General features: G+C 38.3%; 1 protein-coding gene, 1 non-coding gene and 2 pseudogenes across 2 annotated transcripts; 3 read left to right on the top strand and 1 right to left on the bottom strand.

Annotated features, from left to right (window-relative positions):
• Positions 1-10,671: 10,671 nt before the first annotated feature.
• LOC145095756 (uncharacterized) lies at positions 10,672-12,079 on the top strand. The gene is made up of 2 exons (XM_079033584.1): positions 10,672-11,839; positions 11,946-12,079. The coding sequence occupies exons 1-2, from the start codon at positions 10,672-10,674 to the stop codon at positions 12,077-12,079; spliced, it is 1,302 nt and encodes a 433-aa protein (XP_078889710.1).
• Positions 12,080-62,425: 50,346 nt separating this feature from the next.
• On the bottom strand, positions 62,426-75,797 carry LOC145095755 (agmatine deiminase-like; annotated as a pseudogene).
• A 19,858-nt stretch (positions 75,798-95,655) lies between these two features.
• LOC145095754 (ATP synthase subunit a, chloroplastic pseudogene) lies at positions 95,656-97,586 on the top strand (annotated as a pseudogene).
• Positions 96,538-96,609, top strand: TRNAN-AUU (transfer RNA asparagine (anticodon AUU)). The gene has a single exon. It is a non-coding gene; the product is annotated as a tRNA-Asn (tRNA).
• Positions 97,587-144,179: the final 46,593 nt, after the last annotated feature.

The raw sequence follows: 144,179 nt of genomic DNA, 5'->3' as shown, positions 1-144,179 counted from the left end.
CCTTGCCTTCCAGTATCCGAGAAATGGTCGCTCCCTTTCGAGGATATTACACCCTGTGCTTAGGAAGAAAGTTGAATCGGGACTGTAGAGCCTCCAACTCTCTTCATGTAGGCTCAATTCTGGTGTCCGACATTGTTATGGTTTACCGATAACAAGAGTATGGAGAAAGAGAAAAAAAAAAGCAAAGAGAAAGAAGAGGGAGTTGAAGAGTAGGAGAGCGAAGAAAATGAAACTATCCTTGATAAAGGAAGTTTTAAATGCAAGGAGGGAAATTTGAATAATTATATTGATTAAACCTTCTGTGCAGACAGCTCCGTCACATCAGTGGACGTCAGAGCCATCTCTGCTGAACACGTTTCTTGATCTAAGCTAGAACAACTCAGCTACCCCAAGTTAAAGCTACCATTTACTAGCCTAGGGGACATGTTAAAATATCCCTCTAGGAATATGTTAAAGATAACGAGACGGTTATCTAAAGGACCACCAAGCTAGCGGTATCTACCCAACATACGTGATAGGTAGGGACCCTCGCCCTCGCGACGTAGAACTTAGACCCCGACGCTCTAGCGCCAACGCCTAACTCATAATGAGAAACTCTTGTATATAGCAAGCCAAAATAATACTAGCCGCTTCTTAGAGTGACAAGTGTACTGCTCAGAGCGCTGCCCTCCAGTAGTTCTGCACCAATAGTAAATAACCGCTAGTGGTGCGCGATCCGCCAATTGGACGCCTCCACGTCCTATCGGCCCAGACAAGACAAAAATTATTGTGGGGGACATGCTCCCACGAAAACGGGTATAAAGGAAAAACTTCTCTTTTAGGAAAATAGATCGCCTCATTCTATACCTTAAACTCAACTTTAATTCTCTTACCCAATTACTAAATAGACTGTCGAAGCTTCGTTCCCAGACCACCTCCCTGACGACGACTGAAGTCAATTCTATTGATGTTGTGATTCTTAAGCTTAACCTGGACAAAACTATTCATGAATGGCGTTAAGCTCGGAGCACAAATCACAACACAAAACCTGAATCTCCGACTAACTTATTTTCCTTCTTTTCTTCTTCTTTCTTACACCTTGTATCATTCTCCTTTAGCCTTCCCAGAATTTGAGTTTCCATTTTTAAAGTTGTTTTCTTCGTTGTCACCTCTTCTTGAGTTGTTCTTGAATCAAAATAATTTTTTCTTGAAAATTATACTTGGATTGCTGACCATGAAAACTTTTATCTCACTGGTAAATTCATCAGCAGTACCATATAAGTTCGAATCATTTTCAACAACTTTTGATTTCATGCCTTTTGAACCATCTTCTTTTTCAACAAATGCTAAGGTATCAACATTTGGAATAGACTTCACATATTCTTACACTTCACTTTCATGAGATCTTGGAATTCCAACCATCTTAGCCAAACTGTAGCTCTTATATTTTTCATGAGCTTTAACAATTCAGACAATGGATTTCCATTTATATTTCAAACCATTCATGAATGTTACTTTCTGTTCAATTTATTATCTATTTAGACCATGTTTCAACATTTTACTAAATAAATGATTAAATCAATTCACTATCTTATCAAGAGTTTCATCATATTTATGCTTAAACAAACCAAATTCAAAAAGAAGAGGTGTTTGAACAAAATGTTTGTGATCAACATCTCAAGAATACAATTATTTCAGTCTTTTAAAGAGAACTCACAAATCAGAATGTGTCTGGTGGAAAAGCAAAATGTATTTCTCTTTTATCTCTTAAGTTGTTTTGCAAACGATCATTTTCATCTTTTGTAATGTCTTTGTTACCACCAATGTCCAAAATCTCGTGTATGGACGAAATTTAGCAGCCAATATCCCATTTTGATGTCCTAACATCCTTAGAAACAACATAAAATAGCAACCCTAAGGTCTAAAGTAGCTCATACTCACACGACGCAATATTATGGAACAAAAGAACATGCAAATCAAGAATCTAATCAGATCTAACACATGGACCAGCAACATTAAAGTTTTATACCTTCTGGAATTTGAAAATGAATGTAGGTTCTAGATCAACAAGCTTGAGCTTCAACAATCAACAAGCTTGGAATTCTCTTTCTTTAGAATGCACCAAAAACACACAAAAGGTACAAGATTGCTATATGGGATTACGTTTTCGAGTTTAATGCCCATTAGGGTAGAGGCTGGTGAAAAGAAGAGCCTCAGGGGGGGGGGGTAATGTCCTTAAATAGAGTCAAGACCCCCAAATTAGGGTTTTCACCTTACGCGGTTTTGCCCTACGTAACTTGGCTTACATCCCGTGTAGGACAATAAACCCTCGTGTGTCCATTTAATGAGTTAGGCCATGCATAACTAGATATCTACGCATAGCGTAGAGCCAAATTCTCAAAAATAATAATCTTTCAAACATGAAGGAATATACCTGAGAAACGGGTGTTACAGATGGGTTGCATTGCTGAAATATGGAGTTTGAATTTGTGGAAATGGATTATAATTAAGGTGTAACGCATGGTCTAGGTATGATGAATTCTAATTGTTTTTAAATATTGGAAGGAACTAGACGAGTTAGGAGGCTCCAACTCCATGAGTAGAAAGCTTTCCAGCCACATAGATTGGAGGACTTACTCGACGATTTTAGGAGCCCCAACTCGACAAATTGGCACTGAAAGGAAAACCCTAATTTTTCGGGTATTACACCCTATTTAAAGGACTTAACTCCTAGGGTTGGCCTCCTCACCAACCCCTTGCCATGAGAAAACCCCATAATCGCTTATCTCCTAGTTCATTGAGTTTTGTGAGTGTTTGGGTGATTGTTTGAGAACTTTGAAGGAGGTTTTGAAGAGATAAGTATCATGCTTGGAGGAGTGAACTTGGCTCCAGAACCTCTACATCAAAAGATACATCTCTTAGGTATAAACTCATAACATTGACATGTAGCTTACTAGATCTCATTCCTTGTAATTTTGGCTTGGTTTTGGGACTCTGACTTAAGTTTCCCAAAGAAAAGAGGTTTTCAGGGGTTGAGGGTGTAGATCTGGACTTTACATGACCTCTAGAGGAATAAAGTTGCAAACTTTAATAGCCCCTATGTCCCATTCATGCAATATGTTCATTTTTAAGCCTAAAGTGGACCTTGGAGAGTGTTTGAAGCATGCATGGACGTAAAGTTAGAAACTTTATGTGCTTTGTCCACCCTTGGACATCAGATCTGTAATTTGGAAAGTTGTAGTAAGGGTTTGAGGGCTTAATGAGTCAAAAACTCCTTTAAAGGAACTAGGGTTTGGGTTTAGAGCTTATTGGGTGAACCTTGAGGGTAAAGCTGGAAACTTTCACCTTTTAGACATCTCTAGGGATGGGGATTTGAAGTTTGAAACCTTTGGATTCATGAAAAATGGCTTAATGCATTAAGTGGGTTGACAGATTGAAGCACTCGACGAGTTCACATGGGAACTCTACGAGTTGGGCTGGGGTTACCCCGATTTTGTTGGAAAATGAAGAAACTCAGCGAGTTATAGGAAAAATCAACGAGTTGGGTCACGATATTGAGATTCTAACTTTGGGGTGCACTCGACGAGTTAAAGGGTAACTCGACGAGTTAGGTCAACTCGGACCGTTGACTTTGACTTTGACTTTGACCTTGACCAGGATTAACTTTTAAGGGTTTGAAGGGTTGAGTTGTATCTAAGGAATTGTTTATGATTAGGGAGGTGGCAGGGATGATACTCAGAGTTTGGACCTACTTAGCTACAATTCACATTTGAGGTGAGTCTCCTCACCATACCAATGGGTCGAAGGCAACAAGGCTGGCCCATTACGTGTTATGTCGTATACTAGTTGATTATATGGTACATGATATGCTAGTAGTATTGTGATACTTGCATGGAAGACCCAGGGGAAGCTTGTGGCACTTAGATGTCAGACCTTGTGGGGGTGCCCATGGTATTCCAAGTAAAGACCATTGGGGTGCCCGTGACACTTGGTTGTCAAACCATGTAGGGGTGCCCATGGCATTCCAGGTAAAGACCATGGGGGTGCCCATGAAACTTGGTTATAAGACAAGGTGGGGTTGCCCATGGCATTCCAAGTAAGACTATGGGGGTGTCCAAGGCACATAGTGTCACACCCTGAAACCGGCGACGTAAACGTTCCGGGGCAGAGGACGTCATATGTAGTATCACAACCATTGTACATAGTAAGCATAGTAAACACAACCATTACATTACAATAAGAATATTTACATTTGTTTAAAAACATTGAAAACAAAGTTTATATACGTCAGTATAATCAAAAGTAAAGACGAGACTTCTATATGCTCTGTCTTCTCCAAAAGTTGGCAGAAATACCTATCTATGGTTGACCTGAGAATACAAGCAGTTCTAGAAATATCAACATAAAGCTGGTGAGTTCATAAGCGGTTGATTCTGGTGAAAGAAAATGTTCCTTTGGTTTTATGAAAAGTTGTTTTCCTAAGAAAATCCCATATTTTCTTATACAAGAAGTTTGATTATCCCTTTGTTAAACAGCGTGTTTATGAAAAGTTAAGTTATCCCAGGAAAAACCCAAAATTTCCTTAAAAGTGAATAGTTGGTTAACGATCCTGAAATGAAGTGTACAAGTATCTACCATACTTGTATCTTTAGGTGTAGTTTTCTTGAAAAACTATGTTACACTAAATGAAGTGTACAAGTATCTACCATACTTGTATCCTGAAATGAAGTGTACAAGTATCTACCATACTTGTCACCCGTAGACCTGCCGGTCCCACTGTAGCTAGCAGCGAGGTGCGGGGTAGTCAGTCCCGTATAGATCTATACACAATAGTCACGTTCTCTCTCCAAGAGATTCTGGTTACAGGGTTAGTCCAACACTCGTGTATTCTGGTGGAGTGTTACCAAGGACGTGTCTCCAATCTTAAGAATAATGAATTTACAAGTAATAATATGGAAAATCCCGTTTTATGATTGGCATGAATCCTTTGTAAAATATAAAATATAACATTTTATGATGAGATTCACAAGTTTCCTTGTTTTAGTTTTGATAACTAACTCTACAAGTTGATTTCTTAATTGGTTGGTAAAACGGTTTTCTGTGCTAAAAGCATACTGAACATGTAAGTATTTCATACGAAATAATAGGTTTTGAATACAAGTTCCCTTTTACTTTTTCTAGTATTCCCCCCTGAAATCGTGAAAAACTCGGAAAAAGGTGTAGGGGTATGAGCTCACCTACAGTGAGTGGAGAGGATGGAAGTATCGGGTAGAATGCTAGGTGTTAAGTGAGGACTTGAACACACCCACGGATCCTATGTAACATATAGTGATACATAATGGTATCTAATTAGTCATTTAATAACTAATTATACAAGTAAAGGCATACTAATGCACGAAACACTTTACCACAAGTGCTAGGAGTACCAAGGGTTTCATATAAAGATAGTATGGCCTCACTTTGGAATTTACTCTTCAAATGGAAGCCCTTAGGGGTGTTTACGGTTTTTGAACAATTCCCCCATGAGTTTACGGCCGTAAACTCATGGCTATGGTGTGTTTGTGTGCTTCAAGGTCTTACATCACTTAAGGAAGTAACCTAGACTCCAATCTAGGGCATAGGAAGTCACTAGGGCTCCAAATGGACCCTTTTATGGAGTTTACGGCCAAAGGACCATTTCCTTTTGGGTTTGCGGCCGTAAACTCTAAGAGGACTTGGTTTCTTTGTTGTTTAAGCTCCCTACTTCAATGGTGGTTGGTTCTAGGTTGAGTTATGGGCATAAGGAAGGAAGAAAGGGCAACTTTGCACCCTTAAAGAGAGTTTACGGCCCAAGAACATTCCTTGGCCATAAACTCTCATTCATCCTTGTTTCTTGATGTTTTCTAAGCCCTAAACATGCTAAACCTAGTGTACAATGAGTTAGGATATGAGTACTTACGACCTAGGAGCTTGAATGGTTGTTTTTGGCCAACTAAGATCAACCCAACAGGAATGATTTCATGGATGGAATGGTGTAAGATTACTAAATTAAGTGTTGTAAGAACGAATTTAGGGAGAAAACACTTACATTTTTTATGCTTCTTGATCAAAAATCAGAATTTTGTAGACAGAGAGTTTCTAGAGTGTGAAAAAGGGAGAAAGGAAGGCTGCTCAATCCTTATATAGGGTGAGTTTACTGCCCAAAAGAGTTTACCGCCCAAAAGAGTTTACCGCCCAAAGGAGTTTACCGCCCAAGAGAGTTTACTGCCGTAAACTCCATGTTTACGACCGTAAACTCCATCTTATGGAGCTTATGGCATGATTTTGGTGTTAGGGCTTTAGTGGTTGCTTTCTAACACTTGTTCCTTAAGTGTACTGGCATCGGAATACTCAAACAGGCCTTAAATTTAGCTAAATGGTAACAGATATGAATTTGACTTTCAATAATGTGTTAGACTGTAGAAATTATACATACGAAAAAATTTGGGTTGTCACACATAAGTGTAAGACCATAGGAGAGCCCACCACATCCGTACATGTTTATATGCTAGGCTTGTATGGTTTATATGGCTATATGATTATGTGGATTGTGTGGCGTATGTTATGGGGAACTCACTAAGCATTAGCTAACATTTTATTGGTTGTTTCAGGTACTTCGGGATCTAAGGGCAAGAGTCTGGCGTGATGACGCGGCGTGCACTCTCTGGCATTTTACTAGGCACACTCTGTTGTTATGAATAAATTGTCTTATGTTATGTATTTTGAAAACAACTGTGATTGGAATTTTATATTTTATGGAAACGATTTCGTTATTTAAAAATGAAAGATTTTATTGGAAATTTGGGTCGTTACAAGTTGGTTTCAGAGCCTTGGTTTGAGGGATTCGGGCATACTCTTGGGTGTGTCAGAACTCAAACTGAGGAAATGGTAAAATTGTTTTAAAAAAAAAAAAATTAAAAACTTCTTAAAACTGATTTCTTGTAAGAAAAAGAGAGAATGTAATGCGCGTAATCGGCCGAGCTCAAGTGTTTTCCCTAATATGTTAGCCATGCTATATTGATATATGGAATGCGATAATCAGATGGATTTTGCTATGTGTATGCTTTAAAATTGTATACGGTTAGGATCTTATTGCTTTAGAATAATTGATTTGGCCTTATTTCTTTTTCTTCGTCTGGTTGTGGTCCTAGGGTAGAATTTGTTATTCGACAGTCTATTTCATCCTGTTCTTTGTATAATTTGCATGCATAGGGCAACCTGTTATGATTGATTTGAGTTCTACTTTGATGGGAATGGAACAAATCTTAGGATAGCCTAGGATTTGAGTTATGCAGTAGTTGGAGAGATATGTTTTGTTCTAGGAAAAATTAGAGTTATCAAGTAAAGCCTTGGGGAAGGTATAGGTAGGTGTGGAAAGTAGTATTGGGCGCATACTACTGAAAGCACAGGACCTGTACCTGAACTAATGTTAAATCTAGAAGCTCTAAGGAGACTGGTGTGGAAGGATCCCCTTTTTGAATATCTTGAACATTTTTTTATGGTATTTCAGATCAGAATGGTGGTGACACGTCATGGAGCAGGGCGATCAGGATCAGGATCCGGTTCGGGCTATGATACAGAGCTCATTCATGATAGGTTGCGCAAGCTTATCACAGCCGAGGTTACGAGGGGCATTCTTGTTGCTACCCTAGTGATTTTCGGGACCGTCAAGCTTGGGATGATGGAGATCATGGAGGAGCAGCTCAGGTCTTTCCGAGCCAAGATTGTTGCTGGCCAGGTTGGGGCTCAAAACTCCCTTGTTCCGGGAGTTCATGGTGTGTGGGGCACCTGAGTTCCTTGGGGTTAGGGACCCCATAGTTAGTCGACGTTGGGTGGCAGGCATGGAAAATGCCCAGCGCATGAGCTCATTCCCCGAGGCGGTAAAAGTGGGGTTTGCTTTTTGAATGTTAAAGGACCGAGCCAGGGACTGGTGGGAGGAGGTGATCCACCAGGTGGGATCAGCTAGAGTAGCTGAGATGTCATGGGAGGAGTTTGTCAGGCATTTTGAGTTGGATTTTGCACCATCCATTGAGGTTCAACGGTTAGTGAGGGAGTTTCAGGAGCTACAACAGACCACCAAGACCATTGTAGAGATCACTGCCAAGTTTCGGAAACGAGCACTATTGATTCCGCAATATGCTGCGGATGAGGATATGAGGAGAATGAGGTATCATTCCATGCTAAGGTATGATATCCATGAGTTCATGAGCTTTTCAGGGTGCCAAACCCTAAATGAGATGGTGGAGAAGGCCCGAGAGCAGGAGATGGATTTAGAGTTCCGCACCAAGTGGAAGCCAGAGCAGGCTCAGACAATTATAGGTCAGACCAAAAATCCTAAGACCTCTTACTCTTCCAATAGGGGCCAAAAGGGACGTGGCTGATGTGCCAAGTGCGGTAAGCCGCACCACAGGGGATGTCGGACAGCGGGCTCGGGATGTTACACATGTGGATAGCAGGGCCACATGAGTAGGGATTGCCCTAAGAAGGGCTTGATTTGTTTTCACTGCAACCAGATTCGCCATAAAAATGCCGGTTGTCCGAAGTTGCATGGAGGAGGAGGAGCGGTGGCGCTGCCTACGCCCGCCACAGTGAGGACCACTGGTTGTCGCCCAGCCAAGGCGGATGCTCATGCGGTAAAGAGCCACACGTTTCAGTTGTCCACATAGGAGGCTCGAGTACCGCCAGACGTCGTGGCTAGTACGCAATTTATTTTCCCGCTTAATGTTAATTTGTTGTGCTTATGTATATATGTGCTCTTATATAGGGACCTTTTTGGTCAATGGTATGTCGGCTCATGTTCTTTTCGATTCGAGAGCTACCTGATCGTTTGTATCACTTGCGTTTAGCAAGAAGTTTCGGGATGCTCTAGGGACTTTAGATTCCCCGCTTCAGGTTGAGATTGTAGATGACCGCACCGTGAGTGCTGTAAGGGTATATCAGGATTGTGTCTTGAATGTGTTTGGGGAGAGGTTCCATGTTGATATGATTCTGATACCATTGAGAGGGCTGAAGGTGATCATTGGAATGCAACGTTTTAAAACCCGGGTCAACCCGGCAGGTCCAACCGGTTGAACCGGGAACTGGACAGTAGAGCGGGTCAATATACTCCGGGTTTTTGCCACTTTTTGACCCGGAGCAAACCGGCCGGTTTTCACCAATACGTGGTCGAACCGGTCATGATAAAATGGAAAAAACGTTGTTGAATAGGTAAGCCCAAATGTTTCTTTTATTTTAGCCCAAATGCTTTCTTTTCTTTTAGCCTATTGACGAGAAATCTAATTCTTTCCTTCACAGTCTCTATTCTCTAATCTCTACCAAATATTCGACACCCCCTTATCGGCTTCCATCCCTTTCTCCAATTTCGTTGTACCTGAACTTGTGTTGGTTGCCCTATTGCAGAGACGCTCCCAACATCCACCATTTTCTCATAAACCGACGCTAATGTCCCTGTAACTTTGTCGACGTAGTTGCTGCTCCGGCTTGATGGGTTTCCAGTGACGGTATCATGTGGTAGTCGACTTTGTTGGTTTCAATTTAAGGTAAGAAATCTTCACAATACAAATTTAGACTTTGCTTATTTCGAAATTTTCAGTGTACGTTTTAAGGTTTCCAATGATGTTTGAACTTGATTACAATTTAAGGTAAGAAATTATGTTTGAAGTTTGAAATTGATTATGTTTGAACACTTGATTATGTTTGAACTTGATTTCAATTTAACGTAAGAAATTATGTAAAAACAGGGGTTTTACATATTACAATTCCTTTCATATTTTCCAATGCAGTTGAAACAAATTAGCACCAATTTTAAGATGTTTTGATTTCAATTCTTTTTGAAATCTAGAAATTTGATAGTTTGTGCTCTATTTTTTTTCAAAAAATAGTTTCCACTTTGAACTTGATTTCAATTTAAGGTAATAAATTATGTTTGAAGTTTGAACTTGATTATGTTTGAACCTGAATATTGGAAAAAATGAATGTTGACATTAGAAAACTTTTGACATCAGACTATCTGTAACTTCTGTTTGAAGTTGAACTTGATTATGTTTGAACTTGAGTACTGGAAAAATTGACATCAGACTTTTTTCATTTTCAAATAGTTAAATATGGCTTCTGGATCACAACAACAATCACAAACTCCATCCAATTCTTCGGCTAATACAAATGTACGGACAAAGACAGATATAGGGTGGGATTATGCATCAGTGGTAATTGATGAGAGGGGGAAAAGCATGCATATCTAACTTTTGTCAAAAACTGATCGGTGGTGGTGGAATAAAAAGATTCAAGAAGCATCTTGTTCGTATTAAGGGTGAACTAGTATCATGTCTAAAAGTGCCTCCTGAAGTGCATTTTATGATTAAAGGGAACTTGATAGAACATGCCCAAAAAGATAAACACACAAATACTCTTACTATATCAGATGATGATGATGAAGAGATGGAAGAAGCACAAATACGGAATGTCAAGGCACGATCTACTAAATAAGGAAAAAGGAAAGCTATGCCACCTATTCATCCTTTCTTTTCAAAAAATATAAATGAGTCTTCCAAACCCACTATCAAATCCGGTATGTAAAGCAAGGCAAAGTTACATGATGTTGATTTATCTATTGCAATGTGGTTTTATGATGCGTGTGTACCTATGAATGCGTGCAACTCGCCATATTTTCAACATATGGTAGATAAGATAGCAAGTATTGGTCATGGGTACAAAGGACCTAATTATCATGCTTTGAGGGTCAATTTATTGAATGATGCAAAGAACTCGGTTTGCTTGTTAATTGATTCTTTTAGAGAACAATGGCTTGATACCGGATGCACAATAATGAGTGACGGGTGGAGGGACATTAGGCAATGCCACTTGATCAATTTCTTGGTTTATTGTCCAAAAGGTATATCATTTCTTAAATATGTGGATGCATCTGATATACAAACCAATGCTACAAATATGTGTAATCTATTTGCTAAAATAGTTGAAATGGTGGGAAAAAATAATGTGGTTCAATTCGTTACTGACAATGCTTCCAATTACAAACTTGCCGGTACTAAGTTAAGCGAAAGGTATCCCACTATTACTTGGTCGCCATGTGCAGCACATTGCCTCAATCTTATCTTGAAAGATGTTTCAGAATTAGATAATTTGAAAAGTCTGGTCACTCGTGCATCTAGAGTTACTGCTTTCATTTATAATCATAAGTGGCCCTTGAATTGGTTGAGAAAAAGACCCGACTGGAAAGAGATCATCTGTCCAGGTGCTACTCGGTTTGGTACTGCGTTCATTGCATTGCAAAGTTTATTTGACCATAAATCAGATTCACAAGCAATGGTTACATCTAACGAGTTTAAGAAGATGCTAAATGTGCGAAATGCAGCTGATTGTAGAGACATTGTGATGAATAAAGAGTTTTGGAAGAACTATTTGATTATTGTGAAAGTGATGACTCGTTTGTTGAAGCTTTTGTGGTTATGTGATTCAAATGAAAAGCCGGCAATCAGTTATGTTTACAAGGGAATGCGTCGAGCAAGGAAAGGGGTTAAGGAATTGTTTAAAAAGAAGAAGGAATTGTACAAACCGTATACTAACATCATTGATAGTCGGTGGGATAGGATGTTAAGAAAAAGCATTCATTGTGCGGCTTATTGGTTGAATCCAGCAATTGAATATGATCGTGAAAATCTTTGTAAAAAGAATGAGGTATTTCAAGGAGTTCTTGATATGGCTGAGAAGAATTTTAATGGTGATGAACTTGTAGATCTTACAATGAGTTTAGGTCACTTTCCTGAAGCTGCTAGTACATTCGGTAGACCTAGTGTTGTTGCTTCTCGTTCCATTTCACGTCCAGGTAATATTTAACAACTTCACAGTATAATATTCAGTTAATTATTAAGTTAAAAACAACAAAATGTGTTATTAAATATTAAAAAATATTCTAACAATTTCTTTTGTAGATGAGTGGTGGAAGTTGTTTGGAGGAGATCTTCCAGTATTGCAAAAATTTGCTATTAGACTCTTAAGTCAAACAGCATCTTCTTCCGGTTATGAACGTAATTGGAGTGTTTTTCAAAGGATTCACACGAAATGAAGGAATAGGTTGGAACATCAAAGACTAAACGATCTTGTATTTCTGCATTACTGTTGGATTAGTGTCTAAGCCCGTAACCATATTTGGTAAGTACTTGACCCGATTGTGCATGGTCCTTTTGGGTTGCCTTTACCAGAGCAACTTGACTGGAGAAATAATAGAGAAAAATGTTATTATGATTTGTTAATATGTTATAAGAATAATACATTAAAGGAGAAATCATATTTTTTTAATTAATATCGGTCAATAATTAATTAAGAATTAATTTTGTGATCAAGTGTAATTAATTAAACTAGAGGGGCTGAATTGTAATTATGTGATAGTTACAAAATATGGTAATGGTTATCCTAAATATGGTTTGAACGAATTCAAGGAGATAAGGATCCTTGAAATCGTCCAAATGATAAAGGATAAGGGTTTTCAAGGCTTATCTTATTGTTACTTGGTGGGCAAGCAACTAGATAAGGATAAGGACTGAAACCCTAATCTCTACACCTATATAAACACCCCTTTGGGACATGAATTCGTCTATGCCTTCCTAAAGGGTTCTTAGGGCCGATTTCATACCTCTTCTCTCACTCTCTCTTGCCTCTCCATTTGCTCTTGGTGTTTGTGAGCCATTAGAGGTACTACACTTGCGGTACTTGCTTTCAAAGACAAGAAGATTCAAGATTTAAGTTGTTATTACAATATAAAAACAAGAGGTATGTATTTCATCTTTCCATGTGGATTTCAAAATTCCTAGAATCCTTTTAGGGTTCTTCGAGTTTTCATGATGTTGTATAACTAATAGTGATAACATAGATCCAACTCTAGGGTTGCATGCACACATAGGATTGTTTGTATAAAACCCATCAGTGGTATCAGAGCCTTTGGTTAACTTGTTTTCAATTAGTATTATACAATTGTATGAACTTGACATATTAGGGTTTATAGCCAATAAACCCTAGGAGGCAAGAATTTCGAGATTAGGGTTTCTAAACCCTAAATTTGCGAAAATTTGAAAGGGTTTTCAAATCCCTTCCTTAAGCCTCAAGATTTCAAAATTTAGGGTTTGAAAAACCCTATGATTTTCAAAATTAGCCTCCTCCGCAAGATAAGATCCTAAATTTTAGGGATTTGGATTATCCTATATCTTGTAATTATCCTTTAATGGTAATATATGGTAATTAAATATTTTGAATTATCCTATCACATGTTTTTTGAAATTTAGAGGGATTAAAAGGATTAGGATAAATTAATTGTTTAATTGTTCTTTATCATCGAGATAATCCCTTAGGATTTAATAATTTAAATTAATAGTTTAATTCAAGATAATTATTAAATCAAGAGTTTTATTATTGAAAATTTTAATTTAAATAGTCTTGAATTCGAAAATTTTAAAGTGAGATTAAAACCTCATTGTTTTGAAAAGTTTCAAAAACTTGCCCTCAAGTTTTGGAATTTAAATTGTTTGATTAAAAGTTTAATTTTGAAAATGTTAAATTCTAAAACCCAAATTTTTGAAAAGTTAAAATTACACCCTTATGGTTTTATTAAATTAATTAAGTGTATAATTAAAAGAGAGTTAATAAATCCATAATGATATGGTTTAGATTTTAAAAGTGTAATTTATAAAATTTAAACCACCTAGTATTTTAAAAGTGTAAAATACACCCTTATACTATGTATAACATTAAAAGTCTAATATTATATATGTATAACTAAAATGCTAGTCTTACCGTTAGTAGGCCTCATTCACGAAGCCAATCTATAAGAGGGGTATACGGTTATGGCCTATAAAATGGCCGTTTACTGGGTATCCACTCTTACCCACCGCTTCCTTGATTGTTGGAGGGTCGTTAGCCGAACGGGTAGGATAGGGCAATCCTCTCTTCATTAATAAGTATAATGAATCTATGTAAATTAACTAACCACTTTTGAAAATTCCCAGTCCTAGTTACTTTAGGCAAAAGTGAAGTTGATACAATCCCCTGAAATTACACTTTGCACCCTTGCTAAGAAGTTAGTGGAGCGGGTGTGGTTAACCGGCACACTAATTGGTTCTAAGCAAAGGTGGAAAAGGGTGACTCAGTGTTCGTCATAGTTCGATGGAGCATGTGTGGTTTATCGGCACATCGAATAGGTGGCTGTAACAATGAGGGCACCATGTAGATTTGCATGGTTATTCACACCCACTTTATGATCCTCGGCATCCTAGTCACAAACGAGAGGGGAATATCGAGATTTAAACATGTCATTGAAAAGTTCAATGAATCTCAAAGGAAATCTTGGAATTCTTAATACATTTAAACTTAAGCCTTTATGTTTTTTTTTCACGGTGAAGAATTAGTGAATCGTCATTCACTTACCTCCAAATTATTTGCATGTTGGATTACGACATCACTCTTCTAATGTGTAAATAATGTTGTTGGATCCTAGCCTAAATGTCTCATTTGGGTGTTTCATTAAGGATTCAATATACTAACTTGAAATTTCTCCCGTTTTAAAGATGTCTGATTCTAACCGTGTTCTTCCCGAATCCCAAGGAAAAAGTGTTCCTATTGAAAGTGAAAACTTGTTCCAAAGTGAAGGATCAATGTGGACTAGCTTGATTTCACTCACTCCTCCTCCTCCTATTATTCTCCCTAACCCACAAGTTCGAAAGATTGAAAAGTTCAAACTCACTCAATTCCTTTTGGCAAGTAAACATGAAGAAGGAAAGTCAGTGTGTGCACACGTCCTAGAGATGAAGTCACGCATTGATAGGTTAAGAATGTTGGGATCTGGTGTCTGTGAGGAGCTGGCTATTGATTGGGTCCTTCAGTCACTTCCTGACTCATATAGTGAGTTCGTAAGAGAGTACTATATGATGAACCACGATGTAACCCTCATCAATCTCACCTATATGCTTATTGCTGCTGAATCGGCAATGATTTGGCGCACTAAAAAAGCAAAGTTGATTAGTGAATCTGCCTTCCAAACCACTATAGATATAGGAAATGGCAACGAAAGGCATGCCATGATCAAAAAGTTTAATCATAAGAGAAAGGAAAACTCAGAAGTAGTTCCGTGTGCTATTCCAAAAGAGTCAATTTGCTTTTATTGCCAAGAGAAGGGGCATTGGAGACGAAGCTGGCCTATTTACCTAAGAGATCTAAGAGATGGGAGAGTCAAAACGTATGGCTCTACTTTAGGTAAAATCCATTAACTAACTCTTTTAAGTTCCTATTCTAGATTCTTAATACATAATGTGATAAGATTACATTTCGATGTTTTGTAGGATCAACGAAAAGAGGGGAAGCTTAAGGGAAGAAGTGAGCGGAATCTAATCATGAAGAAATGGATTTCGATCGCATTACTTGAAGATTAGAATCTTGAGCTACTACTTGGAGTTAGAATAAGATTGCTAAGAAATATGTATTAACATAGTTTTTCAATTAAATTGCATTGTAAGGACAAATTTTTCCGCAATAAAATAAATTTTGATTTTATATTATTTATTTATCCTTCCAATGGCGTGTATGAAAAATTGATGTTTGTAATTTTCTATTATTAGCAAGATGGATTTGATTCTTAATTAGGTTATTTGTGGAAGTGTCAAGAGTTTACCGAATAGGGAGAGTTTCTCATCGCCCAAGTTTCAAGTGGATAGGAACTTGGAATCGTGCAACAAGTATTACATGATGAATGAAAACTTTCACATATGGGAAATTTAGACTAATTTATGACAAAGTGTCAATTTAAGGACTAAGAGATTGAGTACACTAGGTCGTACGTTGATCAAGTCTACCACAAGAGTAACAAAGATATTCGTCATGATTTACTAAAGTTTAGTGAATATGGTTATACTTATAAGATTGAGTATAATTCTGGGTTGATTAAAAGAGTTTCAACCAATAGCAGAACGAATAAAAAGAGTCAAGTAGGCAGAAAGATAAAAGTTTCTCCGCTCTAAGAAGAAGGGAGAGTACCTTTTATTATGTTTTATGATAGGTCTTAATGATTAAGAACCATATCTCAATTGATCCTCTAAGTGAGTCTTAGTACAATTTGTATGTCTAAGAAGAGGAATCGAGAATTGTGGAAATGGTTAAATAAAGAAGTCAATCATACTTCGTTCCAATATCAAGTCTTAGTGTTATACTCCAAGATTGTAAATTGAGTGAAAAGTCTTAAGAAGGTTTATAACATGCATCAAATGTGGAGTTTGGAAAAAGGATTTTATTATTCTTGCACATTTGAAATTGGTAAGTTGTGATGTCTTGGATAAGACAAAGACCAACTAGGACCAATTATGTGAAGTGTTTTGTCTAGATAAAACCTACACTAACTCTTGAATATTTCTTTGTCAAGAAATGTTTCTTGACAAGAGAATCTTATATGTCAAGGAGTCAGTGGGAGTTTTAATGGCCTTGAAGGGTTTCAAGAAGAAATTAGGAATAAACCTTATCAATCATCACTAGCACACGACTTGAGGTTTACCACCTATCGTGTTGACACTATTTTGTTTTATGTGCCATTCCAATTGAGTTTTCTGTATATGTGAGTTCTACGAGTTCTCAATGGATTGTATAGGGGCAAGACACCTTGTTCAATGGAAAGTACATTGAAATGAAGGGGTGGGCTGCTCAATAACTTGGAAGTAATGGTGGGACCCTTGATGGCAAGAAATTAAGAAGAATAGGTTCTATCTATGAGAGTTTGGATTTGTCACTGACATTATCTTGTGATTATGGTTATGACGAATTCACATGGACAAGAACGTATACACCACAAAATCTAAGTGTCATAAGGTTTCTCTCATTCATGAAAATGATTGTGAGGAAACGCTTTCACTAAGAGAGATTTTGAAGATAGCATTATGTGATTTGGGTTTCTCAAATTCAACTATGATTACGGCATACCTCTTCATAGTTCGAATTGTAGGAAATGGCAAATGGGTCTAAACATTTTAGACTTGTTGATATGACTCCTAGAATCGTTTAGACATATACATATGAGCTGTCCAAGGAAAAGTGTATGAGGTTGAGAAGCTTAGATAAAGTCTTATCGAAGCATCTAGTATTAGAAATATGAACATAAGAAATTGTTTTCTAGAAGTTCAGCTGATTTCTGAATACATGTCGAAGCTAGTGGGAGCATAAGTGTTATGCTAGTATAGATATAATCATCATGTAAGTGGGAGCATGATTATTATGGTAAGTATTGCCAGTTAGCAATATTAATTATAGAAAACAAGAGTTATACTTTGTAAAGTTGTAAGAGTTGAAAAGTTGTTTTTTCTATAATTAAGGGAGAGAATATTGTACTTCGTTCAAAATCTAAAGCTTAGATTGAGAAATTTTAATAAATTTAGTCAAAGGATACATAGTGTCTTCTTAAATTTCGATTATGATTACGGTATCCCTCTTCATAGTTCGAATTGTAAGAACGTGACACATAAAATATTATGGCAGAAGATTGATAGAGTATCGTATCTTTATGTAAGACATTATGCATCGTGTCCCATACGCTTCGGGTAAAGGATCGATTGCAAGTGCTATAATATTTGACCATTATAAATTTTTTCCAAATGTCTAGCGCATTAAGAGGGAAAAATGACAAGAATCGGTTTTGACTGAGATAATTAAACAACTATCAAAGGACGATCCAAAGTTCGCTGATGATTAGTTGCTTGTGAGTAGTTGGATGTATGGTATTGAATGGACCATATCGACATTATTATGAATAGATAATATTGTATTATGAATGAGTTATCATATGGAAAATATGGAAATGTATCCATAATTGGGTGTTGAAAATTAAGAATCTATGTCTAGATTAGAAATTTTATGCAAAGGGATGTTCAAAGGAATGTACTTTGAGTGAGAGACATCACATCTAAAAAATTGTTCTGTAACATTTTTGATAGAGTACCTTGTAATTTCGTTGGCCGAGTCTTTGTGATTTTTGTGCCGTTACTTCACAAGAGGATCATTGCATAAAATATTAGAATTTGACATATTCTAAAAGGTGGCAAGAATTTGGTATTCTTACACTAATTATAAGGATTGGGGATTGTGAAATGAGTTTCATCTGAAAAGTTTTTCAATTGATATATTTCACAAAGTATGGACCATAGGAAACCAAAGTGTGCATGCTTGGAGCATGAGACAATTGTGGTTATGATTCGAGTTATAAAGTTGATTATCTGAAACAATAAACAATGCATAATGAGAAATAAATATGGTGATTAAATAAAGGTGTTTTATTTATACTCACAAGTTTGGGATCATATTAGATTAAGTATTATCATTGTGTTTCTCTTTTCATGTTTTGACTTCCAGAATAATTGAGTTTATTAAGAATAATCAAATTATTCAAACAGTCCACAGTCGATCATACGTTGGAAGTAGGTATGAAAGAAGACTGTCATGAATTGGTTTGTAGATTGTCTAAAGCTTATTAGACACAGCAAAGGTGTGCTGCAACGTTCATGAGTGCTTATGAATATGATTTTGAGCATTGGATTAAACCCACACTCACTTGGATCGTTTCATGGATTTTATCACGAGCGATTGGTAAGATTATAATATCTTGTATTCTTGAAACCGAGATGTGTGAGTTGTATCTTGTGAATCAATTACACATTGATAAAATGTAAACGCACCAGTAACTTGGTGTTATAAAACTTATTGTTGTGTGTGATTTGGTTAGTGAGTGCAAGCAAACATTGAGTCGAAGTTTATCTGTTTACCCAAAGTGGGATAAAAGTGATATCTGTGGACCCCTCGATGATTTAGTGATGACAAACGTAAATGCTCGGCCAGGCTAGGGATAATTTGATTTGTTCAATTAGTCAGTCATCGTAAATCGGAAATCGTGAAACAAAACATAGGCTGAGAGAATGATTTCAAACCATGTCTCATGTCTATACGATATCTAGAATGGATGAATATACGATCCCTTATCTAAAAGATCGGAGTTCGACAGCGTCTTTGAGAGCTACGATTTCTAATCGAATTGTACTTACATTTGTGGTTACTAGACTTATCCAAGTGGGAGACTGTTGGGTTAGTGTCTAAGCTCGTAACCATATTTGGTGAGTACATGACCCGATTGTGCATGGTCCTTTTGGGTTGCCTTCACCAGAGCAACTTGACTGGAGAAATAATAGAGAAAGAGGTTATTATGATTTATTAATATGTTATAAGAATAATATATTAAAGGAGAAATCATATTTGTTTAATTAATATCGGTCAATAATTACTTAAGAATTAATTTTGTGATCAAGTGTAATTAATTAAACTAGAGGGGCTAAATTTTAATTATGTGATAGTAACAAAATATGGTAATGGTTATCCTAAATATGGGTTGAACGAATTCAAGGAGATAAGGATCCTTGAAATCGTCCAAAGGATAAAGGATAATGGTTTTCAAGGCTTATCTTATTGTTACTTGGTGGGCAAGCAACTAGATAAGGATAAGGACTGAAACCCTAATCTCTACACCTATATAAACACCCCTTTGGCACATGAATTCGTCTATGCCTTCCTAAAGGGTTCTTAGGGCCGATTTCATACCTCTTCTCTCTCCTCTCTTTCCTCTCCATTTGCTCTTGGTGTTTGTGAGCCATTAGAGGTACTACACTTGTCGTACTTGCTTTCAAAGACAAGAAGATTCAAGATTTAAGTTGTTATTACAATATAACAACAAGAGGTATGTATTTCATCTTTCCATGTGGATTTCGAAATTCCTAGAAGCCTTTTAGGTTTCTTCAAGTGTTCATGATGTTGTATAACTAATAGTGATAACATAGATCCAACTCTAGGGTTGCATACATAGATAGGATTGTTTGAATAAAACCCATCAATTACAACTTGCGTTTGGAAAATGGGTACGGTATATTTTATATTTTACTAGTTATATTTTAGTTTATCATTTTACAAGTTATATTTTGGATTTTGTGAATGTATTTGTAGATTCAAGATTGATAAGAGGGTTTACGATCCTCTTGACTATGAAAATATTGACAAGATGGATTTTTGGGTGGTTGAAAAAGAGCCAGAAGGAGAACTTGATTACAATGAGTTAGAAAATATGCTAGAGCATGAACTGGCTTCTCAAATAGAAAGTGACATTTTCATTTCTATATATACATTGTTACTATGTTATGTAATATTGTATATAACATTTTTATATTGTAAAAAAAGATGGTACAAGTGTTGGTGTTGGTGATGATGAAGTTGTTGGATAAGGTGTCTAAGTCCATAACTATTTCGGGCTTGTACTTGACCCGACCCGGCATGGTCCATTTGGGTTGCATGGCACCATGCAATTGGATAGACTAAATGAGAGAAATAACACTTGGAGATTATTAATATATTATAAGTTCTAATATATTAATAATATTATTTAATTAGTTGATCAAAGAATTAATTTGGAATTAATTGGGTGATCAAAGGATAACTAATTAAATATATGGGTTGGTTATGTAAATCATCCATATCTTGTATAGTGGGCTAAGAGGCTCCATGGATTATCAAGTTGGGTTCTACCCATAGGATGCTCCATGGGAGTTACAAACCAATGGGTCATGGAAATGAAGAGTCATGACACATTAGGGTTTACATGGTGTAACCCTAGATGTGCCAACACTATATAAGAGTCCCATTCTCCACAAAATTGGCGACACAAGTTGAACACTAAGAAACTAGAGGGCTTGGCCGATTTTGAGAAGTGTGTGTTATCTCAAGAGTCTTTCCAAGAGCATTTGGTGTTGTGTGAAGCATTTGAGGCATCACAGTTGGGGTGCTAGGCTCACAAGGTTTCAAGGAACACAAGCAACAACAAGGTAAGTTATTCTATCTATGATTCAAGTTAAAATTGTTCCCCATGTATGCTAGATAGGAATATAACCTTGGAATTCAACTTTGCATGATAATTAGACAAACATAGATCCAAGGTTATTAGGGTTGCATGTACACTTAGGAAGTGTTGGAATGCTCAAAACCCATCAGTGGTATCAGAGCCTACGCTTGTTTGTTTGTTATTTGTGCTTAAAAGTTGAAGAAAGTCGGAAATTCTGCTGTCTGACTGATGGACTCGGCGAGTCCATGGGGAGGACTCGTCGAGTTCATGTGTATCTTCAACCTACTCGGCGAGTAGGTTTATGCACTCGGCGAGTAGGGTCGACAGAGTGCAGAATTTCGACTTGAGTTGCTGGAAATGAATTAGAATCATTACCCTAAAATGTTTTGGTACTTGAAAACTTGTTTTAGAAGGTGTAATGTCTTTTCTAACTCATTTACAACAACTAGTTATCAAAATTACAAAGATTAAATGTGATTTTGATTCTTGAAAATGTTCATATTCATATTCTTGTTCTTATGATGTTTAGATGATCATAGGAATTATTTGTAACCTATGTGGTAGATTAATTCATGATCATAATGTGTTTTAATGGAGTCCATAACTTGTCCTCAAGTTATGGAAAACCAAAAGTCTCTTGGATTAAAAATCATTAAAAGAACACAAGAGTTAGGAAAAATGAAAAGTCCTCATTTTATTACTCTATTAAACTCATAAGTTACAAGAAATGAAAAGTTTTGAAAGTTTACAAAACTTGCCCTCAAGTTTTGGAACAAGTAAAGTTAAGTTAAAACTTTAGTTCCAACCCCTAGAATTTTAAAAGTTAAAATTCAACCCTTATACTTATATTATTATGATTTAATAATTATATATATATATATATATATATATATATATATATATATATATATATATATATGTATAAGAACAAAGTCGTCTTACCGCTAGTACGCCTCATTCACGAAGCCGGTCTATAAGGTGAGTATAAGGTTGTTGCCTATAAAATGGTGACTTAATGGGTGTCCACTCTCACCCACCGCTTGCTTGATCGGTGGAGGGTCGTTAGCCGAACGGGTAAGACAAGGACTTATTAATTCTCATTCAAAGTATGATGAATATTATAAAGTAACTAAATGTTTTATTAAATTCCCAATCTTAGTTACTTTAGGAAAAATGTGAATAAGGTGCTATTCCATGAAATTACACTTTACACTTTGATTAAGTCGTTGGTGGAGCGTGTGTGGTTAACCGGCACACTAACTTGGACATAACAAGGTAGGTAAAGGGTGACTTAGGGTTTATTATAGTATCGATGGAGCGTGTGTGGTTAACCGGCACATCAATTGAGTGATAAACTTTAAGGGTACCAAGTGATTTGCATGGTTACTTCACACCTCGTTTTGTGATCCTCGGTATCCCAATCACAAAACTTGGAGGGCACACTCGAGATTGAAACATGCCTTTGAAAAGTTCATTGAATCTCAAAGAATATAGGAATTTCTAAGAACCATTCAAAACCTAATACTAAAATATTGCGGTTTTCGTGGTGGAAATTGGTGAATCGTCATTCACCTACCTTTCAAATATGATATAGCTTAGATTACGGCATACCTCTTCTAAGTTATATTATATTGTGATTGGATCCTAGCCTTAATATTACATTTGGGTGTTTTATTAAGGACTCTCTTATATCTAAACTAATCTTGTCCTCTTTCCTTCAGATGTCTTTCAACAATGCTTCTGGCTCTAATCCTAATGGCTCCTTTACCTTTATGAACTTGTGTGAAAAAGTCACCTTTGATGGATCCAACTTCAATGAGTGGATCAGAAACATCAGGATGATTACCCGCTACGAGGACAAAGAATATGTCCTTGACAAGGAGCTTAAGGAGATTGATGAGTCCACTGCAACTCCTCAGGAGATCGCTGAATTTCGGGCACATGAAAGGGATGCTACGAAAGTGGCTTGCATCATGATGGCCACGATGACAGCGGAACTCCAAAAGTCTTATGAGGATTTCTACCCTTATGACATGCACCAAGATTTGATGGAAAGATACCATCAAAGTGCAAGACAAGAGAGGTATGAAATCATCTGCTCCATGATAACAACCATGATGAAGGACAGGGAATCCGTCACGAGCCACATGCAGAAAATGCAAAGGTATGTGGATCGTTTGCTGAAGCTTAATGTGAACTTCCCGGAGGATCTTGCAATAGATATTATTTTGCATTCCTTACCATCGTGCTATGATCAATTCCGCATGACATATCACATGAACAAGAAAGAAGTCACCCTCAGCAAACTTCAGGGACTTCTCAAGACCGCAGAATCAGGTCTTAAGGGGAAGTCGGTTGCTATCACTCCTACTCAAAACTCTACTCCGGTTTTGGCAATCGGGAAAAGTCGAGGGAGGAAGAGAAAGAGCTCTTCTAAGGGTACCAAGGTTCGGACCCTTGATGGTTCTTCTTCAAGTGGAACCAAGAAAGGTTTCATTAATCCTTCTTCTGACCCAAAAGAGGTTGAATGCTTCTATTGCCATGAAAAATCTCATTGGAAGCGGAACTGCCCAAAATACCAGCAAGATGTGAAGGATGGGAAAGTTAAACCCAACCATGCAGGTATTTACACTATCATTTCTAATAACTCACCCCATTCTAATTCTTGGGTCCTTGATACCGGTTGTGGTATTCATATTTGTTGTGACTTGCAGGGACTAAAAAGAAGTGAGGATGTGGAGCAAGGAAGAATAAACTTGATCATGGGGAATAGGAAAGCTTTACCTGTTACCAAGATTGGAGTTTATACTTTATCGCTAAGTAGTGGGTTTAGTTTAGATTTGAATAAGTGTTGTTATTCGCCAGGAATGGCAAGAAATATTATTTCCTTTCATGCTTTGTACAAACAAGGTTTTACCTTTTCATTTAATAATGAAGTTGGTTCTATTGATGCTTTCTTTAATAATGTTCTTTATTTTAAAGCATTACCTTGTGATGGTGTGTATGAAGCTGTATCTGTTGTAGATAACTTAGGAAATAATGTTTTGTGTATTGATTCTACTAATAATAACTTGGATAAAGCATCTTTATGGCATTGTCGTCTTGGACATATAAGAAAGAAACGCATAGGCCAACTCCAAAAGGATGGAGTCTTGGAGTCGTTTGACCTAAAGTCAGATGATAGTTGCGAATCATGCTTACTTGGAAAAATGACAAAGTCACCCTTCACAGGTTCGTGTGAGAGGGTGAAGGTTTGTTGGACCTTATACACACGGATGTGTGTGGACCATTCAAACATGCCACAAGGGATGCTAATCGTTATTATTTGACTTTTACTGATGATTATAGTAGATATGGATATGTCTACTTGATCAAGCATAAGTCAGAGACTTTCGAAAGGTTTAAGGAATTTAAACAGGAAGTCGAGAATCAATTGGGCAGGAACATTAAGATGCTTCGATCCGATCGAGGAGGTGAGTATCTTAGTTCACAGTTCCTCGACTATCTTAGGGAATGTGGGATTGTCTCACAATTGACACCTCCCAGGACACCACAGTTGAATGGTGTGGCTGAGAGGCGTAATCGAACCTTGTTAGATATGGTTCATTCCATGATGAGTCGAGCTTCGCTACCAATCTTATTCTGGGGGTATGCCTTAGAGACTGCCGCCCATATTCTTAATCTAGTCCCTACAAAGAAAGTTGCCAAAACTCCTCACGAGATGTGGACTGGTAAAGTACCTAAACTAGACCACATCAAGATTTGGGGTTGCGAGGCTTTCGTGAGACGCGAGACTCATGATAAGCTCGAACCTCGAAGCGAGAGGTGTATTTTCATCGGTTACCCACAGCGATCCTTTGGTTACCTCTTCTACAGACCTAGTGACAATGTGGTCTTTGTAGCAAGAAGAGGAGTCTTTCGAGAAAGAGAGTTTATAAGCCAAGGAGACAGTGGGAGGCAAATTGAAATTGAAGATATTCAAGAATCAAGCAGTGAAGGAACTTCAAACTCTAGCCCTCAACTTGAGGAGGAAACTCCTGTTGAGTCAATTGACAAATCTGTACCTCTGAGACGTTCCACGAGAGTTAGGAGTATGCCTGAGCATTACTATGGATTCCATATTACTGCAGAAGGTGAGACACTTATTAGTGATGAAACACTAGTAAGTCAAGATGACCCTAACAGCTACGAGGAAGCCATGGCAGGCCCCGAGTCTGCTAAATGGAAAGAGGCTATGGATAGCGAGATACAATCCATGTATGATAATCAAGTTTGGAACTTGGTTGAAAATGTACCAGGTCGTAAGACAGTAGGGTGCAAATGGGTCTTCAAGAAGAAGACCGACATGGATGGTAAAGTACACACTTATAAGCCTAGACTGGTTGCAAAGGGCTTCTCTCAAATTCCTGGAGTGGATTATGATGAGACCTTTTCTCCGGTAGCCAAGATTAAGTCTATTCGGGTTCTGTTAGCCATAGCTGCATTTCATGACTATGAAATATGGCAGATGGATGTCAAAACCGCTTTCCTTAATGGAAAGTTGGCTGAAGATGTTTACATGAGTCAGCCAGAGGGTTTTGTCAGCAACGAGTACCCTAATAGAGTGTGTAAGCTTGAGAAATCCATTTATGGATTGAAGCAAGCACCTCGCAGATGGAATCTTTGCTTTGATGAAAAGGTCAAGGAATTTGGCTTTTCTAGAAGTGAAGATGAATCTTGTGTGTATGTCAAGGCTAGTGGGAGTATAGTTAGCTTTTTGGTATTGTATGTGGATGACATACTACTCATAGGAAACGACATTCAAACCCTGCAGGAAGTAAAGTCCTGGCTTGGGAAGTGTTTCGCTATGAAGGACCTTGGTGAAGCTGCCTATATTTTAGGGATAAGGATCTTGAGAGATCGGAGTAAAAGACTAATTGGACTTAGTCAGAGTACCTACTTGGATAAGGTGCTGAAGAGGTTCAGCATGCAGGATTCCAAGAAAGGAGAGTTACCCATCCAGAGTAACACCAGATTGAGTAAGACACAAAGCCCTAGCACTGAGGCTGAGATAGCAGAAATGAGTCGAACACCTTATGCTTCGGCCGTAGGATCGATCATGTATGCTATGACGTGTACTCGACCCGATGTAGCTTTTGCCTTGAGCATGGTTAGCAGGTATCAGGCGAACCCTGGCAAGGCACACTGGACTGCAGTAAAGAATATCCTCAAGTACCTACGGAGGACTAAGGACTGGGTTCTTACCCTCGGTGGGAGTGATGACTTGAGAGTTGTAGGGTATAGTGATGCTAGCTTCCAGACTGATAGGGATAATTTCCGCTCTCAGTCGGGCTGGGTCTTTATCCTAAACGGAGGAGCAATTTCTTGGAAGAGTTCCAAGCAAGAGACAGTGGCAGATTCTACTTGTGAATCAGAGTATATTGCAGCTAGCGAAGCGGCAAAGGAGGCGATATGGCTGAAGAACTTCATTGGAGACCTTGGAGTTGTACCAGCTATTAAAGAGCCAATGGAAATTTTATGTGATAGTGAAAGTGCTGTTGCCTTAGCCAAGGAACCAAGGGATCATGGGAGATCCAGACACATCGACAGAAAATACCATTTCATTAGACATCGGATCGAAGAAGGACACCTCGTGGCAAAGAGGGTATCATCAGATGAGAATCCGGCAGATCCCCTCACAAAGGGACTGACTCGGGTTAAGCATCTTCAGCATGCTCGGAGCATAGGGCTGAAGGATGATATTAGATTTAGTAGTTAGATAACCTCGAAATTTGTAAAGTCTAATTGACATTAGATGATGAATAAAAGATGTTTTATTTATGAGTAAAAGTGTTGCTATCTCTTGTCGATCGTTTACTATATTTCTTTTGCATGTTTTTGACTTCCAGAATAATTTTGTTTGGTATAACATATTATTCAAACCTCCACAGTCGGTCATATGTTGGAAGTAGATATGAACCAAGACTGTCATGTTTGGTTGTAGAGGTCTTGGACAAGGCTACAACAATCATGAGTGCTCATAAGTTCTGAGTATTGGACTCAACCCACGCTCACTGGAATCACTTCATGGAATTCTATCTCGAGTGATCGTGAGACGGTAATATCATATAAGTCTTCAAACCTAGAGATATGATTTGTTACTTACAAGTTGATTATGCATTGACTGTACGAAACCACATTGGTAACTCGATGTTATAAAACGTACTTTTGTGTGTAATTCAATGAGTGGTAGAACAAACATATGAGTCGAAGTTTATCTATTCCTTCTTGGATTAGAAGCTGATATCTGGGCCCCTCGATGTTTTGTTTTGACCCGTGTACCGGGCCCGGTCAGAACTAAGTTGATGTGTTCAATTAAGTTCTATGTCAAACAAATCGGAAATCGGGAAACAAATGCTGGACAATAAGCAAGACAATGTTCCATGTATTTGTCCGGCTGATATCTAGAACAGAGGATTATATGATCACTTATCTTAAATGGCGTATCATCATCTTCTCAGTTCCGAGAGACCTTGAAAGAGCTACGATTGCCGGTCAGTTCCTGAAGTACTAGAGATATAGTTATTAGACTTATCCAAGTGGGAGACTGTTGGATAAGGTGTCTAAGTCCATAACTATTTCGGGCTTCTACTTGACCCGACCCGGCATGGTCCATTTGGGTTGCATGGCACCATGCAATTGGATAGACTAAATGAGAGAAATAACACTTGGAGATTATTAATATATTATAAGTTCTAATATATTAATAATATTATTTAATTAGTTGATCAAAGAATTAATTTGGAATTAATTGGGTGATCAAAGGATAACTAATTAAATTTATGGGTTGGTTATGTAAATCATCCATATCTTGTATAGTGGGCTAAGAGGCTCCATGGATTATCAAGTTGGGTTCTACCCATAGGATGCTCCATGGATGCTCCATGGGAGTTACAAACCCATGGGTCATGGAAATGAAGAGTCATGACACATTAGGGTTTACATGGTGTAACCCTAGATGTGCCAACACTATATAAGAGTCCCATTCTCCACAAAATTGGCGACACAAGTTGAACACTAAGAAACTAGAGGGCTTGGCCGATTTTGAGAAGTGTGTGTTATCTCAAGAGTCTTTCCAAGAGCATTTGGTGTTGTGTGAAGCATTTGAGGCATCACAGTTGGGGTGCTAGGCTCACAAGGTTTCAAGGAACACAAGCAACAACAAGGTAAGTTATTCTATCTATGATTCAAGTTAAAATTGTTCCCCATGTATGCTAGATAGGAATATAACCTTGGAATTCAACTTTACATGATAATTAGACAAACATAGATCCAAGGTTATTAGGGTTGCATGTACACATAGGAAGTGTTAGAATGCTCAAAACTCATCAGAAGTTGACACTGAATTTCAACTACTAAGTGATCATGAGATTGATGATTTTAACACTCCAATGTCTCAAGATCAATGATTTGGTTTGATTGAAACACATTTGGATCGTCTAAAATTATCTTTTGTTTTGATATTATACTTTGCGACTTTTAAATGTATTTGGATTGACGTAATGTAGACATGTTGGTATGTTTTTTTGCTATATGAAATTAGGAAATCAAAGTCATGATTTTTCTATATATATCCAGAATTTTTTTATTTATTAAAATACCCTAAACCGGTTGACCCGGCGGTTGGACCGGTTGACCCGTGAACCGGCCATCACACCGGGTCAACTAAAAAACTGGGTTTTAAAACATTGTTGGAATGGATTGGTTGGGGGCCAATGGGGCCATGATAGACTACCAGCACCAGTTGGTGAGAGTTCGAACCCCAAGTGGGGGAGAACTAGTTATTCAGGGAGAGAGGGCCTTGCAGGGGCTAACTCTCTATTTGCCTGTGAGGGCTAGGAGATTTCTCCATCATGGATGTTCGGGATTTCTGGCATACATCTCGAATACAAGGGTTGAGATCACGATAGATTTGGGCGGTGTATCGGTGGTACGAGATTGTCTTCCCAGAGGAGTTGCTTCGGGTGCCTCCGGAGAGGCAACTAGAGTTTCACATTGATTTGGTGCCAGGTACATCTTCGATAGCTAAGGCACCGTACCAGTAAACTCCACCAGAGATGTAGGAGATTCTAGACCGATGGTTTATCCGTTCGAGTAGCTCTCCGTGGGGAGCACCGGTTCTATTTGTAAAGAAGGACGGGTCACACAGGATGTGTATCGATTATCGGGAACTGAACAAGCTAACGGTGAAAAACCATTGTCCCCTTCTGATGATCGATGATTTGTTCGATCAGCTTCAGGGTGCATCTTGGTTTTACAAGAATGATCTTCGGCCGGGGTACCAACAGATGCGGATTAGGGACGAGGATATACCGAAGACAACTTTCAGGACTCGGTACGATCACTATGAGATTGTGGTGATGCCATTCGGGTTCACCAATGCCATAACAACGTTAACAGACCTCATGAACAGGGTGTGTAGGTCGATGTTGGATCGGTCTTTGATAGTTTTTATCGATGATATATTGGTCAATTCTAAGACCAAGGAGCACGAGCAGCATTTGAGGGAGGTATTGGAGACACTGAGGATGGAAAAGCTGTATGCCAAGTTCTCAAAATGTGATTATTGGTTGCGTGAGGTGCAGTTTTTGGGGTACATCATCAACCAAGAGGGAATTCCGGTTGATCCAGCAAAGATTAATGCAGTGATGTGATGGGAAATACTGAAGAATGCATCTGAGGTCCATAGCTTCTTGGGCCTAGCTGGGTATTACCGGAGATTTATTCATGATTTCTTGAAGATTGCGATACCTTTGACTCGCTTGACCAAGAAGAATGTGACATTTCGGTAGGGCCTGGATCAGCTGTCGACTTTCGAGACTTTAAGACAGAGACATGCAGAGGGGGAATATGATTGCGTACGTCTTGAGGCAGCTGAATCCTTATGAGGTGAACTACCCCACTCACGACCTGGAGTTGGGGCAGTCGTGTTTGCCCTCAAAATCTGGAGGCATTACTTGTACGGAGTTTGGTGTACCATCTTTACCAACCACAAAAGTCTGAAGTTTGGATGTATTGAAAGATTACGATTGCGAGATTTTGTACCATCCAGGGAAGGCCAATGTGGTGGCAGATGCTTTGAGCTGCAAGGTGGAAAGTGCTCTGATCGATAACATTTGTTTGAGGATTATGGTGATTTCTCCATTGTTGGATATGATCAAGGAAGCTTAGGTGGAGGGTTTGAAGAAAGAGAATTAGAAGATAGAGTGGATTCAGGGTCAGATTCCCTTATTCTTTTGGGATGGCCGGGGCCTATCGACACAGTGTGGCCAGGTGTGGGTATTGGTATCCAAGGGTGTGAGGCAGAAGATATTGGAGGATGTGCACAAGTCCAAGTTCTCTATTCATACGGGGGCCACAAAAATGTACAAAGATATGAGGTTGAGTTACTGGTGGCCCTGCATAAAGCGGGAGATCGCATGGTTTGTGGAGTGGTGCTTTACCTATAGAAAGGTCAAGGCCGAACATCAGATGCCCCACGACATGGTTCAGCCGCTACCCATTCACATGTAGAAGTGGGAAGAGATCACCATGGACTTCATCATGAAGTTACCAAGGACGGCGAGGGGTGTGGAATCCATTTTGGTCAGTGCAGATAGATTAACGAAGAGTGCCCATTTTATTCCGATCCCCGATAGTATTTCTACTGAGAAATTAGCAGAAATCTATGTGTAAGAGGTGGTGGTCAGGAACGGATTGCCAGTATCGGTGGTCTCAGACCACGATGTTCGATTCACCTCCAGATTCTGGAGGAAGTTCCACGAGGAATTGGGCATACAGTTACACTTCAGCACTGCGTACCATCTCCAGACAGGCGGCCAGAGCAAGCGGACGATCCAGACGCTTGAGGATATCCTACATGCATGCGTATTGGATTTTGTAGGGATGTGGGATACATACCTTCCACTAGCAGAGTTTTCATACAAAAACCAGTTATCATGCTAGTATCGACCAACCCTCGTTCGAGATGTTGTATGGTTGGAGGTGCAAGACTCTCGTATGCTGGGGGGAGGTTGGGAACCGAGTTATGGGAAGCACCGAAGTGGTGCTTAGGAGCACCAAATTGATTCAGCAGGTGCGCAACAGGCTGTGGGTAGCGCATAGTCGTCAGAAGAGCTACGCTGATCAACATCGCTCGGATCTCGAGTTTCAAGTGGGAGATTTCGTTTTGCTGAATGTATCGTCATGGACGGGTGTCATTAGGTTTCGGAAGAGGGGCAAGCTAGGGCCCCGATTTATTGGTTCATTCAGGATTTCTGCCTATATGGGAAAGGTAGCCTATCGATTGGATCTACCAGTCGAGCTTACTCTGATCCAAAGCACCTTTCACGTTTCTCAACTTTGGAAATGTGTAACTGACGAGGCTGCAGTCATCTCCTTGGATGATATTCAGGTTGATGAGAGCCTGAATTACTTGGAGAAGCCATGTAACACCGAAATTTTTAAAACAAATCTTTCATTAAAATCGTTTATCTTTTAAGCACATTTCATAAAAATCTCCTTTTTGTTTAAATTACAATACATGACTCTTTTGTTCAATCAATTAATAAACCAGGATCCTCAAAACAAACGCTTCCTTTGGTATGTACAATCAAGCAGGTGTTGTCCCGTGATGCTGAGAAAACCTGAAACATATAACACAAAACAATGTAAGCACGAACCTTAGTGAGTTCTCTAAAATACCACTCTAACAAATATTAGCCACTCAAGGCTATAACTCTGTTAACCCTTTGGCCAGTGTGTCTCAGTGGGACCCTCCAGTCCCAACTCTCTGTGGACCCTTTGGCTCTAACTCTATGGACCTAAAGGTCCTAACTCTGATAACTCTAAATCATGCATATCACATATCACAATAAATCTCATAAAATAAACAGCATACAAATACACTGGCACATAACTCTAAACCTAACTCTGAGGACCCTCTGGTCCTAGCTCTGTGGACCTTCCGGTTCTAATTCTAATATACATACAACATAAATCTCATAGAAATAATGCAGTGCCACACATCGCATAGATAGCATACAATAACTCTTTCACATAACTTTGTTACCACTCTAGGTAAAGTATAGTGAGAAGACTCACCTGGCAAGCAGAAAGCAGATATCCTCACGCTTGAATCTCGAACACGCCACCGCCTGACACATAAGGCAAATATCTCTAATTAACACTCAAAGTCTCAACTCAAATTAAACTGGTGATTACTCTTTCCCTTTTTAATCAGATTGTGGGTAAAAAACCATTTTAGCCCTCCATGGCCTCTATTACCTATGTTGACCAAACCCCAAAGTCAACAAAAGTCAACTCAAGTCAACGGTTAACTCTGACCAGAATCAGTGAGTACACAGGGGTGACTCAGCGAGTGCATGCGTGTCTTCTGACTCCTCCAAGGCCTCCCTCGACTCGTCGAGTGAACCTTCCACTCGACGGTTTCCACTGCATTCGAATCGCAGGGCAACTCGACTCGACTCGTCAAGTCCAAATATGAACTCGGCGAGTTGCTTTCATGATCATACTTAAACGACCTTCTGAGGTCAGATCTGTTCCTCTAATCCATAGATCCGACCTTCCCAAGCTCAATAAACACATAAAGGTTCAAACTTTATGTTCATGCAACTCACATATAGCCATAAATGAGAAATGACCCTGAAAATCATAACCTTAGCTCCAAACTCATAAAAGACTGCATAAAGTTGGGAAATAGTGACTCTCTGGACCTCTCAAGGTCCAGATCTATAGATATATACACAAGGGGGCATCACATACTCTAGATCTCTTACCAAAAGAAGAGAAAAAACCCTAGATTCAGGAAATCTATCACCCAAACGAAGATGGACATGAATCCTTACCTCTCACAGCAGCTCTGAATGAAATGATAGAAGATTTGAGTCCTACAAGACATCCTGGCTCGAAATCCATCCTTCCTTTTGCTAAGACACACCAAAAGTCGATGAATTAGCCCGCCTCTTGCACCATATGCTTTCTCTCTGCTCTCTAGGGTTTCTCAGGGTGTAATAGCCGCAAATGAAGGCCATAAGGACCTTTAAATAGGTCCCAAACCCAAGAAATTAGGGTTTCTCTGCCCAACACCTACTCGGCGAGTCCCTCCTCTGACTCATCGAGTCCACTCATTACATCCGCGTGAGAAGCCCGACTCGACTCGGCGAGTTCGATCCTCAACTCGTCGAGTCTCTCCTTTAATCAAAAGATTAAACTACACAATAATAACCTTGAAAATCCGGATGTTACGATTCTCCCCCACTTGAATTAGATTTCGCCATCGAAATCATTCCTTAACCACACATAGATTTAATCATTAATCCGAAAGGTACTACCGAAATGATCTTCATACCACACTGATATCTTTCTCTATGGACATCTGAAACCACATAGAACCTCCAAAACCAAAGTTTAAACCAAATCTTTCGCCGAAAAAAAATACCCCTTCCCAATAACCGGAAACTCTAGTGGCCTGATCCGCCGCCAGACCGCCTACTTGAGGGATCACCATGATTTTTGCTCCTCGAATATCAACCCAGTTTCCTCACTGGCTCTCTGATTTCCCAGAAGACCACATCCAACAACCGGCTATCTCTCCGCCAAGCCGATCATGCTAAATCATATGAATCACGCCCCACGAATAAAAGGGTTCACACTCCACCGGGCCACATCTACTAGACTGCTATCAGAAAGCCTCCGAACAAAGAATCCCCAACACTTTATCCTTAGAGACGAAAGCATAACCATGCTCACTCAAAAGTGTCCTCAAACATCCCTTTCATAAGCCTCAGCTCAAAATTTCATATCTCTTTTAACACCACATGAGGTCTGACCGACGTCTATCCGCATAACTCTTCTGATGGCTCTGGGCCGTCAGCAACCTCTGTCTAACCTGCTGAATCTGCTCGGTCGTCTGAAGCACTATCTCTGTACTACCCATCATATGTTGCCCTACCTCTCCCCAGAAAATGGGAGTCCAACACCTCCTCCCATACAACACCTCAAAGGGTGGCATACCAATGCTCGAATGATGGCTATTGTTATAGGAAACTCAGCCAAGGGTAAGTACATGTCCCAACTCCTCATGGAATTTCTTCTAGAATCTGGAAGTGAAACGTACATCTCGATCTGAGACAATCAGGATCGGTACTCCGTGCCACGATACCACCTCCATCACGCACAACTCTGCTAGGCTCTCCTTAGAAGAGCTCCCACTGACTTCCTCTTCACATCAACTATCTCGGCCCTATTACACACAAGTCACAAAATTCTCAAATGAAAACTACAATCCAACCGAAAATCGACTTAGCCCTGACAGAGACGTAGACCCCAGTCTTGCCCCTGGTTTAACCACCAGGCTCCAAAAACTCAATACTAAGGCTACTCAAGCCTAAAACTCTTCTGCATCATACACTGATCGGAGAACACTCCATCATCACAATCTCTTGCCGTCTAGTGAGTACTATGGCTCCCCGCAACATCACGACAACCTCTGACTAGTGAGTACTTCGGCTCCCCGTAGCACCACAACACCAACTAACTAGTGAGTACTACGGCTCCCCGTAGTACCACGACTCCCTCTCTATGACTTGTGAGTACTACGGCTCCCTATAGCATCACAACACCCTCTGACTAGTGAATACTACGGCTCCCCGTAGCTTCACCCCATACTCTCATTCTCATCACAACGCCACACTACGTCCACTAACTCATGCTCTGTAGACTATCATCGATAGCTACACACACTTGTCCCACATATGCATCACAGACTCTGGCGCCAACCGCTATAACAAAATACCTACCTCTGCGGAGATCCACTTTCTTAAATAATCCCTCTTGATGTCAATACCCGAAGGGCTCCTACTGGAACCGTAGATACATGATACACCACTAGTCGTCTCGAACTCAAGATTCTAAAGAACTCCGAAATTGGGACATTATACCCGGGTACCATGGAACACCATTACAGAAGATCACGATGTCCTGCCTCAACCACTGAGCTCCTACTCCCAGCACCATACAGATACAACAATACATTTCCTCTGAACCACATAAATAATTCTTCATTATACCCAATGTGCAACTTCAGTGTATCCAAACACTCAATTGGAATACAAAGAAAGCGCTAACGCTTCAGAACACGCTGATGATCCTCCGAAACCCTTTCCCCTACTGCTCACAATCCAAGCAAGAATACACATACCGGCCCGGGAGTTGGCTGCTCGATAATCTTCTATCCACCCCAAAAATGGCATATACAATCCATACTTCGACCCAGAAGTTCTCAACTGGCCATACCATCAATACGAATCTTCGACTTGAAACGGCCCTGACCACCACCAGATTCCTAACCATTGGCCACCTGCCGTGGAGACACCCATCCTTTCTCATACACATACCATATTCATTATCTCGCTCTGCACCTTTCCTTGATCACCAATGACTCTGGTCTCATCAATTCGAGTCGTAGGTTTCTGTATCCAACCTCTAACTGCTCTTGCACATATCTCTGGTTCCCTTAATAAAACACCCGATCCTCCCGCACTTAGGGTTCGAACCATCACCAATTGACGCATCGACAGTCTACCCCACAGACAGTTTCATCCTGAAACATCGCACCTACACTTGGAAGGTGCCACACAACGCCCAATGATCTCCCCATGTAGAGATCAAGAAACCTCAAATACCCTAAATCTCCGAAGAAATCCTTAGGAACTTCTCATCACGACTGCCTCTAGCCATTCGAAGTCTCATACCATCCCAATACTGAACATCCCAAATGTCCAGTACTATCAATGACTCTTAGACTGAAACAAAAAAATCATCATACTCCTCATCCTCGACTTCTCAACCCCCGCTCCAACACGTGAATCATCACGAGAATAGGGACTCCACTACCATACTCAATACCCATCATAGATAGAAGAGCCACCGCTCTGATATGCTCGACTGGATTACCCGTTGTTACCGCTACCACACGCCCTACTATACTCAATTAGGGTGTGATGTGATTCTTGTCCATCTCAGTCCCCACTGACTACCTGCTCATGGTAGTTCATTTCCTTGCGGCAGACATGCTGCCTGATACTCTAGTGGAATAATCGTCATCAATGTCAACCCGTAGGGTTTACTCCTAAACCCAAAACTGAAATCTCACGCCTCTCCTACTTCCCATAGGAAACATAAATAGCACCCAACAGGTCACAGAAGGTGACATCTCCTCCATCGGCTGATTGCTCACTCAGACCGCAATCCCCCATAAATGCCTTCTCTACTAATCCATGAGTCTTGCGACTACAACTGACATCTTACCAAAATACTCTGAAATGCTCTCGACCTCCCTCTCAAGGGATGCCTCTTCGGACTCAATCATGGCCCTCAGGCCTAAAACCCCATCACGTCCAAATTCCACCAATTAATCCTGACTGGACAACCAGAGAATCACAAGCATCATTTTCTAAGAACCATGGTACTCAACCCATGACATCTCTTCTCAATCTGCTACAATATATTGTACTCGAACCATAACATCACTCCTCAATCTGCTCCGATTCATGGTACTCGAACCATAACATCACTCCTCAATTTGCTTCGATATATGGTTCTTGAAACATAACATCACTCCTTAATTTGCTCTGATGCATGGTACACGAACCATAACATCACTCCTCAATCTGCTACTTAGAATCTTCAGAATACTCCCTGTATCGAGTATGGATCCTCTGCTTTTGGTAGTACGGGCCCATACTACCTGCCACATCTACCCATACTTTGCACACGGACCATCCCAGAGCTCCTGAGTAGCTGCTCAACCTTCTCGTTCACCAATTCCGCCATGCGTACTCACTCCTCAGCGAAATGCTCTACTGTGACAACCCGATATTTCGAGTCAATGTAATGTAAAACCGATCAAATTTAGGTCAAAATGTAACCTTCCAAAAATCTTATTCGGATTAAATAAAGTAGTAGGAATCATATCAAGGTTTGCGTACATAAAAAGAACGTCCAAATCTGAGTTCGTATGAGGGAGATATGAATTTTTGAAGTTTATTTATAATAAATATAAATAAATTTATAAATTCCCGGTAATATCCGAAGGGGAGTCATCGGATTGGACCGAAGTACGCCCTGCGTACCTTCGTACGCCCCGCGTACTGAGATCGAGGGTCTCGGATCGTCCACGTCGCACTATCCGAAGAATTCTAAACCGTCCGACCCGTCCGAAGCTCCGACCCGTCCGACCCGCTGTCCCGTCCGACCCGCCGTCCCATCCGACCCGCGTACCCAGCAACCCGTTCCATCCGAACCGAGGCAGTCGAGGCTTCGGTCATGCATGACGTACGCGTACGCACTGCGTACAAGCGTACGCCCCGCGTACGGAGGCAGTTCAGCCTTCCAATAAATAGGATGCGAGGCTTTCTAAAGATGTTGCTCATTTCTCTTCTCTCTCTCACAACCTTGCCTCGTTTTCCATGCCCGTTATAAACCGAAGCTCTGGTCTTTTTGCTCAAGTCCCGAGGGTCGATTTTACTCCCGAGATTCCTGAGAATCCCGAGAAAAATCCGTTTTCCGAGACGAAACTCTGCCCGGTTTTCCATCTCGCTTTCTTCAATCAATCAAGTGAGTTTCATACCCCTTAATCAACCTGTTAAATATTCTAAATGCTTTTATATGATTTCAAAGGGGGGGAATACAAGTTAAATACTTATAGTTATTGTTTCAATCACATGTGATTGCACTAATCACATGTGATTAATAACTAGGGAAATCAGTGATTTTATCACTATTCAAACTATCTATCAAACTGTTTTACTTCTAAATGTTTTCCAAACCCATTTACTTTTCGAATTTACACTGCAACTGTGATTTAAACAAATGTTCCTTATACTTAATCTGTTTTAATCAAATCTACGCCTTCAAATTGTTTTATAGATTGACATCAAGTCAATCTTTCTTTAAAAATAATACTTATGTTTCAAATGTCTTATAAATACTTATTTATGTTTTTATATTATAAATTGCATGCCCATACATGTATAGACGTATAAATAATGTTTAAAGGGCTTAGGAAGGCCATCCACCCTATTTCCTTTTCCTCGATTTGGATGTGGTCTGGTGGGATTTTGGGTGACCATTCGAAGGTCGTTTCCATGTTAAGTATATATCAAATATACATATATAGACATAAAAGTACTTCCATAACCATACGTACTAGACGCACCGTTAACAAGTTACCATCGGGGTAACACAGAACCATACTATTACAACTGCTAGATCAATGAGTCAGTTCATTCATGAGTTTATACTAGGAAGAGAATATATACAACTATACTACGAGAACATATACAACTATACTAGAACAAGAAACATTTCATCACATATGCAAGAATACGATAACAAATGTGATCCACTCTATCGGAGCATGCCTTAAATGTCATGGCCCGAGTTGTAGCCAGAATTCTCTTGGAGGGAGAGCGTTGAGTTTGCGTATAGATCTATACTGGATTGACTATCCTACACCTTGCTGCTAGCTACAGTCGGACCTGTAGGTCTGCGGGTGCCAAACGTCATTCCGTTATTACGACCGTTCTTTATGTCGTTGTTATCAGTCGATAGTATGGTGCAATTATCACATTATACCTTAATATAAATCCGGTTTAAGGTAGTAGTAATTAGTACAACAGTAGTTCTTATTATACAAAACTACAGTACTACAATGATTTACCCATTACATATTTTGGTGATAATCTCACTTAAGCATTAATGTATGAACTATATTTTATCAAATGATAGTTATACTTGGGTAATTACACACTTTTACAACAGACGAGTTTACAAAACATTTAAGCCTCGGTAGAAGGTTAGTTTTATAGAAAATATAGGATTTTCTGAGAGATTCAAACTTTTGCAAACACTTTTAAACATTTACTTACATTTTTACAAACTTATACATTGAGGCAGGTTCAAACGTTTTTGACAACGAACATTGACACTAAAATACTTATGAACTCACCAGCTTAATGCTGATAAACTCTTTCAAAATAACTTGTATTCTCAGGTCATCAGTAGACAGGTACCAATGCCAGCTTTTGAGATGATGGAGCGTACTCAAGACTCATCATTTTATTATTTTGATTTACGTTATATTTTTGGTGTCTAAAACTGTACAGAACACGCATGTATTAAATTTATATATTTAATGCAATGGATGATGTTGTTTGCCTATTTACATTTACTGTGTTGTGATTACCTTAATGACATCCTCCGCCCCAGAACGTTTCCGCCGTTCTTGGTTTTGGGGTGTGACAGATTGGTATCAGAGCATTGTTTATAGTGAATTGAGTATATCAACCCATAAAAGATATACTAAACTATAAACCCATTAGGGATTAAACTCTGACCAAGAGTCTATACTTTAAGTAATAAAATATTTAACTAAGTATACTAGTCTGCATTCATACTAAAATAAGTGTCACAATGACAAGAACAAAAGTATTACGATTGTTAAATATCACAAGTGAGCTCGGGGATGTATGGTCAGTCCTGGGAATGGCATAGCCTGATCAACTATGCTGATCCTAGGAGTGATTAGCACATGCCTTAGAATGGTTGTGATAGGTTAACAAGTCTAAAAACTTACCAACAATACCACAAGAAGATCAATAGAACTTAAACTTAAAATACTATAGGAGTATTTTGCGCTACTAGTTACACGTATACTATATTCTTATACCTCTATTCTCGCGTAGATCTTGATGGCTAGATATCCATCATGGCAACCCGTACTTTCCTAATGAAGGCAATGCCGGGTGGATCGATGAAGAGCCCGAAGTTGATCATCCAATCCCTTTGGATGATCACCTTGCAGAAGGCTTTTCAGATGGATCCGACTCCGAGCCTAAAGTCAACAACCTGAACCGCTGGAGTAATGATCAAGGTCAACCCTTACAATACTTTGGGGACCGAACCTTTTACAACGTCAGCGATGGTGGCTCTACTAACCGGGCTCTGCCTGTCAGTATCCGCAGAATAGCTCGTATTGTCGAGCAAGGTGGAGCAGCCGTCGACCGGGTCATAGAGATTGATGTCGACTCAGGTATCAACACAGTCAGCACCCGCCGTCTTGAAGAAGACATGGAACGGACCCAGAGGACAAATAAAACCCTGCAGTAGCAGTTGGCTGCCTCACGAGCTGAAATATTGGAACTTCGAGCTCGTCAGAGGACTCAGGATCGACCCAGTCAAGAGGTGTTTCGTCAAGTATCCGACCGCAGTACTCGCCCGGGACTTTCCCATCGGCGTTGGTTGATGTCTAGTACATCTCCGTCTTTTAATTAAAGGATAGCCTTTAACATCTGTGCTCCAAGTAGCACTTGTGTGTAAAATGTTTCTAACTTCGTTACTCAAATTTGAAATCTAAGAACTGTCAAACTTTTCTATATGGTATGATGTATGACCTACTGTTAGGTCGATTTTCCCTAAACTTATTACATCAGTAATGCCAGTATTTTTGAGATCTATCTATCTGGGAAAAATCTATACACTTATGCTTTCCTTCTAATATTTCTTATTGTGGTTTCAAGCACTCTTTCAACTGTTGGACTATGGTTAGTTAGTCCATGTGTCACTCTCACGTTGCTTACAAATTGATTCTTACCATCTTTCTTATCTTTATAAACTTATAGCTGAAGGACGCCTCCTCGCAAGTCTCCCAGGAATAGGAATAATCCTGCACCTCCACCACCTCCTCCGCCTCCGGTCATCGATACTATAGCCCTGAATGCTGCCGTAGCTGCAGCAATAGCAACTGCCATGGCTCAGTATCACTCTTCTGATGCCAGCAGAGGTGGAACCCCTGTGGAATCTATTCTGATCGAAATCCCTGTGCGCTCAAGGGAGTGCTCATACAAGGATTTTACAAACTGCAAGCCGAAGCCTTTCTATGGCACCGGCGGAGTCATTGCTCTCTCGCAATGGTTCGAGAAGACTGACTCAGTCTTCGAAATCTGTTCATGCCCTGCTGCGTGCAAAGTGAAATATGTCGCATGCACCTTTGCGGGTAAAGCCCTAACGTGGTGGAACGGCCACGTCAAAGCCCTAACTCTCGTCGTAGCTAACGACATGGGCTGGGAAACAATGAAAGACCTCATGACTGAGGAATACTGCCCGAGGGGCGAGATCCAAAAACTGGAGCAGGAACTCTGGAACCTGTCAATGAAGGGCACCAATGTGGTCGCTTATACTGCCCGCTTCAGCGAGCTGGTGGCCCTCTGCCCCAATATGGTTCCCACCGAGGGGAAGAAGATCGAGAGGTACATATGGGGGCTAGTGCCTCCTTATCAGGGGAATGTACTAGCGTCAAACCCCGCTACCTTCGACAGTGCCAAACGATTGGCACAACGACTCATTGACCATGGAGTCAAAACCCCTGCAACCACAACCACCCTAGCCATCCCGGAACCCTCCAAACCCGCCGATACTAAGCGGAAATTCTGGGATGAAAGGAAGAAGCAGCAGGCTGCCAAAAAGCAGCAATTGGTGGCAATTCATGCCGCAGTAACCCCTACTGCTACTACTACTGCTCCGGTGAGTCGGTATGCTGGAAGTTCGCCCAAGTGCAACAAATGCAGCTACCACCACAACGGCCCCTGCCGTGAATCGCAGTGCTCTAACTGCAACAGGAAAGGACACACGGTCCGATTCTGTAAGTTCCCGGCACAACCAATCAACCAAGTCCCTGGCTCTGGCGCTAGCCCAACCTGCTATGGATGTGGTGAAGCAGGCCACTTTAAGAGGGACTGCCCCAAAGCGAGGAATGCAGGAGGAGCAGGGAGGGTACTAGCTATTGGCCACGGGGAAGCAGTTGCTGACCCGACAGTGGTGACCGGTACGTTCCTCCTCGATAACTCCTATGCATGCATTCTGTTCGATAGTGGAGCGGAGCGAAGCTTCGTAAACCATAAATTTGCTCGCATGCTTAATCAACCACCGCACGCACTCAAAGAACTATTCACAGTAGAAATGGCTAATGGAAAAACTGAAAATACGAGTACCATATACTTAGGTTATACTCTAACTCTAGATAACCATTCATTTCCAATCGACCTCATGCCAGTCTCAATAAAAAGTTTCGACGTCATCATTGGCATGAACTGGTTAAGCTTTCATCGTGCAGACATCATGTGCTTCGAGAAAGCAGTCCGTCTAAACCTTCCGTCTAACGAAACTCTTATAGTCTATGGCGACAAACCCGGTGCAAATCTTCGCATCATATCAAGTATTCAAGCACAGAAATACCTGCATAAGGAATACCACGCATTCCTTGCTCACGTCGTCGACACGAACCTAGAAATGAAAGAACTAAAGAACCTCCCAGTAGTGAGCGACTTCCCCGACATTTTCCCAGAAGAACTACCCGGGTTGCCTCCGCAACGACAAGTCGAGTTCAGAATCGACTTAGTCCCAGGAGCTACCCCAGTAGCCAAGTCGCCCTACCGTTTAGCACCAGCTGAGATGCAGGAACTCTCTGGTCAACTTAACGAACTGCTCAGCAAGGGCTTTATAAGACCGAGTTTCTCACCTTGGGGAGCACCGGTCTTGTTCGTTAAGAAGAAGGACGGATCCTTCCGTATGTGTATTGACTACAGAGAACTCAACAAACTGACGGTCAAGAATCGTTATCCTCTACCACGCATAGATGATCTATTCGACCAACTTCAAGGGGCGAACTATTTTTCTAAGATTGATCTGAGATCCGGATATCACCAGTTACGAGTGCTAGAGGAGGATGTGCCGAAGACCGCCTTCCGAACTCGTTACGGACATTACGAGTTCGTGGTGATGCCATTCGGATTGACCAATGCGCCCGCAGTCTTCATGGATCTGATGAATAGAGTATGCCGACCCTACTTGGATCAGTTCGTCATCGTTTTCATTGACGACATCCTAATCTACTCTCGAAGTAAGAAAGAACATGGCGATCACCTACGACAAGTTCTAGGGACATTACGAAAAGAGAAACTTTATGCAAAGTTCTCGAAATGTGAATTTTGGATCCGAAGAGTCGAATTCTTAGGACACGTGGTAAGCGAAGAGGGAATCCACGTGGACCCATCCAAAATTAAGGCCATTGAGAACTGGTCAGCACCGAAGACGCCTACAGAAATTCGTCAATTTCTAGGTCTCGCTGGCTACTACCGCAGGTTCATTCAGAACTTTTCACGAATAGCGAAGCCTCTTACAACCCTAACCCAGAAAGGCATGGCCTTTGACTGGGAAGAGAAACAAGAAAGAGCGTTCCAAACGCTCAAACGAGCCTTGTGCACCGCACCAATACTATCCCTTCCAGAAGGAATAGAAGACTTCGTAGTTTATTGCGATGCATCGAATCAAGGGCTCGGATGTGTTCTGATGCAGCAAGGTAAGGTCATCGCCTACGCCTCGAGACAATTGAAGACACACGAGGTTAACTACACGACCCACGATCTTGAACTAGGAGCAGTAGTGTTTGCTCTGAAGATCTGGAGACATTACTTGTATGGAACGAAGAGCACTATCTTTACCGACCACAAGAGTTTACAACACATTTTCGATCAGAAGGAGCTCAACATGCGACAACGACGATGGGTCGAACTACTCAGTGATTACGAATGCGATATTCGTTATCATCCGGGTAAAGCCAACGTAGTAGCAGACGCCCTAAGTCGGAAGGAATATTCTGGTCGCAAAGTCAAGTCGTTATCGATAACCATCCATTCACACATGACTAAGCAAATTCAGGCAGCTCAACTTGAGGCCATGAAACCTGAAAATGTGTCGAATGAATCCCTTAGAGGAATGGACAAGAATTTAGAAGCCAGGGGTGACGGAGCTTTATATTTCATGAACCGGATCTAGACACTGAAACATGGTGGTTTCCGAGACTTGGTCATGACCGAGGCGCACAACACTCGGTATTCCGTCCACCCAGGTTCAGATAAGATGTATCTGGATCTTAAGAAGCTATACTGGTGGCCTAATATGAAAGCAGAGATTGCTACCTTCGTAAGTAAATGCCTTACTTGCGCAAAGGTTAAGGTCGAGTACCAGAAGCCCTCTGGTTTATTGCAACAACCAGAGATCCCGGAATGGAAGTGGGAGCGGATCACTATGGATTTCATAACCAAGTTGCCCAAGACAACGGGTGGACTTGACACCATATGGGTCATCGTTGATAGATTGACCAAGTCTGCACACTTCCTGCCTATCAAAGAAACCGACAAGATGGAGAAACTTACGAGAACATACATTAGGGAAATCGTACGGCTACATGGTGTACCTATGTCCATTATCTCCGATAGAGATAGTAGGTTCACCTCAAGATTTTGGCAATCACTACAACATTCCCTAGGAACAAGGCTGGACATGAGCACAGCCACCATCCTCAGACCGACGGACAGAGTGAGAGGACCATCCAAACTCTGGAAGATATGTTGCGAGCCTGCGTGATTGACTTTGGGAAGGCATGGGATACTCATTTACCCCTTGTCGAGTTTTCCTATAATAACAGTTATCACACGAGCATCAAGGCTGCTCCATTTGAAGCTCTCTACGGCCGTAAGTGCAGATCCCCTCTGTGCTGGGCTGAGGTGGGTGATACCTAATTAGCCAGGGGGCAAACTTCCGACAGTACTCTCACCAGTCCGGAGATCATTCGGGAAACAACAGAGAAAATCGTTCAGATCCGTGAACGATTGAAAGCCTCTAGAGACCGACAGAAGAGCTACACTGATAAACGAAGGAAACCTTTGGAATTTCAGGTGGGAGACCGAGTCCTCCTCAAAGTCTCACCCTGGAAGGGCTTGATACGCTTCGGCAAGCGTGGAAAGCTTAATCCGAGGTACATAGGGCCTTTTGAGATTCTTGCAAGAGTCGGCCCCGTAGCTTACAAACTCGAACTACCAGACGCACTTCGTAACGTACATTCTACATTCCACGTATCTAACTTGAAAAAGTGTCTATCCGACGAGACTCTTGTAATCCCACTCGACGAGGTCAAAATCAACGAGAGCCTCAACTTCGTGGAAGAACCTGTAGAGATCATGGACCGTGAGGTCAAGCAGACAAAGCAAAGCCGTATCCCTATCGTGAAGGTTCGCTGGAATGCCAAGCGAGGACCGAAATTCACTTGGGAACGTGAGGATCAGATGAAACTCAAATACCCTCACCTTTTTGCTTAGTTATTTGTAATTTCTAACTTCCTTAAAAATTCTAATTTCGGGACGAAATTCCTTCTAACGGGGGGATGATGTGACAACCCGATATTTCGAGTCAATGTAATGTAAAACCGATCAAATTTAGGTCAAAATGTAACCTTCCAAAAATCTTATTCGGATTAAATAAAGTAGTAGGAATCATATCAAGGTTTGCGTACATAAAAAGAACGTCCAAATCTGAGTTCGTATGAGGGAGATATGAATTTTTGAAGTTTATTTATAATAAATATAAATAAATTTATAAATTCCCGGTAATATCCGAAGGGGAGTCATCGGATTGGACCGAAGTACGCCCTGCGTACCTTCGTATGCCCCGCGTACTGAGATCGAGGGTCTCGGATCGTCCACGTCGCACTATCCGAAGAATTCTAAACCGTCCGACCCGCCGTCCCATCCGACCCGCGTACCCAGCAACCCGTCCCATCCGAACCGAGGCAGTCGAGGCTTCGGTCATGCATGACGTACGCGTACGCACTGCGTACAAGCGTACGCCCCGCGTACGGAGGCAGTTCAGCCTTCCTATAAATAGGATGCGAGGCTTTCTAAAGATGTTGCTCATTTCTCTTCTCTCTCTCACAACCTTGCCTCGTTTTCCGTGCCCGTTATAACCCGAAGCTCTGGTCTTTTTGCTCAAGTCCCGAGGGTCGATTTTACTCCCGAGATTCCCGAGAATCCCGAGAAAAATCCGTTTTCCGAGACGAAACTCTGCCCGGTTTTCCATCTCGCTTTCTTCAATCAATCAAGTGAGTTTCATACCCCTTAATCAACCTGTTAAATATTCTAAATGCTTTTATATGATTTCAAAGGGGGGGAATACAAGTTAAATACTTATAGTTATTGTTTCAATCACATGTGATTACACTAATCACATGTGATTAATAACTAGGGAAATCAGTGATTTTATCACCATTCAAACTATCTATCAAACTGTTTTACTTCTAAATGTTTTCCAAACCCATTTACTTTTCGAATTTACACTGCAACTGTGATTTAAACAAATGTTCCTTATACTTAATCTGTTTTAATCAAATCTACGCCTTCAAATTGTTTTATAGATTGACATCAAGTCAATCTTTCTTTAAAAATAATACTTATGTTTCAAATGTCTTATAAATACTTATTTATGTTTTTATATTATAAATTGCATGCCCATACATGTATAGACGTATAAATAATGTTTAAAGGGCTTAGGAAGGCCATCCACCCTATTTCCTTTTCCTCGATTTGGATGTGGTCTGGTGGGATTTTGGGTGACCATCCGAAGGTCGTTTCCATGTTAAGTATATATCAAATATACATATATAGACATAAAAGTACTTCCATAACCATACGTACTAGACGCACCGTTAACAAGTTACCATCGGGGTAACACAGAACCATACTATTACAACTGCTAGATCAATGAGTCAGTTCATTCATGAGTCTATACTAGGAAGAGAATATATACAACTATACTACGAGAACATATACAACTATACTAGAACAAGAAACATTTCATCACATATGCAAGAATACGATAACAAATGTGATCCACTGTATCGAAGCATGCCTTAAATGTCATGGCCCGAGTTGTAGCCAGAATTCTCTTGGAGGGAGAGCGTTGAGTTTGCGTGTAGATCTATACTGGATTGACTATCCTACACCTTGCTGCTAGCTACAGCCGGACCTGCAGGTCTGCGGGTGCCAAACGTCATTCCGTTATTACGACCGTTCTTTATGTCGTTGTTATCAGTCGATAGTATGGTGCAATTATCACATTATACCTTAATATAAATCCGGTTTAAGGTAGTAGTAATTAGTACAACAGTAGTTCTTATTATACAAAACTACAGTACTACAATGATTTACCCATTACATATTTTGGTGATAATCTCACTTAAGCATTAATGTATGAACTATATTTTATCAAATGATAGTTATACTTGGGTAATTACACACTTTTACAACATACGAGTTTACAAAACATTTAAGCCTCGGTAGAAGGTTACTTTTATAGAAAATATAGGATTTTCTGAGAGATTCAAACTTTTGCAAACACTTTTAAACATTTACTTACATTTTTACAAACTTATACATTGAGGCAGGTTCAAACGTTTTTGACAACGAACATTGACACTAAAATACTTATGAACTCACCAGCTTAATGCTGATAAACTCTTTCAAAATAACTTGTATTCTCAGGTCATCAGTAGACAGGTACCGATGCCAGCTTTTGAGATGATGGAGCGTACTCAAGACTCATCATTTTATTATTTTGATTTACGTTATATTTTTGGTGTCTAAAACTGTACAGAACACGCATGTATTAAATTTATATATTTAATGCAATGGATGATGTTGTTTGCCTATTTACATTTACTGTGTTGTGATTACCTTACATGACGTCCTCCGCCCCAGAACGTTTCCGCCATTCTTGGTTTTGGGGTGTGACATCAACTCTGCCAGCGTACTCATTTGGCTAAGGTTACTCCCTAGGCCCTTCCTTGGTCCTCCCACTTCTCCGCCGTCAGCCGCTGAAGAGCTACTAATGATGCCAGCCATCGACCTCCTGAATATCGTCATATTCACTTGGTAGTTGACCCCAATCATCGAGAGTTCCACAAAGCATGAAGCAAGCAGCATTCGGGCATCGAAGAATACATAGAACTCACTCTGGGCGATAACTCCTCTTGCTATGCTCATTCTCGAAAGTACCACCAAACTCTGCAACTCTACCCCTCGCGGTTTCTAACTATTCTTTCGATAAGCACCAATACTCATCTAGGTATCTCTCTTAGATTACTTCTCTACTCAAATCCCCCAAAAGGATTCCAATTGAATACTCTCACTCATCACATACTCAAAAGCACATCACATTTAACAGCAACTCCTAGGCTAAGGCATCACAAATCAGGCCACTCTAGTCCTAAGATATGAAATACCTAGCCTGTCTCTAGGATGCATAATATCTCATAAAATGTATCATAAATATCTCATAATACAAAAGTAAGGGTATTTTGGGAAAAAACCGTTCGGGCTCTGGCTGATTGTACACACTGCTCTTTCTTGCTTTCTCTTTGAACTCCTATTCACTTTTAGAAAATCATATCTTTGAAAACTTTTCTTACTTCCTCAGTTTGAGTCTAGATTACCCGAAGGTGCATCCGAATCCCTCAAACCAAGGCTCTGATACCAACTTGTAATACCGAAATTTTTAAAACAAAATTTTCATTTAAAATCGTTTATCTCTTTAGCACTTTTCATAAAAATCTCCTTTTTGTTTAAATTACAATACATGACTCTTTTGTTCAATCAATTAATAAACCAGGATCCTCAAAACAAACTCTTCCTCTGGTGTGTACAATCGAGCCGGTGCCGTCTCATGATACTGAGAAAACCTGAAACATATAACACAAAACACTGTAAGCACGAAGCTTAGTGAGTTGCCCAAAATACCACTCTAAAAAATATTAGCCACTCAAGGCTATAACTTTGTTAACCCTCTGTTCAGTGTGTCTCAGTGGGACCCTCTAGTCCTAGCTCTCTGTGGACCCTCTGGCTCTAACTCTATGGACCCAAAGGTCCTAACTCTGATAACTCTAAATCATGCATACCACATATCACAATAAATCTTATAAAATAAATAGCATACAAATACACTGGCACATAACTCTAAACGTAACTCTGAGGACCCTCTGGTCCTAGCTCTGTGGACCTTCCGATTCTAATTCTGATATACATACAACATAAATCTCATAGAAATAATGCAGTGCCACACATCGCATAGATAGCATACAATAACTCTGTTACCACTCTAGGTAAAGTATAGTGATAAGACTCACCTGGCAAGCAGAAAGCAGATATCCTCACGCTTGAATCTCGAACACGCCACCACCTAACACATAAGGCAAATATCTCTAATTAACACTCGAAGTGTCAACTCAAATTAAACCGGCGATTAATCTTTCCCTTTTTAATCAGATTGTGGGTAAAAGACCATTTTACCCCTCCATGGCCTCTATTACCTATGTTGACCAAACCTCAAAGTCAATAAAAGTCAACTCAAGTCAACGGTTAACTCTGACCAGACTCGGTGAGTACACAGGGGTGACTCAGCGAGTCCATGCATGTCTTATGACTCGTCCAAGGCCTCCCTCGACTCGTCGAGTGAACCTTCCACTCGACGGTTTCCACTGGATTTGAATCGCGGGGCAACCCGACTCGACTCGTCAAGTCCAAATATGAACTCGTCGAGTTGCTTTCACGATCATACTCAAACGACCTTCTGAGGTCAGATTTGTTCCTCTAATCCATAGATCCGACCTTCCCAAGCTCAATAAACATGTAAAGGTTCAAACTTTATGTTCATGCAACTCACATATAACCATAAATGGAGAAATGACCGTTAAAATGACAACCTTAGCTCCAAACTCATAAAGGACTACATAAAGCTGGGAAATAGGGACTCTCTGGACCTCTCAAGGTCCAGATCTGAAGATATATACACAAGGGGGCATCACATACTCTAGATCTCTTACCAAAAGAAGAGAAAAAAACCCTAGATTCATGAAATCTATCACCCAAACGAAGACGGACATGAATCCTTACGTCTCATAGCAGCTCTGAATGAAATGATAGAAGATTTGATTCCCACAAGACATCCTAGCTGGAACTCCATCCTTCCCTTTGCTAAGACACACCAAAAGTCGATGAATTAGCCCTCTTCTTGCACCATATGCTTTCTCTCTGCTCTCTAGGGTTTCTCAGGGTATAATAGCCGCAAATGAAGGCCATAAGGACCTTTAAATAGGTCCCAAACCTGATAAATTAGGGTTTCTCTACCCATCACCTACTCGGTGAGTCCCTCCTCTGAATCGTCGAGTCCACTCATTAAATCTGCGTGAGAACCCCGACTCGACTCAGCGAGTTGGATCCTCAACTCGTCGAGTCTCTCCTTTAATCAAAAGATTAAACTACATAATAATAACCCTGAAAATCCGGATGTTACAAGCCAACATCGATTTTAGACCGAAAAACAAAAGCCCATTGAAACAAGGAAATGAGGTTAGTTAAGGTGCAATGGCAGCACCGAAGAGGCTCCGAATGGACCAGGGAACCGGATGAGCAGATGAGGGAGCATTAACCGGACCTCTTCGCATTAGCAGACTTCAAGGACGAAGTCAAGTTCATGTGGGGGAGATTTGTAACGCTAGGTCTAGGTATGAATTAATTCTAATTATTTTTAAATATTGAAAGGAACTCGACGAGTTAGGAGGCTTCAACTCGATGAGTAGAAAGCATTTCAGCCGCGAAGATTAGAGAACCTACTCAACAAGTTGGGGAGCCCCAAATTGATGAGTTGACACTAGAAAGGAAAACCCTAATTTTTTGGGTATTGCACCCAATTTAAAGGACTTGAATCCTAGGATTTGCCTCCTTACCAGCCCCCTTGCCCAGAGGAAACCCTAGAATTGCTTTTCTCCTCTTTTGTTGGGTTTTATGAGTGTTTGAGTGATTATTTGAGATCTTTGAAGGAGGTTTTGAAGAGATAAGTATCAAGCTTCGAGGAGTGAACTTGGATCCAGAAACTCTACATCAAAGGCTACATGTCTGAGGTATAAAGTCATAACCTTGACATGTAGCCTACTAGATCTTATTCCTTGTAGTTTTGGCTTGGTTTTGGGACTTTGACTTGAGTTGCCCAACGAAAAGAGGTTTTCAGGGGTTGAGGGTGTAGATATGGCCTCTACAGGACCTCTAGAGAAATAAAATTGCAAACTTTAATAGCCTTCATGTCCCATTCATGCAATATGTTCATTTTTAAGCCTAAAGTGGAGCTTGGAGTGTGTTTCAAGCATGCATGTAGGTAAAGTTAGAAACTTTATGTACTTTGTTCACCCTTGGACATCAGATCTGTAATTTGGAACGTTGTAGTAAGGGTTTGATGGCTTAATGAGTCAAGACCTTCCTAAAAGGAACTAGGGTTTGGGTTTAGAGCTTATTGGGTGAACCTTGAGGGTAAAGTGTTGGATTAATGTCTAAGTCCATAACTATAATTGGAAAGACTTGACCTGACCCGGCATGGTCCATTTGGGTTGCATGGCATCATGCATGTGGATAGACTATAATGAGAGAAATACGACACTTATGGTTATTAATATATTATAAGTTCTAGTATATTAATAATAAGAATAATAATATTATTTAATTAGTATTGATCAAGAATTAATCTAGGATTAATTAAGTGATCAAAAGAAGACTAATTAAATATATGGGTTGATTGTGTAAATCATCCATACTTGTATAGTGGGCTAATGCTCCATGGATAATCAAGTTGGGCTAAAACCCATAGGATGGTCCATGGATGCTCCATGGTGTATGTGAACCCATGGATCCAAGGAAATGGAAAGTCATGACAATTAGGGTTTACCCTAATTGTAACACTATATAAAGATCTTATTCTTGACAAAATCGGCGACTAGAGTGAGTAAGAAAGGGCTATCCGATTTCATGAGTTATGGATTTCTCTCAAGTTATTCCAAGTGTATTTGGTGTTGTGTGAACCATTTAAGGTGTCACACTTGGGGCACTAGGCACTCAAGCTTTATGAAGACTTTCTACATCAAAGAGGTATGTATTCTATCTTGTTATATTTATTGTTTTGTATGCTAGATTAGGATAATACCTTGGAAAGTTCTTATTTGCATGTATAATAGAGAAAACATAGATCCAAGGTATTTAGGGTAGCATGTACACTTAGGAGTGTTAGAATGCTCAAAACCCAACAGTGGTATCAGAGCCTAGGCTTGTTTTCTTGTTATTCTTGCAAAAGAAGCTGGAAAATCGAGTTTTGATGCTGTCTGCCCAGCAGACTCGCCGAGTCCATGAATGGACTCGCCATGTCCAAGGCAAAAAGCATCCAACTCGCCGAGTTGGTTCGTGCACTCGACGAGTTGGACCCCCAGACAGCATAAATTCGAATTTTTTGGCTGGAATTTGACTAGGAACATTACCCTAAGTTGTTTTTGAACTTATAAACTTGTTTTTGATGTGGTAATGTTCATGCTAATCCAATTTCAAAGATAATTTTCAATAGATTCATGTTTTGTATTAGTTTAAGGTTTAGACTAATTACATGAAAAAGTTTGATTTGAATTATCTTGTTCTTATGAGTTGCTTAGATTAATAGAAAAGTTGAGTGAAATAGTTGTTTTTCAATACAAATTAATCTAAGAGTTGATTCTAAAATGTGTTTTTGTAACTTGTCCTCAAGTTATATGAAAAGTCACATTTAAGTTTCATAAAACTCATAAAAGTTGGCAAAGGTTACAAAAATGAAGAGTCTAGTACTAATTAAATGGTTTTATGACTCCATAACTTGTCCTCAAGTTATGGAGGACCAAGAGTCTCTTCATTAAATAAATAAATAAATAAAGTGTAACCTTAATTAATTCCATAAGTTATCAAATAAAGAAAAGTTAATTCTTTTATTAGTTTAAAGTCTTGCATAACTTGTCCTCAAGTTATGGAACTTGAAGAGTTTTTGGATTAAAACTACTTTAAACACATAAGTTATGGAATTAATTAGTTTTGAATAGTTTCAAAACTTGCCCTCATGTTTTGGAATTTGTAAAGTTTTCTCTTATGAATACTTTAACTCCAAGTTAGCCCTTAGAATTTTAAAAGTTAAAATTCAACCCTTATACTTTATAATATTATAAGTTAATAATATATATATATATATATGTATATATATATATATATATATGTATAAGAGTAAAGTCAGTCTTACCGCTAGTACGCCTCATTCACGAAGCCGGTCTATAAGGTCGGTATAAGGTTGTTGCCTATAAAATGGCAACTTAATGGGTGTCCACTCTCACCCACCGCTTGCTTGACTGGTGGAGGGTCGTTAGCCGAACGGGTTTGACAGGACTATAATTCTCCCTTCATTAAAAGTATTAATGATAAATACTAAGTAACTAAACTCTTAATAATACCCAATCTTAGTTACTTAGGAAAAATGTGAATAAGGTGCTAATCCATGAAATTACACTTTGCACTTTGTTTAAGTCGGTTAGTGGAGCGTGTGTGGTTAACCGGCACACTAACTCGTATTTAACAACGTAGGCAAAGGGTAGCTTAATGTTTATAATAGTATCGATGGAGCGTGTGTGGTTAACCGGCACATCGATTAAGGGGTAAACACTTAAGGGTACCAAGTAATTTGCATGGTTACTTCACACCTTGTTTTGTGATCCTCGGCATCCCAGTCATAAAACCTGAAGGGCACACTCGAGATTGAAACATGCCATTGAACAGTTCAATGAATCTCAAAGATCTAGGAGTTTCAAAAACCAATTAAAACCTAATAATACATTTCGTTTATCTTGGTGGAAATTGGTGAATCGTCATTCACCTACCTTCAAATATTTTATAGCTTGGATTACGGCATACCTCTTCTAAGTTATAAAATAGTTTGTTGGGTCCTAGCCTTAATATTTTATATTGGGTGTCATATTAAGGAATTAAGATCAACTACCTTGAATATCTCCCAAAAAATGTCTGGTTTAGACATTTATGATCTTCCCAAATCTCTTGAAACAAGCTTTCCTAAATGAAAATGATGTCCCTTGGAAATCATTCTTCTTCCGCCTCCTCTAATTATTCTCCTTAACCCACAAGTTCTTGAAAAATTTAAGGTCACTCAAGCCCTATTGGCAAGGCAAGGTCTAAGTGTGATCACATCTTGGAGATGTAGTCACATATTGACAAGCCGGGACAGTTGGGTGTCAAAGTCTTGAGAATGTTGGTGGTTCAACTACTTTCTAAGTCACATAGTGAGTTCTTTTGGAACTCCTATGAAACAGACTAAGACAAGACCGTTAATGATCTTATCTATTTGCTAAGATCAACTTCCTAAAACTTTATAGACATTGACAATGATGACATTGGATATCCAGTAAAGCATTCTCTTCCCAATGGAAATGGATCGGCCATAGTCAACTCGGTTGACCAAATGGTAAAGAGAAAAGCTAAGTCTGTGATAATCTCGTGTACCATTATCAAAGGGTCCATATGTTTATATTGCCAAAGAAAGGGGCATTGGTTGCGAAGCTGCCAAATTTACCTAAGGATGTTAAAGCCAATAAGTTTGACTCTACTTCAGGTAAAATCCACTATCTAACTCTGCTAAGTTTCTATTTTGAGATTCTTGATACATGATGTGACTGGATCACATGTTGATGTTTTAAGAATCAAAGAAAAAGTAAAGAAACTTAAAGAAAGAATATGCTGAATCTGATCGCGTAGATGGATTTCTATCGCATAGTTTGAAGATTGGATTCTTGAGCTACTTCTTAGGAGTTATGATATTTTTGCTTAGGAATTGACAACAACAAGTTTTCATATGGATTGTAAGGATAAGTTTTTCCGCAAAGTTTTTAAAATAAAAGGAAAATTTTGATTTTATATATTTTAAAATATCCTTATAATGGCATCTGTGGAAATTTTTGTTGCTTATAAGATTCCATTAATGGCAAGAGTGGAAGTATGAAATTGATTCTTTCATTTGTGGTAATGTCTAAATTTACCAAATAAGGTAAGATTCTCATCACCCAAGTTTCAATTGGACCGGAACTTGGAATCATGCAAGTTGTATAGCATGATGAATGAGAACTTTCAAGTATTGTAAAATTAAGACTAGTTACTTGTTCACATGGATGTGTGAGTCAAGTGAAGGACTAAGGGATCGAGTACACATTCTTGTGCACTGGTCAAGTCCACCACAAAATATCGGTAAGATTATTCGTCATAATTTACTAAAGCTTAGTAAATATGGTTATACTTACAGGCTAAAGTATAATTCTGAGACATTGGAAATGTTTCAATGTAAGGTAGAGCGAATAAGAAGAATCAACTTAGGCAGAAGGATAAAAGTTTCTCAAATCTGAAAAGACGGGAGAGTACTTTAGTATCCGTTTTTGTGATCATCTTAATGATTAAGAAACCATAGCACAATTAGTTCTCTAAGGAAATCTTAGTGCATTCTTATGACTAAGAAGAGGAACTTGAACTGTTGAAATGGTTAAATCAAGAAGATGAGTCATACTTCATTCCAATACAAGTCTTAGAGTCACACTCCAAGATTGTAACTTGAGTGACATGTCTTAAAGAAGGTTTAAAACACTTGTCAAATGTAAGAGTAAAAGTTTTCTACTCTTGTACATTTGAAATTGGTAAGTTGTGATGTTTTGGATAAAACAAAGACCAAATTAGGCCAATTTTGTGAAGTGTTTTTCTTGATTAGAATCCACACTATCTCTTGAATAACTGGCAAGAAAGTCTTATGTGTCAAGAGGACAGTGGGAGTCTTAAAGGTCTTGAAAGTCTCAAGAACTAATCAAGAATAAAACATGAAGTTCTTCACTAGCACACGGCTTGAGGTTTATAACCTATCGTACTGACATATTCTGTGCCCATTTCAGTTAAAGTTGGCTTTGCATATGAGTTCTTAGAGTTCCCAATGTGTTGCACAACAACTTGGAAGCAATGGCAGGCCCTTGAGCTGCCAGGTGGCAAGAAGTTAAGATTGAGTTCAATCCATATGAGTTTGGATTTGTCATTATCCTTTCCTTGTGACTATGGTTTTGACAATTCACATGGATAAGAACACATACACCATTAAATCTAAGTGTCATAAGGTTTCTCTCCGATTCATGAAAATGATGGTGAGGAAACACTTTCATTAAGTAGATTTTAGCTAGATAGCAATTGTGATATTTGCATTCTCAAAGTCGTTAGTGGAGCGTGTGTGGTTTACCGGCACACTAACCTGCACTTGTGAGACGTGGCAAAAAGGTCTAACCATTATGATTACGGCATCCCTCTTCATAATTGTTTAGATACACAAGTGTGCTATATAAGGGAAGGTGTATGATTTTGATAAAGTCATATCAAAACAATCTAGTATCAGAAATCTGAACTTTGGTAAGAAAGTCAATGAAGTATTGATTTCTAGAAGTCCAGCTAATTTATGAGTACATGTCAAAGCTAGTGGGAGCATAAGTGTTATGCTAATAACCATCATGTTAGTGGGAGCATGATAATTATGATAAGTATTGCAAGCTAGCAATGTTAATTATAGAAAACAAAAGGTTTCAATTGGGAAAAGTTGTTTTGCTATAATTAACGGAGAGGAAATTATACTTCATCTCAAATCTATAAGCTTAGATCGTGAGGTTTTAATCATTTAGTCAAGGATATATATATATATATATATATATATATATATATATATATATATATATATATATATATATATGAATTTCATGTTGGAATGGTTCAACATAATGAAATTTTGTATATGGGTCCATTATTTGCGTTCTAAAATTCTATTATGATTATGGCATCCCTTTTCATAATCTGAATTATGAGAACTTGGAAAATTGAAATGGAAATGTTATAGCAAAAGACTGGTTTAGTCTTTATGTGAGAGATCATGAATGGATTCCCATATGCTTCAGATATAGGATTGATTACATGTGCTATATTCATCCTTTCTAAAAATTTTCCAAATGCCTGGGGCATTAAGAAGGGAAAATGTTTACAACTGGATATGACTAAAAGGATTAAACAATTTTCAGGGACAATCTAAGGTTTACCAAAGATTGGTTGCTCATGGACAGTTGGAAGTATAGTGATAATTCTAGAAGGACCATATTGACATAATTTGTAAGGAGGCAACTCTTGTTCAGAACTGATAGTCAAAATGGAATCTGGAAATGTTTCAAAGTTAGAATTTTCAATCTGTTTAAGATTAGGAAACTTAATGCAAGAAGGATGTTTTCAAGGAGCTGATCTCCTTTGGAATGGTCTGTAATGGTTGTTGTCAAGTCCTTCTGACTTTGTGCATAATCATTACAAGAGGATCAATCCATATAAGTTTAGAATCCAACAGATTTCAGTAAATGACATGAATTTGGAATTCTTGTATTTGCAGTAAGGATTTGGGAGTGTGAAACGAGAATCATTGAAGTTATGTTCAATGGATCTAGTTCACAAAGTAAAGAACATAGACAAACATAGTATGCATACTTGGTGTATGGCATGACTGGTGTTTAGAAAACATAGTGTACATGCTTGGAGCATGGGACAACTATTGTTTTAAATTCAAGAATAAAGTTGATAGCTGAAACAGTATACAATGAATAATGTGTAATCATATGGTGATAAATAAAAGGTGTTTTATTTATGTTCATAGGTTTTGATACCATATTGGATTCAATTATTATTGTGTTTCACTTTGCATGTTTTGACTTCCCGAATAAACTGGGTTATTCTTCCGGAATGACTAAGTTATTCAAACCATCCACAGTCGATCATATGTTGGAAGTAGATATGAATTAAAACTGTCATGGGTTGGCTTGTAGAGGTCTAAGGTGTTGGACAAAGGGCTACAACACTCATGAGTGCTCATAAGTTATGAGTATTGGATTCAACCCGCGCTCATTGGAATCACTTCATGGATTTTATCACGAGTGATCATGAGACGATAATATCTTATATTCTTCAAACCTAGAGATATGAGTTGTTACTATGAGTTGATAGTACATTGATTGCACGAAAACGCATTTGGTAACTCGGTGCTATAAAATGTGTCTTTGTGTATGATTCAACAAGTATTAGAACAAGCCATATGAGTCGAAGTTTATCCATTCCTTTTACCTTCGGGATAAAAGCGATATCGGTGGGCCCCTCGATGATTTGATGATGACAAATGGAAGTGCTCGGCCGGGCCAGGACTGATTTGATTTGTTCAATTAGTCAGTCGTCATAAATCGGAAATCAGGAAACAACAAATGGACAGAGAGAATGATTATAATCCATGTCTCAGTTCATATGATATCTAGAATAGAGGAATATATAATCCCTTATCTAATGGACAAGTCATTGACAAAGGTCAGAGTTCATCTACAAGGTCAGAGTTCAACAGAAGCTTTTGAGAGCTACAATTGCCAGTCGGATCCTAAAGTCATACGCAATATTAGTTTTAGACTTATCCAAGTGGGAGACTGTTGGATTAATGTCTAAGTCCATAACTATAATTGCTAAGACTTGACCCGACCCGGCATGGTCCATTTGGGTTGCATGGCATCCTGCATTTGGATAGACTATAATGACAGAAATACGACACTTATGGTTATTAATATATTATAAGTTCTAGTATATTAATAATAAGAATAATAAGATTATTTAATTAGTATTGATCAAGAATTAATCTAGGATTAATTAAGTGATCAAAAGAAGACTAATTAAATATATGGGTTGATTGTGTAAATCATCCATACTTGTATAGTGGGCTAATGATCCATGGATAATCAAGTTGGGCTAAAACCCATAGGATGGTCCATGGATGCTCCATGGTGTATGTGAACCCATGGATCCAAGGAAATGGAAATTCATGACAATTAGGGTTTACCCTAATTGTAACACTATATAAAGATCTAATTCTTGACAAAATCGGCGACTAGAGTAAGTAAGAAAGGGTTAGCCGATTTCATGAGTTTTGGATTTCTCTCAAGTTATTCCAAGTGTATTTGGTGTTGTGTGAACCATTTGAGGTGTCACACTTGGGGCACTAGGCACTCAAGCTTTATGAAGACTTTCTACATCAAAGAGGTATGTATTTTATCTTGTTATATTTATTGTTTTGTATGCTAGGTTAGGATAATACCTTGGAAAGTTCTTATTTTCATGTATAATAGAGAAAACATAGATCCAAGGTATTTAGGGTTGCATGTACACTTAGGAGTGTTAGAATGCTCAAAACCCAACATAAAGTTGGAAACTTTACCCTTCTAGACATCGCTAGGAATGGGGATCTGAAGTTTGGAACCATTGGATTCATGAAAAATGGCTTAATGCATTAAGTGGATTGACAGACTGAAGAACTCGACGAGTTCACAGGGGAACTCTATGAGTTGGGTTGGGTTACCCCGATTTTGTTGGAAAACGGAGAAACTCGGTGAGTTATAGGAAAAATCGACGAGTTGGGTCACGATATCGCGATTCTAACTTTGGGGTGCACTCGACGAGTTAAAGGGTAACTCGACAAGTTAGGTCAACTCGGAGCGTTGACTTTGACTTTGACCAGGATTGACTTTTAAGGGTTTGAAGGGTTGAGTTGTATCTAAGGAGTTGTTTATGATTAGGGAGGTGGTAGAGCTGATACTCAGAGTTTGAACCTACTCGGCTACAGTTGGCATTTTAGGTGAGTCTCCTCACTATACCAATGGGCCAAAGGCACGAAGGCCAGCCCATTACGTGTTATGTGGTATACTAGTTGATTGTATGGTACGTGATATGCTAGTTGTCTTGTGATACTTGCATGGAAGACCCAGGGGAGCTCGTGGCACTAAGATGTCAGACCATGTGGGGGTGCCCATGGCATTCCAGGTAAAGACCATGGGGGTGCCCTTGACACTTGGTTGTCAGACCATGTGAAGGTGCCCATGGCATTCCAGGTAAAGACCATAGGGGTGCTCTTGACACTTGGTTGTCAGACCATATGGGGGTGCCCATGGCATTTTAGGTAAAGACCATAGGGGTGCCCATGACACTTGGTTATAAGACCATGTGGGGGTGCCCATGGCATTCCAAGTAAGACCATGGGGGTGCCCATGACACATAGGTGTAAGACCATGGGGGAGCTCACGACATCCGTATATGTTTATATGCATGTCTTGTATGGTTGATATGGCTATATGATTATGTGGGGTATGTTATGGAGAACTCACAAAGAGTTAGCTTACAATTTTTTTCGTTGTTTCAGGTACTTCAAGATCTAAGGGCAAGAGCCTGATGTGATGGCGCGGCATGCACTCTCTGGCGTTTTAGGGATATATACAGTAAAGTCCCAATATTTTCATCGATTTGACAAGAAAGTCCTCAACTTTATTTTTTTGACAGTAAAGTCCAAATTACCGACAGTTTTTGACACTTTTACCCTTTTTTCCCGGTTAGCCGATAATTAGGACATTTTTGTCAACAAAATAAAGTTTAGGACTTTCTTGTCAAATCATCAATTAGGACTTTACTGTCAAAAAAATAAAGTTTTGGACTTTTTTGTCAAATCGTTGAAAATATTGGGACTTTAGTGTATATATATTATTTTTTTGGATAGAAATTTAATGGTATGATACTATTTAAGCATAAGAGTTATTGAAACCTTCACTAATCTGCTAGATCCTATTGAAATCGTTACGTTTGCTTCTTGTTAAATCGTTTTTTTAATCTCAATAAACCGAAATTGAAAAAAATTGAGATAATCAAGAAAGAAAGAAAGAAAGAACCAGAGTTGTGTTAGCTTTTTGCAGCCCCAAAAATGGAGAAATAAGAAACCGAAAAAAAACGAAATTGCCCTTCTTTCCCTACTCCACATTCACACCCTTTTGACTAGGCATGTGTTGTTTGTGTTTGTATAAAGCCATGACAATTTCGTTTTTTTAGGTTTCTAATTTCTCCATTTTTTAGACTGCAAAAAGCCAACACAACCCTGATTCTTTCTTTCTTTCTTGATTATCTCAATTTTTTTCAATGTCAGTTTGTTGAGATTAAAAAAACAATTTAACAAGAAGCAAACGTCAACGATTTCAATAGGATCTAGCTGATTAGAAAAGGTTTCAATAACTATTATGCTTAAAGAGTATCATACCATTAAATTTCTAACCAAAAAAATTGTATATACACTAAAGTCCCAATATTTTCAAGGATTTGACAAAAAAAGTCCTAAACTTTATTTTTTTTACAGTAAAGTCATAATTGACGATTTGACAAGAAAGTCCTAATTACTGGCTAACCGGGAAAAAAATGTAAAAGTGTCAAAAACTGTCGGTAATTTGGACTTTACTATCAAAAAAATAAAGTTTAGGACTTTCTTGTCAAATTGATGAAAATATTGGGACTTTACTGTATATATATTCTTTTTTTCTTATTCATCTTAAAATTCATATCATATGTTGACATGTGTCATATTTAATGAAATTAATAATATTTTAGTTCAATTGTCACCTTTTAATATGGGTATAAAGATACGTAGTAAGAAAATATAGAGGGATATTTGATTTCTATTTTCAATAATTTGGCACGTCACATAGCTTTTTGCCGATTAGAAATTTATAATTTCAAGGGTCTTATAAGTATAAGTAAGCAAGATTTACGGAAACAAATTATACTTTTTTATTTTAAGTTTTTTCATAAAAAAATCGAAGGAAAAATAACTTTTTTTTTCATAGATTGAATACTTTTACCAAGCTTACCCAAAACAATCTTTTATTAAATAAATATTATTTGTGACCCCTTTAGTCTATTAACTAGGAAAGAGGCCCGTGCGTTGCACGGGTCTGATGATTTGTGTTGATTCGTTGTTGTCTCTTTGTTTGGTGGGTCAGGTATATCATGCCCTTTGACACATAACCATATCAGTCAGTTACTTTGTAATGATAGTTTGCTTATGAAGGGTACATGTTATTTAGAGACGGTTAAATCAAGGTACTTATTTCACTAATTTCAAACATATATGATATATATGGTGATTCCGAAATTGCTGGTCTTTCTGAGTTTCCATCTTATTGAAATAAGGGAGTGAACTTACTAAAGTGAACCTTAATGGCTACTTTCCTATGTTGACTTCGGTGTCTGAGCTAATGCACATTCTGGTTTTCTTAAGCTTGAAAGGGATCGCAACATGCTATCTGAGGAACTTATAGAAGGCTTTCACTACTATACATGTATCAATTGTGATATGCGAAACCCAAGAAACAAATTTTAATTAAAAAAATTTAGAAAAATGACAATTTTATTGGTTGTTAAAGTAAGGATGAGCATGAGAAGCTTAAAATCTATGTGAATTTTTTGCATTTTCTTGGTATTGACAGGTTCTAAATCATTTTTCTTGAAGATGCAATGTTACAACAATTTTATAGTTAAGGATAAAAAAAAGTATAGCATGTTTTGCATGTTTCAACCTGGATAAGGTTGTTATCTATGAAAAAATGTTAGTATGTTGCTAAAACGGGTAAATAAATTGCATAGCTTATATTGGGGAGAAAAAATAAAGTACGTTACTAATTCCACCAATTAGAGTTTATTGTTATTTGAAGAGAAGTTTTCCATACCAATCGTATTGAAGTTGAGATCAATTAAAGAAGATACTACACAACCTCCAATCCAGAGTGTTGATCTCTCATGGAAGTACAATCACACCCGTCTTCTCACATATGCTACTTCTAACTGGTGTATCCACCAACCCATGCTTTCTTGCAGAAATAAACCTGCATCACTCATCACATCAATATTGAATGTATTTTGTGTGATCTGAGTCTAACCATGTCACGTCCAAAGTTTAGTATTTAGTAGTATCATCATCGTCACCCTACTTCAAGACCACCTGGAATTGCAGCATCCATCAGCCCTGCTCCAACCGCTGAGCATAAAGAACATCCCAAGAGCTTTGCAGTCTAATTCAACAACATTAAAACACAAATAATATGTTTTTTAAATAGAAACACAATACAAAACAAAAATATAAATGTGGAAACACCCGAATCACCTATGTTTCCAATTCATGTGTTAGGATATAATGTGCATGTCCTACCTGGCCCCATCTTTCCATAACTTATTCTTCACTTACATTCATACATACATAACCTAACCACCTTATCAACTGCTAAAAAATCATACATTAATAATTCTCTCTTTAAATATTGAACAAAAGTTCCAATACTTTTACTTCAATTGGTAAATCAACCAAAAAAAGAAGCAAACCATGACTGTTGGTTTACTCACTAAAGAATGACTTCCTATGTTTTATCCTTAATTCCTTCCTACAAAAAAACGACAAAGATAGGGGTTAAAACAAAACAATCATGAGAGAATATAAATTCAAAATTAAAAATTGTAAAATAATGCAAGGAGTTTAGTATTTTAAATTTTGAAATGACTAAGAGAACATGCTCTTAAACAGATACAAGGAATTCAGGATATTGAGGATGTATATATTCATAAGAAAGTTGGTTGTGAGTGATAAGTAAGGTAATGTGTTAGATGTCAATCATAAGCTTTCTAATACCTTCATTATGGTCCTTTGACGCCCTTCTTTTTTATGACTTGATAAGTAACATATTTGTGAATTATAGATCTTGATTTGTCAACATACTCTAAATTCAATGTCATTTAGTGACAGGAGAACAAAACTCGGCTAACTCGTCAAAAACAGGTAAACTGACATGAAAATCCAAAATTGGGGTAGTTCGATCTCTTCCACTTTTAGAAGTGATAAGACCCAAATGTTGAGCTTGTTATAAAAGTTGAGCAATGACAATTAGGTCACCAAGAAGGAATAATAAGATGAACATGTAATAGTAAATTAAATCATCAAGAAAGGTCAACTTATCGTCGTTTAAAGCTGATGTGGAGTATATAGCCAAATGTATGGCACTGCTCCATGGGAGCTACAATGACTGTGTAAGCTATGGACTCTAAACATTGAATGAAGTTTTATGGGGGTATGTACAATGATGAGGATGAGAAAGGCATTTACGTCTTTTTTCGCAGATGAGAGATTGAGAGCGAGCCTGTGTCCTACCTTGTTCCATCTTTTTGCATGGGACAAAAGATTGCAACTTTTGTCACACTGCCATTAGTCTGATTTTTAATCTCGATCCAAAGCATGTCAAACGCAGTATAACTTGTTATGATAAAATGCTTACTTGACGGTTAGGAAAAGCCTGAGACAGCACACACACAGCTTCATCATCCTATTTTGGGTCTCCAAATTGGGGTGCAATTATTCCACCATTCACAATATAAAAATTAACATATGAAGCAACAAGCCTTGTTCCAGGAAATCTTGGTTTCGCTTCTCCCACCTTTTTTGTAGCTAACATAATACAAACAATAAATATTTTTTTTAAATGAGAGAACACTATGGAATATGGATGTATATGCTTACTTGAATAAATCTGGAAGCTTCTTCATCTATCATATAAAGAATAGACCCTGGTATATGGAGTTTAATAATTTCAAAATTTCTACCATTTACATCTATAGAATTTGAGAGAACAATAAAAGCCTCTACAGCTCACTCATAATGAGGATCTTATTCCTCATCTGTCCAGGACAATAACACACCACACCAGGCTTCACAAGTAGCACATATTGTTTATGTATCCATTTGTATCATCATCACCTATATAAAAATAATAATAGAATTGAAAAAAACATACATTGTTATTTCTTGCATTTAACATTTTTTGAAAATGTACCAAATAGTCCCCGGGGCAACCAAATAATCTTATTGACCCCTAGATAGGCTTTAAGTTCATCTTTATTTGTTGTTTGGTCAGATGTGGAGTTATGGGCTCCTGTTTTTGTTTAATAAGCATTCTTTTGTAGTAAGGCATGTCCCTTAATGAAAAAAAAACATTTCATGAGATATAAAATTAGTAAAAATCTATCTAATAATAAAATACAGAAACAACAATATAAAAGTTGTTACCTTTACCATCTACATGAATGCTTCCACATTCAAGAATTATGTATTGTGGAAACAGGGAATCCTCTCCATTGAAAGAATTTAACAGGAGAAAGCAAAACCAAAATTAATGGAAATCTTTTAAGAAAATTTTTAAGAGGATGCAAACTTGGGTGTTACTTTTTCTATACATGATGTAAATCTTTTGAAGTTTCAAAAATATGTATCAATAATATTTACAAGTCTAACATTTTGTGCAACAAGAAGATCATGACTCCAATCTAGGTTGCAACCATTATCAATACCTAAAATACACAAACAACCATTTACTATGTTATTATTATTTGATAAAATAATGTTAGGTCCAGTTAAGTGTTGCGTCTTTGGGCTTGTTAGCTAGTCCAGTTTTGTCTCCGGTATGGGCCTGTCCATTCGTGAGTACGTTGTAGGGTTTATTATATATAGATGCTTGCATGCATTCTTGAACGTAATGATTTTGATAGAAATTTTATAGCGTACACGTTCTTATTTTTTGTAACCCTAGAATCCTCTACAGCGGAAGTTCTTTATCGAGCTCTGCTGAGGATTGAGTTAATCAAATCATTCGACTCATTCAGATCCATACTTGTGTTTTTATCTCACTGTTTTTACTTTATTGATTTGCCTGTTATAAAGATCTAATCGTTCAAAGAGTTTTAAATACTCATCAATTGGTATCAGAGCAGGAGGCTGTGTAATTCATACACATCTCTTCTGTGAAAGAAGTGATTAGGGTTTTTCCGCATTAACTGATATTTATTGAGCCGTCACTCCATAATTGACGTATCTCAGTATTTATTCGTTTTGCCCTAATATTGGATATTACAAGTCTGATCTTCCAACAGGTTAAACGATCAAGCATGGACGATTCTCAATCTAATCCTATCAACATCTCTAACAGTATTGGATCAACGACGAAGATTCCTATTCTTTACACCCAGGATTACAAAGTTTGGGCTCATCATTTTGAAGACTATGTCATCGGATCTGAAGATAATGGGTATCTTATTTGGGAAGCCATTGTGTCTGGACCATTTGCTCACTCAAGAACATCCAGAATCATTAAAACTCAGAAAGAGTATAATGATCTGTTAAAAGATGTAAAAGACATTGCTCAAGACGAAAAGGAGAAGTTTCAGTGCAACATCAAAGCATTAAGACTGATCCAATTCGCTCTTCAATCTGACACGTTTAGGTTGGTGAGTTCTTGCAGTACCGCTAAAGAAATCTGGGATAGGCTGCGAGAGCTGTATTCCACAGATGAAGATTTAGAGCACTCTATTCAGACTTTGATTTTGTCTGAGTTTGGAGAATTTAAGCAAAATTCTGATCAGACCGTCACTCAGATGTTTGATCGCTTCAATCATCTTCTTAGCAAGATGATCAAACATGATATCGAAAGGAAGTTGATTGAACAGAAGGTCACCTTTTTGAATGGCTTAAGATCCGAATGGAGAGTTGTTGTGTCTACAGTTAAAGCTCACGAGTAGTTCAAGTCATATTCGTTGGCGAAACTGGTGGGAATTCTGAAATCCCAAGAAAAGATTGTGATGCAAGAGAAGAATGCGGTCTCAAACTTGGGGTCCTTGGCTCTCCTGTCCAAAAGCAAGAATGTAGTAGAAGATGAAGATCTGAACCTAGAGGACTACGATCTTACTTCAGAAGATTATGCAATGATGGTTTCCAATCCAAAAAGGTTTATCAAGAAGAGGTTTCCTACCAATAAGAACCGAAATTGGCAGGGAAGCTACAGCTCAGAAAAAGTAAGGGAGGAGCCGGAGACTGAGGAACCAAAGAAAGAGGCGAAGGTTGAAGGAGATTCTGGTGTTAGCTGCTACTACTGTGGAGGAAAGAATCATTATGCCAAAGATTGTATTCTGAAGAAAATGGCAGAGAAAGATGAGGAGAAAGATGAAGAGGCTGTCTTGATGAAAAAGCTGGAAGAGATCAAGAGAAAGAAAGATGCTACTAACCCTTCTATGAATGCTCTTATTGTACAGGGTTCGGCAGAGGATGACGAGTTCGGTGGCGTGCAGGTGTGGTCAACCGACTCAGAAGATGATGAGGTGAGAAAGCCTTCGCATGGAAAAGCGTATGTGGCAAGAGGTGGTGAAAGCAGCGAAAAGTGTTTGATGGTGACTGACGTATCTCACATGAGGGGATACAACACAGATGGTGGAAATGAGGACACAAAGGAGCGAGAGGACTTATGCTTCACAACAAAACCTCTGAGTGTACAGATCAATGAACTTGATGAATTGATCAACAAGGTACAATCTCTTTTTATCTCGTTCAAAGTTCCACAGAAATCATCTGAAAAGGAATTAAATAACTTAAATTCAAGAATCTCAAATCTGGATAGTTGTTTAACTCAAACACGGGTCACCAATTCTAACCTAACTGACCAAATAAGCAGGGTGTCATCCAAGAGTGAGGAGCGAAGGATGTGGATTGAGCAGAAGGAGTCGGAGCTGATTAAGTCTAAAGATGAAAACATTTATTTACAAAGAGACAATTTGAAACTTTTAAAACAAAGAAATGTTTTTTGTTTGATTGCTAAAAGACTTTATGCTAACATTACTCAACTGCATCTGAATTGTGAAATAGGGCAGAAAATACATCGCATGATTTTACCCTTCCTTGAGTTTAAGGAGGATGAAATCGATGTTGAAGCATACAACTGTGAAAGTGTTGTATCGTCTGATGATGTGAATCCCACTTACATGTACGGTCTAGACAAAATAGAATCTTTTATAAAGTCCAAAGACCATAAGGACATGCTGAAAAATCTTTTGGATGAAAATGATAAGCTGAAACTAAGGACCGAAACCATACAAAAATTCGACTCATTAAGTGCCAATTTAAGTTCAGAAAATAAAATTGATGTTGAAAACGCATATGAACTTAATGAGGACGATGATATGAGTGAAATTTTGTAGAGGATGTAGTCGACTGTTCTGAGTTTGTCAAGAGCGAACCCGAAAACCACAAAAATCTGATTTCTGAAAATTCTGTGGAGTTCGCTCGTTTGTCCCAAAATAAGTCCCCGATTCTTGAAGAAAAGGTTGTTGTGTACCAAAAGGTGAGAACAACACCAAATCAGGTGTATAAAGTCACAGGAGTAACCGAACATCAAACAACCGAACTCACTGCCATTGTGAACAAAGATAACGCAGATGGTTGTGATGAGTTCTTCTGGTCTGCTCCTATAGATAATGTCGACGAAACAGTTGGTTTGTCAGAGCGAACGTCCTGGAAAACAAAAGGAAGATATGTACCAAAGTCGCTGAACAAGCCTGACAACTTTGACGTGCCAAGCACAAGTTGTTCAAAAGAAATACCTATAGAAAAAGTCACCTCCACAAGCGAAACCTCATCTACGAAGAGCGAACCGGCTGTCAAGAAGTTAAAGCAAAAGGCTAACATCCACAGACAGCTGAAACAGGTGAAAAATCAAAAGCAGCAAAGAAACCTAAGATACAAAAAGAATCTCTCTGAGCAAAAGCAGTTTTGGCGCTCTCAAAACACACATTTCTCTTATCATGATAGAAATCCAAAGTCATAAGAAAAGGCTTTCGGGCCACATGAGGAACAGAACCGAAAGGAAAGGTTCGGTTCAAAAAGCAACAGCAACCGAAAGGAAAGGTTCGGTTCAGAAAGCAACAACAACCTAAAGGAAAGGTTCGGTTCAGAAAGGAACAGCGACCGAAAGGACAGATTTGGTCCCGAAAGCAACAGCTACCGAACGTCCAGGTTCGGTCCCTCCAATGACCATAAACAAAAGGGTCATTTCGAACCACAAGTCAGAAGAAATTCCCATTCTAATTCTTCTCATTCTCAATTCTCTTCTAAACCCAATTCTGTTCCTGCACAAAATCCAAATTCTTCAACGAACTTGAAAGGAAAATCGAAGATTTCCTCAGTCCAGGAAAACCGAAAGCAGACTAATGCCCAACTACCAAAATCTGAAACCAAATCGTCTGTAACTAACCCTAACAAAATCAAAGTTTTCACTAATAAGAAAAAAGATGAAACAACATTAATAAAAAGAACATATCTTGTTGATGTTTCTCTTACTATTTATGTTCCTGTGAAAGGCTCACATGGACCCAAGAAACTTTGGGTTCCTAAATCTGCTTAATTTTTGCAGGTTATTAGTGACGAGCAGTTCGATGAAGAACGGTACATTGACAGTGGCTGCTCACGTCACATGACATGGAGGAAGGAAGAGCTAAGGGAGTTTCGATCTCTTCAAAATGGTGGGAATGTCAAGTTCGGCAACAATTCTTATGGAATGATAAAGGGTTATGGGATGATAACTAGTGGAGACTTCACAATTAGAAAGGTGGCATACGTTGAAGGGCTACAACATAATCTCATCAGTGTATCTCAACTGGTAGGAGGTACCGGTCTCAAGGTTTCATTCGACGATGAAGGTTCAGAAATCATAGAGAAGAAATCAAAAAGGGTGATTCTCAAATCACAACGCAAAGGCGAAATGTTTCCTCTCAATCTAAAACCAATCAAAGGAAATCCAGCTATATGTCTTTTATCCAAAGCTCACTCTGACGAAAGTTGGTTGTGGCACCGAAGGCTCTCACATCTCAACTTCAAAGACATCAACAAGCTTGTCACAGGAGGTCATGTTAGGGGTTTCCCATTGCTCAAGTTTGATTAAGAACATTTGTGTGCTGCGTGTGAAATGGGGAAGAAAAGTCGTCAAAGTCACCCATCCATTATAAACACAAAAGTTGTTGAACCACTTGAATTGCTTCACATTGACTTGTGTGGTCCATCATCAATCGAAAGCATTCGCGGTAGCAAGTATATTCTTGTTATTGTTGATGATTTCTCACGTTTTACATGGGTGTTCTTTCTGAAGCACAAATCTGAGGATACTCCTAAGATAAAGATGTTCATCAAGCAGGTTGAAGTGCAACTGAGAAAAGTCGTTCGCAACATCAGGAGCGACAATGGACTGGAGTTCAAGAACAAAGAATTTGAAGACTTTTTGGCAGAAAAAGGAACCAGTCACAACTTCTCAGCCCCTACACGCCTCAACAGAACGGAATTGTCGAAAGATGAAACCGATCCTTGTGTGAGGCGGCCCGAACGATGCTAAGTTTTGCTTCTCTTCCTTTATATTTCTAGGCTGATGCTATTGATGCGGCTTGTTTTACGCAGAACCGGTCTTATCTCAACAAGCGCTTCTCTCTTACTCCTTATGAGATCATCAATAACAGGAAACCGGACGTAAAATTCTTCCATGTGTTCGGCTCACGATGTTTCATCTTCAACTCCAAAGAACACCGTAACAAGTTTGACGTTAAAGCTGATGAAGGAATTTTTCTAGGATATTCTCTTACTTCAAAAGCTTATCGGGTCTTAAATAAGCGCTCTAGGAAGATCGAAGAAACATATTACGTGACTTGCGATGATAACTACGTCAAGAAGCTAAAGGCTACTGAAGAAGCAATTGGAGAGATTTTCTCTCAAACAGGTCAAGTCACGGCCTCAATTGTTAATCTATTCAATCAATTTATGGAATTATTCGATGAACCTGAGAAAGCTACTCTGTCGGAAGCCAAGGCAGCAGACAACAAAGTCGACCATCTGAAGCAAATTGTCGAAGATGCCGCCAAACGAATGGGTGAAGGAGGACAAGCTCCAAACGAACCTCCTCCACAAGGTGCTTCAGTTGAGGGGGACAATCCACTTTCTTTAAAACAACCGAGCTCACAATTTGAGGGGGAGAATTCTATTCCTGCTACACCTGAAAGACCTATAGCACCCGAAAGCTCAACAACACCTGAAAGCTCAACTGTACCATTAAGTCCAGCTACACCTGAAAGCTCATCAGTCGAGGGGGAGAACTCCGACATGTTTTTCGATGACGATAGACAATCTGAATTGGAAGAAATGGTAAACGCTGAATTGGATCCATCCTATGATCCAAATTACCCCCTCTTGTTAAATGGACCAGAGATCATCCTGTATCTCAGATAGTGGGTAATATCTCTCAAAAGGTCCTCACCTGATCTCAACTAAAGGCAAACCAAACATCTCTATTCTCCAAAGTAGAGTTCTGCATGTATAATTATTTCGTATCAAAAGTTGAACCGAAGACAGTAAATACTGCTCTTGATCATTCCGACTGGGTTCAAGCTATGCAAGATGAACTCAACGAGTTCGAAAGAAACAAGGTATGGCGCCTCATTCCAACTCCTAAAGATGCCTCAATTGTTGGTCTCAAATGGGTATTCAGAAATAAAATGGACAAGGAAGACAATGTGATTCGAAACAAAGCTCATCTCGTGGTGAAAGCATACTGCCAGGAAGAAGGAATTGATTATGAGGAAACTTTTGCTCCGGTAGCAAGGCTGGAATTTGTTCGAATATTTCTGGCCTATGCTGCACACAAGAACTTCGAGGTCTACCAAATGGACGTGAAATGCGCCTTTCTGAATGGAGAACTTGAAGAAACGGTTTACATGGAGCAACCTCCTGGTTTTGTCAATGAAAAGTACCCAAATCACTATTATATTCTGGACAAGGCAGTTTACGGTCTGAAACAAGCACCTAGGGTATGGTATGAAACGCTAACCAAGTTCTTAAAGATGTCAAAATTCAAACAAGGTTCAGTTGACCCAACCTTCTTTCGTAAGAAGGAAGGTAACCACCTTATGGTTGTTCAAATCTATGTCAATGATATCATCTTTGGCTCAACGAATCCTAGCTTAACAGCTGAATTCAGAAAGTTGATGGAGACTAAATTTGAAATGAGCTCAATGGGTCCGATTAACTTTTTCCTTGGTTTAAATATTAGACAGGGACCCGAAGGCATCTTTATCAACCAGGAAGCATACACCAAGACTCTTCTTGCTAAATTCGGCATGATGGGAGACTCAAAGGTCAAAGTTCCAATGGCGTTCGGCACCAAGCTCACACCATCCTTGGAAAAACCTGCAGTCGATATTACGCTATACCGCCAAATGATTGGGTCTTTAATGTACCTCACTGCTAGCATGCCTGATATAATGTTTTCTGTGTGTTACTGTGCTAGGTTTCAGGCGAATCCTCGTGAACCACATATGCTTGCAGTGAAAAACATACTCCGGTATCTGAAACGAACCACCTCCCTCGGTCTATGGTATCCATCAAACTCAGGTTTCTTCGTTCAAGCCTACTCAGATGCAGACCATGGAGGATTTGGTTTAGACAGGAAAAGCACCACTGGAGGCTGCCAATTCCTAGACGGGAAATTGGTTAACTGGAAATCAAAGAAACAGACATGTGTTTCTCTGTCTACCGCCGAAGCAGAGTACATCGCAGCAGCCTCCTGTACATCTCAAGTGATTTGGATCCAGAGCCAGCTCCGGGACTATGGACTCAATATGAAAAAGATCCCACTATATTGCGATTCAGAAAGTGCAATTAGGATCTGTCATAACCCAGTGCAACATTCCAAGACAAAGCATATAGCACTGAGGTATCACTTTATTAAGGATCATGTGGAAGATGGGAACGTCGAAATTCACTTTGTTCCAACCACTGATCAACTGGCTGACATCTTCACCAAATCTCTTCCTGAAGCGAGTTTCAATAAAATTCTACAAGGGCTTGGAATGACGGAATCAGAGTCAGTACCAAAAACTACCTCTCAAAACTAAAAGTTGGAAGCGAAATGAAGCGAACGTTCGGGTTCGGTTCACATGTGTGCCGAAATGAACTGAACGCTCGGGTTCGGTCCTATTCTCTTATATTCTCCTATCACTCAAAGGTAGTTTCTTTGGTTGTAAACCTTTTGTATTATTTTCTCAAATTCTTCTCTCTTATTTTTAAAGTTCTTTTCTTTTTCAAACTTATTTTTTTTTGCAACCAAAATAGACCGAACGCTCGGGTTCGGTTCCAAAATTTTTTTGTGTGTCTCATTTTTTTATTATTATTTTAAATCAAAATTTCCAAAATCTTTTTATTCTTTTAAATCAAAAACTCCAAAAACATTTTTTTTATTTTTATTAGTTCGATAATTTTTTGTTTTTTTGTTTTGTGTCTTATATTTTTGTGTGGATATTTGTGGGGAAATTCTTTCATTAAGTTAAGTGTCCCTAGAAGCATGTTGTTGTATGTGTCCAAAGCCTCACCTGATTTTGAATAATAGTCTTACTGACTTGGTACATACAAACCTTGTCTTCCCAATTAGGCTTTCATATTTATTCTAATCATGAGCTACCTAACTCTCTTCTCACATGAGATAAGAGTTTTCTGCTTGGTCCTTATTTTCACAGCAGAGGTACTTTGGTTTTTCTTTACACCATCTACACTACTTTTCTCCATCTAATTCGCTTCATAACCGAAACCCTTGAGACTCTCAGAAATTACCACTGAGGTTTATGGTTACACAATTTCTGTGTTTATGATCTTAGCTTCGTGTCACTACGTACTAAGTGAAACCCACAATTCAAAACCTACTATGCATTGACGGTGAACAATCAATTTTGCTCTAGCTTTCACTAACGAATTGGAGGACTTATCAATGAGGATGGAAAGTAAAATCTCTAATTTTCTTTTGTGTGATTCCTATGAAATTGTTAAATCCCATAACAGTTCTTCCCTTGGAATCCAGTTTTAAATTTTTTTTGAGATTTTACATAAACTATTTTACATTACCACTTAAATTATTTCAAACCTACTTGTTCAATAGACTACATTGGTCTCACAAGTATTTCGTTCGATTACTGTCTTATATCAAGATCAGGAATTCTGAACTGAAGCGAAAGCCACCCAAATTAGTCTGATTAAAAGAAGCCTTTCAACACTTCTCAATAAGTGTCTGATCGTTATTCAATGGGAAACCACACAAACATTTTACAGTCTCTCTTGACTTTGAAGGAAGAGATTCATGCCCGGGATCCATTGTTTCGTGTCTTTATGGACATCACAAATTCCCTTATATGTGTTGCTTTATTTTCTTTTCTTTTACACACTAAGCACGAAAATCTTTTTGATTTTCCACAATCCTGGTTTCATTAGTTACAAGGCATATTTTTTAAATGGGATTTGAAGTCATAAAAGAGTTGTGGCTCACATTGATCCACGTGGTCAATTTTGCTTTAAGATGACGTTTAATCTAAAAGGATAAGATGCTGACTCAGGCGGGAGTCCAATCGATTTGATTTTCAAACGGCGCTTGAAGGCTAGGCGTGCGAAGTGGAACTGTTTCGTTTAAAAACGGTGCCTCCTACTTCTACAACAACCAAAACAACCGAACCTCCTCCAACAGGCCAAGCCTCAGGTTCGGGTGTCAAAGACAAGGGCAAGAAAATTGCTGAAGAGAGTGATGAAGATAAAGAGACCATTGCCGATCTTTTGAAAAAGCAAGGCCGAGACAAGGACGCTGACATTAGCGCTCGGGTTGCTAGAGAGGCTGAAGAAGCTGAAAGAAAACAGAAAGAAGCTCACGACCTTCTTGAGAGTAGGAAAACCCTTTTTCCTCCTTGGACTCTTGAGAAGTTGCTGAAAGAAGCAATCGAAACACCAAGCATCTTGTGGCTCGAACCAATGATCTCTCTAGATCGCGTTAATTCTGTCGATTCTCAGTTCGACATGCCACTGACCCGAAAGGCGTTTGTCTTCCATGCCTTTGACAACATTGCCAAGTTCCCTCATCCTCATCCAAAGGTTGACCAGGAGTTGGTCGAATTCTATCTGAGGGTTGCTCAACCACAGTATCAAACATGGAGCGCTTAGAAGATAGTCAATGTTCGGGTCCTCAAGCCGTATCGGGAAGGAAACTTCACCAACGTTCGGTTTAAGGTGCTGAGAGGATCTGCCAAGACCGAACATGCCATTTCGCTTGCTGATCTTCCCAACTTGAATCCACACGACTGGATAATTTTGCACAACATCCTTCTTACAAATGAAGCAGAATATGGTCCGATCATTGACCACTTCAAGAGGATGTTTGTTTGTTACATCATGGAAGTCGCCAAGATGGATCAGGAGATAGCGAGTGTCTTCAAGAAAAAACCTACTATTTCTCCTATTGGCTCAGCAAGTGATCTCAACATGATGCAGATGGGGAAGATAGACCCGAAGAGAAACTCTGTTATGTTTACCAGAAACGAAGGCCAAAAATGCCTATTCACTTTGGTAGACAAACATATCTACACCACTGCATGTCTGGAACATGTCTTAGGGATTATTCATCGTTGCAAGCAGAACTCAGCTGATGACAAGAAGTACTTTGATGATATGATCCAGTGGTACATCCGCTTCAGATAGACAATCCTCGCTATTATCCCTCGTTTGTTTGATACCACCAAGAAGGTTCCGGCAGCTAGACCCAGCAAGAAGAAGCGATAGTCTCGCTCCAAATTGACGCAAAAGGGGGAGATTGTTAGGTCCAGTTAAGTGTTGCGTCTTTGGGCTCGTTAGCTAGTCCAGTTTTGTCTCCGGTATGGGCCTGTCCATCCGTGAGTACGTTGTAGGGTTTATTATATATAGATGCTTGCATGCATTCTTGAACGTAATGATTTTGATAGAGATTTTCTAGCGTACACGTTCTTATCTTTTGTAACCCTAGAATCCTCTACAGCGGAAGTTCTTTATCGAGCTCTGCTGAGGATTGAGTTAATCGAATCATTCGACTCATTCAGATCCATACTTGTGTTTTTATCTCACTGTTTTTACTTTATTGATTTGCCTGTTATAAAGATCTAATCGATCAAAGAGTTTTAAATACTCATCGAATAAAATATGTAAAACTATTAAAATACAAAGCTTACCTCCCCAACTATTGAAGTTCCAATAAATACCAGGAATATTATGTCATGAACTTGATTTCCCCTCAATTACAACAAACTATAGAGTAAAAGAAAAGGATTATTTAATAAGAAATTAAAAAGTAGTACAGAGAATTGATCGAATGAAAGGTGAAATGGAAGAAGAACTTAACAATTGGACCATTGTCACGAAACCAAGAATCATTCATACTCATCTCAACAACAAACAATTGGTGTGCAACATGAATCCATATTTCAAATAAGCAAAAAACATAGGCAATTTAGGACTTTCGAATTTATCTTTAAAAGTTTACCTCATTGAAATTTAGGATTTGTGTATTAGATCATTGTGGTGATGGTGGTTGGCAGTCTTCTTCCCCAAATCGACTTCAAATTATGAGCTGATTTTTCTTATCCCTGTCCAATCAATTCTGGTGTAATGGAATATACACTGGTAGAATGTGTAAAGATTAGAATTAGAGACAACCAAGAGGATGCTTTTTATCGGAATCAAAACTGGAGAAGAACCTAGAATAGAAACTTATCTGATTAGAGGGGTAGGGCACCAATCGATAACTTCATCAGTAATCACAATTTGTAGACTTCAAAGAAGAGAAAAGAGGCATTCGTCGATGAGAGTCGAGAAGCCACAACTGCACGACGACAGGCTTGGCGATTTCTTTGTTTTCCTCTCCGATATGTTTCTGTTCCATCGATTACAAATGGAATGGTCAGAAGTGGCAGAGCAACAAAGAAAGAGCTTTGGAATAAGAATGAATTTAATCGAGAGAGAAAGATAATGACTAATGTCCATGGCGGTGCAACATCTAATTGGGTGGGAGAGGCGTTGGAGGGAGCAACTGACTAAAACAAATGAAAATAATGTGGCAAATTGTAACAAAAAAAATAAGGAGCCAAAAATACAAAAAGTAGAAACTTTTGTGGCCAATTTCATAAAAAAGAAAAACTTTGGTGGTAAAAATAGTAAAAATAAAAAAAAAATAACCGTAGACAAGTCTCCTCATAATTAATGTTATATATAATGACAAAAATATTAAAAGTAAATATTTTAGTTTGAAACAAATAATTTTTTTTATATTAAATATAACATTAAATATAAATAGATAAATGATACTTTTAATTTATCAAACATACTTACCAAAAACCAAATTATACTATTAAATTAAATATAAAATTAAAGATAAGGGTTATGCAAACTATTCATCAATGCCCGAATTTTTTCATATGTGCTCAATTAAATTGTTTTTAGAGTGTGATGTAAATTGTTTTTAGAGCGTTATGAGGTTTTATAATGCAAAGTTGTGTTCTACTGTCATATAATTAAATAGGTTTGCATTTAAATGATCATCATCTTTAATCGAGGTTCTTCATTGAAGGTATGTAATTCGTTTATCCTCAACTATATTTTCTAGCTTACATGTTCTTGATGAGTTTTTGTGACTTTAGATATCCGTGTGTTTATTTTATTTAATTGCATTGTAATGTTACAAAGTTGCAGTGTGATGACTAGTTAAGGAAAATTTGGACTTTTGATGGATTTAGATCTTGAGTTGGTTGACAAAGGAGACATGACATAGACGGAAGTAAGATAGAAGAAGAAACCGGTATACAAGAAGGAGGAAGATGAGACCACGTACTTTGTGATGAATGTTCCAACAGATGTTAGAAGAAAAGAGATATGGAAGTTGTTCGAAAAATATGGCGACGTCACTGACGTATACTATCCTGGGTCACTGGGTGGAAGGGACAGAATGGGCAATACTTTGTATTTGTCAAATTCAGGGGAGTCCAAGCAATCTCACTATCACATCTAGGACACATGCAATCCATACTTGCACTTAAGGAGAACCAAACTACAAAAAATCAAATACATCGGTGGAGTGAAAATACTTATTGTATTTGATCGGTCTGTTGTTGTAAGAAACTTCATGATAAACAAAGACAGATGGGGCGAATTCCTGAGATGGGTCTGGGAGATAATAAACAAGTCGGAGATGATGAAAATTCTTCAACGCATGTGATTCAAAGTCTCGGGAATGAAGTGCGAGATGAAACAGTGCATAGGAACTCGACGAAAATAAATGAAAATGGTACGTTGCTAACAAAAACTATATTAAATACCCTAGGTGGGAGCCATGCAATAACAGATACACATATTGTAGTAAACCAAACAAATGGGCTCTTACTTAAGGGTTGTTTTGGCCCATTTCCGTCCACCTTGCTCACTAGCCCAATTCTTCAAGGTTCTCTCCTCAGTTCATATCCCAAATAGTCGTCCTTAATGAACCCACACTGTTCGTCGAAACTCCAGAGACCATGAACTAGCACCGATCACTATGGAAAATCATACTATTAATATCAATAGAAGTGAATTTGAACCTAGATTACAATCAAATGGGGTTGAGTATAGTGATTGTGCTTCTTCATCTAATGAAGCTGAAATGACGCCCATGATGAATTTTTAAAGTCGAACTCAAACATCTCAAGAATAATATAAAAAATGGAGAGTCACTAATTATCTCAAAGAAGAAACAAAGTTAAGAAATCTGAAGTTGTGGGTTGACAAACTGGATACAATTGTCGAATCTCGACCACTTACCGACTTAGAATTGGCTGAAAGAAAGAATGGATATAGGAAAATTTGAGAAATGGAGAAATAGGCGATAATGAACTTGAAACAAAAATCAAGAATAAGATGGGTTATTGACAGTGATGAAAACACTCAGTTTCTCCATTGATATTCGAATAACATGAACAGAAAAAAAAATATAAATAGCCTCATGGTAAATGGCGTCTAGAGTACTAAGGTCAATGCAATAAAAGCTGAGGTTCTTAACTTCTACAAAAACAAGTTTCACGAAAGATGTTCCCTCCCTTCTCCCTTCTGAAGCCAATGTAAAATTGGAATCACACTTCTCCATGGATGAAATCAAATTGGTGGTTTCGGCATGTGAAAAAGACAAAGCCCTTAGCCCAGATGGATTTACATTTAAACTTATCAAAGGTCAATGGGATATTTCAAAGGAGACATCTATTCTTTTGTTAAATACTTCAAGGAATAGGGTGTTTTCATGCAAGGATGCAGCTCGTCCTTCATTACCATGATCGAAAAAGTCGAAGATCCTCTTAATCTAAGTGAGTTTCTCCCAATAAGTCTTGTTGGATGTATGTACAAGATAATCACAAAACTCTTAGCAACCCGGTTGAAATTGGTAGTAGGGCACAACATCGATGAAGTACCATCAGCCTACGTTGTAGAATAAAACATTCTAGACGTTCCCCTTCTAGTCAATGAACTATGCTCCTCGGCCAAACAAGTCAAAAGCATATTTTATTGTTTAAGGTTGATTTGATAAAGTATTTGAATCAGTCAATTGGGAATATTTAGACTCCATTCTAATGCAAATTGAGTACGAAGACAAATGGAGAGGATGGATAAGAGGATGTTTATCATCAGCCATGGCATTAGTCTTATCCAATGGCTCTCCAACGAATGAGTTTATAATGGAGAAAGGTGTTAGGCGGGTGGGCTCTTAATCCGTATTTCTCTTCATTATTACAATAGAAGGACTTAACATTGCCATGAAGACAATTTGCGAGAAGGGGGTATTCCAAAGGGTTAAAATCCCACACACTAACGATTTGGTTTCCTATTTGTTTTATGCAAATGATGCCTTCTTTGTGGGTGAATGGTCCAAGAACAATATTAGAAATTTGGCAAGGATTAATAGATGTTTTATGTATCATTGGGACTAAAAGTTAATTTTCAAAGGTCGAAAGACAACTCGATGGGTATCTCCTTTATGATGTGAACCAAGTTCCTTACTAATTACCTACCTTGAGTACCGGTATGTAACATCCCAAAAATATAGGTCAAAAATTTTGTTTTAATTAAGTTATTACATAAAACCATCAGTATAAAACATTCATAATAATATCTCATGTCAAAACCAGTGTGTTAATTATCAGGAATGTCATCATAAGATAATATCAGAGTATAATCCCAAAGACCTCCTGTACAGAAAACATATTGTGATGCACTGCGATCGAGCCGACTCCTTTCCTTTGAAAATGAAGTACCTAAAACCAAAACTGGAAACCGTAAGCACGATACTTAGTGAGTTTCCTAGAGTATACCACACACACAATCCATATACCACATATCCTGTTAGCTATAAAAGCTACACACATATCATATATCCTGTTAGCTATAAAAGCTACACACATATCGCATATCATGTTAGCTATAAAAACTACACACATATCACATAAGCCATGCATACATAAAACCTATAATAGTGTCATGGGCTACTCCACATGGTCTTTACCTAGGACTACCATGGGCTCCCCCACATTGTCTTACATCCAATGTCATAGGCTACCCCACATGGTCTTTACCTAGGATTGCCATGGGCTACCCCACATGGTCTTACATCCAATGCCACGGTCTCTCCTCGGGGTCTTCATGCAAAACACACAATCACATATCATATCAAAACATAAAATGGCTAACACATATATCATAATCACACAATGGGCCGACCTTGGTGCCTTAGACCCATGGGTATGGTGAGAAGACTCATCTGGCACTGCTGAAGTCCCGCAGATAAAACTCCAGTGTTGGTTGATAGGTTCCCGAACTGTCAACATCAAAACATCACCCAATTAATAATTGGGTTCCACTACATAACCATAAATACATACTTTGGATAATTACTACATTACCCCAAGCTTAGCTTTATTCCATCCCAAGGTCCAATCCATAGGCCCAAAAGTCAAACTAGGAATCAAAGCCCAACATATGGCCTAATTTTCCAAATCGGGCCCAAGCCTTTACATGGTCTTATTCAAAGGCCCAACCATTTATTCTAGTCCATCATTTGACACTCTAATGGCCAAATAACATATAATCATTAAGGCCCAAACTATGGCCTATATATGGCCTAATTTCCAAATTGGGCCCAACTCCCCACATGGGCCTTACCTCCAAGCCCATTAATTATTCGAGTCCCTTTGCTTGATCTTGGATGGCCCGTTAATAGCCCAATCATCAAATGTAACGCCCGTGCTTCCAGGCTAGGCATTAATATTGACATAATGGTCTAGGTTAACCTTTGTAACTCATTTAGAAGAAATGAAAAGGAATTATGTGAATTTTATGTGAATTATGTGTTTTATGCTTAATTATTAGGGTTTAATTAATTAAAAATAAAAATAAGCATCAAAATTAAAGTGTGAGATAAGCCCGATATCTTTACATAAAGTTGTAGTGGTCGAAACAAGGATTTCGGGGATATAAAGAATACCAAAATCCGAGTTACAACGAAGAAGTTATGACCTATTGAAGTTTCGCGACAAAACCGGCACGGTGCTGAATGTCGTACAAAGTGAGTTTTTGATAAACTACTTTTTAGCCTTAGTAATCTAAACGAAAGTCGTAGTATTCGTTAAACCGAGAAGTTCGATAAAAAGAACGCCCAAATCTGACTTCGTATGAGGAAGTTATGATTTTTCGAAGTTTCAGCGCAGCAGTAGACAGCTAAAAACTCGAATTTTAGATCGAGCGGTTTTTAGCCGACACAACCTAAACAAGAATTGAAGGTCTCGTCATTAGGAGCACAACGGTAAAAAGTCTGACGAAAACGGACGTCGGATGAACAAGTTATGAATTTTTAACAGATTTCCTGTCCCGGTCTGTTAAAAATAATAATATAAAATTTAAAGTCAAAATTAGCCGACGAAGTCTAAACGGAAGTTGTAGATCGTAATTTTAGCTACACGTGCATATAAAGAACGTTAAAAACGGAGTTCGTATGCGAAAGTTATGGATTTTAGAAGTTTTGGCACGAAAACCGAGAAATTTCGCATAGTCACATAATTGCCACGTCACCCTCGCTTAGAAAGTGACACGTGTCCTGCTGAGTCACCTGGCTGCTGAGTCATTAGGCTGCTGAGTCACCGAGGCTGCTGAGTCATGCGAGCCACGTGTCCTCTTCTGATTCGACCGAGGAGGAGGCCCAATCCGAAGCAGCCAGCTCCCCAGCCGAAGCTTCGCCCAGCTGCCGCGTGTGTCCGCGCCTCGCATAGCCTAGCTCCAAGCCTCGCAGGTGCGCCAGCAAGCCGCGGTCCACTTAGAAGCCGACAGCGAGCCCTCGCAGGTGCGAGCCAGGTGCGAGGCATGTGCGAGACCCTCTGCGAAGCCTCTTAGCCGTCGGATCCGGAGACTTCTCAGCCGTTGGATCAAACTTCGGACCCTATAAATAGAAGGGTACCTGCGAGGGTTTCCGGTTACTTTTGGAATTTTGCCACTTTTAGCCCCTTTCTCCATATTTTCTTCATCTTAACATCCCGCAAAGCCCCGGTATCGATTGTAAAGCCCGGAATACCCCACGAAGTGCCCGAGAAGCCCGGAAAATTTATCTTTTCGGTTTCAAAGCCCGACCTTTCGCAGAGCCCGGTTTCTCAATAAAACTCCCGGTTTTATTAGAAACGATCGTTTTAGGAAACGAATTGCTGCCCGATTTTCACCAAAATAAGTGAGTGTGTAGTTACTTTCAATTTACACATAGATATGAAGTATTTACCTTGAAATACGTGTTATGTGTAAATATATTAATTGTTTGACTGATGTGACTGTTGAATTGATGTTTTATACAAGTTTTAAACTGTATATGCTTTTTATCTACAAAATATGTTGGGTAGAACATGGGTAGATGAAATAGTGGGTATGATGAAAGGTGAGTTGGATAAAGGAGATGATCAATAATATTGATCATGAGTTAAGGGTGAGTGGTGAAAATTTGAGAGAATCACTTACCCAAATTGTTGGCCCCCGTCATTCAGCAGAGTATGGATGACAACCATGGACTATTCTAGACAGTCTATGGAACACTAGCAGGCCCGCAACCTGTAGGTGTAATGAACTATATGTTCATTTGCTGTACTCTAAAAACCCATTGACATGTATTGCAGGAGAGAACACCTGTAAATAATACTGTCAATAAATGAGAGCTATGGACTTAGCACATGTTGAATAAACTTTGGCAGCTATGGAATTAGTGTCCGTTGTATAAACCCCGGTCACGAGGTGACTTTGTGTCTATTCCTTAGGATGAATCCTTAGGAAGGAGTGATAGTTGATTCTTAGGGTAAACCCTTAAGAAATAAATAAAATAATGGGGTTTGGGGTAGTTAGGTTGATTGATTGATGTATAAACATAATAAATTTATGTATTGTCGGTTGAAAACCCTATATGCTCACCAGGCTTCCAAGCCTGACCCACTCAGCTGTTTATATTACTGGTAGAGGACCCCGAGCATAGTCGGATGATGATGATGAGTGAATTTTGGATTATAGGCCAGTAGTTACAAATAATTGTCGTAAGGCTTATAATGTCTTGTTTATGCTTTTGATCTGTATTGGAACATGACATCCCGAGGTTTTGATATAAAAAGAAATGATATATTTCTTAAAGAAAGGTTTTGACAAACTTTTATCATATTTTGTTTTGGGGACCAACTCCGCAACATCTTTTATAAAGATTTCTCTGATTTGATTTTTAAAAAGCATAAATTAAATCGGTCTTTTCTGGCCGAGAAATTTGGGGATGTCACATCAAAGCCCAAAAGAAAGGTCCAACAACAAACCCAAGTTAAATTATGGTTTCACATAAAATGGTAATTTGGGTTAAGTGTTTCTTACTTAACCCATTAAGAACTTAATCCATTGAGTCCTTTACTCTACTAGATAAATGATATGGAGAAATTGGGCCTAATACACAATTCAATCTCAATGGGCCAAAAGTGGGTCCAATAAGTCCAAGGCCCAAATACTCACAATTAGGGTTTTCTAAACCCTAATTAGAGTTTCCACCCAACCATGGCCCAATACGCCCAAAATGAATCTTAAAGCCCAATAGGGTGTTGCTAGGTCCATTAGGGTTTTGCTTGAGGGGCACCACCCGCTACCACCTCGGGTAGTGGTGGTCAATGGCGGCTCACGGCGGCGGCTACCACCTTAAGGTGGTGGTTATTATAATTATTTTCATTACTCAATGCTAATTACAGTTACAAAGGCTTTTATCAAAAATACCACACACACACACACAGTCACACCGTGGTGGTCGGCGGTGGCGCTAGGCGGCAGCCACCACCTCACGGTGGTGGCAGTGGCGGTCCTCGGCTTTCCGGCTTGACAAACACGCACAAAAAAATGCCAGAATGCATATAACACTTTAGCCACCCACCTGGTGGCTAAAGGCAGCGACAGGCAACAGCATAATCGGTGGTAACAGCAACAACTGGACACCGATGGCGGCCTAAAACCCGTCCCCGATTCTCGACTTTCGGAGCCCACAATGTCACATGCAGCGAATGTGGCGTTTGGGGTGGCAAAATAGCCGTGACAACGTAGCAATGGGACGGTGGCACCGATCCTTAGTGGTTGTAAGGCTCTAACAGCGACAGCGAGGGTGGGCAACTCCCACCGGTTACAAAGATAAGTCAACGAACAGAAAAGGGGTGAGAAAGTAGTGAATACGACGAGGCAGGAGGCAGCGGCCTTGTCGTCGTCGGCGAAGGGTAACAGTAACAACGCTCGTCACGGAGGTGGTTTCCGATCTCCACGGTGATGATGGTGCGGCGCCGGAAGTCTAGAAGGGAAGGTGGCGATCGGCAGAGGGGATACAAGAGAGGGGGGTTGCGGCTGCTAAGGCTCCTGGGTTAGGGATCCCGAAGAGTGGCGAGTTAATATACCCGGTCACAACCAAACTTCCCATGATATACAATTCCAGCCCCTCTTTCTCTTATTCCTTTCAATCTAAGTCCCTATTTTACCTTTTTAACCCCATTCTCTGAATTTCTTTACAAATAAACTCCGGAATTTACCAATTAGCCCCTGGACCTCTAAGATCTTTTCAAAAGAAGTCCCATAAATTACCATTTAGTCTCTGCCTTCATAAATACTTACAAAATTAATCTGGAACTTACACTTTTAACCCCTAACTCCTAAAATTCTTCACAATTTAGTCTGGGACATAAATATATTAATTTATTTAAATAAACGGCACGTTACACGGTTGGTGCAAGCGTGAATCTCATAAGAAATTGGTAACTTGTAATCAACAGATTTCAATCCAAGTTATCAACATGGAAAGCAAAACTCTCTCATTTGGCGGAAGGCTAACACTTCTCAAATCTGTGTTAGGTAACTTACCCACTTACTTCTTCACAATCTTTGTAGCACATATTGGAGTAATCAGTACTCTAGAAAAGATTATGAGAAAAATATTATGGGGAGAGTTCGAAAATAAGAAAAGGATATGTTGGGTGGTGTAACGACCCAAAATCCATAAGTAAAATTTTCATTTTTCAATTCATCAATCAAAACATCACATGTCTCGAAAACATCCAAAATACAACCATCACAAAATATTAGAGTAACAAAGATCATAAAATGCGGAAATCGTGAGGGGGAGGATGTTGTGCCATCATGATGGGTTCTTCCTTTTTGTATCGGAAGTACCTAAACCCAATACATAACAGTAAGAACAAAGCTTACTGAGCTTCCCCAAAATACCACATACACTAAACACATAAATATAACAACACGAGGCTGTGTTAGGTCCATAACAACCCCCAGGTCTGTATCATTCCTATGTAACAGCAAATAGTTGTGTCAGACCCATATCAACCCCTCGTCTGTATCAACCCTGAGTCCATAATGACTCCGGGCCCCAAATTGGCTCCACGTATATATCATACAATCACATAAGTAATAGTTACATAATGGAAAACATCCTACACATACAGAATAATGGGTTAACCTTGGTGTCTTCAACCTAATAGTATGGTAAGAAGGCTCACCTCTTACTAAAGGTAACCGAATCACACACTCTAGTTGTTGCTAATACGACTCCTCACACTAATGAAAACCCAAAGACATGCCTAATAAAAATCAGGGTTTTTGACCCATAATCAATGGTCCAAATCATACTTTATCATATTTAGGGCAAAATAGCATTTCGCCTTTCCTAAACAAAACCCAACTAATAAAAACCCAAAACTCCTAATGGACCAAGGCCCAAAAATGGCCCGATGGGTTTTCTAGGAGTACACCCGACGTATTCCACATTACGCCCAGTGTACGGTTGAACCACAAAAAGGTTATGGGGCCATAATCCTCTACACCCAACGTACACAGGTTACGCCCATCGTAATCACTTAAGTCTGAAACTTTAATTTAAGGTCTTAATGGGTTAAGACTTAATGTCCAAACTTTAAATCCAAGCCTAATAAAATTTCTAAATCCATAAAGGTGCAACCTTTATGTCTTTTCATGGCAAAAGGAAGCTAAAAAGCAAAACCCTAACTTATATCATCATCTAAACTTCCATAACTCTTGCACGGATGAATGTCAAGGACCAAGCATGCGTTTTATGACACTATATACCCTTAAACGTTTGAAAGGGCAAATTAAAAGCTCTAGTGTATTCAATAATCACAAAGATCAAGGTTTTGGAACAAAAAGTGCATACATCTAAGCTTAAACAAGATCTAGCAAAGAAAGTCCAAGCTTGAGAGCAACACTACAACTCCATAGGTCTTGCTTCACCACCAAGAACACCAAAATATCACTCAAAGGCTTCAAAACTCACACACAAAGATTAGGGCTTCGATATGGAGGCTAAGAGAGATGGAGGCTGAAGGTAAGAAAGGGTTTAAGGCCATAAAGGTCTTTAAATAGGGTCCAAACCCTAAAAATTAGGGTTTTTCCCATGCTTTCGTCTGCCGAGTGTACACATACGTATGCCCAGCATACATGAGGGATTTCACAACCATCTTTTAAGGTCCTACGCTCTACATACCTATCTCGGACGCCCATGGTAGGGACAAATTATGCAAACTTTGAAAGGAATCAATGCTGAAATAAAATTACCTGGAACACTTGCGTTACAAATCTCCCCCACTTGAATTAGACATTGTCCTTGAAATCCACTACTACAAACAAGTATAGGTAGTGCTCCCCCATCTCATCCTCTAGTTCCCACGTCCACTATGAATCCTTCTGGTGTTGCCACTACACCATCACTAGGTTCACCACCTTGTTGCATAGAGCCTTGTTCTTCCTGTCGAGAATTGCAAACGGCCTCTCCACATAATTTAGGCACTCATCGACCTGAATATCATCTAAAGGAACCACCACTGAATTATCGGCTACATAATTCCACAACTGAGAGAAAAGGAAGGTGTTATAGATCTGACTGAGGTCATCGGTAAAATCCAACCAGTGTACAACCTTGCCCACTCGGGAAGAAGTCCTGAATGGACCATAAACTAGGGACCCAACTTGCCCCTCTTCAAAAACCGGATGGAATATTTTCAAGGTGAAACCTTCAGAAGCACCAAGTCCCCAACCTGAAACTCGACTTTTGAATGTCTTCGATCTGCACGACTCTTCTGCCAACTTTACGCAACTTGCAACCAGCTTAATCAACTCAATGGTTTTAAGCACCACTTCAGTACTTCCCATGACTCGATGCCCGACCTCCCCCCAGCAAATCGGGGTTGTGTACCTTCTCCCATACAACATTGCAAAAGGTGGTCGGCCAATGCTAGTGTGATAACTGTTGTTGTAAGAGAACTCGGTCAATGGAAGGTAAGCATCCCAACTCCCTATAAAATCTAACATATACGCATGGAGCATATCATCGGGCGTCTGAATCATCCACTCGCTCTGTCCATCGGTCTGGGGGTGGTATGTTGTACTAAAATGCAGCTAAGTACCCAACTCCTCATGAATCTTCCTCCAAAACCTGGAGGTAAAGTGAATATCTCGGTCCGAAACCACCAAAACCGGCACCCCATGCCGAACCACCACATCATGAGCTAGCTTCTCTGCAGATATGATCTATGCAATTAGTATCAAGTGTGTTCTTTTGTTCAATCTATCAACAATGACCTAGCTAGAATCAACTCTACACTCCGCCCTTGGCAGCTTTGTAATAAAATCCATGGTGATCTCCTCCCATTACCATATGAGAATGAGTAATGGTTGTAACTTTCCATGGGGCCTCTGATGTTCGACCTTGAATTTCCAACAAGTCAGGTATTGTTGTACAAATCATGTTATCTCCCTTTTCATACATGGCCACCAATAACTCAACTTCAAATCCCTATACATCTTCGAAGCCCCCGGATGGATCGAAAACGTTGACTTATGTGCCTCTTCTAGAAATGTATGCCTCACCTCACCAGTAGTTGGAACCCAAAATTTACCACACCGAGTTAACAAACCCCGACTATCTCTGATGAATAAAGGAATCTATCCTCTGATCCGCTTTGCCTTCCAATTCTCCTTTTTCAATCCCTCCACCTGAGCCTCTTTGATCAAATCTAATAAAGGAGATATGATAACCATCTTTAGATATATATATCCTCGATAAGTGTACTTATATCCTTACGAATCAAAGCATCGGCCACCATATTAGTTGTGACAACCCGTTATTTTCATTATTGTAAAATTCAAACTAAAGTCAAACTTCTTGTTTCATCTACCTTATTTAAGTTAGATTTAAATTCTAGATGTATTTAAAAACCTTTTAAATAGAATTATTGCTTAGAAGTGAATTACATAAATCCGAGAACCCTCGCATAGCTTGAGACTTCGGACCGCAAACGGTTTGCAGCCAAAAACTCTTCTAACCATAAACGGCGGTCTTATGCACTCGGTGCAAGAACCAACGTATGTGTACCATCATTTTTGACCCTATATAGGTACTGGACTGTAAACTCCTCATCACTTCTACCCTTCTAGCAGTAAACACACTTTTTCTCTCAAAAGACACCAACCGTAAACCCTCATTTCCTCTTAACTATCATCCAACATCCTTTGAATCTTCATAGGATCTTGGCAAGAACACCAATTGTTCTTCATTTTTGCAACCAATCATCTTCCCATCTTCATATTTTGGGCTGCAAACCCTTGAATCTTCTTGGTGTCACCAAGAACACCAAGATCTTCTTGGGCCGTAAACTTAAGGGCTGGTGGTAAACTCAAAGCAGCTTTCTGAAATTGCTTCTAAAACTCTTATTTGTAAGTAAAACTTACAAATTAGTACAATTATTTATCATTCTTATGATTCTATTCACTAATTATATACATATATATTACGTGAAATGCATTTTAGGACTTGTTTGCCTCGAAATCTATCTTGTGGAAACAATTATCCTATATCGAACATTCAAACGAATCACTCACATAAGGTGAGTTCATACCCCTACAATTCTTTTAGGGGGGGGGGGGAATACACATTTTAATCGTGTTAACATTTACATGTGAAAACAAGCAAACAAAAGGATTTCTTATGCTCAAATACTTATCAAAATCATCTTAAAACTCTTTTAAACTATTTTTAGATTTCTGTTTATTATAAAAATCATATTCATTTATATATTTATGTATAGGTATGCTTTAACAGACTTAGGACTATTGCTAAATACCGTAGCTCCTGTTCCTTGTTTGGTTGTGGGCTTAGGGTTGGATCACTAGTTTGATTGCGGCTAAATCATAATTATACTTGCTAAATATATACACGAATATTAAACCACATTTTCAAAGATCATACTTAACTCAGTTGCATATGTTGGGCAATTGAGTCTTTTCTCCGAATCATTTACAATTCAAACAAACATACTAGTAAACTATAATAGGTATAGTTTAGAGGATCAATACATACTATTTTCTAGAATAGGGAAACAATACATGAATCAATACATACATACTCTTACTATTCATTAGAAAGTATATCATTCATTTACAAGAACAAAAAGGAACTTACATACTATATGTGCATGAACGAGATAACTAAAATGTGAGATACTATTTCATGGCATATCAATATTCTTGCTAAGTCACGTTTTGTAACCAGAGTCTCGTGGAGGGAGAGCGTGAGTTTGTGTATAGACCTATACGGGACTGACCATCCCACACCTTGCTACTAGCTACAATGGAACATATAGGTCTACATGTGAAAAATGTCATATCATTTTCGATGCTTGAAGAACGTCGTGTTTTATACTAGTCAATCAAGCATGGTTATAACCTTAATCATATTTTAACCTTAATTAACCAGTTTGGTTACAAGGCAGTTAATGCATCAGTAGTGTATTTTACATAATACTACTGTAAATGTTCATTTTCCATTACATTCAAACGGTGATATTCTCATATGAGAAATGCATACTATTTTTCTAGTAAAGATAGTTTACAAATATGGAAAACATACATTTTATGTTATTTCAAGTACAAACATACATTTTACACTATTAAAAGAGAACAAACATACAAATAGTTGGGTCTTGGGTAAAAGACTACTTTTCATTTTTAGAAGAAAATATAGGATTTTTTGGGAAATATACAAACATTTCACTAAACAAATACAAATATTTTCATGAAACAAATGCAAACACTTGACACTAAAATACTTATGAACTCACCAACTTAAATTTCAATACTCTCTTTCAAAATAACTTGTATTCTCAGGGAACCAGTAGAAAGGTACACAGGAACAAGTTTTGAGAAGACGGAGCATGTTCAAGACTCATCTTTTATTTTTGTTATACGTTTTTGGTGTCATACAACTATACAAATAACAAACATGTATTAACTATATTATTAATGCAATGGATGTTGTTGCTTGTTTTACTATTGTGCATTGTCATGATACTGTACATCACGTCCTCCGCCCTGATCGTTTCCTGCGTTCCGGTTTGGGGGTGTGACATTAGACTTCTGAGGGTGGTACAAAATCTCCCAATCATAATCCTATACCACATCCAACCCCCTCTATTTCCGCATATTCAAGTTTAATTGATCCATCAGGTACCTCAAGCTCTTGTGGTTTATGTAGATCGTACACCTAACCCCCATATAGATAGTGCCTCCAAATCTTGAGGGAAAAAGCCATAGCCCCAACTCCAAATCATGCGTAGGGTAATTTGCCTCATGAGGCTTCGACTGCCTCGAAGCATAAGCAATCATATGACCCATCTACATAAGGACAACTCCCAAAACCGATATGTAAACATCATAATAAACAACAAAATCATCCATACCCTCGGGAAGGGTGAGAATTGGGACCTGACACAACCTTTTCCTCAGAGTCTCAAATGCCAACTGTTGATAGGGTCCCCACCGAAAAGTAAGATTCTTCTTTGTTAAGCGGGTCAATGGCACATCAATCTTGGAGAAATCTCGGCTAAATCTCCGGTAATATCCTGCATGAACCAGGAAAGTCCGAATCTCAAATGGGGTTCTCGGAACCTCTCACGACCTCGATCTTGGCCAGATCGACTAATATACCTCTCTGGTTGATGATGTGCCCCAAGAACTGCATCTCGTGCAACCAAAACTCACATTTGGAGAACTTAGAATACAACCACTCCCTCCTCAGGGTCTCCAATACCTCCCGCAAATGATCATCTTGTTGCTCCTTGGTCTTGGAGTTGACTAGAATATCATCAATAAACATATTCATCAACCGATCCAACATCGGCATCAATACTCAGTTCATGAGATCCATGAATCTTTTGGGGCGTTTATGAGCCCAAAAAGCATCATCACGAACTTGTAATGACCGTAATGAGGTCTGAAGTCTGTCTTCTATACATCCTCATTTATGACACTCATCTGATGGTATCCTAATTAAAAATCATTCTTGGAAAACCAAGATGCACCCTGAAGTTGTTCAAATAATTCGTCGATCCTCGGAAGTAGGTAGCAGTTCTTCACTGTTAACTTATTCAACTCCCGATAGTCAATACAAATCCAGTGTGAGCCATCCTTCTTTTTACGCATAGGATCGGTGCTCCCCAAGGTGAACTACTCGTATAAATAAATCCCTTGTGTAGCAACTCTTGAAGTTGCATAGACAACTCCTAGATCTCTAGTGGTGCAAAGCGATATGTTGCCTTGGTTATTGGGGTCACACTAGGAACTAAATCAATCTGAAACTCGACCTGCCTCTCGAGAGGCATTCCTAGAAAATCCTCAGTAAACATATCAGGGAAATCTCAAATATTGGACACCTCACTCAACGTCATCGTGCCCCTAACCCAAGTATCCGCCACATAAGCCAGAAAACCAGAACAAACATGTCGAAGATATCTCATGGCCCTCACAGAAGAACAAAGAGTCGTTCCATGTGAAGCTCCCTCTCCATGAATAACCAATTCTCCCCCTCATGGGGTTCGAACTCTCACCAGTTAGCTCTAACAATCAATCATGTACCCATTGGGACCCAACTAGTCTATCCCAATAATAACCTTTGACTCTTGCAGAGGAATCGGAACCAAATCAATAGAGTACTTCTCACTGCACTGGTTTAGGACACACCTATGTTGAAACCTCAAAGAATAGGCGAAACGATAAATGGCAATATCGACCTCCAATGGATAAGCTAGAAGCCTAGGTGAATCACTAAACTTGTTGTTGAGCGAAAGAGACACAAAGGATCGGGTATCACCCGAATCAAACAAGGCATAATCAATCATACCACTGACTAAGAAAGCCTTCTACATGATCAGATATAATATAAGAATAAATACAAAAACCAATAAAGTTAAAATGAAATTACATATCGGTAACCACATGCAGTGCTACTCGAGCCTCATCGGTAGTCAACTGAAATGTCCTGCTCTTCACCAGAGGTGTCACTACCTTGCCCTGGTGGCCATCAGTAATCCACAAGGTGACTGGTGCATGCGCTGCCACTGCCCCTCTTGAAAACCTTGTATAATTGGCCTTTTTATGGCATGTATGGTTGCATAGAAAACAAATAAATGCACTCTGGGGGCAATCCCTGCTCATATGACCAGACTGACCGCATCTGTAACAAACCAAACCCACTGATCGCTATGCCCCACTGTGCTGCTTGTCATACTTGTTGTAGAGACCTCGGCCCTTCTGGCCCCTAGAATGTGAATCGGAAGTCTTGGGTATCTTAGCCTGGTCCACGACAGTCTACACCTGCTCCAGATTGTGCCTCGTTCGAAGCTCTAGCTCAATCTCCCGCTCACGGGTCCTCTTAATCATATCATTCAGGGTCTTGCACTCCGAAAATCTCATAAACTTCCTAATGTCATCCTTCAACATATCATGATATATGGTCTTCTTCATTTCCTCATCTACGACGTACTACAAGACTAAAAGAGCCCTCTCCCGGAACTTGGCATGATCTCTGCCACAGCCTCAATAGTCTAGCGAAGGTCCTGAAACTCCCTTGCCAACTACTGCACCTTGATCTGTAGTGAAAACTCCCTCTGGAACCTTGTAAAAAAACTCCTCCCAAGTCATGGCTTCCACCGTTGTAGTCAGCATGACTCATCCGACCTCATCCCACTAATCACGTGCTCAATCCCTCAGCGGGCAGGATGCAAACCCTACTTTTGCCCTCTCCGGGAAAAAACTTGTCCGCATATCATTCTCCATGTCAGCGATCCAGCATCGGCTAGCGAAGGGGTCCTTAGACTCGAAGAACATTGGTGCTCCAAAAGCCTTGAACTACTGAAATGAGGGAGTTTGTGCGCTAAACTAGCCCACAACAATCTCAACTCGTAAGGCCCTATTCCATTCATCCATAAGCTCCATAATCCCCTCCTTGATGGTACCAAACTGTTGGATTAGGTGTCTAAGCTCATAACTATAATTGGTATGTACTTGACCCGATACTAGCATGGTCCTTTTGGGTTACCTTCACCATAGCAATTTGATAGGATGAGTTTTGGAGTAACAGATTAATTAATGATTTATTAATATATTATAAGAATAATATTTTGATTGAGAAATCATATTATTTAATTATTTTTTATCAGAAAGTAATTTGAAATTAATTAAGTGATCAAAAGAGACTGATTAAAAGAATGGGGACTGATTATGTAAATCATTAATAGTTGTAGTTTGGGCTAATGGACCCTATTGATAAGTGGTGGGTGAAAATCTATGGGAAGCCCATAGAGTTTTCGTCCAAGGCCTATCATGTGGGGGTCTATGGAATGCTTAGGGCCTAAGCAAGGGAATTTGGGTGTCTAGTTGAAAACCCTAGCAACCTCAACTATAAAAGGAACCCCAAGGCTCCTGAAATCGGACACTTGATTCCCTAGAAGAAAACCTGGCCAAATTCTCTAGCCTCCATCTCTCTCTCTCTCTCTTGTTCATCCATTGTTAAGTGGTATTTGTGACTCTATTAGAGGTGTGGCACTTGAGGCATGAGGCTCTTGAAGTTCAAGATCAAGCAATCAACAAGAAAGGTATTCTTCTAAACCCGAATATGATTAGATTTCGGTTTTCATGTATGCTAAATTAGGGTTCTTGCTTTGGAAAATTAATTTGCATGTATAACTTGAGAAAACCCTATATCCAAAGCAATTAGGGTTGTATGTGCACGATAGGAATGTTGTAATGCTCAAAACCCATCAGTGGTATCAGAGCTTAGGGTGCTTTTCTGCTATATTTGATGCTATTGTGTTTTTCGAAAGCAAAAACAAAATCATTTTTTGTTCACTGCCTGATGAACTCGACGAGTCCAAAGATGGGCTCGACGAGTTGGACCAACTTGACGACTCCATGCCCTGACTCGACGAGTTGGTTCGTCAGTTGGCAAATTTTTCGGATTTCAAGCCTAAATTAGATAAGGATCATTACCTTAAATTGTTTTAAATGTTTAAAAATGAATTTTATATTATGGTAATTAATATCCTCTTCTAACTGAACGAGAATGGTCAAATTTTAAGATAATATTCAAATTATGTGATATGTTTAATTATTTAAAATTTGATCTAAAGTTTCAAAAGTTGCCCTTAAGTTTTGGAATTTAAAACTTGATTAAAAGTTTTAAGTTGGAAATATTAAAATCTAAAACCCTAGTGTTTTAAAAGTTTAAAATACAGCCCATATACTATTATAACATTAAAAGATATATATATATATATATATATATATATATATATATATATATATATATATATATATATATATATATGTATGTATAAGATGAGTCTGTCTTACCGTTAATAGGCCTCATTCACGAAGCTGGTCTATAAGGGGTGTAGGGGTGTTTAAGGAAGCGACCTGTAAAATAATGGCCATTGGGTATCCACTCTTAACGACGGAACTCTTGATTAGTAGAGGGTCGTTATCCGAACGAGTGGGATAAGACATTAATTGCTTATTAATAAGTATAATGAATATGATAAAGTAACTAAATGCTTTTATAAATTCGCAATCTTAGTTACTTTAGGAAAAATGTGGAAATGATGTTATTCCATGAAATTGCACTTTGCACCTTGCCAAGTCGTTAGTGGAGCGTGTGCGGTTAGCCGACACACTAACTTGGACTAAAAAGGATGGCAAAGGGTAGCTCGAGAATTACCATAGATCAATGGAGCGTGTGTGGTTAACCGGCACATTGATTAGGTGGTAAATGACATTGAGAGTGTCAAGATAATTTGCATGGTTATTCACACCTTGTTTGTGATCATCGGTATCCCAGTCACAAACTTGAAGGGAATAACCGAGATTAAACATGCCATTGACAAGTTCAATAAATCTCAAAAGAATCTAGGAATTTCATTTCATTTAAAACCTTGTTCTTCATTTCGTTTTTCGTGGTGGAATTGGTAAATCGTCATTTACCTACCTTCAAATAATTTGAAATTAGATTATGGCATCCCTCTTCCGAATTGTAAATTATTGTGTTGCGTCCTAGCCTTAATATTTCATTTGGGTGTTATATTAAGGATTCTTTATATAATCAAAAATTTGTTCCTTTTTCTTTTTCAGATGTCTGGCTCAAACAACGCTTCTGGCTCGAACTCCAATTCCTCAAGCTCTTTTTCTCTATTAAACATTTGTGGCAGGGTCACCTTTGATGGATCCAATTTCAATGATTGGATTCAGAACATTCGTATGGCCTTGTGATACGAGGAGAAAGAATGCGTCCTCGACAAAGAACTCAAAGAGATAGATGAAACCAATGATTTTTCTAAACAAATAGTTGAGTATAGTGCTCATGAAAAAACACGACATAGGTGTTGTGTATCATGGTGGCCACTTTGACTCCTGAGCTGCAGCGGTTCTACGAGGACTATTGGCCTTATGACATGTGCCAAGATTTGATGGAAAAGTACCATCAAAGTGTGCGTCAGGAAAGGTACGAGATTGTCGCCTCGCTGATAACAACCAAGATGAAAGATGGAGAGTCCATCATGAGCCACTTGCAAAGGATGCAACGGTATGTGGATCGGTTGCTTAAGTTAAATGTCAACTTTGACGAAGAGTTGGCGATTGATATTATTCTTCACTCTTTACCTCCTTGTTATGATCAGTTCAACATGACTTATCATATAAATAAGGAGGAAGTCACCTTAAGCAAACTTCAAGGTTTGTTGAGAGCTGCTGAAAGTGGACTTAAAGGCAAAGTTGTCGAGTCCACCCCTACTGTTGTTGCCCCTGTCCTTGCTATAGGACATGGAAAATGGAAGAAGAGGAAAGCTCCCTCTAAGCACCACAAAGGAAAGTCCCATGTTGGATCCTCTTTAAATGGATCCAAAGGTAAAGTCGGTTATGCTACTCCCTCATTCGAGTTAAATGATTATTGCTACTCATCAGAGATGACGAGGAATATTATTTCTTTTCATGGTTTATACAGAGAAGGTTTTAGATTTTCATTTAATGGGCTATAATTGAAGATACCATTGTTTCTGATACAGAAGTTCCTATAAAAATGGGAAATGCCCTACATTTGAGTGCGGCTTGAACTGTTGATTTATGTAATTGGAAGTAACCAAATTGGTTTACGGCGAAACCTAGAAATCGATCATTGATCCAATTTGAGTACCTCTACATGATAGACCTCAACAGAAAACTGAAGAGTAACGACTGAGAACGGGAATGGAACTCTATGAGATCAAATCTCCCATTGTTCCTTAGTAGCTCAGTCGTAGAGCGGTCGGTTATTAACCGAATGGTCGTAGGTTCAAATCCTACTTGAGAAGATTTGAAGATCACCGTCAACACCTCAGTGTAGGCCCAGGATACTCCTTTGATCCATAGCCCTGGGGCTATTTACAACTATCCAATTAATAATTCTCATATGTACTAATACTAGCAGTGCATCAAATATGCAGTCATCGATTCTCCCGAGAGGCTACAATTGCCGCGAGCAAACATAGTAATGATGAGGAACACTTTTTTGTTATGCTACTAATATTTGTACTTGCTCTGCTATTCTTCCCCATCCTGGCTGAGGAAGAGTTACGGGCATGGTTTATACGATACATCCATTGTGGAAATAGGCCAACATTTTTATTGGAAAATCGGGGGTTTCAAAGTCCACGTCCAACTAGTTATTACTTCTTGGGTTGTAATTGCTATCTTATTAGCTTTAGCCACTCTAGCCGTTCGGAACCCACAAACCATTCCGAACAGTGGTCATAATTTCTTCGAATATGTCCTTGAATTTATTCGAGATGTGAGTAAAACTCAAATTGGAGAAGAATATGTTCCTTGGGTTCCTTTTATTGGAACTATGTTTCTATTTATTTATTTTTCTAATTGGTCAGGTGCCCTTTTACCTTGGAAAATCATACAATTACCTCATGGGGAGTTAGCCGCCCCCATGGATGATATAAATACTACTGTTGTTTTGGCATTACTCACATTAGTGGCATGTTTCTATGCGGGTCTTAGAAAAAAAGGATTAGCTTATTTCGGTAAATATATTCAGCCAACTCCAATTCTTTTACCTATTAAAATCTAAGAAGATTTCACAAAGCCCCTATCACTTTGTTTTCGACTTTTTGGAAATATATTAGTCGATGAATTAGTAGTTTTTGTTCTTGTTTCTTTAGTACCTTCAGTGGTTCCTATCCCTTTCATGTTCCTTGGGTTATTTACAAGTGGTATTCAAGCTCTTATTTTTGCAACTATAGTTGCGGCTTATATAGGGATAGGAAGAAGCCCTATCAAATAGAGAATTTTTCTTTTGACCATATTTCGATTGTTAATACGATAAATATGGACTGCTACTCCAAGGAGTATTACACCCTTGATCGTGAAATATCGATTGCTTGTTGAACCCTGTGAATTGTATGAAAGTAGGATACTCCAAATTCGGGAGTCAAAAAGTTTTATAAAACGTTCTTGAAATTGGTTCTATTAATGCTTTTTATAATGGTACTTTATATTTTGAAGCATTGCCATGTAATGGTGTATATGAAACGGTGATGGTTGTAGAAAACTTAGCAAATCGATTCGTCTAATGGTTTAGACAAGGAATGCTTGTGGCATTGTCGTCTTGGACATGTCAACAAGAAGCACATAGGCCAACTCCAAAAGGATGGAGTCTTGGAGTTATTTGACCTAACGTCATATGACACGTGCGAATCTTTTTCCTTGGGAAGATGACTAAATCACCTTTCACTGGTACTTGTGAAAGAGGTGAGGGATTGTTGGATCTCATACACACAGCTGTGTGTGGGCCCTTCAGATCCACCACATGGGATGCTAACTGCTTCTATGTGACTTTTACCGGCGATTATAGCAAATATGGGTATATCTACTTAACCAAGAACAAGTCGGAAACCTTTGTAAAGTTCAAAGAGTTTAAACAAGAAGTAGAGAATCAATCGGACCGAAAGATAAAGATGCTTAGATCCGATAGGGGTGGTGAGTATCTTAGTATCGAGTTCCACAACTATCTTAAGGAATGTGAATTGTTTCACAATTAACGCCACCTAGGACACCGCGGCTCAATGGTGTAGCTAAGAGGCGCAATCGAACCTTTTTGGACATGGTTCGTTCCATGATGAGTCGAGCTTCATTACGTATCTGATTTTGGGTGGTATGCCTTAGAGACTGCCACCCATATCCTTAATATAGTCCCAACTAAGAAGGTTGCCAAAACACCTCACGAGATGTGGACAGGGAAGGTTCCCTCGTTGGCGCATATCAAGGTTTGGGGTTGCGAGGCTTTCTTAAGACGGGAGACTTACGACAAGCATGAATCTCACAGTCAGCGGTGTATTTACATCGGCTACCTACAGAAGTCTTTTATATATCTTTTCTACAGACCTAGTAACAACGTGGTCTTGGTAGCAAGGAGAGGGGTTTTCCGCGAAAGATAACTCATATGACAAAAGGATAGTGGGAGGGAAACTGATATTGAAGAGCTTCAAGAATCAAGCGGTGAAGGATACTCTAACACTAACACTCAACCTGAGGAAGAGATTCCTGTTGAACCAGTTGACGAGTCCTTACCTCTAAGACGTTCCGTTAGAGTTAGTGTTCCACCTGTGTTGTATGGTTTCCATATAGCTTCTAAAGGTGATACGTTTATCAGTGATAGTACACTGATAAATTTGGATGAACCTAACAACTACAAGGAAGCCATGGCAGGCCCCGATTCTACAAAATGGAAAGAGGCAATGGACAACGAGATTCAGTCCATGTATGACAATCAAGTTTGGAACTTGGTTGACAACGTACCGGGTCGTAAGACGGTCGGGTGCCAATGGATATTCAAGAAGAAGACCGACATGGATGGGAAGGTGCATACATTCAAGGCACGACTAGTTGCGAAGGGCTTTACTCAAACCTCGGGGGTTAGCTATGATGAGACCTTCTCACCAATAGCCAAGATCAAGTCTATTAGGGTTATGTTAGCTATCGCTACATTTCATGATGATGAAATTTAGCAGATGGATGTCAAAACCGCTTTCCTTAGTGGGAAGCTGGCTGAAGATGTTTACATGTGTCAGCCAGAGGGTTTTCTGGATGCTAAATATGATGGGTTTTGGGCATAAGACATCCTATGTGCTCATACAAACCCTAAAGCTTGGATCTAGGTTTCTCTATTGTACATACTTTGAATCCAAGACTATAAACCCTAATTCTAGCATATGGAAATTAGAATTCACATGTAAATAGGTTTAAGAACTTACCTTGATTGTTATATAGCAATAACAATCCAATTCCTCCTTGAATTGACCTTGGAAAGCAGAGAGTCACAAGTGTCACTCCTCTAATGGCTTACAAACACCATAAGCAAGTGGAGAAGGTATATGGAGAGAGGAGGGAGGTTAGAATTCGTATTTGGGACCTCTTGGGAAGGGATACACGAATTCATGACCTTGGGGTTGTTTATATAGGTGTAGAGATAGGGTTTCAGTCATTATCCTTATCTAGTTGATTATCCATTAAGCAACCAATAAGATAATCCTTGAATCCTTATCATACTCGAATTCTAAGGCTTTCCAACCTTAAATTCGTCCACCATATATAAAAGATAATCCTTACCTTATTTTGTAACTATCACATAATTACAAATAAGCCCCTCTAGTTTAATTAATTACATTTGATCACAAAACTAATTCTTAATTAATTATTGACCAATATTAATTAAACAAATATGATTTCTCCTTTAATATATTATTCTTATAACATATTAATAAATCATATTATCCTCTCTCTCTTTATTCATTTCTCCAATCAAGTTGCTTTGGTGAAGGCAACCCAAAAGGACCATGCACCATCGGGTCAAGTACATACCAAAATAGTTATGGACTTAGACACTAATCCAACAGTCTCCCACTTGGATAAGTCTAACAACTATTCTGCATATGACTTCGGATCCCGATCTGCAACCGTAGCTTTCCAAAGCCGCTGTCAACTCTGATCATATCAAATACGCGTGTCCTTAGATAAGGGATCATATATTCCTCCATTCTAGATATCATATGAGATATGATTTCTAATCATTCTCTTTGTACTATATCTCGATTTCCGATTTATGACGACAGACTAATTGAACAAATCAAATTAGCCCTAGCCCGGCCGAGCATTTACGTTTGTCATCACTAAACCATCGAGGGGCCCAAAGATATCGCTTTTATTCTACTTTGAATAAAAGGAACGGATAAACTTTGATACAATGCTTGCTTGCACTCACCCACCGAATTACACACAACAATATGTTTTATAACACCAAGTTACTGGTGCGTTTACATATTATCAATGTGCAACCGATTCGCAAGATACAACTCACACATCTCGGTTTCAAGAATATAAGATGTTATCGTCTCACCAATCACTCGTGATACAATCCATGGAGTGATCCAAGTGAGCGTGGGTTTAATCCAATGCTCAAATCATATTCATAAGCACTCATGAACGTTGTAGCAAACATTTGCTTATGTCTAATACTTTTCTAGACAATCCACACACCAATTCACGACAGTCTTCATTCATATCTACTTCCAACATATGAACGACTGTGGCCCGTTTGAATAATTCGATTATTCTTAATAAACTCAATTATTCTGGAAGTCAAAACATGCAAATGTGAAACACAAGAATAATACTAATCCCATATGGCCTCAACCCTTTGAGCATAAATAAAACACCTTTTATTTATCACCATATTGATTACTCATTATTTGTCGTTTCGGGTAATCAACTTCTTACTTGAATTCCAACACTTGTCTCATGCTCCTAGCATGCACACAATGTTTACCTATGGTTCTTACTTTGTGAAATAGATCACATTGAACACATTTCCAATCCTTCTCATTTCACAACTCCAAATCCGTTTTTCATAAGTTAAAGAATATCAAATTCTTGCTACTTATAAAATATGCTAGATTCTAACATTTTATGCAATGATCTCTTTTGTAATGTCACTGCACCAAAGTGACAAAGACTATTGCCAATGATATTACAGAGTCTTCTATCGGAGATTGTTACAAGACAATTCCATAGATGTGATGTCTCTCACTCAAAGTACTTTCTTTGAACATCCTTTTGCATAGAAGTTTCTAATCTAGTCATAGATTTCTCAATATTCAATTCCCAATATGGACACACTTCCATATGTTCCATATGACAACCCATTCTTAATAGAATCTTATCTATACATAATGATGTCGATATGGTCCATCCAATATGGAAACATTTCCATATTTTCCAATACTATACTTCCAACTACTCACAAGCGACCAATCCTCGACGAACTTGGATTGTCCTTTGATAGTTGTTTACTTATTTTAGTCAAAACCAATTCTAGTCCCTTTTCCCTCTAAATGCGCTCGACATTTGGAAAATTTAGAATGGTCAAACATTAAAGCATTTGCAATCGATCCTATACCCGAAGCGTATGGGACACGACGCATAATGTTTTATTTGCTATGTTCTCAAAATTCGAATTGTGAAAAGGGATGCCGTAATCATAATCGAAATTTTAAGAACACACTATGTACCTTTGACTAAATTTATTAACATTTCTCAACCTAATCCTTTAGATTTGAAATGAAGCATAATATTCTCTCCCTTAATTATAGTAAAACAACCTTTCAACTCTTACAACTTTGCAAAGTATGACTCTTGTTTTCTATAATTAATATTGCTAACCTTGCAATACTTTCCTTAATAATCATACAATCATAACATTTATGCTCCCACTATCATGATGATTATTATAAAACATAACACTTATGCTCCCACTAGCTTCGACATGTATTCATAAACATCTTAACTTTCAGAAAACAATGCTTATTGAATTTCTTAAGTTCATGTTTCTAATACTTAGTGCTTTGATAATCTTTTATCAAGGATTCTTTATACACCTTTGTCTTCGATAGTTCATATGTGTGTCTAAACAATTAAGACTAATTGCCAAACCTCACAATTCAAATTATGGAAAGGGATGCCGTAACCATAATTGAATTCGAGAATGCAATTTTACAATCACTATCTTCTTAAAATCTGTCTTAGTGAAAGCATTTCCTCACAATCATTTTCATGAAGGAGGAAATCTTATGACACTTAGATTTAAAATGTGTATTTGTTCCTATCAAAGTTTACGACAAATTTAAACTCATATGGATCGAACTTTCTTAATCTTGATTTTTTTTTTTTTTTTGCTTCATGGTAGCACAGCTGCCCACCACGTCTTCCAAGTAGTTAAGCATCTCACCCTTTCTTATCAATGTACCTTTCATTGATTAAGGTGCCTTGCCTTTTATGCATTCAAGATGAGAACTCATAGAACTCATTAACTCAATTGGAACAGCACATAATCAAAATAATGTCAATACGATAGGTTGTCAACCTCAACTCGTGTGCTAGTGATGATTGGTAAGGTTTATTTGATTTGTTCTTGAAACTATTCAAGACCATTAAGACTCCCACTGACTCCTTGACATATAAGATTCTCTTGTCAAAACATTTCTTGACAAACAAATATTCAAGAGTTAGTGTAGCTTTTATCAAAACACTTCATAAATTGGTCCTAGTTGGTCTTTGTCTTATCCAAGACATCACAACTTTCCACATTTAATGAAAGTTACAAACCTTCTTAATACCTTTTCACTCAATGCCACAATCTTAACTTTAAGACTTGTTTTTGGAACGAAGTATGATTGACTTTTTGATTTAACCATTTCTTCAATTCTTGATTCCTCTTCTCGGACATTCAATTGTACTAAGACTCACTTAGAGGATCAATTGAGATATGGTTCTTAATCATTAAGACCTATCATAAAGCATAAAAGCTACTCTCCCTTCTTCTTAGAATGGAGAAACTTTTATCTCTCTGCCTACTTGATTCTTGTTATTCGTACTGCTATTGATCTAAACCCTTTAATCAATTCAAAATTACACTTAATCTTGTAAGTATAATCATATTTACTAAACCTTTAGTAAATCATGACGAACATCATTGTTACTCTTATGGTTGACTTGATCAACACGCAACTTTGTGTACTCGATCTTCTAGTCCTTCACTTGACACTTTGTCAACGAATTGGTCTAATTTCCAAATATGAAATTTCTCATTCATCGTGCAACCAAGTTGCATGATTCCAAATTTCTGTCCAATTGAAACTTGGGCGATGAGAAACTCTCCCTATTTGGCAAATTCTTGACATTTCCATAACCAAGAATCATATCCATTCGTTGTAGAAATATTCGAACATCAATTTTTCATAACGATTTCATTGTAAGGAAATAAACAAATAAGTCAAACAAAATTTATTTTATTTATAAAAGCAGCGGAAAAAATTTGTCCTTACAATGCAAAATCCATTGAAAACTATGTACAGAAGAAAATTTCTAACAACCCTATCATAACTTTCTAAGCTCAAAATCTAATCTTCAATTCCATGCGATCGAGATCCATCTCTTGTGATTAGATTCATCTTGCTTTCTCTTATCAAACTTCCTTTCTTTTTACCGACCCTACAAAACATTCAAATGCAATCTTATTACATCATGTATTAAGAATCAATGAATAGGAACTTAATGGAGTTAGATAGTGGATTTTTACCTAAAGCGCAGTCATACCTTTGACTCTCCCATCTCTTAGATCTCTTAGGTAATTAGGGCAACTTCGTCTCCAATGCCCCTTCTCTTGGCAATAAAACAAATTGACTCTTTTGGAATAACACATGGAACTACTTCAGACATCGCCTTTCTCTTATGATCAAACTTTTCGATCATTTCATGTCTTTCATTGCCATTGTCTATATCCATAGAGGTCTTGAAGGCAGATTCACCAATCAACTTTGCTTTTCTATTGCGCCAAACCATTGCTGATTCGGCAGCAATAAGCATATAGGTGAGATCTATAAGGGTCACGTTGTGGTTCGTCATATAGTACTCTCTTACGAACTCACTATATGAGTTGGGAAGTGACTGAAGAACCCAATCAACAGCCATCTCTTCACTAACAACGGATCCCATCATTCTTAGTTTATCAATGCGCGACTTCATCCCTAGGACGTGTGCACACACCGACTTTCCTTCTTTATGTTTACTTGCCAAAAGGGCTTGAGTGATATTGAACCTTTCAATTTTACAATCTTGTGGGTTAGGGAGAATAATTGGAGGAGGAGGAGGAAGTGAAGCATGATTTCTTGATCCTCGATCGAATCGTGGAATATCATCTTCATGTGGAATGCTTGTTCCACGGGATTTGGGAATACCATAGTTGTCGAACTTTGACATCTACAAAATGGGAGAAAACGAATTCAAGTTAGTTGATTGATTGAGTCCTTGGTAAATCACCCAAATGAAATTCCAAGGCTAGGACCCAACACAATATTCTACAACTCGGGAGAGGGATGCCGTAACCCTAATTGCAGAATATTTGAAGGTAAGTGAATGACGATTCACTAATTTCCACCACGAAAAACGGAAAAAGAATTTAAGTTTTAAATCTATGAAAACTCCTAGATCCTTTGAGATACATTGAACTTTCAATGGCATGTTTAAATCTCGATATGCCCCTCTTGTTTGTGACTGGGATGCCGAGGATCACAAAGCGGGTGTGAATAACCATGCAAATTTACACGGTGCCCTCACATGTTACAGTCGCCTATTCGATGTGCCGGTAAACCACACACGCTCCACCGAACTATGATAAACATTGAGTCACCCTTTGCTACCTTTGCTTAGACCCATTTAGTGTGCCGGTTAACCACACACGCTCCACTAACGTCTTCGCAAGGGCACAAAGTGTAATTTCATGGAATTGCATCAATTCACTTTTGCCTAAGTAACTAAGATTGGGAATTTTTGAAAACATTTAGTTACTTTTATAATTCATTATACTTATAATGGAAGGTTTCGTCCTATCCTACCCGTTCGGCTAACGACCCTCCACTAGTCAAGAGTGCGGTGGGTAAGAGTGGATACCCATTCAATCGCCATTTTATAGGCAATTTCCTTAAACACCCCTTATAGACCAGCTTCGTGAATGAGGCCTACTAACGGTAAGACTGACTTTTACTCATATATATAATGTTAGACTTTTAATGTTATATATAGTATAGGGTGTATTTTACACTTTTAAAATATTAGGTGGTTTAATTTAACAATTATACCTTTAATTGTAAACCTTAACTTTTATGGATTTATTAAACCTCTTTAATTAAACACCTTAATTAGTTAATAAAACCATAAGGGTGTGATTTGAACTTTTTCAAAACTATACTTGAGTTTTAGAATTTAACATTCCTAATTAAACTTTTAATCAGCTTTTAAATTCCAAAACTTGAGGGCAAGTTTTGAAACATTTCAACACATTTGGGATATTTAATCAAAATTTAAATTCCAAAACTTGAGGGCAAGTTTTGAAACCTTTTTCAAAACATTAGGGTTTCAACTATTTAAATTTCAAAACAACAAAACTTTTGGGGTTCAAATTTAAACTATAAAACCTAAAGGGCCAAATATGAAACTTTTCACAACAACAAGGATCAAATAACAAATAATTTAAATTAACATTTAATCACATAATTATCCATATTTGATGATTTCTTGCAAAACAATTTATCAATTTACTTAAAATAATTAATCAATTATCTTATAAGGAAACAATTATCTTATTAATTGATAAATATCTTCAATTAGATTAAAATTATAGTCAAATATATCATATAATCGGATTAATATTAATCTAAGATGATAAGGTAATTATCCCAATGCAAAAACAGCAAGAAATCCCGAGATAAGCACTGTCTGACGCACCGACTCGCCGAGTCACCCTCTGGAACTCGCCGAGTAGGGGCAACTCGCCGAGTCCACAGTGGGACTCGCCGAGTCCATCAAGCAGAACACCAAAAATCGAATTTTTTAAACATATCAAGCATCAATACAATAGAAACCAGTCAAGGCTCTGATACCACTGATGGGTTTTGGGCATAAGACATCCTATGTGCTCATACAAACCCTAAAGCTTGGATCTAGGTTTCTCTATTGTACATACTTTGAATCCAAGACTATAAACCCTAATTCTAGCATATGGAAATTAGAATTCACATGTAAATAGGTTTAAGAACTTACCTTGATTGTTATATAGCAATAACAATCCAATTCCTCCTTGAATTGACCTTGGAAAGCAGAGAGTCACAAGTGTCACTCCTCTAATGGCTTACAAACACCATAAGCAAGTGGAGAAGGTATATGGAGAGAGGAGGGAGGTTAGAATTCGTATTTGGGACCTCTTGGGAAGGGATACACGAATTCATGACCTTGGGGTTGTTTATATAGGTGTAGAGATAGGGTTTCAGTCATTATCCTTATCTAGTTGATTATCCATTAAGCAACCAATAAGATAATCCTTGAATCCTTATCATACTCGAATTCTAAGGCTTTCCAACCTTAAATTCGTCCACCATATATAAAAGATAATCCTTACCTTATTTTGTAACTATCACATAATTACAAATAAGCCCCTCTAGTTTAATTAATTACATTTGATCACAAAACTAATTCTTAATTAATTATTGACCAATATTAATTAAACAAATATGATTTCTCCTTTAATATATTATTCTTATAACATATTAATAAATCATATTATCCTCTCTCTCTTTATTCATTTCTCCAATCAAGTTGCTTTGGTGAAGGCAACCCAAAAGGACCATGCACCATCGGGTCAAGTACATACCAAAATAGTTATGGACTTAGACACTAATCCAACAAAATATCCTAATAGAGTGTGCAAGCTTTAGAAATCCATCTATGGATTAAAGCAAGCGTCTCACAAATGGAATCTTTGTTTCGATGAGAAATTCAAAGAGTTTGGGTTTTCGAGAAGCGAGGATGAGTCTTGTGTGTATGTCAAGGCTAGTGGGAGTATAGTTAGCTTTCTAGGTTTGTATGTTTATGACATACTGCTCATAGGAAATGACATCCCGACCTTACAGGAGGTTAAGTCCTGGCTTGGGAAGTGTTTCACTATGAAGGATCTAGGAGAAGCTGCTTATATTTTGGGGATAAGGATTTTGAGAAATAAAAGTAGGAGACTAATAGGACATGGTTAAAGTACTAACTTGGACAAGGTGCTGAAACATTTTAGCATGGAGAATTCCAAAAAAGGGGGAACTGCCAATCCAAAGCAATACCAGGCTGTGTAAGACTCAGAGTCCGAGTACCGATGTCGGCATAGAGGAAATGAGTCGAGTTCCATATGCTTCCGCCGTTGGCTCAATCATGTACGCTATGACATGTACTCGCCATGATGTGGCTTTTGCATTGAGCATGGTTAGATGATATCAAGGGAACCCGGGTAGACCTCATTGTACTACAGTTAAGAACATTCTCATGTACCTACAAAGGACTAAGGACTGGGTCCTTACACTTGGTGGGAGTGATGAATTGAGAGTGATAGGGTACAGTGATACCAACTTTCAAACCGACAGAGATAATTTATGCTCTTAGTCGGGCTGGGTATTTACCCTAAATGGAGGAGTACTTACTTGGAAAATTTCCATGAACGAGACCTTGGCTGACTCAACGTGCGAATCAGAGTACATAGCAGCGATCGAAGCATTGAAGGGGGCAACATGGTTGAAGAACTTCATTAGAGGCCGTGGAGTTGTACCAGCCATAAAGGAGCCTATGGAGATTTTATGTGATGTCGAAGGAGCGGTTGCCTTAACTAAGGAACCAAGGGATCATGGTAGATCCAGACACATCGACAGAAAATACCACTTCATCAGACATTGGGTAGAAGAAGGACTCCTCGTAGTCAAGAGGGTTCGTAAGAGGAGAACCCAGCAGATCCTCTCACAAAGGGTTTGAGTAGGGTTAAGCCCTTACAACATGCGAGGAACATTGGTATGAAGGATGATATTTGTTTTAGTGATTAGATAGATGTTTAGGAACTTGAAATAAATAAATGTAATTGACATTGATAATTAAGTAATGGAGATTTATTTATAAGTAAAGTTTACTATCTTGTGTCAATTGTTTACTATTTTTTTCATTTTGCATGTTTTACTTCCAGAATAATTATATTGTTCAAATTATCCACAGTTAATCATGCTTTGGGAGTAATTTATAAGGTTAGACTGTCATGAATTGGTTTGTAGATTGCCTAAGTGCTTAGAAATAGTAAACGCTTGCTACAATGTCATTACTCAAATGTACAAATTTTTTACTCTGAGATCTATTCCAACATTTCCAGAAGAAACCATTAAGCTTTGGTTGAAAGATGCAACTGAGTATTGGATTAGACCCACACTCATTTGAATCACTTCATGGAATTTATCAAGAGTGATTGTGAGACAATAAGATCGTATAATCTTTAAACCGAGATATATGAGTTGTTGTTTACAAGTCGGTTGTGCATTGATAATGCATAAATGCATCAGTTACTTAATGTTATAAAATGTGTTGTTATGTACGATTTGATGAGTAAATAGTACAAGCATATAAGTCAAAGTTTATATGTTCCTTTTATTTTAGGAGGGTAAAAGCGATATATCGGGCCCCTCAATGATTTGTATTGACTTATGTGCCAGGCCCGGTCAGGACTCCATTGATGTGTTCAATTAAGTTCTATGTCAAACAAATCAGAAGTCGCGAAACAAATTGTTGGACACTGAGAATGATTATGTTCCATGTATTTGTCCACACGATATCTTGAATAACGGAGGATTATATGATCCCTTATCTAAAGGATGCGTCATTGACTAGGACAAAGTTCGACAACAACTTTTGAGAGCTACGATTGTTAATCGGATTTTGAAGTCATACTTGCAGTTATAGTTATTAGACTTATCCAAGTGGGAGACAGTTAGATTGGGTGTCTAATCCCATAACTATAATTGATATGTACTTGACTCGATAGTAGCATGGTATTTTTAGGTTGCCTTCACCATAGCAAGTTGATAGGATGAGTTTTGGAGTAAGAGACTAATTAATGATTTATTAATATATTATAAGAATAATATATTAATTGAGAAATCATATTATTTAATTAGTATTGATTAAAAAATAATCTGGAATTAATTTAGTGATCAAAAGACACTGATTCAAAGAACGGGGACTGATTATGTAAATTAGTAATAGTTGTTGTTTGGGCTAATGGACCCTATTGATAAGGGGTGGACGAAAATCTATGGGAAGCCCATAGAGTTTTCATCCAAGGCCTATCATGTGGGAGTTTGTGCATTACTTAGGGCCTAAGCAAGGGAATTAGGGTTTCCTATTGAAAACCCTAACAGCCTCAACTATAAAAGGAACCCCAAGGCTCTTGAAATCGGCCACTTGATTCCCTAGAAGAAACCCTGGCTGAATTCTCTAGCCTCCATCTCTCTCTCTCTCTCTTTCTCTCTCTCTCTCTTGCTCATCCATTTTTAAGTGGTGTTTGTGACTCCCTTAGAGGTAAAGAACTTAAGGCACTAAGCTCTTGAAGATTAAGATCAAGCAATCAACAAGAAAGGTATTCTTCTAAACCCTAATACGGTTAGATTTTAGTTTTCATGTATGCTAGATTAGGGTTCTTGCTTTGGAAAATTAATTTGCATGTATAACTTGAGAAAAACATAGATCCAAAGCAATTAGGGTTGTATGTGCACCATAGGAATGTTGTAATGCTCAAAACCCATCACAAACATCAGAGGATTAGCATCCACGATACCGCAAGTGACATTGACCGCAATGAACTCGCATAGCCTCTTATAAATCAGTTTTGTTCCCGAGCCAGAACCAGAACCAGAACCAGAGCCAGAACCTCATCCTCGAGTGATCACCACCATACTCAAACTGAAATACCAACATATAAATGATCAACATAAAACTCGAGGGAACTCCCACTGTACAGCTCTCCTTAGAATCCTTATGTTCGTCCTTTTATCGAGTATGAATATTGTGCTTCCAGTAGTACGGGCCCAATACTAACTTCCACACCTATTTATACCCTCCTTAAGAGTTGTCCTGATTCCTATAAGTCACCATAGTAAATCTGTATACCAATCATATGCAATTCATCATACAAAATTTGCTATGGTATGACCTAGGCTCTCCAATGAATTCTTAATCTGACCGCCTCTACCATATAAAGAATCTCAATCAACAATATCGGTTGCATTATGCATGCAAGTTATATACACAAGGGCATCACATAGATTTTCTAATGATGAGTCTACCCTAAGCCCACAACCAAAAAAGGAACGAGAAATGAGGCTTAATTGATCATTCTAGGTGTTGAATCATGAAAGTGACCCTCTTGAACTAAGCTACCGCAACCATCTCTCTACCGCAACCACATCAGCACCCGGAGTCAGCTACCGCAGTCATTAGCTAGATTCTTTTGTTTGTCTTTTATGTAATACACTCTATTATCCTATATGCCTTATATGGTTGCTTATAGAGTTGTAATCTAGTGTAGTTCTATGTCTCTATAAATAGAGACGTATTCTTCTGTAATGCTTACATCTCCTGTTCACTGATAACTTATGCATTTCATCTTAATACAAATTCTAAATTTATCATTCTATCACTCTTCACTCTCCACTTCTTACTCAAACATATCATATTATAATCTCTCTTCAGAGCAAGTCCTTGTGACTTATTCACTAAGTTTGATCTCACTTACTAACTTTGGTTTGAATGCATTCCAAGTTATGAATCAACTTACGTGTATTCTTGATATAACAATTGCTGTCATTTACATTACCTTACTTTTCGCATCTAACTTACTAACTTCTAACAATTAATATTATTGTTGAGCTAACAGATCCTTCGAGATTAACTATTCCGCTATATACTTGTTCTAGCAATTTTGTTCAAGTGTTTCTCAAAGTTTTTCTCTCAACAATTGGTATCAGAGCCAGAGTGGTTGCTTTTTGAAAATCAGAACTCTGATTTTTCAAAGAGCCCTATATACCACTGTAGCTTATCTCTAAACAAAAAGTTCAAATGGCACAGTCATTATCACTGAATGTTTCCAACAGTGTTGGTGGTTCCAATCGAGCCCCAATACTGGTTGCAAATGAGTATCACCACTGGTCTCAAAGGATGGAGCGGTATCTCAGACAACTTGGTAGAGATGTCTAGATATCTATAGAAGAAGGATCCCACGTTCCAGTCCTTACCTCTGTTCAAACTGATGGAGCCACATCAAGTCTTGGAGGAGGTCAACTAGCTTTGAATCGTCCCACAAAAGATGATCTAGACAAAATGGAAAGTGATGCTATTGCCTTTTATGAAATCTCTTGTGGAATTGCTCCTGACAACTTTGACATCATCATAAATTGAAAATCAGAAAAGGAGATTTGGGATGTCCTCAAAAACTTGTACGAAGGTTCAGAGCAGGCTCAAGACAAGAAGCTCACTACAGGACTCAACGAATTCAATAACTTCAAAGCCCACTCCGGAGAAAGTTTGGAAGACTCTTTTAAAAGGTTCACCTTGATTGTCACAAAACTGTCCAATGCGGGTACCATCCGCAGTAATCATGAAACAAATCTGCAGTTTCTTAATGGCTTAGGAAGATACTAGACAACAGCCAAAATGATTGTACAAGGTGACAGGAAGATTCACTCCTTATCTCTCTACAAGCTTTATGGAGAATTGCAAGCTCAAGAGTCCACTATACTCAAGGACTGCTCAGACTTCGGAGGACCACTCGCATTAGTAGCCCAATCACCTCACACTCAAACCTATCCCACCTCGTATGACTCTCCATCGCAGTCATATGAAGCTGACTCATAATATGACGATGAAAAAGAGTTTCAGAATGCCATTGCTCTTATCAGTCATAAATTCAATCGCTTACCACCTACATTTCGCAAAAACCAACAATTCAATCGACCACCTTTCAACCGTAACTTTCAAAACAATAACTTTCGTCCCACCAAGAACCCTCTCCCTCCACCGCAGTCTCAGCAGACTCAGTCCAAATAAGTACCACCACAGTCCCAATCAACTGACTCCGGTACCCCTATAGAAGACAACAGTGATGTCATAATATGTCACAAATGCAATAAGGAAAACCATTTTGCCAAAGATTGCAAGGCAAACGTAGTAAAAGATAGAGCCTTCTATCTTCGAATGGCTCAAGAACTGGAAGATAAAGAAAAAGGAAAGGCCTACGTTGCTCAAGTGAAGAGGAATCATCAAGTGTGGTCATCAGGAGACGAAGATGAAGATATCCTTAGCAAAGGGAAAGGCAAGATCTGTATGGTGGCAACTGCTGATGAAGATGACTCAACCAATCTAAAGAAGAACCATTGCTATATGGCTAAATATGGAACTCTCAGCATTGTGGAACAGGTAAAACTCATGATTCAAACTTTAAATTACAACATGCATGATTGTCAACCTTTCATAGACACTCTCAATGACACTTGTGTTGCCGTCCTTACAGACTACAATAAAGCCCTAGATGAGAAGAACATCGCTTTGCAGGAGATGTTCCATGTTAGAGGACGTTTGGACAATAAGAGACTCAAACTGGCAATGTTAGAGAAGGAATTAATGTTAGAAAAAGATGCTAGAATGTTTGGTGAAACTCAATTAGAAATAGCCTTAAATCAAAGAGATCTAGCACAAAATGAAATTCTACGTTTAAATCTTTTAATTAAAAAGTTGTTTAATGAAACTGAGGCCATTGAGAATCTTGTTAATAATGGGAATGTTGATAACACTTTTAACTGGGGTTGGTCCAATGGTTACCCAAACGCGACGGACTCATCACCTCGGTTCACACCGGAACATCCCTATGTCCCACCAGACCGCAACTTCTTATTTTCAGTCAATGACAAAACATTTCCTGAGGATATCCAAGCCCACTTTGGAAACTGAATGATCTAAGTAATAATTGTGTTATAGAAGAGATTCTCCCTGAATCTTCTACTCATGTCAACAACACAGATTCTCAGACATCATCCGTAGTTGATGAGGAAATTGTTATTGAAAGTCCTGAAGTCTCTTTACACTTCCCATCCTTACAGTCTGACCGCAGTATCTCTGACTGCAGTCACATACCGCAATATGTCCCATTACCTAATATCAATTGTCCCAAAGAAGTATTCCCCAAGACTTACTTTGCGGTAGTCCAAAGCACTACTCCACTGATCGAAGTCAAGAGTTCTGTGACCATTGAGCCAATTAATCATGAATTACCAATTGGAAATTTTGAATTTGGTCAATGTTCTCAAAGTCCTAACTTCTCAAGTTCGGATGAATCGAGTCACTATTTTTCAAAATCCTCTAAAGATTCTAGGAAACCGCAATTAAATATCACTAACTGCGGTTCTCCTAAGACCGAAGCAAAAAGAGTTTTTAAAGAAGAATTTTGCTCTCGTGGCAAGCAACGAGAAATTTGCTCAAAAGTTAAGAAATCTGTGAAATGTTCTAAATCAAAAAGTCCTGAGAAGTTTACTTTTTCAAATTATCATTTCAAGAAAACTATTTCCAAGAAAACAAAAAGAAAGGAGTTCACTATTTCTGACAATACTCGAAAAATATACAAACACGAGGATAAGTTCTTCCGTTCAAATGGATTTCAAATCTATTCTATCAATGATCCAAAATGGAAAGGTATCTTACCTACTCCAACCTTTTCAGTGTCAAAATCTCAAAAATAGAAAGGAATTTTGCCAACCCGGACACCCAAAAGGTCATCTCAAATGTTTAAGAAATCACATCACAAAAGCTCTGCATGTGCCTTCACACCTGCCAAACCTGCACAAAACACCTTTTCAAAATACACAAACAAAAAGGTCAAATCTAACAATCCTCGGAATGGACAAAAACATACTTTTTTCTTCAAAAATTTAGAACAGGTCAAATGTCAGGAAAAATGACAAAAAGTTCTCTTGTCAATCTCAATGTAAAAGAATTCAAAGAACTTCCAACACCCAGGATTTCAGGGTCAATCCTAATCTCTCAAAAGTACTCACAATCTCACAAAACTCCAAAGAACTTCAAACACCCAGGACTAGGTTTGAAAGGTGACTTAAAACCTGTACCTGCCACCTCGCATCATGCATTGATTAACACATCGTATGTGACCTCGGGCTCCAAACTCACTTGGGTGCCCAAATTAACCACTTAGTTTTTGTAGGCATTGTGCAAGGAGGATTAAGAAGAAGAATGGTTGATCGATAGTGCTTGCTCCTTGCACATGACCGGAAGGTTAGAGTATCTTCGGGATTTCATTCCTATATGCAATGGTGGAAATGTCACTTTTGGAAACAATGAAAATGGCATCATACAAGGCTACGGTTTTCTCACCACGGGGAACTTTTCCATTCAGAAGGTTGCTTATGTAGAAATCCTTAAACACAATCTCATCAGTGTTGGCCAACTATGTAAAGCAGGTCATCGAGTGGAATTTGATGATCAATTATGTTACATAATGACAAGTGACAGAAGCACTTGCTTAATTAAATCTCGCTCCGAAGGCACAATGTATCCTCTGGATATGTCTCTCATCAGTGGTAAACCGCAGCTGTGTTTTCTTTCTAAAGTTGTATCCGAAGTCAGCTGTCTATGGCACCGCAAGCTAGCTCATCTCAACTTCAGATACATCAACAATCTGGTCACTGGAGAACTTGTCCGCGGTCTTCCTATTCTCAAATTCAGCAACGACACTCTCTGTCCAGCTTGTGAATGTGGAAAACAAGTCAAAGCAAGTCACCCTCTGTTAATGGATTCGTCTATTTCAGAACCTCTGGAATTATTACACATGGATCTTTGTGGTCCTTCAACTGTAGACAGTTTCCATCACAAGAAATACATACTGGTTGTTGTTGATGACTTCACTCGCTTTACATGGGTCTTCTTTCTCAGACTCAAATCAGAAACACCGCAGATTCTCATAAACTTCATCAAAGAAATAGAACTTCAGATCAAGCTTCCAGTCAGACGCATCCGCAGTGATAATGGAACCGAGTTCACTAATCATCTTCTCAACAGTTTCTTGGTGTCCAAGGGTATTTCTCACAATTTCTCAGCACCCTACACTCCGCAACAAAATGGTGTCGTCGAAAGAAGAAACCGCACATTAGTAGAAGCAGCCAGATCCATGCTTAACTTCGTCCACCTTCCTCTCTACTTCTAGGATGAAGCTGTAGCAACTGCATGCTTTGTCCAAAATCGAAGCATTATGTGCAAACATCTTAACAAAACACCATACGAAGGTCTTAACAACCGCAAGCCAAATGTTCATTTCTTTCATATTTTTGGGTGTAGATGCTTTGTGATCAACAACAGAGATCAGCTTAAAAAATTTGCACCTAATTCTGATGAAGGCATCTTCCTTGGTTATTCCACTAACAAGGTTGCTTATCGAGTGCTTATCAGACGAACAAGGTTGATCATTGAAAGCTTCGATGTGAAATTCGATGATTCTCACATCCGTGATGCCCCTTCATCCACTGAAACCACCGCAATCATGGATTGTGACATTCCTGCCTCTTCTGGTCCTTTAAATCTAGTAGAAATCAATTATGATGATCTCTCGAACCTATTGAAACAGCAAAACTATCCGAAGTTCTTGTGTCTCCGACAGCCCAACAACAACATGCTGACATTTCTGGACCATCTCCATCCGAAGCAGTATCTCTCAATACTTCCACCTCTCCGGTTGAGGGGGAAAGCTCTACTCCAGATCTAGCCACAACCATCGAGGTTCTAGTACTTGATGTTGTTCAAATTCCTGCACGCAGAGAAGCATTACCATCAAATGTATCTTCGGATTCAGGTGATGAACTCATAGAGAATATTGATACTCGAACTGATCTAAGAATTGTCACTCTCGCATCCGCAGTCCAGGGTGAACCCTCTCAGGTTCCAGATAGACTCCCTTCAACAATCCATGGGGAACCTATCAAAGAAAATGTATCTCTCACTCCAACTAGTCAGGATGACTCAGCAGACTGTTCTCAAATCCAGGGGGAACTTCCTTCCCCATCCGAAGCAACCTCTGATACTGAAAACATTCCTTCTACCGCAGCTGCTGATCATCTGATGCCTCATCTACATGTATGGACGAAGGATCACCCACCATGTCAAATTATTGGCAATCCGTCCGCAGGTATCCAAACTCGATATGCCAAAGATTTATCTGATCATTGTCACTATGCAGCATTTATGTCCGCAGTCGAGCCTTGATCTATCAAAGAAGCCTTATGGGAACCAGATTGGATTTTTGCAATGCAAGAAGAACTGGAAGAATTTGAAAGAAACAAAGTGTGGTAACTTGTTCCCATCCCACAAGGTCAATGTATTGTTGGTACAAGATGAGTTTTCAAGAACAAGCTAGATGAATCTGGTGCAGTCATCAGAAATAAGGCAAGGCTAGTTGCTAAAGGTTATAGTCAACTGGAAGGTGTTGACTACGATGAGGCATACACTCTGGTAGCTAGAATGGAAGCAATCAGAATCTTCTTAGCATATGCCTCTCACAAAAACATCAAAGTACACAAAATGGACGTTAAGAGTGCTTTTCTCAATGGGGAATTAAAAGAAGAGGTTTATCTTCAACAACCTCCTGGATTTGAAAGTATCGAGTTCCCTGATCATTGTTACAAGCTTTAGAAAGCTGTCTACGGTCTGAAACAAGCCCCTAGAGCTTGGTATGAAACAATGTCTAAATTCTTAGTCTCTTTAGGATACAAAAGAGGAGTGATTGATCCCACACTATTTAGAAAAGCAAACGGGACTCACCTGATGCTTGTACAAATATATGTAGATGATATCATCTTCGGATCATCTGATCAAGGAATGCTGGATGAGTTTGCTAAGCTCATGAAAAAAAATCAGATGAGCATGAATAGAGAGATTAACTTCTTTCTAGGTCTTCAAGTCAAACAAAGTCAGCAAGGAATATTCATTCATCAAGAGAAATACACTACTGAACTTATGAAGAAATATTCTATGGACAACTGCTCTTCTGCTAAGGTTCCTATGGCCTTCGGATATAAGATCTCTGTTGATCCCTCTGGTGAATCTGTGGATCACAAGACTTATAGAGGTATCATTGGTTCGCTAATGTATCTCACCGCAAGCAGACCTGACATTGTCTTCGCAACCGGTGTGTGTGCAAGGTACCAGGCTGACCCAAAAGTGTCACACATGACCGCAGCCAAACAAATTCTTCGGTACCTAAAAGGAAGCAAATCATTGGGTCTATGGTACCCCGCAGGCAATGACTTCAGTCTTCAAGCATTTACTGATGCGGATCATGCCGGATGCAAACTTGATCGAAAAAGTACATCTGGTGGATGCCAATTTTTAGGAGGAAGACTTGTCAGCTGGTCCTCAATAAAACAAAGTTGTGTTTCTTTATCTACCGCAGAAGCAGAATATGTGGCTGCAGCCAGCTGTTGTTCCCAAGTCCTTTGGATGAAGACACAATTGTAAGACTACGGGTACAGAATGTTGCGGATACCAGTTTACTGTGACTCTGAAAGTTCCATAGCGATCTCTCATAATCCTATTCAGCACTCCAAGACAAAACATATTGAGTTACGGTATCATTTCATCAAAGATCATATTCTGAAAGGTAATATTGAACTCATCTTTGTTCCTACTCATGAAGAGATTGCTGATGTTTTTACAAAAGCACTTGACTTTACAAAACTCAATGTATTCCTACAAATGTTGGGAATGATGAATCCGGATCCAAAATTCTTCTTGAATTAAATCATACCGCAGACCCTCCTGGTCTCCATTGCGTTCGTTACTGAAAGTTATTTATAATAGATGGTTTTGGAACATTTCTTGTTCTACAGTCTATGTACCGCAACCATATCTTATATCTATCATTCATGGATCCTTCTTGTTTGTGTTTACTAATTTTTGTATAAGTGTTTCTCTCAGCTTCTCACTACAGTCTTTACTTTGGTCATCCGCGACGACATTTCCAACCGCAATGAAGTTTTCATCCACAATCTTCATGATAATTTCTCAACTGTTTTTTTTTCAACATAAAAAACCTTTGTGTGCTATTTAATGATCCTTCATTAAATAAAATAAAACATTCTCATTAGAAACTGTCATCTTCTCTTTCTGAAAAATCCTTTTATCAGACCTATTTTACGGATGATGACAAAAAGAACGTATTTCCAATAAACTCATCCTTAATTTGTCCTTTCCTCTCCCAAACACGTCCCATCCATTACCCCTTCCTCTCCCATCATCCCCCATGATTACCTGACGTATAAACATGCGTCCGACTTTACATTAAATGCAAACCCTTTGTTGGAATTCTCACAAAATCTTTTATAACCCGTTTTAATATATGTGGCTGAGATTCAATCCAAATTCATCGATTCCCCCCAAAAAAAACAAAAAACCAATCGACGTTTTACCCTCTTCTACCATTTATCTAGGGTTATTTTTTTTCCTTTATAAACTCATCTTCTTCACCAAATTCACTTTTTGCTTTCTGAATATCGATCATTCCCTCTAAAAACAATCAAGAGTTTTGTGTTCTACTTCTTCCTCAAACACTCTCCAACCTCAACAATGGTGAAATCATGAGTTTCAAAGAAGCAATCCAAGGCTTCTGGTTCCGTGAATCCCACAGGCTCAGACTCTCCTTCAATCGCATCAAGCAACTTCCGAGCAATATTTGAAGATCACCCCTCCTACAATGCCCCAACCAAGCTTATGATCAAATACCTGAAGAACCACATTCTGTTTGGACCATTCGATGCATTTACAGACGTTGTTCTAGTCTCCACTCTATTCAAATGTGCACTTTCTGCATATCGCCCACTGGAAAACCCCCAAGAAGTGCATCTCAACCTCATCAATGATTCTTTGATCATCTTGACCAAAGAAAAGTCCTTAACTGCCATTAACCTTCTGGTTCATCCATCCATCAAGTTCTTTTCACCATCAATGGTTGACATCACATCCGCACTCTACCAGATGGGGTATCAGAAACCAATCCGAGGGATTGGTGAATTCAAAAAGAACCAACTGCCTGCGGTATGGCAGCTTGTATGCCACTTTGTGATCCGCTGTCTATCTTGCAGAACCGGTGGCATCGACAACATGGGACTCAAGCTCTTGGAATTGGTATGGAGCATCTTCACCGGACACGACATCAACTATGGGCAAATCCTTTGGGATGATTTCATTCAGTATATTCCCAAGGAGCACCCGAAGGAGAACCCAACCGAGCTCACATTTGCATGGTTCTGGTAGCTATGTATCTCAGACTTGCATGCGGGTGCTGGCATCGACATGGGCAGTGACATCAACTTCTTTGTCACTAAAGATCTTAAAAGTTACAATCCTTCCTCCAATCAAACTATATTTGGACCAATCCGCATACTCCCCACTCAGATTCTTACTTCTCTTGGTCTTGAGACTGCTGATGTCTCAGACCACATTGAGGCTACGGAGGGTATTGCCCCATACCCTTCTACCCCGCCTCTTCAATCCGCAGCCGTTAACCCTGAGGGTACCGCAGTCCCCTCTACCACTACTTTATCCAATCTTTCTCAAAGAAGAAAGCAGTTAGTTTCCAAGAAGAAACAAAGAACACCCAAGAAGGATGCTCCCAAACCAACCGCACCCACCAAGAAACGCAAAACCAAACCAACCACTGTATCAAGCAGTGATTCTGAAGAGGACAGGCAACCGATATCGGTCCTCAAGAAAAGAAAAACCACTACTACCTCTAGCCAAATGTGTGATCGGACTGATACCTCAACCTCTCCACAGGCTCGGTTAGTCCTTGGGATTGCCGCAGATCCATTCAATACCACCATTGAATACCACTCAAGCTCATCAAGTGAGCATGTTTCATCACATCATGGAGACACCCCTCCGGTATCACCCCAAAGGGATGATACTGGTTCTCACCCTAAGGTCTCCAGGGCTTCCCGACTGCATCTATTTTCTCCAGAGGAGTTGCACTCCATCCTTAATTCAGTCACCCAAACACTACAAACACCTTCCCATCCGCAGGGCACTTCTTTCGCCCATGCCAGAACTGGGCCGAGGCCAAACTTGACCACGGGTCAAGGAGACCAAGGAAGCCCAGGAAATCCTACTATGCTTTCATCTTACAGGTGGTTTAGGCACCGTGATCACTAACGTGCAAGGATCCGTGAACCTAAGGGACACCATGGTGCGTAATCAAGGAATTGACTGTAGCAACTCTAGCAACTCTTGGAGTTGATATAAACCAACAACTGAAGCTGAGATCAAAAAATATGAAGCTTTCAGAAGGGCCTTCCAAGCCCGCAAGGAGCAACAAATCAAACAGCAATAGCAAAAAGAACAGGAAATCCAGTCAGTTGCTATGTATTGGGCAAATGCAATCAATAATGCCCATACTGTAGCAACAATTCAAAAAGTTCAGAACTGGATGGATCAAATGGCAGAGACAATGTTGAAAGCTCAAGCTTCAGGCGCAGCCACGGGTACCTTCAAAGTTCCTCCTACTCCAACTTCCATTCCATCTCCCACTCCTACAGTCAACCCATCACAAGACAAAGGCCCTGCAATTAAACTTAGCTCAGCTTCTACCTTCGGTCTTGATGATGAAGACATCCAAGAAGTCAACAAGCCAAACCCTTCAGACGATGACCTGATGATGTTTGAAGAAGAAGAGGAGTCCAGCGGTTCTTAACATTCGAATTCCAAGCCTAAAGAGAAGAAGAAAAAGAAGAAGAATGTTGTCACCAGGAAGGAGTTCATGAGCCTTCAAGCCAAAGTCGATCAGATCTTGGCTGTGGCTAAACCTACTCAACAACCATCTAAAGACACTCCAGGACCGCAGTCACTGATTGAAAGAATTGAAAGACTGGAGACAAGGGAGCGCATGGCTGCTGAATGTATCTCTCTAAAAGTAGAGATGGGGATCCGGTCCCTTGACAACAACCGCAAGGCTGACCATAAGGACTTCATGGCTGCAGCAGAACGCCTCATCTCGGAGGTGACCGCAATCAAGACGAATCTACAGGCTGCAATTGCGGATCAAGCCTCTCAGTCTCAGAAAGTTATAGATGAGACTCATAATGCTTATGAGTCCACTATATCTGTTCTTCAGACGACGATCAACAAACTACATAAATCTCTTTCCTCCAACTTCCATGGCCCTGAGATCCTCCAGCTTACAAAAGAAATCCATAAGTTGCTTTTCAGCTACTCCACTCCAACCAATTCTCAACTGGCATACCTCCTAAAAGCTCAATTCCAAGAGGTGTTCGCCAAAGTAGATGGACTTCGGCAATGGCTTGAGGAATCACCTGCGCTGCATTCCTCAAGAGGGGTAAGTGAAGAAGAAGAAGAAGTCCATCACTCTGATAATGTTCTTCATCAGAGTCCCCCCGTCGTCACTAACAAAATTCCCTCACCACAACCCTCGCCGCAATCACCTCCCAAAAATCCTGAAACTCCTCCTCACTTTAAAAATCTTGAGGAGAACATGTCCTCACCAAGCCCAATTGATTCCCTTACCACAGCCCAAAAGAAAAGAGACTGGAGGTCAGCGAAACTTGCTGAAGAAATTCGGAGGCTAAGCGGTTTTAACACTCTCATAGATGAAACCCTTATCAACTCTTGGGTCAACCCTCACCGAAGGCTGCTAGATGACAACTATATTCCCCATCTCACTTATGCAAAACCTCCTTCGGATGGCTACTGGGATGTTCCCACTTCACCGAATGCCAAATACTTTACAGTATTTGAGATGTTTGACCAAAGCCTTCCGGATGCAAAGAGACTGCCTATGGAGTTTAAAAGACTCGCTCAGTTCTTTACTAAACATTCCTCTCCCATAGAGCACATCTGGTCCAATGACAGACCATCCGCAGTTGTGAACCACAAGCTGCGGAAATTCATGAAAGCTGAATTCTTCCAGCACACCCTCACCCGAAGGGGACATGACTATGTCCGCACTCAAGCAGACTTTCCCCACATGAATCCAGAAGAAGTGTTTGTCATAGCCAAAGTGTTTCAGAACAAGGATGAGAAACATCCGAAAATGAAGACTACACTCGATCGGGTCAACAACTTCTTGAGAGAAACGGTGTGCGACTTTGCCAAAATTGATGAGGACATTCATCCCATCATCTCCAAGAAAGTTGATCTTCCACTTCTCGACCCCGCACCTATGCCAACCAAAGGCTTTGCTGACAGATCACTGGGTGCAACTAACTTCCCAGAGCTTGGCATCATTTTCAAAAGAAAAATCGACAATGTCAAATACTTCATTCCCATAAGTGCCATGAACCGTTTGTCCAAGAAACAGCTTGACATCTGTCGGACCGCAGTTGAAAGATCGAAACATACTATCGCAGAAGTCAAGTTCGAGATTACAAGAAGAATCACATGGCTGGAAAACGTCAGGAAGTTCTGGTGGATTTTTATCAAGTTCCTCAAACTTGATAGTTGAATCAAAATTAAAGAGGTCACTTAGGGGGAAATTGTTGAATCATGAAAGTGACCCTCTTGAACTAAGCTACAGCGACCATCTCTCTACCACAACCACATCAGCACCCGGAGTCAGCTACCGCAATCATTAGCTAGATTACTTTGTTTGTCTTTTATTTAATACACTCTATTATCCTGTATGCCTTACATGGCTGCTTATAGAGTTGTAATCTAGTGTAGTTATACGTATCTATAAATAGAGACATATTCTTCTGTAATGCTTACCTCTCCTGTTCACAGATAACTTATGTATTTCATCTGAATACAAATTCTAAAGTTATCATTCTATCACTCTTCACTCTCCACTTCTTACTCAAACATATCATATTATAATCTCTCTTCGGAGCAAGTCCTTGTGACTTATTCACTAAGTTTGATCTCACTTACTAACTTTGGTTTGAATGCATTCCAAGTTATGAATCAACTTACGTGTATTCTTGATATAACAATTGTTGTCATTTACATTACTTTACTTTCCGCATCTAACTTACTAACTTCTAACTATTAATATTATTGTTGAGCTAACAGATCCTTCGAGATTAAATATTCCGCTATATACTTGTTCTAGCCATTTTGTTCAAGTGTTTCTCAAAGTTTTTCTCTCAACACTAGGGATATATGAAGCTAATCTGTAACGCCCGGGTTTTCAGGGCTAAGCATTTTTGTCAATGTAATAGTCTAGGTCAACTATTGTAACTCTTTTTGAAGTAATAAATATAAAATATTTGAGTATTATGTGAATTATGTGTGTTTATGTGTTTATTATTTAATTATAAATGTATAATTAATAAAGAATAAAAATGAGCGTCAAAATTAAAGTGTGAGATAATCCTGATATCTCTACATAAAGTTGTAGAATACGTCTCAAGGTTTCCGTACATATAAAGAATGCCGAAATCCGAGCTATAACGAAGAAGTTATGGCCCGCCGAAGTTTTACGGCAAAACCGGCACGACACCGGGAGACGTAAATAGTGAATTTACGATAGAAGACTTTTTAGCCTTATCAATCTAAACAAAAGTCGTAGAATATGTTAAACTAAGAACATCGATAAAAAGAACGCCCAAATCTGACTTCGTATGAAGAAGTTATGATTTTTCTAAGATTCGGCTTAGCAGTGCACGGCCTGAAACTCGAATTTTAGTTCGAGCGGTTTTTGGCTTACGCAACGTAAATGAGAGTTGAAGATCTCATTAATAGGAAATCAACGGTAAAAAGACAGACAAAAACAGAGTCCGTATGTAGAAGTTATTAATTTTACGCAGACGTTTAACAGTATAATCTCCTTGTACTGTTAAATTTAAGATCGATCGAGAATTGGCTGACGGTGTCAAAATGAAAGTTGTAGATCTTATTATTACCTACGCGTGGATATAAAGAACGTCAAAAACGGAGGTCGTATGTGAAAGTTACGGATTTTAGAAGTCGGAAGTGTGTTGTGCGAAAATAGGTGATGTGGCACAATCTTGGCCATTGCTTTCTCCCCAAGGCTTGCCACCAGATGGTGACATGTGGCACCAAGTTCAGCCACATTTCACCCTATAAATACCACCTCTCCCACCCTCATTTTCTTCACACCTTTCCCATTCTTTCTTCTCTTTACTCTCTCTCTCTCTCTCTAGAACCTCTCTCTAGCCCCGAAATCCCCCGAAAAGCCTAGGGAACCTCCCTAGCACGAGGCGGAAGCCCCGGAGTGCTCGAAGGCTCCGAGAAGAAGAGCTTTTCGGCTCGGGAACGCTGCTCCAAGCAAAGCCCGGTTTTCTATAAAACCCGCTGTAAGTGAGCTACGCCTACGCTATTTTTAATATAGCTTTTATTTAATTATAGTAACGTTATTAGGAACTTATAATAAATACTTGAGCTATTATTATGGGTTATATAAGTATTTTTTTGACGCTTATATAATAATAATAATAATAATAGCTAGACTATTAATTAGTCTCGACGAATAATAAACTAAACTCTAGTGGTAATAATACTAGGTTTCGTCGAAGAAAATTCTTTTTAAGAAGCGAAGCGCTGTCTGAGTTCGGAATCACCACCTTTTCAGGTGAGTGCATATTTACTTTCAACTTACACATAGATATGAAGTATTTAATATAAATTACGTGCTATTTGTGCATATTATCTGAATACTTGCTATCTATGCTGGATGAACGTTTTATACATGTTTTCAAAGATTTAAACTGTATATGTATTTTATATCTACAAAATGTGTTGGGTAAAACATGGGTAGATGTAATAGTTGTTGTGTGACAAAATAAAATAATGAGAGGCCTCGTTATAGATGTTATTGATGATCCAGTCATCTAGCGGAGTATAGATGACGACCACGGACTATTCTAGACAGTCCAGTGGAACACTAGCAGGCTCGCAACCTGTAGGTGTTTATTTGAACTGTGTGTTTATTTGAACTGTGTGCTCACCAGATGTACTCCATCCCCCACATGGTTGCCTATTAGGACATTTATTGCTGAGGAATCCCCTTAGTAGTAGTGTCCGTCCCGATGATGATCCTTAGGCTAGGTCCCTTATGATAGGTGTTTAGGGACGTAAAGTGAGGATAACGGGAACGAGTAATCGGGTTATTGTTGATTGATGAAATTAATAAACTATTTATTGTGGGTTGAAAACCCTATGTGCTCACCAGGCTCCCAAGCCTGACCCACTCAGTTTTATGTATTACAGGTAGTGGCGCTTGAGCATATATATGATGTTTGGACGAGGGATTACGGATATAGGCCTGTAGATATGAAATAATGTAGTAAGGCTTGTATTGTACTGTTTATGCTTTTGATCTGTACGAACATGACATCCCGAGTCTTTTAATACATTTCTATGGAAATGCTTTTGATAAATCTTTATCATATTATTGTTTTGGGACAAATTCCGCAACACTTTTATTTAAAATGTTACTCTGATTTTTAAACAAAGCATAAACAAACCGGTCTTTTCTGGCCGTGATTTTGGGGATGTCACAGTTGGTATCAGAGCATTAGTTTAAGCGAACTAGGAATTTGTAGGATTTCTAGACTTAAACTTAGAATGCTAAGCGATGATTGTGAGGTGTGAGCACTAGCCTATTTTAGGAATTGTGCCTAAAATGCTTTTATGTGCTAAATGCTTTGTGCATAATATGCTGTTAATTGTTCGGATCTATGGTCTGTTGCCGACCGGATCTGGAAACTTTATGTGTTTAGGATTCTAAACGTACGACTACGATATTAGAACTAACATGTAAACGTTTCGGAGTGATAAGGACGATTTAAACGTCTATCCTAAATAAAGATCTAAATTCACCTTATTCGGTGTATAGATCAAGATGGCAAGGACTCGTAGCGGAAACGTGAACGCGAATGGAGATAGGAACCAACCCCCAGTGGTTCAACAAATATCTGTTGTAGAAGAAGTTGCACCTGAGCCAGTCACGATGGCCGGAGTGCAAGCGATGATCCAGGCTATGTTGGATCGTCAAATGGAGGAAACTAGACGTTTGCTCCAGCAAAATCGAGAGGAAGGCACTATTCAAATCGAACAGCCCGAGTTGAACGAAGGGCAGACTGAGGAAGGAGACTACAGTGGAACTGTTGGTCAAGTCAACCAACCAATAGTTCAAGAAAATAACCAAGATGACGGATTCGAGAGAAATGGATGCAAGTACAAGGATTTTCAGACTTGCAAGCCATCGACTTTCACGGGAAAGGAAGATCCAATCGGAGTCATGGATTGGATCTCGGAGATGGAGTTAGCTTTCATGACATGCGGTTGCAGAGGAAAGCTACAGACCACATTTGCAGTACGTCAGTTTCGAGGAGGCGCTGTACGTTGGTGGAATACCTTGGGGAAGACTTTAAGCCCCAACAAGCCCCTGCAACTGACATGGGCAGAATTTCTGGTGCAATTCAAACGAAAATACTGCTCGGCTCAAAACCTGCTAGAGTTAGAGAACCAGTTTCTAACCCTAAAGAAGGGGAGCATGTCAATCGATGAATACACGAACAACTTCACAGAAAAGATGGAGTTTGCCTTGCGTCTTGTTCCGGATGAGCTGACGAAAATTGATAAGTACGCAAAGGGACTTCCATGGGAGTACGCGGTGCCAGTACGTCAGACACCTACTTTGGAGGCAGCTATCTGGGCTGCCAAGTCTGTGGAGGACATGATTAAGGGAAGAGCTGCCAGCAAAATCGAGGTTGGCGAGAAGAGGAAATTTGAAGGGTCTGCTAAACCCAACAAAAAGAAGAGCAAGTTCGGTTCAAAAAAATTCGGGGGAGGAAACGAATTTAAATGGTGCGAGAAGTGCAAGAAGAAGCACTCGGGAAAATGTGGCGATGAAGTAACCTGCTACAAGTGTGGGAAAACAGGGCACTATGCCAATGAGTGCACCACCAACAAGAAGGTGTGCTACGAGTGTCGTGAAGAAGGGCATATTGCTAAGGATTGCCCAAGGAAGAAAGATGCGGGAAGGCCCAACATACCACCAAAGCCAAAGGCGAGAGCCTTTCAGATGACGCTCGAGGCTGCGAAGGAGGCAGCAGACGTCGCTTCAGGTACCTTTCTTGTAAATGGTTTGCCTGCAAATATACTATTTGATTCCGGAGCCAATTACTCCTTTGTGTCGCATAAATTTGGTGGAAGATTAGCATTGCCTGTAGAAAAACTAGATAATGCTCTGATTGTAGAAGTTGCCAGTGGCAAACTCGTACCTGTTAGTAATCGTATTAGGAACATCGTCATTGACCTAAACGGAAACGAATTCCATGAGGAACTATTACCCATAGAGTTAAACGGTTTCGACATCGTTTTGGGTATGGATTGGCTTAGCGCCAACGATGCCGAGATATTATGCCAAAAGAAGATAGTTAGGATAAACCCACCCGGAAAGGAATCATTTATGGTGTACAGGGACAAACGCAGAGTAACTTCTGGAATCATCTCCCTGATGAAAGCCAGGAAATGTTTGTCCAAAGGATGTGCATCATACTTGGCATTCGTAATCGATGCTAAGAAAGAAAAGAAAGAGGTGCAGAATATACCGGTTGTGTGCGATTATCCGGAAGTCTTTCCCGAAGATCTTCCCGGATTACCACCTGATAGACAAGTGGAGTTTCGTATAGACTTGTTACCAGGAACAACACCGATAGCAAAGCCACCTTACCGATTAGCACCGACGGAGATGAAGGAGCTCATGACACAACTTCAGGAGTTGTTGGACAGCGGATTCATTCGACCTAGTTCATCACCCTGGGGAGCTCCGGTGTTATTCGTGAAGAAGAAGGACGGAAGCATGAGGATGTGCATAGACTACCGAGAGCTGAATAAGGCAACGGTGAAGAACAAGTATCCATTGCCGAGGATTGATGACCTATTCGATCAGCTGCAAGGTTCGAGCTACTTCTCAAAGATCGATCTTAGGTCAGGATATCATCAGCTGAAGGTGAGAGAGCAGGATATTGAGAAGACTGCATTCAGAACAAGATATGGACACTACGAGTTCTTGGTTATGTCATTCGGACTAACCAATGCTCCCGCAACATTCATGGATTTGATGAATAGGGTCTGTAAACCATTCCTCGATAAATCTGTGATAGTGTTCATCGACGACATTCTCATCTACTCAAAAAGCCAAGAGGAGCATGGAAAGCATCTACGGGAAGTATTAGAAGTGTTGAAGAAGGAGAAGCTTTTTGCAAAGTTCTCCAAATGCGACTTTTGGATACGGGAAGTCCAATTCTTGGGTCATGTTGTTAACCAGGAGGGAATAATGGTTGACCCCGCAAAGATCGAGGCTGTGATGAAGTGGGAACGTCCGAAAAGTCCCACGGAAATTCGAAGCTTTCTAGGATTAGCCGGATATTATCGACGATTTATCCAAGGCTTTTCTTCGATAGCTGCTCCATTAACAACTTTGACTCATAAAGGAGCTACATATACGTGGAGTGAGAAACACGATGAGGCATTCGAGAAACTAAAGAAGCAGTTATGTGAAGCACCGATACTTTCTCTACCCGATGGAGTCGAAGATTTCGCGGTTTATAGTGATGCTTCTGGAGTCGGGTTGGGTTGTGTTCTGACCCAAAGAGAAAAGGTGATAGCATACGCATCTCGACAATTGAAAGAGCACGAAAAGAACTACCCCACTCATGATCTGGAGTTGGCAGCGGTAGTATTTGCCTTAAAGACATGGAGGCATTACCTCTACGACACGAAGTGCAAGCTCTTCACTGATCATAAGAGTCTCCAGTACCTCTTTAATCAGAAGGAGTTGAACATGAGGCAACGACGTTGGCTAGAACTTCTCAAGGACTACGACTGTGAGATACTTTACCACCCAGGTAAAGCAAATATTGTTGCTGATGCTCTCAGTCGGAAAGTCAATCTTGAAAGAAAAAGGCCAAGAGCGTTAAGAATTGAAGTCGTCTCGACGATTGTGGAAAGTATCAGGAAAGCTCAAGAAGAAGCCTTAGAAAAGAATGACCGAAAGGAAGAACGTTTGGGAAAAACGTTAGTGTTCGGTACAAACAGTCGAGGACTGAAGGTATTCCAAGATCGAATCTGGGTACCTAAGATGGGAGGAATAAGAGATCTTCTAATGGAAGAAGCACACAAGACCATGTAGTCGATTCATCCCGGTAGCACTAAAATGTATAGGGACCTAAAACCCTACTACTGGTGGCCGACGATGAAGCTCGATGTTGCGAAGTATGTGGCCGAGTGCGTAACATGCGCGAGGGTTAAGGCACAACATCAGAAACCGTATGGGAGTTTAGAACCTTTACCTGTACCCATGGGTAAGTGGGAAGACATCACCATGGATTTTGTGACTAAACTGCCCAGAACGAAGAACGGACACGACATGATTTGGGTAGTCGTGGATCGTTTCACCAAGAGTGCACACTTCATAGCCGCCAACGAGAAGTGGTCTATGGATAAGCTCGCAAACGCTTACGTGAAGGAAATTGTAAGACTTCACGGTGTCCCTCTTACGATTGTGTCAGATCGTGATAGTCGTTTCACGTCAAGGTTTTGGAGGAGTCTACAAGAGGAGTTGGGTACAAAGTTGTGTTTGAGTACTGCTTACCATCCGCAAACTGATGGTCAGAGTGAAAGAACGATTCAGACGCTAGAAGATATGTTGAGAGCATGTACCCTCGAATTCCAAGGGAATTGGGACGAGCACTTACCTCTGGTAGAATTTTCCTACAACAATAGTTTTCACTCGAGTATCAAGATGGCACCTTATCAGGCCTTGTATGGACAAAAGTGTCGTACGCCGTCTTGTTGGCTTGAAGCCGGAGAGAAGCAGTTTATGGGCCCCGAGATAGTCCATGAGACTGCTGAGAAATTGAAGGTGATTAGGGAAAGAATGTTAGCAGCTCAGGATCGTCAGAAGAGCTATGCTGACAAGAAAAGACGACCGATAACCTTCGAAGTTGGGGATTCCGTTTTACTTAAAGTCTCACCGTGGAAGGGACTTATATGATTTGGGAAACGAGGAAAGTTGAGTCCAAGGTTTATTGGACCGTTCAAAGTTCTTCAGAAGATTGGGAACCAAGCTTACAAGCTGGAATTGCCCGAAGAACTCAATGGTATTCATAACACCTTCCATGTGTGTTATTTGAGGAAATTCATGGGAGATGTTCCCGACATAATTCCAATCTCAGAATTAAGGATGGATGAGAATAAAAGGCTGATCGAAGAGCCTGAGGCAATTATTGACCGTAAGACTAAGAAGCTACGACGCAAGATGGTCAACTAGGTGCTAGTCCGATGGAAACATTCGAATGGGCCGAATCTCACTTGGGAAACAGAGGATGACATGATGAGTCGCTATCCACATCTGTTTGCTGATGCATGATTCCGGGACGGAATCATCCTAAGGGGGAGAGAATTGTAACGCCCGGGTTTTCAGGGCTAAGCATTTTTGTCAATGTAATAGTCTAGGTCAACTATTGTAACTCTTTTTGAAGTAATAAATATAAAATATTTGAGTATTATGTGAATTATGTGTGTTTATGTGTTTATTATTTAATTATAAATGTATAATTAATAAAGAATAAAAATGAGCGTCAAAATTAAAGTGTGAGATAATCCTGATATCTCTACATAAAGTTGTAGAATACGTCTCAAGGTTTCCGTACATATAAAGAATGCCGAAATCCGAGCTATAACGAAGAAGTTATGGCCCGCCGAAGTTTTACGGCAAAACCGGCACGACACCGGGAGACGTAAATAGTGAATTTACGATAGAAGACTTTTTAGCCTTATCAATCTAAACAAAAGTCGTAGAATATGTTAAACTAAGAACATCGATAAAAAGAACGCCCAAATCTGACTTCGTATGAAGAAGTTATGATTTTTCTAAGATTCGGCTTAGCAGTGCACGGCCTGAAACTCGAATTTTAGTTCGAGCGGTTTTTGGCTTACGCAACGTAAATGAGAGTTGAAGATCTCATTAATAGGAAATCAACGGTAAAAAGACAGACAAAAACAGAGTCCGTATGTAGAAGTTATTAATTTTACGCAGACGTTTAACAGTATAATCTCCTTGTACTGTTAAATTTAAGATCGATCGAGAATTGGCTGACGGTGTCAAAATGAAAGTTGTAGATCTTATTATTACCTACGCGTGGATATAAAGAACGTCAAAAACGGAGGTCGTATGTGAAAGTTACGGATTTTAGAAGTCGGAAGTGTGCTGTGCGAAAATAGGTGATGTGGCACAATCTTGGCCATTGCTTTCTCCCCAAGGCTTGCCACCAGATGGTGACATGTGGCACCAAGTTCAGCCACATTTCACCCTATAAATACCACCTCTCCCACCCTCATTTTCTTCACACCTTTCCCATTCTTTCTTCTCTTTACTCTCTCTCTCTCTCTCTAGAACCTCTCTCTAGCCCCGAAATCCCCCGAAAAGCCTAGGGAACCTCCCTAGCACGAGGCGGAAGCCCCGGAGTGCTCGAAGGCTCCGAGAAGAAGAGCTTTTCGGCTCGGGAACGCTGCTCCAAGCAAAGCCCGGTTTTCTATAAAACCCGCTGTAAGTGAGCTACGCCTACGCTATTTTTAATATAGCTTTTATTTAATTATAGTAACGTTATTAGGAACTTATAATAAATACTTGAGCTATTATTATGGGTTATATAAGTATTTTTTTGACGCTTATATAATAATAATAATAATAATAGCTAGACTATTAATTAGTCTCGACGAATAATAAACTAAACTCTAGTGGTAATAATACTAGGTTTCGTCGAAGAAAATTCTTTTTAAGAAGCGAAGCGCTGTCTGAGTTCGGAATCACCACCTTTTCAGGTGAGTGCATATTTACTTTCAACTTACACATAGATATGAAGTATTTAATATAAATTACGTGCTATTTGTGCATATTATCTGAATACTTGCTATCTATGCTGGATGAACGTTTTATACATGTTTTCAAAGATTTAAACTGTATATGTATTTTATATCTACAAAATGTGTTGGGTAAAACATGGGTAGATGTAATAGTTGTTGTGTGACAAAATAAAATAATGAGAGGCCTCGTTATAGATGTTATTGATGATCCAGTCATCTAGCGGAGTATAGATGACGACCACGGACTATTCTAGACAGTCCAGTGGAACACTAGCAGGCTCGCAACCTGTAGGTGTTTATTTGAACTGTGTGTTTATTTGAACTGTGTGCTCACCAGATGTACTCCATCCCCCACATGGTTGCCTATTAGGACATTTATTTCTGAGGAATCCCCTTAGTAGTAGTGTCCGTCCCGATGATGATCCTTAGGCTAGGTCCCTTATGATAGGTGTTTAGGGACGTAAAGTGAGGATAACGGGAACGGGTAATCGGGTTATTGTTGATTGATGAAATTAATAAACTATTTATTGTGGGTTGAAAACCCTATGTGCTCACCAGGCTCCCAAGCCTGACCCACTCAGTTTTATGTATTACAGGTAGTGGCGCTTGAGCATATATATGATGTTTGGACGAGGGATTACGGATATAGGCCTGTAGATATGAAATAATGTAGTAAGGCTTGTATTGTACTGTTTATGCTTTTGATCTGTACGAACATGACATCCCGAGTCTTTTAATACATTTCTATGGAAATGCTTTTGATAAATCTTTATCATATTATTGTTTTGGGACAAATTCCGCAACACTTTTATTTAAAATGTTACTCTGATTTTTAAACAAAGCATAAACAAACCGGTCTTTTCTGGCCGTGATTTTGGGGATGTCACATAATCGTATACAAATTTAAAGGCATACACTTAGTAATTAACTTAGATGATATCAGCTCCAAGTAATACACGACATCGAATTCCCTTAGGCTATAAGGCATCGCACAAATCAGGAAATTATATCATTCGATTCTTGAGGGTATCCTTATCCCTATGCTAACATACAATTCAGATTTTAGATATGCTAATCATACCAAATAAGTATGGGTATTTTGAGAATTACTTACTTGAGCTTGGCTGATTGCACGCATCGCACCCCCATTTTCTTGGTGAAATCATTTTAGAAAATAAAATTTTCTTTTGAAAAGGTTATCATTTCCTCAGTTTGAGTTCTGACACACCCGAAAGTGTAACCAAATCCCTCAAACGAAGGTTCTAATACCAACTTGTAACGACCCAAAATCCATAAGTAATAAATTCATATAGAATAATAGGTCGAACTTGGTGTCTTCGACCCTCTCGTTGAAGGTAACTGAATCACACACTTGAGCTGCTGCTAATACGACTCCACACATTATTCAAATCCCAAAGGCAGACCTAATAAAAATCAGAGTTTTTAACCCATAATCAAAGGTCAAAATCATCCTTTATCATATTAAGGACAAAAGACCATTTTTCCTTTCACATACGTATCCCAACTAATCAAAATCCAACACTCCAAATGGAGCAAGGCCCAAAATGGCCCAATGGGTTTTCTAGGAGTGCGCCCAGCGTACTCCACATTACACCTAGTATACGGTCGGACCAAGGAAAGGCTACAAGTCCATAACCCTTTACGCCCAGCATACTCAGGTTTACGCCCAATATAATCACCTAAGTCCCAAACTTTAATTTAAGATCTTAATGGGTTATGACTTAATGTCCAAACTTCAGATCCAAGCCTAACAAAACGTCTAAAGCCATAAAGTTGCAACCTTCATTTCTTTTCATGGCAAAAAGAAGCTAAAAAATAAAACCCTAACTTATTTCATCATCTAAACTTTGATAACTCTTGCATGGATGAATACCAAGGAAAAAGCTTGCATTTTTATGACACTATACACCCAAAAACATCCAAAAGGATAGCTTAAAAGCTCTGGAGTACTCCATACTCACAAAGATCAAGGTTTTAGGACAAAAGAGCATAAATCTAAGCTTAAACAAGATCTAGCAAAGAAAGCTCCAAGGTATGAACTTTATACCTCCAGAAGATGCATAATGATGAGAAGAATTTGGATCCAAAATCTTGAGAGCAGCACCACAACTCCAAAGGTCTTCCTTCACCACAAGAACACCAAAATATCATTCTAAGGCATCAAAACACACACACAGAGATTAGGGTTTCAAGATGGAGGCTAAGAGAGATAGAGGATGAATGTAAGAAAGGGTTTAAGGCCATAAAGGTCTTTCAATATGATCCAAACCAAAAAAATAGGGTTTGTCCCCGGCTTGCGTACGCTCAGCGTACACACACGTACGCCCATCATGCGTGAGGGATTTCGTGACCATCTTTTAAGGTCCTACGCCTAGTGTACCTATCTTATACGCCCAACGTAGGGACCGATTTTGCAAACTTTAAAAGGAATCAATGCTAAAATAAAATTACCTAGAACACTAACGTTATAAGTGGCCTAGGAAAAATTCATGTCTCCAAAAGATGTTGGGGTTCTAGGTATGGGATCACTTAGATCAGTTAACATATCCTTGATTGTGAAGTGGTTGTGGATATATAACCTAGCATCACTATGGGGTCGAGTCATTTAAGGAATTCATAAATCAAAAATAAATCGTATGATTACATGTCAAAAAAATACATCACTAGTGTGTTGGAAGAATATCACCTGCATAAAAGATGATATGGAAAAAAAATGGAGTCCCAATCAGAAGTATCATGAGAAAGCAAGTCAAATATGGAGGAAGCACACTCTTCTGGCTGGATTGGATAATTGGATGAAACATTAAAAAACTTGTTCCCAAACTTATACCTATTGTAAAGATGAAAAATATGTACGATAGTGAAAAGAATCATGATTGGCAGACTAAACTGGGACCGGAAAATCGCCCCAATACTATTGAATTAATCAACGATCTATCGAATATCTCATCAAAAATTGGTGATTTCCAACCTTTGTTTGGGTCTGATACCTTGAAATGCAAAATCTCCCCAGACGACATGTACTATATCTATGTTTTGCGACATAAATTAGATTGCCGACCTCCTTAACAAAACGATAGAAAGATCATTTGGCTACTAGAAATACCTATTAAACTATGCTGCAAATGGGGACGATGCCCAATAAAGAAGAAGATTGTGGTGAGTATTTTCTACGACACTATATGGTGGATTTGAAAGCCCGAAACAACATGTTGTTTAAAAAGCTAATTGTCTCGCCAACGAAGATTGCAGACAATATCCAATTGATGGTGTTCATATGACTTAAACATAGGAGCTTTAAATATGCTTACTGGTGGGTAGATTGGATTGCTAATCTGATTAGATGTGAGGGGTAGAATGGGGAATTATTTAAACATTGTAAGGTTTGATTTCTGTTAAAACTTTGTCTTCTTGTTTTTATTTTTGTTCTTCTCATTTCTTGCGAGCTTTTGGCTTTTTAATAAATATTTTTCAATTCCATAAAAAGTTACTTGAATCTTACATACTTATAAACCTTGCATTTTTCCTTGATTGTCATGCATTTGAAACCCCCCACAATAATTTGCTAAAACCTCATGCATTTGAAACCCCCAAACATTTTCATCTTCTTAATAATTAATCACACATAATCAATGGTAATTCATATGAGATAATAATTTGCTAAAACCTCATGCATTTGTATGGTAATAGAACATGTTTGAGTTTTTGGGTTTTCGACTTTAGTAAATGGGTAATCCGTTTGATACGTTGGATTTTAAGCTATCTTATTCGAATTACCCAAAACAAGAGATAAATTAATAATATATGCTCATGCATGTTTTGTACAAGCCCCAATCAAAATACAATATATCATGATCATACAATTAAGTGTCTTTTATTCCATTTTTGGTTTTATAACAAAAGTTTGTTTACGTGGCGAAGAAAGTAAACTTGAAGATGAATATTTAGGTTGGATGTTTATATCAGATTTGTTTTAAATATATAATATAGATATAAATACACAAATGTGTGTCAAATACAGCTCATCACAAATTTAATGTTATAAACTACAATATAACTCAAAGTGGTTTTCCAAATATAATGTTAATACTATAATATAATATATTAGAAGAATATCATATAGTAGACGAATCTCATATGTTGTGCAGAAATTTAGTTGCATAGATAATATATTATAATTATATTTCATTTAAAATATGTTAGGGTCATTTGGTTATTACATTGTTGTATTAGGCACTATAGTCTCATATATTTTGAATGACTCTTACAAAAATGATGTCTGTAATTTGAATATAACGTAATATCTTATGATGTTTATTGAATGATATTATCTTCGATTGAGCACTTTTTAATTGGAATCAACTTTATTATAGTTAAAAAATTTGGCTCCATTTTTTCTTTTTATTAGTTCTAGAATGTGATTTTTTATATTAACTTAAAATATGTCACTATCTTAAAATAGATTGAGAATGATATTTTTTATATTTACTTAAAATACGGCACCATTTTCTATTCAACAGTAAAACTAACAAAAGTCCTTAAATATGTATTTTTATGAGGTTCAACATAAATAGACAACCACATATGAGAATCCATATCTAATCAATCATCAACTAATTACATTAGATACTAATGTGTATATAAAAATTACATTTAAAATTTTAAACTAATAGTAAAAAAATTTCATTATTTATTATGATAAAAAAACCTGTAAATCAAAAAATATACATGCTATTTAATCGCATACAAGTTTTATGTATGACTTATTCACAATACATTAAACCATATGTAACCATATTAAACTACATAATTATCACATTGCGCAACGCACAGACATTCGCCAAGTTTCCATTAACGAGTTGCCATGTGAACATTGATAATATTCGATTAATGGATCTAATTAATTATGTTGTTTTGCAGCGGTGGAAGAATTTATCTTAATTATTATGGCTAAGAATCGAATTAATGATTTCGTGTTTGGTATTCACATTGGATCTTCTTTTTTCCCCAAGTTTTGGCCAATGGATTTATTTTATTTTATTTATTTATTTATTTAATTTTTTTTTTGTGCAAAATTTGGCGATCTAAAATGAATCAACTTTTTTATATCAGATATTGGGCCTCAAAGGCGTGAGCTTTCAATTTTAAAAAGTAGAAAGAGAAACGGAATAGTTATATGACATGAAAATTGAAAGGGAAGGCCCGTAGGGTGCAAACTCTTAATTCTTAAACGGCCCACATAACTATTCGAAATTTCTTCCTTTGATTTGAGTCTTTTTGATGACCATTTTCATCTTATAGAAATCGAAATTTTGTTGGGTTACTTGTTTATTTATAAAATGTAATTATTAGGGGGATTATGGATCTGTTTGTATCGGTTTTGACCTCAACCAAACCCAAAAACGATTTATCAGTTTTTAAAAAATTAGAACACAATCCAACCCAAAGCTAATTGGAAACCCAAGTAAATCTTTGAAAGATAATTTTTTTTTTAGTTAAAAGTAAGGATGATGGATACTCCTTTACTATGGGCGATATGGGAATGAAGTTAGAATCAACGTTGCTTAGTTTGAATACATGGCCGATGTGGGTTAGTTTTAAATAACCCGAGAACTAAAAGTGAAACGTTAGATCAAGATTTTAATGGCTTGGATTAATCGTGACGTAATTGTAATTATCACTTGTTTCAATGGTATCTTAGACATTTTATAAATAATCAAAAGGGTTTATTAGGAATTAAATAAATCATTCATAATGAGTATCTTAGACACACACAAAAACATGTCTTCTTTCTCCCTTTCTCTCTCATCTCTCAAGTTCTTCGGCCTTCCCACTCCATCACCTGCCTCCTTCAAATGAGTCTCTCCACCTCCGATTTCCGCCAAAAATACCATCACATTGAGGCTGGAATCGACGCACAGACCAAGGATCACTTCGATCTAGGGAGGATCTTATACGAATCTAAGAATCAATCGATCTTCAATTTAACACAATGAACCAGATCGGCGAGACTTTGTTCTTGGTTGTGTTCATCAACAACACACTAGATCCATAAACAAATTTCTGGAGGAAGCTGTTATCGAGAACTGAGAGCTTGTTGAAGAACGACCGCTTAAACACGAAGGTTGTATTGCCGAATGTCGTAGTGAACGTATTCTCTTTTTCATTGAGTCTCTCTCACATATATCCATCACATATTTGTTGATTCCAAATATGGAATTAATCACCGGAATGTATCACAATAGCTTGGTTTCCATCGATTAGCCTCGTAATTAATTTGATATTCTTGTTTTTTCACTAGATTTCCCTTAAAAGTACACATCACCGCCGACTCGATATAACCATATGTGAAATTTTCATGATGTAATCACATGTGAAATGCAATCGTTTACACACATAAAAAAAATATTTCCCTCACTACTCAATTCCCAGGAATTATATATGGTTAGATATTTATATGTGAATGTTATGTGGTATATTCACATATGAATATTTCATGATAGATTCATATGTGAATATAACATGATATATACATATATGAATAAAATATGACATATTCACATGTAAATCTCAAGTGAATCACATGTAAATCACATATGAATCACATGTAATTCACAAGTGAATCACATATGAATTATATGTGATTCACATGTAAATTACATATGAATCACATGTGATACACATGTAAATCACACGTAATTGACATATGAATTAGATGTGATCCACATGTAAATCACATGTAATTTACATATGAATCACATGTGATTTACATATAAATCACATATAATTCATATATGAATTACATGTGATTGACCTGTAATTCACATATGAAGTACATGTAATTCACATATGAATTACATGTGATTCACATATAAATTACATGTAATTAAAATATGAATTACATGTGATTCACATGTAAATCACATACGAATTACATGTGATTCACATGTAAATCACATATGAATTACATGTGATTCACATGTAAATTACTTATATATTTTTGTGAGTGTTTTTGCATCAATCAATTTCTTTTTAATTTTCGTGTAGATTTTGGAAAAAATTGTGGTGAATATTGAAGAGGTAAAAAATGATAAATTGAAGAAAATATGGAAATATTGCTACGAAGGCATGAAAACACTTTGAAATTTTGTAGCATTTTTTTGTTTTTTATATTTTATATTGTATCGAATAAAATATATATTATATTGTGTTTATAGATTAGTAAATAAAATTGTAGTTTTTTTTTTTTTTTAAATGTAGTTTTTTTGAAAAAAAATGTAACTTTCTTTATATGGGAAAATTGAATATGTAGTTGTCATGTATGTAATGTTAGGTATAGAACCATCAAAATTAACTTCATTTTGATTAAAAAAAACACATTTTTCTTTCATTCGTAGCTTCTTTCTATTGTCTTTGAACTCATAGTATATTTGATTTCGTGATTCATTTTAATTATCTATCTATTTCGAATGTGTTTTTCTTTAGACCTCTAGTAGGTTTTATAACTCCTTCAACACCTATTTTATGTATATTTGTACGATTTTTCTATGGTGGCTTATGGAGAGAGTTTTAGTAGGTTTTTTAATGAATAATTTCAATCTTCCAATGTAGTTTTTTGTATTAAATTTCAATTTGGAAACCTACAAGCATATGGTAAAGTATTCTTGTACATGGTTTGTGGTGCAATATTAAACTTATAAAATTCCATAAAAATATATAAAAAGCTTAGTATAAGCTCTAAGAGAGGACACAAGAAAAATGGTAGAGAAATTTGATTGCATTTTGTTAAAACCGTGTAGTTTTTTATGGTTCTATATATGTAACATTAGATACATGACAACCACATATTCTCTAATTAATATATATATATATATATATATATATATATATATATATATATATATATATATATATATATATATAATATTTTTAAATTAGATAGGATAAATATGATATTTAACAGTGTTAAATTATCACTTTATTTACGGTATATATGAAATTCTCCGTTACTACTTAATTGTAATATATATTTATCCGTCATTAAAAAGAAGACTTTAATTGTCTAAAAATTACTTTATTAACCTTTTTTTATAATAGGTATAATGGTGTTTGGTTTCTTTTTGAGATAACCGTATTCTATGTATGTAAATGAAGTCCGTTGGTAACAAATGATAGTATCCTATTTGATTTTGTCAATGAAAACTTAAAAAAAATACGGTTGTTGTCTGTGAACAGTATTCTATCCCTAATTTATTATGAATTCTTGTGTAACCATACTCTATTAAGCATATTCTGTTTGTCAGTTCGTAGCAGTGAGGATTATTATGTGTTTTAAACATAAGAATGATCAACCATGTTAATTATCATGAATAGGTTCAAAATATGACATTCTAAATGCATTGTTGCTAAAATTTCCTTGATTACGTATTGTTAGCACAATTCATATATTGGGCGAAGACGAGGAAACAACTTTTTATTTGCCATTTTTTAGTAGTAATTGATAAAATCGTTCGGTTGTTAAAAAACATATATACTGTTATTTATACTACAAATTTATTTGTGAAGAAGATCATTTGACAATTCAACCAGCTTATTAAAATAACGTTAATAGATTCCATGTCGACGTCTAGGCAATTATTATTGGCATTATCAGTAAAGACTAAAACAAACAAAATCATAGAAAATAAATATTTAATGCAGTAAAGTTACATGCAATTAAATTAATAGAGGCATTGGTGATGTAGGTTTCATAACTTTAGATTATTATATGATGGTGATGACGCACCACATGATGTAATTGCATCCTAAATAGTGTGAATTCTAGGTTATGGAATCAAAGATACATGTTAAAGGTGAAAAGAAAATGTAGGTAAGATGGTTCTTAATTATTACTATATTTTTCTGCCTTATAATAATATTATTTAAAGACAAAAGTTATGGACCGTGAGGTCCTTACAATTTTAGGGTAATTATTTGATACAAGTTGCTTCCTTAACTTGTACATTACCGCAAACCCTAGGCAAGATGCATATACTGGGAACACACAATTATTCTAAGATTAATTATTATAAATTGGTTCCATACTTATTTATTAGCTAGAAAATGGCAGCCTTTTGCAGTAGCTGCTTAATTTTCTTAATCATGATTTAGAGCAGTTAATATTTTAAATAACTGTTCAATCCAACGGTATAGATATTATATTTTTTTTTTCAAATTTGAAGATTCAAGTCTTACCTATTTAAAAAATAAGATGGAATTAGAAGTAAAAATATAATTACACGATACAATAAAACCAAATATAATCACATTAATTATTGTAATGCAAGAGGACTATATATATATATATATATATATATATATATATATATATATATATATATATATATATATATATATATATATATAGAGAGAGAGAGAGAGAGAGAGAGAGAGAGAGAGGAGGGTTCAATTGAGAAAAAAAAAAGGTTGAGAATGAGGGAATCATTCTCGGCCAATCATTTATTTTTGCCGCAAAACTCCAACATACCAGCGGAAATGGGAAAGGAATGCACATGTGTTTTCCAACAAAACATGTTTCCTTAAATTATGCTAAGCATTACTTTAATATATACAAAAACATATTTTTTTTCGTTTTTTTTATTTTTAAGAAGCTATTTTTATCGAAAAATAATTTTAAATATACCAAAATTCATGATTTTTTATTCTCTACAAATAGACATCCATATTGATATAGTTTTAAGATAAAATAAAAAAGTTAATTTTTTTTATATTTTCAGCTATCGTTATTCATAAGTGAATAAAAATGAATCTGGTTTTTACTACAGTACATTCGTTATTCACTTAATAAAACTATGATTAATTTTGTTTTTACAATTTAAGTATCATTCATATATGAAATATAGCATATACTAAACATAGTATATTCATATTTACATAGTATATTCACTTGTGAATATTAAATGGTATATTCACTTATAAATATTATATGATATTTTCATATGTGAATATTATATAGTATTACATGGTATATCACATGAAAATAATACATAGTATATTCACTTGTGAATATTAGATCGTATATTCACTTATGAATAATAGTTGGTATATTCATATGTGAATAGTGCACAGTATATTCATATATGAATATTACAATGTGTTTTCAGAAATATATAATTTTTTATATGTTATTCACATATGAATAACATACAGACTTGCATATTTGTTTTGTGTTTTAATAATCACATATTGATTCAGGTGAGAAAACATATTCATATCTGAATATAACATGGTAATTTAGTTTATGCATTTCATCAAACAGTTGGAGTGCATACAAGTTAACTTTTTTAAAAATGTGATAAATATGATACTTTGACTGCTTAAATCTTACAAAATAGTAGGTTGGTGGAGAAATATATGAAAATTTCTAACAAAAAAGGATTTGATCTTTTTCTAACCTTAATTTCGATGTTTTATTTGATGAACGATGTTGAATGAATGATATGAATTGATTTTTTTGTTGATTATCGATGATGTTCTAATGATGCTGGGAGTATAATTAATAGTAGATATTGAAGATATGTTCATATTCAAACATAATTGAAGGTTCGATTGAAAGAGCAAAAAACGAATGAATTTCAACTGTTCGTATTTGTGATTGAGGGCTATTATATCATATTTACAAGTTTGTCACCGTGTCTTTTATGTTTAGAGGCTAATTAAATGAGTGGCTGAGAATGATTCCCCCATTCTCAACCTTTTTTATTTTCTCAATTGAACCCACCTCTCTCTCTCTCTCTCTCTCTCTATATATATATATATATATATATATATATATATATATAGGGTTAGGTTATTTTGTTTTCACTATCTATTGTGTGCATGTATGACTGATTCTGGAACAATAATTTTAGTTATTTTAAGAAAGTAATTAATGCATATTATATGTTGAAGATATAATAGATATTAATTACATTTTCAGCATTTAATAAGCATTAATTACTTTCTTAAAATAACTAAAATGATTGGTCCAGAATCAATCATACAGGCACACAATAGATAATGAAAACATTTGAACCTAACTCTCTCTCTCTCTCTCTCTATATATATATATATATATATATATATATATATATATATATATATATATATATATATATATATATATATATATATTCTGATAACTTTTATTTTTTATACGTAAAAAAAGTCAAATAATTATCATTAAATCGACCATCAGGAAGTGTGAAGTCGCTCTCATAAGGGTTGAATACATATGATGGATTGGAAGAGTAAAAGAACAAACAAGTGACTCAAAGGACGATTGCGACATTTCAATGTTATTATATCCCCAACACCAACACATTTTCATCAAATTGTCACCGGTCATCTTATTATTATCTTTAGGGTGGGGGAGGTGTCATATTTCACTTTCTTCCCATCATAAAAACTCTCTGCCACTTCAACTTTAGATTGTTTGTTTTATCTTTCAACATCCCTATATTATATTTCAAACAAGAATATGTTCATGTTTCTCATCCATGTTGTTTTATAACTTATTTTTAAATAGAAAATAAATTTAATTGGAATTAATAAAAAAACAATATCAAACTTAATTAATAAATATATATTGCTACCAAATGAAATAAATTTTGAATAATAAAAAACTACAACTAAAGAATAATCAAAAATAAAAATACAAGTAATTATTAAAAAAAAATACAAGGGTTTTTGTCATAGAGACCCATCTAACTTTTACTTTACGTTTTAAAAGACCAATATTGTTTTTTTTTTTTTGTTTTTGTGGACCCTCAAACTCGAAAATTATCTGTCTCTTATACCCTTATTGATTTCGTAATTTATTCGCCGGTTAAAAAGTTGATGTGGCCGTGGACTTAGGTGGTCAAGTATTAATTGTGCAAAATGTGTAATTCTAGAGTGGAAAAAACTTGTAAATAATCTTAATTCATTTTCCATAGTCGTTTTATAAGAAGAGGAATGG

Source organism: Lactuca serriola, chromosome 3, assembly GCF_051521515.1.
Source record: "Lactuca serriola cultivar US96UC23 chromosome 3, Lser_US96UC23_V15, whole genome shotgun sequence".
Classification (NCBI taxonomy): domain Eukaryota; kingdom Viridiplantae; phylum Streptophyta; class Magnoliopsida; order Asterales; family Asteraceae; genus Lactuca; species Lactuca serriola.
This window is presented reverse-complemented; position numbering and strand designations above follow the sequence as displayed.

Excerpts from the sequence above, each read along its gene's own strand:
- LOC145095756 (XM_079033584.1), top strand. The coding sequence starts at position 10,672 with ATGGTAGATAAGATAGCAAGTATTGGTCATGGGTACAAAGGACCTAAT. Across the intron at positions 11,840-11,945 it reads TCGTTCCATTTCACGTCCAG|ATGAGTGGTGGAAGTTGTTT; the intron begins GTAATATTTAAC and ends TTTCTTTTGTAG.